The sequence below is a fragment of the Notamacropus eugenii genome, chromosome 3 (genome assembly GCF_028372415.1).
Source record: "Notamacropus eugenii isolate mMacEug1 chromosome 3, mMacEug1.pri_v2, whole genome shotgun sequence".
NCBI classification, from domain to species: Eukaryota; Metazoa; Chordata; class Mammalia; order Diprotodontia; family Macropodidae; genus Notamacropus; species Notamacropus eugenii.
This window is the reverse complement of record NC_092874.1, coordinates 30,666,680-30,810,858: the sequence shown is the minus strand read 5'-3', so window position 1 is coordinate 30,810,858 and position 144,179 is coordinate 30,666,680. Positions and strand designations below refer to the sequence as shown.

General features: G+C 41.6%; 2 long non-coding RNA genes across 3 annotated transcripts; both read left to right on the top strand.

Moving 5' to 3' along the window:
* Positions 1-64,136: 64,136 nt before the first annotated feature.
* On the top strand, positions 64,137-69,947 carry LOC140532581 (uncharacterized). Its single transcript, XR_011976586.1, has 4 exons — positions 64,137-64,245; positions 64,781-64,940; positions 66,485-66,741; positions 69,615-69,947. It is a non-coding gene; the product is annotated as an uncharacterized lncRNA (long non-coding RNA).
* A 15,376-nt stretch (positions 69,948-85,323) lies between these two features.
* On the top strand, positions 85,324-126,525 carry LOC140532580 (uncharacterized). 2 transcript variants are annotated; one of them, XR_011976585.1, is made up of 6 exons: positions 85,324-85,778; positions 91,027-91,120; positions 119,882-120,017; positions 124,828-125,160; positions 125,632-125,700; positions 126,243-126,525. It is a non-coding gene; the product is annotated as an uncharacterized lncRNA (long non-coding RNA). The 2 variants fall into 2 exon arrangements; XR_011976584.1 differs by lacking the exons at positions 124,828-125,160; positions 125,632-125,700 and having other exon boundaries at positions 85,336-85,778.
* The last annotated feature ends 17,654 nt before the right edge of the window (positions 126,526-144,179 follow it).

Sequence of the window (144,179 nt, the reverse complement as noted above, 5' to 3'; positions counted from 1 at the left end):
GATGTACTAGACAGAACATTGGGCTTGGCGTCAGGATGGCTTGGATTCAGATCCTGCCACTGATATGAGCCATGTGACCCTGGGTAAGTCACTTCATCACTCTCTATTTCAGGCACCTTGATGAAACTTATACATTAAGTCATAGACTTAAAGATGGGAGGTCCTCTACTTTGAAGAAATCATAGATCCTTTGAGAGTTAGGTTAATTGGGGAAAGTTGATAATTTTACATAGGTGAGTTACATAGCAAAAGTGTTAGACTTGCAGACAGGAGGCCTGGTTTCCCATCCTGCCTCTGATGCTTTCTGGCTCTGTAACCTTGGACAAGTGATTGAGCCTCAGGCAACTCTAAGACTATAGGTCATAGATGAACTGTAATTTGCTTTGGTGCTATGTAAAACCCTACAGAAACGCTATCCTCCTCGGTGTAATAATAATAGTTGTTATTTGTAGCAATAGTGATTAACATTTATAGAGAGCCTACTTTGTGCCAAGCACTATGCCATAAGCACTTTACAGTAGTAGTAGTAGTAGTATTTCCGATAAGTTTTATATAGAAATGGTCCTAGCACAAGTAGCCATCTTGACACCATTTTGTTCATATTTAATGATCCATCAGCTGTTGCACAGGAGAATCAAATAACTGCCTTTTGTAGTTGAAGAAAAACATTGGGATAGAATTCAATTTCTCTAGGATCCCTGAGAGCATCTTACATACTGTTCTTGTAGGAAGCAGAACCATAGGGAGGACAAGCTCCTCAACTTGCTCTCATAGAATTTTTATTTTCTCTGCTAGACCTCTAGACTTTGAAAGCCTCTTATTCCATGTAGTTTAGTGATTTGATTTGTTTTCTATAGCCACATCTATCAGAAATTTGTTTTTTATGATCAATGTTATACATATAGGCAATTGTGGGTAGTGGTTTGGTCTGTGATAATGGTCTGATTCCAATATGGTTTGCCAGTTGATTCTTTCAAGATATTTTAAAGTCTGTCTTTGTGGTACAAGAATCATCATTGTAAAGTCCATTAAACATAGAGAGCTCATAATACCTAATTCTGCCTACCATGTCATGTCTCACAAAGAATTTGTTAGGTACTCAATTTTTACAACCTGCAGGGGTTACGCAGTTCTTACCATTTTGTTGTTTTATCTACGTTTATCATTAAATCCAGGCTGTTTAAGCACAACCTTCCTATAGTTTTTGATGGTAATGACTTCATCCTGAATGACCATTGTAAACCTCTCTGTATCCAAAAAAAAAAAATCTGCTTTTTAGAGGTTTCTCTACTCATTTGGTTCTTGGTTAACATGTCATTGACTGAATTCATATAAATGTCACCCATGGAGAGATATTTAATTCCCTTCTTGGATCTGAGTCATTTCATAGGCTTCCTCGGAGGATAAGTTCCTTTCAATTATAATCAACAAACCCAGTGGTACACCTACTCAGTGCAGCAGCATCTGTCTCCAAAGCATTAAATAGTGTTGGGGGTGGGAGGGTTTCACTTATTTATCATATACTCTGAGAATGTCAATCAATCCTCCTTCTGCTTTTTAGGAGAAAAATGTTCATCTTTCTATAATGGCCTCAGGGCCCTGGGTTTCACTAATCTTGAACAGGTTTCTTCTGTTAGGATACTTTGATGATCTATTATGGTCCATTTTATGGGTCTGAAAGGGTTCGTTTAGACTGGTATCATATAAAAGCATCACTCGTTTTAAATGTGTTCTTTCTATTTGGCTTTGATGTCAGGTTGCCAGTAAGCCTCTTAACCTATTCAACCATGACTTTCTTTCTTTATATCTATATGTTTTATGTATCTTACCTGAAGGAGATCAAGGTATTTATAGATATCAGCATTCCATGTGACTTCCAAATTTAATCTCAAAACTTTCATTCTTTATCTTTACTTGGCAAATGTGAAGAATTTTATACCTATCAAGTCCAATCTGATTTGCAGTTGAAAAATGCATTTACCTAGTATCATGGGAAGGATGATGGATTTGGAGTCTGTGGACCCTATAGATTTTTTTGGAATAATCACACCTGCCCCATAGACCTGCTATCATGGTTGTTGTTATGTGGATGGGAGAGATAATATTGATCATAACATCATATATCTGGAACAGCAAGGAATCTTAGATATTACTAATCCACTCCTTTCTTTGTAAAGGTAGAAGCCAAGAGAGGTTAAATCTGTAAAATCAGAGGTTTGGTTTAGACTAATGGTGCCAAACAAACAGGGAACAGAGGCCCCTAAACTGTACATACGATCCTTGCAGGCATGTGGTGACTCAGAAAACTGCATATTCGTATTTTCTATGTGTTATTATATTTTTAGTTATTTTGGCAAATATCTCCCAATTACATTTTAATCTGATTCAGGCCCTTCTCAAGAGTGTTGTGAGCAGCCTGCAACCCAAACCTCTGCCCTAGATAACTTCTAAGGACCCTTCCAGTTCTGTAGGTTAGGATCTGGGATGAGAGGCCTTGGGGTTGGCTGGAGCCTAAGAGATCAGCTGATCTAACTCCTTCACTTTAAAGATGAGGAAAATGACACCCAGAGGGGTGGTGAGTTACCTATGGCCATACAGCTAATCAGAGTCTGAAACAAGATTCAAATCCATAACCTAAAATTCTGTCCAATAGACCAAGTTATCTCTTTAATTACATGATAGGAGTTATGGGAGTGGGAACTTCAGAGCCATGACTATTTAATCATTTTCAGATAGAGGCATCCAGGTGGTGTGGTCAAGAGAACACTGGGCCTGAAGTCAGGAAGATGTGAGTTGAAATGCGACCTCAAACACTCACTAGCTTTGTGACTTCAGGTAAGTCACTTAACCTTTTTGCCCCAGTTTCCTCAACTATAAAACACAGATAATAACAGTACCTACCTTTGCTCTTTGAGGATCAAATGAGACCATTTGTAAAGCACTTAGCACAATGCCCAGCACATAGTAGGTGGTTTACAAAAGCTTATTTCCCTCTTCTCCTTCCCCTTCCCTTTCAGGTGTACTAGGGTCAAAACTCCTGGGTGGAGGCAGTGCTCAGGGATGTAGCGTTACTGAGGACCCCATGGACTTTATCCCTTGCCATGCACAGAACATCTAAGAAATATATTTAGAATAACCACGCACCTAATGACAGATGATTGCCCTCACTGCACATTTAAGTCATTGGTTATGACCGTGTAATTACATCCCTGAGCCCTCAAATGCAAGGGGCTATATATAAATAATGATAAAGTAACAAAGGAGCGTTACTTAGCCTGTGAGGACCAGTTATCCATTTATCGTCCCCATCGCAAGTGCCCACTAGACACTCAACAACAGTTAGTGATGAGAGTGGAGGTTTAAATATAAAGGGAATATCCCTGAATTCAACCTTCTTGGAGACTTGCCTAAAATAAGACTCAGCAGAAACTCTTTGCATTTATTATTTTAAAAAGAAGACTCTGAAGAGAATGGAGGAAAAATATCGTTTTCCTTACATTCACCGGTAGAACAAAGAAAGCCCTGGTCCAGAATTGCTCAGAATAAGGAAGGCTGGGTTTGTCCCTAGACACACTTACTTTCTGAGGAAAAAAAATCAAATGGCACCATTATCTGATAATAGATTCTAGAAAGCTAAGCTCTTGGTTCCTTCGTATAAATTAAATAGTTAAATAAATGGTGGTTACAGATGGCCGCATGTCTGCTTAGCCCAAATGCCTAAACCTCAGAGGCAGAAAAGTAGGCTTTGGGGATCCCCAGTCCCTCCAGCCATGATTTTGTTACTCCAGATGCTCAGCTGAGTTGTGTGAGCCAAACTCTACTGACATGTCTCCTCTAATCCTTCGTATGGGTTGGACCAGGTAGTGTCCGACAAACCTTTCAGCTCTGAGATTCTGTGATTCTAGAAATTCACTGTGATTCATATATATAGCTTCTGTTCTGATTCAGTCACAATTTACTTGAAAAACTTGGAGTTTCTTTAGAACTGTTTTGGTCTAAAGGAAAACACATTGGTATCAGGTCTGAGTCTTATTTAGTCATTGCAGACATGTTCAACTCTTTGTGACCCCATTTGAGGTTTTCTTGGCAGAGACTGAAGTGGTTTTTCATTTCTTTCTCCAGCTCATTTTACAGATGAGGAAACTGAGGTAGAGTTAAGTGACTTGCCCAGGGTGACACACCTAGTAAGTGTCTGAGGTTGGATTTGAACTCAGGAAGATGAGTCTTTCTGGTTTCCAGATGAGTACTCTGTCTACTACACCACCTAACTATCTTTTATAATTTTCCAAAGGTAAAATTCAAAATTGGAAAATCCAAAAGGCAAGGAAAATGGGGCTTTTCTCTGTAGTGCTAAGTTTAGAGAGTTCTGAACTCAGAGGGCATTACCAGTGCTTACAATCCTTCAATTCCAGAAACAATAAAATTTAGTGAGTAATTAGGAAGAGTGCTCTTACTACCACAGCTTACTATTTCTTTTCCTTCAAAGTCTAGGGCAATTGGTCTCACATATTCACCTTTTGTCCTTCCCCTTCTCTGTTCTCCTACTTACTCCTCCTTCATAGCAAACACTCAGAACACAATAAAAGTCAGCTTATCTTTATCTGGAGACAAAACTCATTATGAAAGTACAGATAGCAAATAAACAGGGTTTAGAAAGAGCTGGAAGTTCCAAAGGGTAAGTGATGCCGTTTGCCTGGAGGTGATTAGGTAGGAGTAGACAGTGGATAAATTCACCAAGACCAGCAAGGCAGGTACATTCAAGTGAATGGCAAATTGTGTCCAGGCAGATCACTCCTTCTGCAGATCAGGGAGCCAGACAAGGCTACAACTGCTCACAATCCTATTTAATTTGGTGTAGCCTCACCCTTCTCTTACACTGTCGTGTGTCTACCATCCTACTCCAAAGTTCCTCACCACCCCTTCCCTCTCATAACCCTTGAGACTCTCCTTCCAGCTGTCTTTCCCATCAGCACTCACTGCTGATACAAGACATTCACCAAAATAGAAAGCTAGTATATGATTAGATTGAAGTGAATTCCTCCTTCTCCAGATGTACTCTCTATTTCCCCAGAAAGAACTTTATGCCAATGTCCCTAGTTCTCTCTCACTCCTCTACTGGACAGTGTCCTGCCCCATTTCTTTCCGTGAGGGTTCCATGAAACTGGAGCAAAAAAAAAAGATCTGGTGTTCAGTAAATGTTTAAATTGCTTAGGGAAATGTGAAAAGGACAAAAGAAACTACATGGCATACAGAAATAACAAGTCTCATTTTCGTGGCCCTTCCCAGACGTGCTAATGTGCTGAAACAAACCAGAAGCAAACTGGCTTCCAAATTCTTTACCAATATGATCAATGGACGCATCCAAGTGGCCAGCAATTCCAAGTACAAATCCAAAATCCGAAATGAGGACCATAGACATGACTGCAAGTCTATAGGACTCTAACTTAGAAGAAACTTCATTTAGTTCAGTGCTGTAACATAGAACTACGGGTGTAGGAGGGACCAGAAGAGGTCATTGTGATCTGGGGGAGAGAGTTTTGAATTTAGCCAAGAAGCCACAATTGTGAAGCTTGCCTCTAACGCTGTCTGTGTGACTCAAACATTTTTTCAGCTCTGTTTGTATAAAGTAAGGATAATGGCACCAACATTGTCTACCTCGCAGAATTGGTATGAGATTCAGAAAAGCTAATGCATGTAAAGGTCTTTCAAACCTCAAAGCTCCATGTCAGCTATTATTATTTTTATTATAGGAAGAGAAATATTCTAGCTCTCTGGCCCCTCCTTCACAGAACTATGCTCAAAAAAATGCAGAAAGATAACCATCGTTCACTTTCTTTAAAAGTCTCCAGAAAAGGAAATTTAAACAACTTCTCTTGGCAATGTATTCAAGCAATAAATCTGCCTCACTCTAGAAGGGTTGACCAAAACATAGCTAATAATACAGGGAATCAACATCATGAAGCTTTCTAGAAAGAGTAGAGAGAGGTCGTAGGCAACTTACTTATATGACCTTGAACAAGTCATGTAACCTTTCTGAGCCTCAGGGCTCACTCAATGGTCATGAATGTCATAGGATGATAGATCTTGAATTGGAAGGCATCTTAGAGGCTGTATTGCCCAACCCCCATTGTTTTACAGATGAGGAAACTGAGTCCCAGAGAAGTTAAGTGATTTGCCCGAGGTCACACAGATAGCAAAGGGCAAGATTGAAATTTGAACCCAGGTCTTTTGACCTCAAATCTAGCCCACTTTCCACTGCCCTATGGACACAGTTATGAAGTTTTCTGACAGGGCAGGTTTTGATGTAAAAGTAGCCTCATAAGATGTCCATTACCAAATTTGCTTCTGCCCTGGTTTTGTGACCAAAGACCTAGGCTAAATTCCTCAAATGTTTTATTTCCCTTTTAGCAAATTCTTCCATGAAACCATCAGCAAAATAATATAAATTCTACTTTGCCAGTCTTTGGTTAGGTGAGCTTCTTGCTGGTTTGCTTTTTGGGGTCTCACTTTTTGATCTCCTTAGTATGGGGAACTCCCAGGATGGACATTCTCTTCCCTGTTGCAGATTGGCAGCTTGTCTATAACTTGTCATCTTAGAGACTCACCCTGGGCACTGAGAGTAAAGCTGCCCAGGATTACTCAGTCAGGATGTTCTACCACACTATGCTGCCTCTGTGGTGGGCATTACATAATTGGATTTTGGACAGAAGATGTTCTTACCAGTTCTCCGAGGTCCAAACCAAGAGAGAGGCCATGCAGAACCTGGGCTTTCTGATTCCTATATTCTGCAGTTCACGATTCCACCCATAAGGTCTTCTCTTCTGTTTGGACTGAGTGCAACAAATTTCCCCTCAGTAATAAATGGTCCATTTTCTGTTTCTCAATTATGCTGATGTTGGCTCATTGAATAGGCTGCATTTTCCAACACAGTCTGTTGCCCAGCTGTGTTCTTTGTAATACCTCACCCTAATGGGGCTTGGCACTCGCTTCAGTTTGTCACTAGTGAATTGGGCTGTGAATATGACTTGTAGAAGGAGCCCAGTGGAAAATGGCTCCTGTGGCCTATAAGAGATGCAAAATGTTTGGGGTTTTTATGACCTTTGTCTCTAGTGGACTGACCGGAAGACTGAAGTCTACTGTTAGAAAAGGGCCTATATAATACTTTCAGCTTCTAGGCAGAGATAAAAAGGGGAAATGACAACTACTAGAAAGGCTATAGGAAAACAGGTCCATTGTGGATGGACCCATTCTGGAAAGCAATTTGAAACTATGTCCCAAAAGAGATTCAGTGAGATGATGTTTCTAAAAGCTTGGCACACAGTGGGTACTTAATAAGTCCTTGTTCCCCTCACCCTTTTAACCAAGGAATATCAATACTAGGTCTATAACCCAGAAGAGATCAAAGAAAGGAATGGACCTGTACAAATCAAATCTATAAATAAATATATAATTATATATGTGTATGTATATATGCATATATGCTATATATATGTGTGTGTGTGTGTGTGTGAGTGTATATATATATAATATCAGCTCTTTTCATAGTGACATAGTGGCACCTTAGGGGTGCCAGGGAAATGGCTGAACAAAATATTATATATTTATGCAATGTAATATTAATAAAATGAAACCTGGCAAGATTTCGATGAACTGATGCAAAGGGAAATGAACAGAACCAGAAGAACAATTTATATAATAATAAGATTATAAGGAAAAACACCTTTGATAGATTTAAGAGCTTTGACCAAGGCAGTGACCAACTACAGTCCCAGAAGACAGATAATAAAACATGCTACCTCCCTCCTAACAAAGACATGATAGACTAAAAGTACAGAATAAAACTTACATTTTCAGACCTGGTCGATTTTGGATTTTTTTTTTTTTGCTTGACTGTATATTTGTCACAAGAGGGTGAAAAAAAAGACAATCACGTGCCCCCGTGATCTCTTCTCTAGCTCAACACTGCAGTTCCTTCACCCAATGAGCACATGGTATAAACTCAATGCTTTTCACCACCCAATTGCCTTCTCTTCCCACCTGATGTATCCGTACCCTTCATTAAATGTGGTGCCCAGAAGCAGCAGGTCTGTGATTTGTTATTCCCAGTAGGAGTCTCTCAATGCCATCCAAGCTTACATTGATTCCACCACAGATTTTTTTTTAAAGCAGTTGGTTCAATTGAATCTCTTCCTGTAAATTAACATCCAGAATTAACATTTAAAAATTTGCGGCCCCACAGAGTCCATTCATTAAATAACAAGTGGCCCCAATGAAGAAAGAATTCATTTTGCGATTTTTACTAAGTATTTTACTATGAAGAGGCTGCGACCTAAAGTTAGAAGTACTTTACCTCTGTGCCAAAGAGAAAACACTAAAGACCAGAGTCTACAAGTGATTTACAATGTTAGTTATACTTGCTATCCATTCAAAGCATCATAAATTTAGAGCCAGAAAGAACTTTGTAAATCATTGAGTCCAGGATTCTAATTTTTCAGGTGAGGAAACTGAGAGCCAGATAGGTCAAGTAACTCAACCAAATACAATATAACACAATAGATATAATCAGGAAGACCTGAGTTCAAATCCTGCCTCTGAACATATTAGCTGAACATTGATTAAGCCTTACTGCCCAAGGCATCGCTCTCTAAAACTATAAGTAAATACCAAGTGCCCAGGAATTTTTTTATTATGATAAACCATTTTATATGAGGTTGAAGCTTGGCACTACTAAAAAGAAGTGTCTATAACTGAATATGTTGAAGGACTTTGGAGAAAAATTCCAGGGTTTTAGCCTTGTAACTTAGTTGTTAGTGATATGCTATTAAAGGGCATTAGTGCTTATGTGCTGATGGTTTTGAAAATAGATATTTTGGAAAGGAAAGTAGAGACAAGATTTGAAAAAATGACCAAACGTAATTACTGGACTGTCCCCCCTCAGTCCTCTCTTAGGCAAACTTGTTCAGTGGTTCAATATCACACCCTGGTCCCTTAAGCCCTCTTCCAAACTCTACCATGGAATAAGGATATGTGCTCATCCCTCTGAGCTATTTCTCTCCAATTCTTAAAGGACATTCCCCTTCTTCCATGAAGCAACCTTGAAAAAAAAAGACACGATGCCTTCCTAATGCCATCCTCTACAAGTGAACCCTTTTGGCTAATACATTCATTGATCCAGTGAATGAACAACTTGCCCCACCCCTCCCCTAAGTATGTTTACTCTTATACTCATAGCCAACATATTTAATCTTACTCTTCTTTGCTCAAGGTTTATTATTTGATTGTTTATCTTGTCTTTCCATGGTCATTCACTCAAACATTATGAATCTGAGATTGTAAACCCCTGGAGAAGAGGAACTGAGCCCAACACAGATGTTCATAAAATAGCTGATATAAAAATGGAATTTGAGCACTTTCCTAGAAAGAACTTTCATCCCATGTTTAAGTAACAGCTCTTACTATAAGTGCCAAACAAATGGGTGCTAGAGCGGAAACAGATGTCATGTGGTAGAGTGAAAAAAACATTATTTCTGAAGTCAGAAGACTTGAGTTCAAATCCTACCTGTGGCATTATCTGTATGAGTTTGGCCACGTGATTGAATATCGCTTTCCCTTTGTTTCCTTAAGTTTATACAGTGGAGGTCTGGTACAAGAGCAGAGGCGTCTCTCTAGGAAAGCATCTCTCCATATGGAAAACCTGCTTTTGGGAAGATCTTGATGACATGTAAAGAAAGTGTCTTGGAGAGACTGGAGAGCATGTGTAGACACTGTATAACTCATTGTGGTCAGCTAATCAAGTGCTGAAGGGATAGCTCTTTGAGTGGCTGCAGAGGTATTCAGAAACTCTTGCCATGATCAGCCATGATCTTATTGCTTCATTTACTTCTAAGGGATATCAATGACCCCTTCCCTCCTAGCATCCAGTGATGGGAATGGAATCTCCCCATTTGGGGCTTTCAAAAGGTCTTGTTATACTTTGGAAGTAAATATGACTATGAAACCTAACTGATGGTTAAATGGGACTGAGGTGTTAGTCACCGACCCCTAATAATGGGGGCACATAACCAGTGGAGATGCAAGCACTCACAAATCCCTCAGGGCATCCTCAAACCCTGGAAGAGTTGTAGCCTGCTTAGCTCCTGGAGAGGAAGCCACAGAGAATAGTGGATGATAGAGCTATAAGATCTCTCCCACCTTCAAATCTAGGAGTCCATGAATGCTTTGCCTCAAATGTATCATAGGCAGTCTAGACACATACACAACAGGCTAATCCCCAGCCATCTTCATGCCCTCCCTCTTTTCCTATCCTATCTTTAAGGACATTCTCCTCCTGAGCTGCCATAGGCATTCCCCTCCATGGTGTTCTCCCCTTCAGGATATGAGCTTCTTGCAGGCAGAGACTGTCATGTTGCTGGTATACTTAGCACAGTATAAGGCAGATAATAAGTGCTAAATAAATGCTTTTCTGCTCCTGTCCTTTCCTATATTCAATGTTTTGTTACCCTAAGGACTCAGTGTAGTAATATGTTAAATTCAGCAGAGAAATGGGTGGGGACAAAGAAAAAGAAGAAAGAAATGGAAGATGGAGGGCAAAATCAGTGAGGGAAAGATTATAAGCAAAGCAAACTCCAACCTTGGAAAATGAGTTATAAAGGGAGGAGCAAAAGAAAATAAAGAAAGGATGAATTGATGACTCAGGTCTGAACAAGGCAAAGAGAGGAGGGGCACTGGAGTGGAAGTAGGCAGGACAGGTCCTCATCCCAATGGCGGCGGCTGCTACTCGCTCCAGGTGGACTCTGCTACCAATTCCGTATGCGGAGGTGATTCTGATGACTTTTTTCACCTTTCAGAGTTCACAAAGTTGTAATCTGGTCAGTCCCATCCCTGGATTCTCATTCACCTAAGATCAAGAAAGAATAAATATAAAAAACCAGTGGTGCTATGAGTTCATTGGATGGGAAATAGGACCCAATAGCCTTCTTCATCAGTATCCTAAAATAATACCCTTCACTTGAAAGCCACCAGAAAAGAGAGATCTTCAGCTTTGTATGTACACTGAGTTCTGGCCCAGCAGCTTGTTAAAAGTCTATTCATCACCATACTGTACGAGGATACCTGAACATGCTCTGAATAGGGGAAAGAGTCTCTCTATTACACATGCCTCACCAGTAGGCTCACCAGGCTTCCATATGTTACACTAGAACCAATCAGAATATATTGCTCATGGTCTGTATAATCCACAAAGTTGGACAGATATGAATATCTCTTGAGTACTTAACCCTTACCCATTATATAAAACCACATTTGACTCACAGAGACTCACAAGGAGTTAAAAGCAAGGTTAAAGTCAGATTCATTGATGATTAGGTGAGCTTAAAAAATCAGGGTAGTGATCATGATCTCAGACAAGGTAGCCATAAAAATAGATAGTTATGAGATAAATAGGAAAAGAAAATTATGCTTAAAGACATCATAGGTAATGAAATAATACTAACACTTAATATACATCCACTGAGTGGCATAGTATTTAAATATTTAGATGCTAAATATTTTAAGGAAAAAGTTAATCAAATTACCAGGACAGGTAGACAACAAATATATAATAATGAGAGATCTCAATTTATAATTGTTGTAATTAGATAAATACAAACAAAAAAGGTTATGGGGTTGAATAGAACCTTAGAAAAGTTAGTTACAATGGTGCTCCAATGATTACTGAAAGGGAGTAGGAAGATGTATGTAGATTTCTCACCTATTCAAGGCCCCTGACAAAAATTTTAGAACATAAAAATCTCATAAATACAAAAAAGCAAATATAATAAACACATCTTTCTGACTATGACACAAAAATTATCATCAAAAAGTGTCTTTGGAGAAATGATTCATGTATAAGTGGAGACTAAATAATTAATCCTAAAGAACTGAAGGAACAAAGAACAAATTTTAACTACACTAGAAAAATTTGTCGAAGAGAATCATAACAAGGAGTCAATGTACCAGCTCTTTGGGGATGCAGTCAACCCAGTCTTGAAAGGAAATACTTTCATCGATAAGAGAGAAAAAGGACAGATCAAAGAATTGGGTATATGCACACACATGAAAAACAATAAATTTTTTAAATTAAATATGAAAATAAAAATTCTGAACATCCAAGAAGAAATTAATAAAATTGAAAGCAAAAAGATACACAATGAAAAAATTAGGGTTTTTTTTAATCTAAAAGAAAGGTAAATCACTAACTTATCTGATTTTAAAAAGAGAAGACACCAGATTATCAATACCAATAAATGAAGAGGAAATAAAGGAATAGTGGAAACTATTGTGTCTGATTATATGCCAACAAAATTGATAAGGTAAATGCATATTTACCTTACTTGCACATTTACAAAGAAATAGAGTTTAAATAATCCAATCTACCCCCTCCCCCAAAAAGAAATTGAACAAGACACAAATAAACTTCCAATGGGAAAAAAGACAAGATGAAATTAATATTATCACATTTTTGAAAGATTAGTTGCAATATTACATAAAGCATTTGCAAAAATAGAAAAAGAAGAGATTCTATTTAATTGCTCCTATGATACAAAACCAGAGAAAGACAAAACAGAAAAAGAAAATTGTAGATTATCTCTAATGAATATTGGCAAAGGTATAACAACATATTTGAAAGATAATAAACAACAAAAATTGAATTTATACCAGGAATACAAAGTAGGTTCAATACTAGAAAGACTATTAATACAATAGACCATATTTATTACAAAATAATTAAAAATCACATGACTATATAATAGATATAAAAAAAGCTTTTGACAAACTACAACAATTCTTTAAAAAAAATTAAGTAATTAAAGCATAAGAATATTAACCTTTCCTTAATATGATGAGCAGTACCTATCTAAAACCAAATATGTGTTCAATTTAATGAGAAACATTAGAGACCTAAATCATGGATAAATAAAGGATGTCCATCATCACCACTTTTTGATAAAGTTCTAGAAACGTTAACTATGGTAATAATATAAGAAAAAAATTGAGGGAATTCACATAGGGAAAGATGAAACAAAATGATCACTTTTTACAGTTGATATGATTGTCTACTTAGAAAATTCTAGATCAATTAAAAAGTGAATTGAAACAACTTCAGCAAAATAGCGAGATATAAGATAAACCCACACAAATCACTACCTTCCTTTATATTACCCACAGAATCCAATAGAAAGTGATGGAAAGAGAAATTTCATTCAAAAAACCTACAGAATATATAAAACATTTGGGAGTCTACCTACCAAAATACACAGAAATTAATTACAACTAAAAAAAACTTGACAGAGATAGACAGACCTAAATAATTAGAGAGATATTTAATCACCCATGGTTAGAATATTTGTATGTAATAAAAATGATAATATCACCTAAATTAAATTGGTCAATGCCATGCCAATCACACTATCAAAGGTCTACTTTATAGAACTAGAAAAAAAGAAAGTCATCTGAAAAATAAAAGTAAAGAATCTCAAGGAAAATGTACACCACTATACAATCTATATTATATTATAATCTGCATACCATATTATATACTACACCACAAAACAGTAATCATTAAAACTATATGATACTAATTTTTTAAAACAGAAAATTTGGATCAGTGAGATAGATTACAAACAAAAGACCACAATATATATAGTATTCAATAAACAAATGTAGTATTCAGTAAACCCAAGAACCTCAGCTACTAGGAGATCTGTGTATTTTACGAAAATTGCTGGGAAAAGTGGAAAGCATACTGGTAAGAATTGGTTTTTAATTGCAGAGATATGGTGGAAGTTGCTTTTACCAGGTCATAAGAGTCAATGATTAAATTTTCAGTGTAAGCATTTACACTTTAGAAATCAGAAAATGCTATAAATCTTACTGTTTTGTTAATAGACTTGAAAAAGCAATGGAGAAAATGTTAATGCAGATTAAAACTTAAAATCATGCATACAATTTGTTTTTCCAGAGACCTGGTTGTTAAACATTTACCAGCACATCCCTGGTTTAGACCAACACTTCACACCAAGTACATGAATACAATAATTTCCAAATGGATACATGATCCAGACATGAGATAACTTATGTAAGGCACTTTGCAAAGCTTAAAATACTATTTAAATGCTTATTATTATTAAATTATTATTTACAGGGTTATAACATAAACAAAAGGAGGTATCATTCATAACTCTAGGTAGGGGAAGAGTTCTTGCTCAAAAAAAAGTTAAAGAGGATCTTGGGTGATAAAAAGGACAATTGGATTACATAATTGATTGAAAAAATGTTGTGCAAATCAAATCGATACAGATCAAATTGAAAGCGAAGTAGCTTACTGGGGAGGAGAGGGAAATTTTTGAAGCAATTTCTTTGACCAAAGTCTGATACTTTGGGAATGTGCTGGGTGTGCTTGTAAAGTCTGATACAAGATGTGTTGGGAATTTATTAAAATATTTAAGAATAAGAACCAAACCCCAATCAATAAATAGTCAAAGGATATGAACAAGCCCATTCCAAAAGGAAAAATGCAAGCTATCAACAGTCATAGGGGAAACGTCCCAAATACCTTATGAAAGAAATGCAAATTAAAACAACTCTCATGTTCCAAGTCATACCCATTAGATTGGCCCAAACAGAAAATGACCATTGTTGGAGGAGATGTGGAATCACAAGCACAGAGATAATTGTTGGTTGCATTGTAAATTGATATTACATTCTGGAAAGCAATTTGGAACTACACCGCCCAAAGTCACTAACTTGTGTGCACTCCTTAACTCAGTAATGTTGCTTGCCAGGGGAAGTCATAAGGATTACTGGTCTCCATGAAGCTCGAGGAGGACTTTTTATGTTGAGTTTTATTTTGCCCAAGTCTCATGAGTGCAAGAGTATTGGTGAGGTGATTACTAGTCACCTAGCAACTGTGGGCTAGAGCCAGATGTTGGGAATGACCAAGTACAAGGCAATGAGGCCTAGCTCCTTACCTGGAATTAAAGGGAGCAAATTGGTTATTGATCATATTTCAAGTTAATTTTTCATAATGTCATTCAAGGACAAGGAATTCCTGGGAGAAAAAACAGTAGCCTGACAAGCCTATTTGTCTCTCGGGTGATATGGAGGGAAGAAATTGCAAGCTTTCTACTTTCTGGGTCCCTCTGATCTGAAGCAGCTTTGGCAAGTCCTCCACCCAAGGAAGAATGAATCTTCTCTGTCTCTAGTTATGTGGATGGAGAACCCAAAATACCCCTTTCTAAACTTCCCAGTGAGGACAGTGTACAGGATTGAGTTAATGAAGACAGTTGATGTGTTTTGTCAAGGGAAGAAAGTGATCTATTCTTCGTTTGATTTTAATAAATTTGGAAGGGAGAAAGACATGCCCAGAAAATATAAGATATAGCATTAGTCCAATCTCTTGTAAGTAGATGTTCCCACAAGGGACCAATGCTTACTATCCTGCTCTTAGAAATTGTAAGACCACGCAACTCACCTTCTGTATTTGGCTCAGTGGATAGAGTGCTGGGCCTGAAGTCAGAAAAACCCAAGTTCAGATGTGGCCTCAGGCAATACTTACCTTCTGTTTCCTTCCCTTTCTTCATTTGTAAAATGGGGATAATAATAACTTCCACCTTCCAGGGTTGTTGTGAAGATCAAATGAGATAAGACTTGTAAAACACTTTAACATGGAGCTCGGCTGATAGAGAGCACTATACAAATGTTAGCTAACATGATAATGATGATGAAGAATCTCAGAATTGGGTTTCAAATTCTAATTCTGCTATTTACTGCTGATATGACCTTGGGTGGGCCACTTAACATTTTTGGGTCTTATTTTCCTTTTCTGTAAAATTAGGGGTTTATCAAATGATCTCTGAGGCCTAGTCTAGCTTTAAGTCTCTATTATAGACTTGGATTATATTGGCTTATAATGGTTCTTAAAAGGGATCCATATATAGACTTGGGAGGAAGTGTATTTTAATATTTTAGTAACTGTATTACAATATAGTTTGTTTCCAATGTAATCCCCTGTATTTTATTTTTTATGCATTTAAAAAAATTCTCCCAGAAGGAGTCTAGACTGCCAAAGGAGTGAAACAAAAAAGATTAAAGATCCCTGACCCTATGACCTCTAAGATCCCTTCCAGCCCCCAAATCCAATGAATGAAAGCTTATACTTATACTTATAGCTTGCCAGGCACTTTGCTAAGTGCAAGGAATACACTTACAAAAGCCAGTCCCTGCCCTCAAGGAACATATACTCAGACAGGAAGAGATGGCAGTAGATCCTCTGGAGAGGATATCTGTTGGACCAATTATAGCAGTAGCAGGGTAGCAGGTGAAGAGGGCTAGGTCATGTCTGAGGCTAGTCTGATGTTCAGCAATAGTAACAGGGAGACAGTGTCTTATGAACTTGTCATGTTCACCAAGCATTTGTTAAGCACCTACTAGATACTACTGTACTCAGTACTAAGTCTCACCTGTGGCTCCAAGAAGCTATAGCTTGTGGAGTGGCCATATTCTGGTAAAAGCATCTTGGCAGATGAGCTAAACTAGATTGAGGGTAACTGACAAGCCTCAAACCCACAGGTTAGTTGGAGGGATGTCAGAATGGAAGAATTAGAACAAGTTGTTCCAACAGTCATGAAGGTAGCTGAAGCAGGCACTGGGGAGTTAGTTCTTGAGAGCTTGATCAGACCCTGAAGACACCAAGGTCATCCACTGCAGCTCCGGCCATCACCAGTCATCCTGACTTTTGTGGACTTGAATGACTCTGGAAGAGAGGGGCTGACAACAATGTAACTCTGCCTCAACTTAAATCCAATTCACCCACAAGTCAAGACATCACCAGTGATGTCATTGGTGCCCTTCGAAGACAAGAAAGTCCAAAAATATAGCTGTTCACCTCAAGGAGCTTACATTCTAATGGGGGAGACAATATGGAGGCAACTGGGAGATACAAGATATAGAGAAAGTAGATGGAAGATAATTTCAAGAGAATAGGCTTGAGTAGCTATAAAGGTTGAGGAAAGACCTCCAGAAGTAGTAGCCGGGAAGTGAGATGAATTTTGAAAGAAAACCACAGTGTTGAAGTGAGAGGAATGAAGGAGGTAGGTAGCCAAACAAATTCTTGGAGGGAAGAGTTACCGGGGTTTATTGACTGGAGGGAGAGAGGCAAAGAGGAAGATATGATTGGACCCATGCTTTAGTAATATCATTGTGGCAGCTAAGTAGACATTGGATTGAAATGGGGAGGGAGTGGAGGCAGGGAGCCCCACATCTCTATGACTTAATCCTATCTCTGACTTGTGGATCTGACATCAAATGTTTCTTAAAGGGATTTCTTTGAAAAGAATATTGGAAATAGAGTCCAAGAATTGGATTTAAGTCTCAACTGTGCTACTTAACAAACTGTGTGATTTTAAGCAGAGTATGACATCTCTCTGGGTCAATTTTCTCATTTGTAAATTGAGTGGACCACACTAGATGGGCTCTCCAAGGCTCTTCTCACTTCTAAAATTCCTTCTGCTCTTGGTTCTCAATGACTGGTATCTTCTTTAGCAGGCAACATTAAGCCCAAGGCGGTAGTTAATGCCCATCACCTTCTAAGTCTTTGGTTAATATTTAGCCTTGATTGAGAATGCGTTGTGGCTCTATTGCCTAGTGACAAACCCACAGATGATCAGTTTCATGAAGTGACCTGCTGGCTGTCCATTGGCTTTATGGCCCCAGTTGTCTCCTGGGGTGGTGTCAGACTCAAATAGGGGCCACTAAACTCTAATCCCTGGAGCCACATATTGACTTAGAAAACCATGCTGGTCTGCAGAACTGACCTGAGTTATTCATTTGCAGACCCTATTGAACAATTTATTTTTTTTTGTAGAGAAAGAAGAAGATCAAGCTAGGGAAAAAAAACAGGGCAAGAGACCAAAAAGCAGTTTGGACACCTCCTTCCCATGAGCCTCAGGTTCTAGGTCACCTGCAAAGGCCCAAGTGTTTACAACTTCCCAGGCAGAGCAGCAGAAGGTCCTGACCTTTACCGATGGCCTGTCTTACACCTAGGATTGCTTCAGTTTATGTCCTTGTATGCATTTAGCTATTCTGAGTATTTTCTTTTCTTTGCCATAGACTACATTGTCCCAAAGGACCGGGGCCATATTATGCCCACCTAATGCTATGCGGCTGCCCAGTGAGGGTTAAATGAAAGAGAACTAGAGAAGCCAATCTGTGAACGACTTTGCACCTTGCCACTCTGAGCTTCACTCCCAACGGCTTTGTTAAACTACTTAGACACATTTCCTATGAAACTCCTATTTGAAACGAGTTTTTCCTTTTAATAAATATAGCCCTACTAGGTGAACCAATCCATTCTGGATACAGAATCAGTTGATCAAGCATTTATACGTACCTACTATGTGCCAGTCTCACCTTTAAAACTCACTAGCGGTGTGATCCTGGGCAAGTCACACTCTCTGGGCCTCAGTCGGCCTCCATGATCTCTAGTCTTTCTAGCTCTAAATCTATGGCCCTAAGATCCCCAATGCCTAGTATGGTGCCTAGCACATAATAAATACCTGAGACTGATTGAAAGCGAAGTGAGTTTATGGACGTTGAAGGGCCCAGCTCACCTCTCCCCTACCTGCAAAGAAGCTGAGTGACCCCAGTTCCTGCTCTAGTAATGGCAGATGTCTGTGATGCTGAAAGGGTTAAGGAGGGAAGGAGAAAAGCAAAGGGTTGGGGAGTAAGGCTTGGGGGTGGGTGAGTGGGTGGGGAAGGACCCACTGGGACAGGAGGGGGCTGTACCTCGCTGGCATTAACATGCAGCTGGTAAATGCTGCTGAATGGCCCAGGCTCAGCTGCTACCCCCTCAAAGCCAGCAGGGAAGGAAATAAAAAAAAAAAAGCAGAGGGAAAGGGGGAGAAGTGCAGAGGGGGATCTCTATTAAAAGTTAGTGGAGGGGGTCTGCACAGTGGGAGCCCTTCCCCCTCAAGGGGATTTCGTGAGCCATGCAATGCTAATTAACTCTATTGTTATATTTTGTTTGAATAGGAGCTTCCCCCAGGGATGGCTGGGCACTCCTTTCTGTGGCAGGGAATTTACATTTTGCACCACTGTACTGAGGCCAAGCAGTTAAGCAGCCCAAGAGGAGATGAGGAGCACTCTCTGGGAGGGCAGCCCCAGGTGGCGGTGGTGGGGGTGATGGGGGTGGTGGGGGTGGTGGGGGTGGTGGGGGTGGTGGGGGTGGAGGGGGTGATGGGGGTGGAGGGGGTGATGGGGGTGGAGGAGTGGGGCCGGCTTTGCAGTAAGATCTCCACTCCATGACCTGTCCTTCCTCCTGTTGATTTCACCTTTTCTTCTACACAGTCCATACCCACCAAATACCAGCATCTTTGTCTAACCATTTCTGAGTTCCTCACTTTGGATTATGGTTTAGTGGTTTGTTTTAAGGAAGAAAAAAAAAGATTAAACCCAACCCTTAAAGAAAGGAAGCAATGTGGAGGAGCTGATTAGCTCCTGACTAACTGAAGTTGTAAACTGAGAGAAGGGACCTGTTAGGGGCCTAGACGAGGTTGGAGAAAAAAAAAGATAAGGAGGGGAATGAGGTCCAGCCTTCTCCACAGGTCTCTACTAGTCTCTTATGGGCCAAATGTCTCTCTCTGGGCACCTCCAGAGAGGTGGGTATATGATTCTGGACAAAGTCTCTAAGATTTCCTTTGCAGTATGAGGTAGCTAGGTGGTACAGTGAAGGGGATGGTGGCTGGTGGTGTGGGAATTAGGATAGATTATCTATAAGGTCCCTTCAAGTTTTGGTTGAGTTTCATGGGAATGTAAGCTTCTCAAGGATCAGGGTTTTTGTCATTTTTAGTTTTGTGTCCCCAGCACCAGCACCTAGTCCAGTGCTCCATGGGCCACCCCTCGCTGCTTCACATAGGTAAGACAGGCCCTGACCTAAAGAAACTTAGATGCTGAGAGGAGAGACACCATCTATGGGTGTGAGCACACACCAAATAAACACCAGGTAATTTGAGGGGAAGGGGAAGGCCTTAGGCCCAGGCGTGGGGAATTGGGAGAGGAGACTGAAAAGTCCTCCTGGAGAAGGTGGGGCTTATTTGGGGCTTTCAAGGAAACTGAGATTTTTAAGAGGCCAAGATGCATCTTGAGGAGGCACAAACAATCATATTAGAAACACATTGAGGGAAAATAGTCTTCTGTGGGGAAAAGGAAGAAGATCCATTTGACTGAACCCTAGGGTGGAGGAAGGGAAGTCAGCTGGAAAGGTAGGTTGGGACTAGGATGCCAAGAGTTTTAAATGGCATAACAGTGTAGTTTGAATTTACTCCTAGAGATAATAGGAAGCCACAGGAATGTATAGTGTAGATGACTGATAGCAGTGTTGCAGTGGATGGTGGTCCAGACTTGGAATCAGGAGAACCTCCCTTAGTCATTTACAAGCTAGGTAAGTAATTTAATATTTCTCAGCCTCATCTGTACAAAGGAGACGATAATAACACCTAGTTTATAGGGGCATTGTGAAGATCCAACAAGATAACATATGCAAAATACTTTGTAAATTGCCATAAAAATTCCAATAATGATAATAAATAGATAGCATTTCTAAAATACTTACTGTGTATAAGAAACTGTGCAAAGCACTTTACAAATATTCTCTCATTTGATCCTTACAACAACCGTGGGAGGTAGGTACTATAATTATCCTCATTTTACAGATGAGGAAACTGAGGCAAACAGAGGTTAAATGACTTGCCCAGAGACATACAGCTGGCATCTATCTAAGGCAAGATTTGAACCCAGGCCTTTCTGACTCCAAGCCTCGTACTCTTTCCACTGAGCTGCCCCTGTTATTATTAGCCAACATAGACTTGTGTTTTAGGGATATTATTTGCATTTGATTCCGTTTAGTTCAGTGAACACTTTATTTGAAAAAGGAAAGGAATAGAATCTGTAAATTATAGGCCAATGAGTTTGATTTTTATCACCAGGAAAATTCTTGAATGGATCATTAAAGAGATGGTTGATAAGCATCCAGAAAGGGAAGATGGAAGATCACGTGATCATGAAGATCAAGCCTGGCTCCACCTAGAAGAAGTTGTGCCAAACCAACCTTATTTTCTTTTTTTTGACAGGATACTAAACTAGTAGAAAAGGGGAATGCTACAGACTAAAACGTACCTAGATTTTTGGCAAAACTTTTGATAAAGTATTTTATATGATTCCGATAGTAAAGATGGGGAGATATTAATTAGATCAGCCTATATTAGGATAGGTTCAGAGCTGGTTGGATGGTTAGACTCTAGAAGTAGTTGTTAATGACTCAATGTCAACATGGCTGGAGGTCTCCATGACCTTGTGAATTTTTGTCAGTGACTTAGATAAAGGCGGAAACGGTTTGGAAACAAAACTGGGAGGAAGAGCTAATGCTGGATAACAGTAAGAATCCAAAAGGATCTTGGAAGGCTAGAGCTTTGGGCTAAATCTATAAGGTGACATTCAATAGGGAAAAATACAAAGTCTTGCATTGGGTACAAAAAAATCACCCCCACAAATATAAGATGAGGGAGGGGAGAAGGGTCATGGATAAATAGCAATTGTTCTGAAAAACATCCAGGGATTTTAACGGCCTGAGAGCTCAACAGGAGTCAGCCATGTGTGGTGGAACAGACAAAAAAAACTGAGCTTGAGCTACATTAAGAGGGGCAAAGCTTTAGAATGTGGGAAGTACTTTCCAAACATTATCTCATTTGAACTTCCCAACAACCTTGAGAGGTAGGTACCATGAATATCACTGTACCCATTTTACAGATGAGGCTTAGGGAATCTGAGTGATGTGGCCAAGGTCATACAACTAGTAAAGTCTCAGGAGTGTGATTTGAACCTAGGGGTCTTCTAATGTCAAGTCTCAGTTCTAGGGTTCTTCACCTTTTCTGTGTCATGAATCCCTTGAGCAAGTCTGATGAAGCCCTTCTCAGAATAATGGCTTTAATTGCATAAACTAAAATACACAGGATTACAGAGGAAACCAATTATATGGAAAATTCAGTTACTATGGTTTTTAAAAGTTCACAAACCCCAGGCTAAGAACTCATTCTGATTTTATTGTTGCGTCTCTTTAAAATGACAGTGTCACACATGATGAGAAAAGACTGAATTCCAGCCTTTTGGGGGTCACACCTTCAAAATCGGATCTTTCTGCTGAATATGGGGTCAGTTCCATGAAAAGTTCTGCTCCTACAGGAACTCAAACTTGCGATGGATCAACAGGTTAAACAGACATTTCCAGCCACCTTCTTCTTGTCTTATTCCTTCTTCACCCTCACAAACCTGCATTTCTGTCCCTTAAAGCTTGCTTATTTTTAATGTTTCTTATTCTATTCACTGAAATTATGATCTTTGCTTTCTTTTTAAAAATAATATTTTACTTTCCCCCCAATGACATGTTAAAACAATTATTAACATTTGTGTCTTTTCTTTAAGTTTTGAGTTCCAAATTCTATCCCTCTCCTCTCCCCTCCCTGAGATAAGAAGCAATATGATATAGCTTATATATGTGCAATCATGTAAAACATATCCATATTAGTCATGTTATAAGAAAGAGAGAGAAGGAAGGAAGGAAGGAAGGAAGAAAAAGAAAGAAAGAAAAAGAAAGAAAGAAGGAAAGGAAGAAAAAAGAAAGAAGGAAAGGAAGGAAGGAATAAAGAAAAAGAAAGTGCCTCAGTCTGCTTGCAGACATCAGTTCTTTCTCTGGAGGCGTGTAGCACTTTTCTTCATGAGTCCCTTTGGGATTGTCTTGCCAAGAATAGCTAAGTCATTCCCAGCTCTTCACCACGCAGTGCTGCTGTTACTCTGTGCAATGTTCTCCTGGTCCTGCTCACTTTACTTTGCATCAGTTCATGTAAGTCTTTCCAGGTGCTTTCCTTTTTTTTAAGTAGCCAGTATTCAACATTGAGCTCAATTCAGGGGATGATAATAGTATAAACCAAATGCATATTGCCTGCCCACCCTGCCAGTTGGGCATCTCCAAGAGTTGTCCCCCAGGCCTGGTTCATCCTGTTCTGGGTTATATAACAAAAAATAGGACAGTTCTTTTTTCTACTCACATCCTCTGACCTTCATAACAAAATTGAAGCAAGAGTATCATCCAAACCAATAATATCTTCTTAAATATTATTATAATTTTAAAGTTATTCATTTTCTTTAACTTCCTCTTTGGTGTTTTCAGTACTTTTTTGAAACCACTTCAATTTGAATAAGGCACTCTAGTCAAGCTATTCTCCTGAATGAAGGAAGTGAAACATGAGACTGAAATAGAATTCTGTATGACTCCCTAAATGTGACCAATAAGGACCAGTGGGTTAAAAAAAATCACAAGAACAAGACAAGAAAGACACATCTAGACAATATGTTCATGTGAAAAAGTCCTAGGGAATTTAGTGCTCAGAAGGCTCAGTATGACTCAAAGGTGTGATGTGGTGACCAAGAAAGCAACTGCCATCTTAAACTACCTTAAGAGAATCATGATGCTTGTTCAGGATTAGGGAGGTAGGTAATTGACCCACTATTCTGCCCTGCTCAGACCTCATCGTGAATACTTTGTGTGTTCAGTTCTGGTGTCACAGAAAGACACTGAGAAGCTAGAGAGTGGTAAGAGGGAGATCAATACAACAGTCAACAGCCTCTTGCCAAATAAATTCATGCTCCATGAACAGAGCTGTAATTAGGAACTCTGACAAGCTGGGCATGGAATAGGAAAGGTTCCCTCTCAAGTTAACTTTTTAAGATAAATTCACTTGGAAATGAGAAGAAACCTTAGACCTTAGGACTTAGCACAGTGCCTGGTATATAGTAAGCACTTTAAAAAATGCTTGTTGACTCAACTTATTGACTTAAGGCTTCATGGGGAGAGCCCAGGATACCAGCCATTGTGAGCTGGACAACATGGAGCTACCAATTTAAATTTTCATGGAAAAAAATGACCAGAATATTCCTACTGTTTGACCCAAAGATGCTGCTAGGCATATACTCCAAGGAGGTCAGGGACAAAAAAAGGATACACTCCAAAATATAAAAGCATTTTTTGTACTATAAGAAATGATCAGAAATGAGACTTATCAAAAGACTTATGTGAACTGATACAAAGCAAAGAAGACCTACCATATATTCAGAACATGAAAAGACCATTAAGCACAAAACAATTGAAATCCAGTGCTAAGAAATCATGATGACCAAACTTAACCCTAAAGAGGAGATATAAAAAAGGCACCTCTCCCATTTCTCTGCAAAATGAGGGAATCCTGGCTCTAAAACACTATAGATAAAGTCAGATTTTTTTTTTGATGTTGGTTAGTTTTACTGAAGTGTTTTCCTCTGATGAGCAGTGGTTTCATTAAGAAATATATGTGCTGCAAAAACAAAAGATGTCCATAAAAATTATTTTGAAAAGAATCATGGATTTGCTATTAGGAAGGCTGCAGTGAGCCTGGGCTGGGTCAGAGAGGGACTCATCCAGGATGAATGACAGCTAGAAGTAGAAAAAACGCCATCTGACACCTTCCTAGCTTTAGTAATTACTCTTGCTAACTGGGTGTTCACTTCCATTGCATATACCTTCTAAAAGAGGCCATGTGCTGTCCGTGCCCTGGGAAGTAGTCCCATTCATCCTTTGTCACAGAACTGCATATGAGGCTTCTTCAAAGGAAATGGGAATGTTCATCCCTAAGAAGACAAGAGGGTGGAATCAGAGTAGACAGACATGAGGGCTTTTTGGAAGTATTTGAGAGGATGTCACCAGGAAGAGAGATTAGATCCCAATGTGAAGAACTAAAAACGAGTCACTAGGAGAAAAATGTAGGTTTGATGTATGGAAAAATTTCCTAACCACTAGAGCTGCCCCAACATAGAGGAAGGGACTGCCTTGAGAGGAAGGAGGTTTCCCATCACTGTAGTCTGCATCATGCCACATGATGTATGTCACATTCTTGTCCAACTATGAGTTGGATGAGAGCACCTCTGGGGTCCCTTCCAACTCTGAGATTCTGTGATACCCTTGGGGGTGCTAGTAAATGTTTAACATTTCTCCAGGGGGAAAATGTGTTCATCATACACTTTGAAGTTTAATCTGCATCATTAAGATTTTCTTCATCACTTTCTAAAGTCTATATAATCAAAAAAATCCAATCAATCCACCCATTCCACCAGAGGAAGTCTTTACATGCTTGGGGTAGACACCCCCCTGACTCACCAATGGGTTTGAGACCCCTTGGTTACCCTCAACCTGGTTACGTCCTATGGTCCCAATCCCTCCAAAGAAAGGTAGGAGATACTGGCAGCTAGGTAGTACAGTGGACTGGGCCTAAAATTAGGAAGACCTGAGTTCACCATCTCTAGAAGTCACTGCTAAATGCTGGGCAGCTGGAGGAATTAAATGCAGAAAGGCTCCTCACTTCCCTAACCTCCCCATCTCTCTCTCTCTCTCTCTCTCTCTCTCTCTCTCTCTCTCTCTCTCTCTCTCTCTCTCTCACTTTCAATTCTTGGCTCCCAGCTTTCCAGCTTCTTTGATCTGGCCAAGTCACTCAATCTCCTTCATCTTCATCTCTCATCTGTAAAATGTGTAAGTTGAATTAGATGATCTCTCAGAAAAGTCTCATTTAATATTTTCTTTTTTCTTCAATTACATGTAAAAACAATTTTTAACATTCTATTTTTTTGAATTCTGAGTTCCAAATTCTTTCCCTTTCACCTGGATGGTAAGCAGTTTGATGTAGATTATACATGTGTACTATACACCACAAATTTCCTGAAAGAAAATAAAGAACCTCTCCCCCAAAAACCTGTGCTTCAATTTGTATTCAGAATTCATTAGTTCTTTCTCTGGAAATGGACAACATTTTTATCATAAGTCCTTCAGAATTATCATCAATCATTGTATTGCTGAGAATGCCTAAATCATTCACGGTTGATCATTGTGCAATATGGCTGTTACTGTATATAGTGTTCTCCTGGCTCTGCTCATTTCATTTTGTATCAGTTCATGTAAGTCTTTTCAGGTTTTTCTGAGAACATCCTGCTTGTCATTTCTTACAGCACAATAATATTCCAACACAATCATACACCACAATTTGTTCAGCCATTCACCAATTGATGGGTATCCCTTCAGTTTCCAATTCTTGGTCACCACTAAAAGAGCTGCTAAATGTTTTTGTACATACAGGGTCTTTTCATTTTGGGGTTTTTTAAATCTCTTTGGAATACAGACTTAGTAGTGGTATTGCTAGGTCAAAGGACGCATATGCATGGCTTTATAGCCCTTTGGGCATGGTTCCAAATTGCTCTAGACAATGGTTGAATCAATTCACACCTTCAAGAAGGTATCTTACAGCCCTCAATCTATGATTTTATGATTCCCTAAATGTCAGTGCCTATATCAAAGCCTTGATTGACTCCTCCGATTTCAGACCCACACAAGCATGTCAGATAACTGAGTCTGTCAAGTAAGCAGAAGGATAACATAAATAACAAAACCACTTATTCATAAAGATGAACAAAATGGAAAGTTATCATTTTTTTCTTCCTTATGATAAGAAAAAAAGGCTTTTGAAAACCTTCTCTGCCATTCCTTATTCCATCAATGTTGCCCTAAGATGAGCTATCACACTTAACACCCAGCAGACGGATTAATGTGGGCGCTTTATTGAGTACAATGTCTGTTTCCATAAAACATCTTTAGACATGTGAAAACTACTTAAATGAGGAGAAAATCCAGGCCAGCCACACACCCCTTCTCCAAACATCCAGGATACTTGCCTCTCAGTACATAAATGGCTGACATTTCTTTAAGCTGGGGCTTTGTTCCCATAGGAACTGTTGGTGAGCATATCCAGCTCTCTCTTAATCCCTTTCTCATTCAAGCCCAAGGAGCCCAGCTGGGAAAAGTTATTTTCATTGGCATGGTCTTAACCCAGGTTAGGCTGTGTGGAGAAGGGAAGGGAGGTGGGAAGAAATAGGTCCATACCAGCCAATAGGATTTGATGTCCTCTTATAAGGCAGATGACTAGAGGAAGAGTGGAGGTAGTGGAGTCTAGACCCCCATTTTCTAGTTGTGCCTCTGTCTCTGTGCCCCCTTGGAACCATGAGAAGCCAGATAAGAAGCAGACCATGAGAGGACAACCCCTGAGATCTCATCTTGGGAGAGAGACCAGCAGATCAATGCCTTTGCTCAAGGGACAATTTTAAATTATTAGCCCACAAGCATAAAAAAGTCAGTAAAAGATTCCCTTATGTTTGGCTAATTGTGAAGCAAACCAATTATAGACAGAGAGGAGTCCCTTTCTATCACTGTAACTAGGGCAGGGTGAACAGGGCATTGGTCCAGGGTACTGAAATTCAAGGAGTGTAGACAATACTTATGTCTTCAATAGGTAGAAATAACCTGAATTTAGAACCATCACACCCCCAGTGAACTTCTCTCTGGTCTTGTTGGGCCTTGTTTCATCCTTCAGCTTGGGCCTCCCTAGCAGTGACCCCAAGGTATCAAAGGGTCTTAAAAATCTTTACCCCTGAATCACCCTCCTGTCCCAGATCTCTCCACTATGGAGTCTTGTGCCCCAAAGTCTCTCCCTTCCCCCCTCAAAATTTTCTGTAGAAGCTGATTTGAGAGACCCTTTTTGTATTTCTTGCCCTGGTTCCCAAAACTGCTGAGTCTGACTTTCTACATTGAGTGGCATTGAGTGGTAGTTAGTCCCACACCTAATTTCACCACTAAATTTAAAACTCCTGTTAGAACAGAGATCACTACTTTTCATGACTTGTTTATGGGTTCAGGGCCCAGCAGAGAGCTGTGGACACAACAAGAACTCTGGAAATAGTTGATGGACCATCTGATTGATTTTAACCCTCTCTGTTGTCTCTTTCTGCTTCGTATCCTGGCAGATGAATGGCTTTCAATCTCTCCCTAGGTTATTGGAATATAATTCTTGGATGCAAACATGACCTGAATCCCAGGAAGTGAGGGGCTGGACTAGAAACTTGACTCTTGCCATTGTCAATGACTACTTGACCTGATCTGACCCTCCCTCCCAAAAAGGGTTAAGGTTTCAGGGTCCTTTCAAGAGTTCAGGCTCAAATAATCTTCAAAATAGCGTTTGAAATAAATCCTTATTAAAAAAAGAAGAAAAATGAAATCCTTGTATCCATGTCCATAGCCTCTGTCACCTGGGACCACCTCTACCATACTTAGGCTATGGCCTTGACCATACAAGGGGTACTATTGGAATGTCTCTCCTGGGCACATCTAATGGGAGGGAACAACATCTCTCCCACTTCCCTGTTAATTCCCTCAGTCTGTGATTGACTCCTATTTACACTATAAATGTTATACTCTACACACATTTATTACAGTTACATATTCATGTCATATATATGGGTATATAGATATAGACAAATACGAATTATATGGCTAACCACATTATATAGATATGTATATCTATATCTATATATCTATATCTATATCTATATATATATGTTTCCCCGATTAGAATTTGAGCTTCTTGAGGGTAAGAACAATGTGTTTGCCTTCCTTTGGATCCCAAGACCTTAGCTCAGTCCCTGGCACATGGTGAGCACTTAATACATGCTTATTGACAGAGTGGATGACTGAAGTGTATATATATAAACATATACAGAGTGAATATAAGGTCTCATCAAGCAGCTCCACGTCAGTTTTCTTGGTCCTAGTGTATATTCTCCCTGCTGGTGTTGATGGGCATTCCCCCTTAGGAACATTAGTATGTCTGTAGTTGGCTTGAGATGCCAATCAGGAGCCCAGCAACAACTGCCTCTGTTGGGAACTATTCTAGAATGATGCCAGACCTCCCCTTAATTACTGCCTGAGACTGCTCTTGCCCTGGCATCTAGGAGAGGTTCTTAACCTTTTGTATATCATGGACACCTAGAATGGTTTAAAATGCATAGCATTGCAAAGGAAACCAATTATATTGAAATTCCGTTATAAAAAACATCTGGATAAAAAGACTTTTTCAAAGGCAACTAGATGGTACAGTGGATAGAACATTGAGCCTGGAGATAAGAAGACCTGAGCTCAAATCCAGCCTCAGACCCTTACTAGCTGTGTAACCCTGGATAAGTCTATCTCTATCTCAGTTTCCTCAACTGTAAAATGAGGACAATAACAGCACCTATCTCACAGAGTTGCTATAGGGATCAAGTGAGAAGGTATTTGTAAAGTACTGACCCCAGTGCCTGACACAGAGTAGGTGCTTTTTCCTTATTCTCAATAGTTAGGGTAAAGCTAATATTCTCAGCTATGCTAAGCCCTCCCCCCTTTAAAAAAAATGACTCCTTTGTTTGCCTTTCAGGTACAATGTCCACTAAATAATTAATGGATCTTTCAATCCTTTGCATCCAATAAATATACAACTTTGTTTTTCATGCATGTGAATTATTAGGCATAATCCACTAAAATACACTATTGTTGAGATCAAAAGGTCCAAAATTTATATTCATGAAAAATATGTCAGAAACACAAGAGACCATAGGTATTGATAGTGGTAAGATACCCACAAAGCCAGACTTGGTCCTATGCTTGAAAAAAACGCAATAGCCTTCATCCTGGCCCCAATTTGTAACAGGGAAATGTGAAAATACAGGCAGAATCTCCAGGAGTACAGATTGGACATCAGATTCCGGTCCCAGCTCCACCAGTAGCTTAACTTTTCATCTTTTGTATGATCACTTAGCCACTGTTGGCCTGTTTCTTCATCTGTAGTAAATTGGGAGCACTGGACTGCAATCAGGCATTCTTAATCTAGAATCTATGAAACTTTTAAATATATATATATATTTCTCTAGCTATTTCCATAGATAATTCTATGGATTTTATTTTATGCATTTAAAAACATGATTCTAAGAAGGGAGTCCATAGGTGTGTCCAGACTTCCAAAGGGTTCTTAACAAAAAGTTTAAAAACCTGTGTTCTAGATGACCTTCCTGCTCTAAAATTCTAAATTTCCCCTTTTCACTGGATCACAAATGTAAAGCATTAAAAAAGGTCATACAATCCATTCCTTCCTCTTGACTACAGATAAGTAAACTGAGACATAGAGAAGGCCTCACAGGCAGGATGGGAAGCCACATCTTTTGAATCCAAGTCCATCACTCCTTCTACCACCATCATGTGGTAAAAATGAATCTACAGTGACTCCCCACACACCCACACCTGCCATACTTTCTCCATTCTCTTCCCACCAAGCCCCAATCCTGACACTCCAGTCCATTAGTAGTGATGTCATGTAGCCGAGGGTTCATATTCCAGTAGGGACTAGTTTGAAAGGTTCAGATATGCCCCAACAGGAGAGCTGGAGCCAACTGTCAAATTTTCAGTGACCATTTACACCTCAGAAATCAGCAAATGATACAAATTCAGGTTTCCTTTATTGTTTTATTGATGATCTAGCTTTAAGAAAGTGAGGATGAACATGTTAATAATTCACATTAAGCTTTAGAGTGTGTTGTAAGTCTTTGGAAAACCGGTTGTTAAACTTTCACCAGCATGACCAACATCTACCTCCCCTCCCCCATAACTTCCTCCGTTCTTTACAGATCTTGGATACAAATTCAAGATCATCCATGAATCATCTCTAAAAGGAATCTTCTTGAGAATAAATCTGCTATGATGTGTAAATGATTTTGTTTAAAGGCTACACAAATAATCATCATACTTGTCCTCTTAGGAGGTGAAATAACCCTCCCCAATTCTGACTGAATATTGTGTAGAGATAATTCCCTATCACCCACAATCCTGTGCCTAGGACATCGAGCTCATGCGTCACGCCTCATCAAACATGCCTTGCACCCCCATCCTCTCAAATAACAGGGAATTCTTCATGCTCAGTTACAAACAGATCATTACATCAGATCTGAGGCCGGAAATTTCCTTGGAAAGTTATCATGTCCTGTGTGATTCCTTCGTCCTCCCATCTGGAACCAGAAAGTAGTGTTTCCTTACAAGGCAGGCAGCAGATCTTTCAAAAAGGATGTTCAAACATTTCATTGTTTGTTCCACTTCTCTTCATGAGAACCCTCTAGATTACACCACAGATTAGCCAACCACTCGACTGCTTACATTTCTGTCTACTCCAGACCAGCTGGGGCATGATAAATAGAAAGGACCCATGAAATAAGGAGCAAGGTCAGGCTATTGACAGCCCGGGAAAGTTAACCACTTATGACTTAATGACAAAGTTATGGCAAATGAGTGATAAAGATTTTGGACTGGGACTCCAAAGTCCCAGAAAGACTCAATTCCCAGCTGTGTTTGTTCTAACAAGGATATTTGTAGATGCCTCCAACCATGTGAGACACAAAATCTGGATAGCTATTACTAAATTATGGACAATACCATATACTGATTACAATTTAATTGGGGGTACTAGAAAGAGGACTGGATTTGGAGCCAGAGGTCTTTGAGCTGTGATACTACCCGTGTGCCCTTGGATAAATTACTTAGCCTCAGTTTCCTTCATCTGTAAAATGAGGGGTTAGAGCTTAGTGCTTTCTAGATTTCTTTCTCTCTCTGAATCTCCCTCTCTTTGCACGTGATTACACAGAGATTCATACAAGTCACAAAGCTAGCATTTGAATCCAGGCCATTGTGCCCAGATCAGTGTTCTTTCCCTTATACCGGTGGTTCTCAAACTTTTAGGTCTCAGAATCCCTTTACTCTCTCATTACTGTGACTGTGTTGCTGTGCATTCTCCATTCTCAAAGAAGACCAATAAAGAAGTCAGGAGGGGGATGTCTTGACTTGCATATGAACTGCATTTAAATGAGGCAGAGCTGCACCATCATCAGCCTCACTCTCTCTATTTGCAAATTAAATGAGCCGTCTTTGGAGGTCCTGGGTTCTTCCTTGGAAGTCTCTAGGCATTTTCTTTTCCATTCCACCTCACCTTGAACCCAGCTCTCCAGTTGATACCTTGGGACCTTGGCTCCAGATTGGTTAGTTTTCTGTAACATAAACCACCACAACAAGCAACTTCTGCTTTCTGGCCATCTTTATGCCACACTGATGCCCACATGCCTGTGCTCCCCTTTCCACTTCCACCTCCAGCTCCGGGAATGTCACCTCACCACTACCATTTTGGCGAAGAGCATTCCATCAGGTGCCCAATGACTCTACTTACTATTCCTATGACTTCCCTGTCTAAAATACCCCATCCCTGGTCACCTTTCTCCTATGGTCATTCCCCAAAAGATAGGCACCTCCGTAATTTCCAGTTCTTGGCTATACAGCTAGGGCCCAATTAATGAGAATAATGAGTCCCTTGAAGTGGTCATGTACTCAAATTCACACTATTTGAAGTTATAATTATGTAAAATATGGTCATTTGTTCCAGTTCAATTGAAACATACAGTTTGAATTCTAAAAATGAGACCGCTTTCCAGAATTCATTCTTTACACTAATCAGACCTGGCTCTAACAAAAAGAAGGGCTCTAAATATAGTTCATTAAACATTAGAAACCAGCCATCATGTCTCCAAGCTAATCACTAGTCCTCACCATCCTGCTTACCCTCCTCTGGCTGCTTTCTGGTTCAACAATTTTTGTTGTTGTTCAGTTGTTTTTCAGCTGTGTCTATCTCTTCACGACCCCATTTGGGGTTTTCTTGGCAAAGATACTGGACTAGTTTGCCATTTCCTTCTCCAGATCATTTTACAGGTGAGGAAACTGAGGCAAGCAAACAAGGGTTAGTGATGTGCCCAGGGTCACACAGCTAGTACATGTCCGAAGCTGAATTTGAATTCAGGTCTTCCTGATTCTGGGTCCCCACTTTATCCTCAGTGCTATTTAGCTGCCCTTCCTAAAATGTGGTAACAAAAACACAACATACTACTCTAGATCTGATCAGGGCAGAGTAAAGTAGGATCATCCACCTGTCTTTCTCCTCTCCCCCAACCCTAGTCATAGACCAAGTCTCTCTTAGCACAGCTGAAGCTTTCATGCTCTCTCGGCAATCACAGTACACTGTTGATTCATAATGAGCTTTGTAGATCACCCAAAACCCAGACCTTTTGGAGACAAACTACTATCTAGCCACATATCCCCTGCCTTATAGTTACAAAGCTAATAGTTTTGACCCCAAGTCCAAGACATGTATTTATTTACTCTTAGTAAATTTCCTCATGCTCAATCTGAGCCATGGACTGACCTGATATTGGGGGATCCCAACTCTGTTATCCAGGGTCTTAGCTCTTCCCTCCAAGCTTTGTGTCAACTGCAAATTTGATGAGCTTTGCATCTATAGACCTTGATCCAAACCTTGATAAACACGTATCCCAGTCCTCACCTCTGGCTGCCTGGATGCTTATCAGCCTGCGGGACTGAGCTCAGGTACTGCTTGCTCTGAAAAGCTTTTGATGATAACCCCAGATCTTAGTTCTTGTTTCCTCCTCAAATCATCTACATGTGTATATAGGTATGAAAGTGTCTTAGAATCAAAGCATTTTCACCATCTGGGCCCTGTATCTGGAAGTATGTCCCTCCATGTCACTGCCTCCTGGCTTCCCAGGTTACCTTCAGTTCTCAGCTAAAATCCCACCTTCTACAGGAAACCTCCCTCTGAGGTTATCTCCAATTCACCCTCTACATATTTTGTTTGTTCATTAGTTGTCCGCTTCCCCCATTACCCTGTGAACTCTCTGAGGGTACAAACTGGTTTTGCCTTCTTTTAGTATCCCTAGCATTTAGCCTGGTATACAGTAGGTGATTGATAAATGCTTGTTGACTTGACTGATGGCAAAGATTGTCTTGGTCTTTGTATCACCGTCCCATGTGACTTGTAAGATCCTAAGAGATAAAAAGGGCCTCAAGACCTGGATGGGCCAACTCTTTATTTAACAGAGCAGGAAACATCTGAAAAGGGAAGAAAGTTAAGTGACTTACCCAAGGTAACATAGGTAATAAGTGTCAAGAGAAGGAATTTGAACCCAGTCCTTCAATTTTAGACTCAATACTCCTTCCACTTTATGACACTGCTTTCCCCTTAGCCAAGATGTACATATAGAAGGCACATAATAAATGCTTGCTGACCCTGATGTACCCAGTGATCTGTAACTAGAGATGAGTGGTTTGCAGTAGAGGAAGTTAGGAGGAAAACTTAACTAGTCTAAGGAAAGTTCTTTGAAAGAATTCTGTGTATGCTAAATAATATGGTGGAAACAGTCACCTCTGTGTCAGGAAGCAAATAATTTAAGGTTTATAAATAAATCACAGATTTCTTCTTCCATTCTCCTAAGGAGGTGTCACTAGCTTTCACATTAGGAAATACACATTATAATCCTGTCTCTGTGTAACCTTGGACAAATCATTTTCCTTCCGGTGCCTCATTCCTCCTCTAGAAAATGGGAGATTGGGCTGGATAATGGCCAGAGTCCCTTTCAGCTCCCAATCCTATAACTACAATTGACCTATGACAATATCTGTACTACCCGAATCTCCTCACTCATCAGTCAGTAAATAAGCATTGCCTAAGCACCTACTAAGTTCCAGGCAGTACGCTGAGCACCCAGGATACAAAGAAAATCAAAAGACACTCCCTGGCCTCAAGAAGCTCATCGTCTAATGGGGAAGATGTACAAATGAGATATATACAGGTTATATAAAAGTTAATCCACAGAAGAAAGGCATTGGAATTTAGGATGATCAGGAGCAGCTTCCTGTGGGAAGTGAGGTTTTAGCAGGGACTTGAAGGAAGCTAACAAAGTCAGGAAGTGGAGATGAGGGGGGAGAGAATTCCAGGCACAGAAGGCAGATGATGAGAATGCCTGGAGTCAGGAAATGGAGGGGCTTGTGTGAAGAACATGGAGGAGGCTTCACAAAGTGCATTGGAGAGGGGGAGGAGAGTAGAGGTACAGGAGAAAGGTGGGTGGAACGGTTCTAAAGTTCTATAAATTGCAGAGAAAGAGAGGAAGGGAGGGAAGGAAAGAAAGAGAGATGATGGGTAGATAAATGGATAGATAATTAGATGGTAGATGGATAGATTGATAGATGATGGATAGATGGATAGAAAGATGATGGATTGATAGATAGATGATAGATGGATGGAGAGTGCATTTAATGATGCATTTACTATATGCCAGACACTGTGCTAAGCAATGAGGATAGAAACCTAAGTAATTATGACAATCCCAGTTCGCAAGGGGTTACCATTCTAATGGGAGAAGGCAACGCCTAAAAGGGAGCTGGAAAAAGGAGTGGGATACTTTTCATAGCAGGGGTATGGAAGTAGCCAGGAGATAGCATGGTCTGTGTTTCTTATTCCATCTCTGAGCCTGGGAACCTTCCCAAAGAGTGAACTTGCAGTAGAAAGAGGCAAGAGGATATAGCCCAGGCCTCAGTTATTCCTGATCTAGGAATTAAAAGTGTGTTTGGGGATCATCCAAAAAGGCTTAGACCCATTTTATGGATGTTCAGCGTGGCCTTGGGATTACTTAACTGAAGTGGTCTTCTGGTCCTACTAGTTGATGGATCCAAGGATGGCATCACCGAAAACGTGCTGTGCTGGCTTTGGAAATGAAAGGCTTACTTCCAAGCTTTGCTATGAAGAACATGGGTGGTATTAGCAAAGTCTCTTCCCTTCTCTGAACTTCAGTTGTCCTCATTTGCAAAATGAGGGGGTTGGACAAGATGCTCTCCAAAGTTTCTCCCAACTCTCAGATCTGTCATGTTCCAGGTAACCCTGGATAGAAATCAATGCCCCCAGTTCTATAGGCTAGCTCACAGACTAAGACCTTGAGGCTGAGTTGGAGCTGGACCCACCTCCCAAGGTCCACAAGATGGGACTCCAAATCCCACGTGTTTGCCCTGTGGGGCTCAGCACTTGGGTGTCCTGCTTGATGCCAGATGTTGCTGAATGACACAGATGGCCCATAGTAAAAAAGGGGAAATAAAATGAAATGATCTGATCTATAAAACATGTCCATCCACCCTTTTTATAGACCACACTATATCTTGGGAAGCTAAGAGCTTGAAAATAACTTCATGACGCTGAACAAATTGTAGTATGTGATTATGATGGAATACTGTTGCGCTATGAGAAATGATGAGCAGGATGTCCTCAGAAAAAAACCTGGAAAGATTTATAGGAGCTGAGGCAACGTAACCACAATATTGTAAGATGATCAGCTGTGAATGACTTAGCTATTCTCAGCAATACTGGGATCCAAGATGACTCTGAAGGACGTGGGATGAAAAACACCATCCATCCCCAGAGAAAGAACTGATGGAGTCTGAATACAGAATGAAGCATATTGTTTTTGCTTTATTTTTCTTGAGGTTTTCCTTTGGTCTATGTTTTCTTTCATAACATGACTAATGTGGAAATGTTTTGCATGACTACACTTGTATTACCTACATCCAATTGCTTGCCTTCTCAATAACAGGGTGTTGGGGAGGGAGGAAAAGAGAGAATTTGGAACTCAAAGTTTTAAAAATGAATGTTAAAAATTGTCTTTACATGTAATTGGGGAAAAAAGAAAATACTAAATAAAATTTTTAAAATGACTTAGAAAAGCAATTTAATCAAGGAGAGAATGGGGAAAGGCAACAAGGGAGGGAACTGTTTAGATTGGTTTTCTTGTGCCAAGACATGCTGAAAATGCGAATAATTGTGATTTCTCCTGACTGGCTCCTAACCTCCTGAGCTCACCATCTTCCTTAGAACATGCCATCCTCCCAGCCCAAGGTTTAATCGGTCCTCATACTGCTGGTAGGCACTGTACTATCCTAACAGGAAGTCTGGGTTTTGAATCAGAGAATGTGGCTTCAAATCCACATTGCACTACTTGTCTCTTGTGCTGCTATACCTCTCAGTGCCCTAGGGTCCCATATGTAAGGTGAAGGCTTTGGACTCAATGGTCTCTGAGGTCCTTTCCAGTCTTAATTACTATGATCCAGACAGTGTCTTGGCTAATAGTGACTTGGGAAGGGACAGATGGAGAGAAGTTTCGCCATCTAGCAGTCGACCAACAAGTATGAAAATAAGCACCTACGATGTGCCAGGCACTGTGCTAGATGCCAGGTGTATGAATACTAAGAATGAAATAATCCCTACTTACAAGGTGTTTATGTTCTAATGAGGAGGCGACATCTCACCTACTTCTCTGTTAATCCCCTCAGAATGTGATTGCCTCCCATTTACACTATGTATAATACATATATATGTACATATGTATAGTATGCACACATTTATTACACATTTATATGTAGATATAGATATGGACAGATATGTGTCATTACATGTCATTATATGGTTGTATGTTGTTTTGTCCATTAGAATTTAAGTTTCTCAAGGGTAGGAACAATGTGCTTGCCTTCCTTTGGATCCCAAGAGCTTAGCTTAGTCCTTGGCACATAGTAAACACTTAATAAATGCTTATTGACTGATGAATTACATATATGAACACATACAGAATGAATATAAAAAGAATACAGAAATATAAAGAGAAGTATTTATAAACAAGGGCAGATAGGTGGCACAGTGGATAGAGCACTGGCTTTGGAATCAGGAAGACTCATGTTCATGAGTTCAAATCCAGCCTCAAATACTTACTACCTGCGTAACCCAGGGCAAGTCACTTCACCGTTTGCCTCAGTTTTCTCACCTGTAAAATGAGTTGAAGAGGGAAATGACAAATGAGTCCAGCATTTCTGCCAAGAAAACCCCAAATGGGATCATGGAGAATAGGATGTGACAGAAACCACTGAACAACAACAATTTAGAAACATGTGCAAAATAAATAAATGAATGGCTGGGTGGCGGTTGTCCTGTGTTCTCAAAGAGGATCAAAATGTCATCACCTGATAAAGTGAAGTTTCAGTATGTCCAGCTGTGGCTGATCAGACCAATACAAGCTTGGAATGTTCTACCAAAGGTTGGGCACAGATAGTCCATGTGAACATTTGGGGTGGATACTCCAAATTTGAGCATCCTACGTTTACTTTGTGCTGTCTCAATTCTTCTTTGCTCATAGAGCACAGCATCCTTTCTGATATGAGCACACCAGGCTGAGTGGTCCTGTGCCAGTATCTCCCATGTTGCACAGTCAAACCCAAAGTTCTTGAGAGAGACCTTGAGAGTGTCCTTGTATCGCTTCTTCTGGCCACCATGTGATCACCTGCCCCACGCGAGTTCTCCATAAAATAGTCTTTTTGACAAGTGTACATTTTGCATTCGAACAATGTGGCCAACCCATCCGAATTGTGCTCTCTGACGCATAGTTTGAATTTGTCTCTCTGTCTGTCTGTCTGTCAGTCTGTCTTTCTATCGATCTATTTATTTTTGCATCCCTAGCTCCAACCACAGTGCCTGGCTCATAATAAGCTCTGAATGAATGCTGAAGTGATAGAAAGTCCATCCAATAAGTCTACTCCCCCACCCCCACACCAGGGGGATGATTGACTGCTGACAACACCTTTATACAGATCCTCCTCCTGGTATATGTGTTATCCTTTTGTGACATCTGTTCCTTATTTTCCTTTGAAAACTGCTCTTGGGGTTCATTGTACTCAGAATTCATCATATAAATAGGTTAGAGGAAGGCCATGTTCTGTGATTTGTGGGCACTCTACCATGCCCTGGCCAAGTACACATTATTTGCCGAGGTTTTGTGAGTGCTAGATACACCTTGCAATTCATCAATACATCTCAACAGAGCCTCCTTCCACACTGTCCTTCATTCAGAATGAGACAAAAGCTGAGGGAGGGAGGGCCTGCTGGTCAACTCCCCCTAAAGAGCTCCTTTTCCAAAGCTTAGATTCCAAAGGGATAACTCCTGTCAAGAGAGGAATGGCCAGAATCTGGTTTAGTGAAGATGAAACAAGGATTCCAATCAGGATTTCCAAGTAACGTCAGACTGAGCCAGTAGTGCTTCCGTCGATTGTGTTGCAATGAGTGCCGAGATTTATGTTAGGAGTCAGCAGGTGGGAAAAAGTCAAAAACAACATTCGAGGAGAGTTTCCCCCAGAAGGGAGAAGAGGAAGGTTTGTTTTCTTTTTCTTTTTCTTTCTCTCTCTAAACATCTGCTGCAAGAAGTCTAGGGCATACGATGAGAATATCAGCTCCTTGAGCTCTTTCATTTCTCTCTCTTTTACTCTAGCACAGTGACTGGCACGTTGTTGGGTGCTTTAAAAAACTTCTAATTCATCCTTTGAGTAAGAAATTCCCAACTTTCTCTCATATAGAGATTCGGGAATAGAATTAGAGGCATTGTGGTCAAATGGAGTCAGGAGACCTGAGTTCAAATTCTGACTCAGATGCTTAGCACTTTTATAGCCTTAAAGAAATCACTTGACCCTCTGATGAAATTCCCCAATCCCTTGTTTTAGGAGCATGGCTGTGAGCTGGGGGTGTGAATTTTCTGTCAATCCAAAAAGCATTAATTAGGCACCTAGTTCATTTGTCCTAAAAAGCATCTAGAATAAGATTAGAATAAGATGCAGAGCATGAAAGCTTCTTGAGGGTACAGACTTCCATTTTTCTCTTTTTTTTTTTTAATCCCTAGAATTCAGCACAGGCCCTGGGGCTTTGCTGGGACTTAAAAATGTTTTCTGACTAACTGGATAGGAATTTCCCAACTGTCTGATTTAGGAAGATGAGACAGAGACAGAGAAACAGAAAGGAGAGAGATGAGACAGAAAGAAAGAGGAAGGAGGAGAGAGAGAGAGAGAGAGAGAGAGAGAGAAAGAGAGAGAGAGAGAGAGAGAGAGAGAGAGAGAGAGAAAGAGAGAGAGAGAGAGAGAGAGAGAGAGAGAAAGAGAGAGAGAAAGAGAGAGAGAGAGAGAGAGAGAGAGAGAGAGATACCAAAAGCAATGTGGTCTTATGGAAAGAACACTTAAATTTAGAATCTGAATACCTGGGCTCCAATCCTGCCTTTGTGACCTCTCTGGCATTGGTACCATATAGGAATGGCACTCTACTTATACCCACATATGCAGGGATCTATTCGAACTTTGAGGAAGGTACTGCATGTCCCCCAGTTGACCACAGCTCCAATACAGTTCTGGGAATACACATTTTAAAAGCAGTTGGTGACTTGGGTCACCATGTTGGAGACCTCTCTAAACTAATGATGAGCTAGAGTGAGCTATTTTCAACTTCATTTCTGTACACTTGAAAGAATCATTGCAAAAATAAATAAGGATATTCCCTAGCAGACATTTGATCATATTCTGCAAGGCATTATTTTCCTCAGTTGAGCTCTCTGTGGGAGATGGGGTGACAAGTGTTTCTATTTTCCCCCAACTTACCTTTTTAGTGCCTGTTGAATTTTAGTGAAGAAATTGCCTTGGATATAAAAGCAAAAATGTCTGAAAATTGCCAATGACTACAAAGATTGGAATCCTGACAAATGTTTCCAGCTTTAACAAAAACAATTGCTGCCACCACTGCCTTGACCCCCAAACAACAGGAGGCCAGGATGTCCATTTTATTAAAATCTTTTTATTCTCGTCAAACACAAGTACCTTGGGAAGTCACCCATATACTGAAGTCCTATAGCTCTGCCATTACCAATGATATCACGGTAGTCATGGTAACTAATGCACTTCCAAAGAAAATGGTAGAAAAGTAACTAAAAGCAAACAAATTAAGTGTGATATAGGGCTTAAGTAGGTAACTGATACACTGTCATCTCCGTCTGGTTTGTTTGGGACCACTGACTGATTCACTTACGCTCCAGTCACTTATGAGTAATTCAGTTATCCCAGGTGATGACAATGAAGGGTTTCCTCACGTTAGGTAGATCTATGCACAGAATACCATCTCCACTCTTCCTCCCTTTTCTACTTTTTCTTTTGCATCTCATCAAAGAATCTTGTTGAAATGGCTACGCCTAACAAAAGTGAAGACCTCCACCCATCCTCACTTCCCGTTCTGTGCCGGACTTTCATCCATGGCCTCCCATAAATCCTCCACCATGGAAGCCTCCTAGCATGATGAGAAATCTCCTGGTATCGTATGGGCACCCGTGGAGCTGGTACTCCATATATCCTTATTGAAGTCTTTATTGGTATTTTTCTTAATCAGCTCCTCATTGGTTACATGCTACAATTGGAAGCAGTCAACAAGCATTTCAAGTCAAGTAAAAAAGCATTTATTAAGCACCTACTAAGAACAGGCATTGTGCAAAGAAAGGCAAAATAACAGTCCTAGTTCTCAAGCAGTTCACAATGTAATGGGGAAACAGCATAAAAACAACTTATAAAAACAAGAATGTATTGGCAACAATCTCAGAGGGAAGGCATGAGCCTGAGGGACCGAGAGATGCTTCCTACAGAAGGTGGGACCTTAGCTGAGACTTGAAAGAAGCCAGGAAGCAGAGAGGAGGAGGAAGAAAATTCCAAGAAGAAATCCAAGCTATAAACAACCATATGAAACATTTCCCAAATCATGTGCCTTAAGAAAAAGGCAAATTAAAAGAACTCTGAAGTTTTATCTCCCACCTATCATATTGGAAAAGAAGATTAAAAAAAAACAAAAACAGAAATGGTCAGTCAGACAACAAGCATGGATCAGGTATTTACTATGTGCCAGGCAATATGGTGAGTACTACTGACACAAAGAAAGGCAAGAATGGCCCCTGTGTTTTGAGGAAATTTAAATGTCAAACTGAAGAGTTTCTATCTGGTCCTAGAGGTAATAGAATAATGGGACTTTGTTGAATAAGAGGGTGACATAGTTAGATAGATGCTTTTGAGAAAATCATTTTGAACAGAGGTAAGATAGTGGAATAGCAGGAAGATGTATAGCAAGCTCTCCCCCCTACTCTGACTCTTCCAGACAGTTCTAGAAAACATACCAGATCAAATCCTGATTGGGAAATCCATGGAAAAAAAAACAGTGAATCATTTTTCCAATCCGAGTTAGCTTATGGAGACAGAGAGCCATCCCTTGTAACAAAGACTAAAAAGGAAAGTGGGTGGTGAGAGGGAGGGGAGCAAGGGAGGGAAAGAGAGAGAGACAGAGAGAGAGACACAGAGAGAGAGAGAGAGAGATAAGCAATTGAGGTGGCCCAAAGGTAGTATTAGACTTAGAGTTAGGAAGACCTGAATTCAAGTAGTGCCTCAAACACTGGGAAAGTCATTTCATTTCTCCAAGTCTCAGTTTCCTCATATGTAAAATGAGGAGATGAGACTCCATTGCCTTCAGGGTGGTCCATCACCAAACTTGTACTGGACGGTTTTCCATTGTGAAAGTACCAGCCAGACCTCGTGCTTCATTAACATTTCCTTTGAGAACCCAGGGTCACATCAAACCCCAGAGAAAGCCTCAGGGGGACCTTTCATGATTATGTATCTGTTTTAAAAGAACAATATATCTTCAAAGTATGGATATTCATGTACACATCAAATTTCCATGATCCTTTGAGGGAAGGTACTGCATTCTCTTGTATCAGGTGTCCTTCCTTTTCCACAGCATGTGCAGCCTCCTTTCTTGTTGACCCCCAGCTGTTGGGAGCCCAGCATCTGGCATGTGTGACACAGTGCTGGGTGGAGTCCCCTAACTGGTTGCTGAACCTCAGGGTTCCCCTTTCTTCTGACCAAACATGAGAACCACTCTGAGCTTTCTGAAAGTTTAGGGTATGGAAGCGAAAAGGAGTTGTCCCAGACATGCCTGAGCCAGGGCCACCTCCTCTTTACGTCTGCTTTCCTTCAGTATAGAGCCTTATGGAACTAAAAAGGCCAAAAGGGTCTGCAGTGGCAGCATTTTCTGTCAACAGGGTAGTGACAATGGTGTCCTAGAGTAGCCGTGGCTGATGACAGAAGGCAAATACTACATTGGACACTTTGACTACTGCCAGGAGAAAAGGTCACAAGAAAGATCAGTGCTGGCTGTGTGATCAGACAATGTCCAGTAGAGTTAAAATGTAAAAGGGCTAACTGGTAGAACTGCCAGACTGTTTTATGTCTTGATGAGGCTGATCTAACAGCTTTCCAGCTGATTGCAACAGCAATTACAAGTAAGCTACTAAATTCTGTTCTAATCACTCTGTAATATATACTGTTTTTTTTATGCTTAGCAATCTCTTTTCTGTGCTGGAGTAAATGACTTGTTCCATACCTGATTCATGTGTGCACTATAGGTACCTTTATTACTTCGTCCCTTTCTGGGAAAACCCTTAGACTTTGAACTTTAACTGGGATGATTATTGTTTAATTAGCAACTTTCCTCAGAATGCTGTGGCAAGGGAATGAGATGAGTGTGAGAACTGGTGAGCTTACTTTCCCTATTGAGAAGTCAAGTTTCACCCAGCTGTGACCCTAAGCAAACCACATTTGCTAAGTAAAAACCAGGGACCAGGGTACCTAAACTGCAAGCCCTGGGGCCTTAGCGAAGGCCTCCATGAAAGCCTAGATGCTGAATTTCCTATGACTTTTTAGCTTTCCCTCTGCTATAAGAACTGTAGAGCAAAAGCCTTACAGAAAAGTCTGAAATGAACAATAATGTTTATGAAAGAAAAATTCAAAGTTGAAGTATCTTTTCTTTCTTACCTTCCATTCCTGGGGTTATCTCTTCCAGGTCTCCCCAATATGAAAAAAAGAAAGGCTTTTCATTCTATCCCACCTTATTTCCCACGTCCCTTTCACTGCAAATTCCTTCCAAAAGTTGCCGACAGTTGGTTCTTCCTCCCAACCCTTACAATATGATTTCTACTTTCACAACTTGAACTGAAATTGCTTTCTTAAAGTTCACCAATGACACCTGAGGCAGAGGTCACAGAACAAAGAATTTTGGATGTGAAATCAAAGGATTCTGGGTTCAAGTCTCACTTTAGCTACTTCCTATGGGACCTTGGACAAGGATGGTAACCTCAGTTTTTTCATCTGTAAAATGAGAGGGTAATACTGAATGATTTCCGAGGTACCTTCCAGTTCTAAATCCTATAAGTAGCATTCATATAGGACTTTGAAGATTATAGAGTGCTGTATATATGTTAAACTCACCTGATCCTCACAACAACGCTGGGAGGTAAGTACTATTGCTATCCCCATTTTACATTCGAGGAAACTGAGGCAAACAGAGGTTAAGTGACTGGCCCAGAGGACACAGTAAGTATCACAGGCTGGATTTGAAGTCTACCTGACTCCAGACCTAGAGCTCTATCAACTGCCTTATCTAGCTTCCTCTAATGATCAGTAGGTGCTTAAAGAGACTTGTTGAACCGAATTGAATTATTCTTATGACAGAGAACTCTTTCTTCTTTAAATAGATAGACTTAGAATATGAAGGTTAATTTCATCCCTTGCATTAAAGCCACAATTTGGCAACTAACCCTAACCCTAAATGCATCTTCAGTTACATCCCAAAAGTTTCCTTGTGTGTTAAACAGGAATTCTTTTGGACTAAACCTACAATTTTACCCACACTGGTGATAGACAACTCATTTTTTTCTTACTGTCTTTAGAGACTCTAGGACTGTAAGGTTAAATGACCTGGGTCTCCTAATAAGTATTATGTGTCAAAGGCAGGACAGATCTTATCCACTACAGTAGCTGCCTCTCTAAGAATGGAGCTGGGTGCTGAAAAGAGATATGCATACAGTGTTGTTCATCCTTCCTTCCAAAAGAGGACTGATGACAACATGGGGTGATGTCTTGACTTGAATATGAACTGGATTTAAGTGAAGCAGAACTGCCCAAAGTCGTCAGCCTCACTCTTCCCTCCAGAGGTTTCAAAGTTCAGTGACAGGACAAAAGGCAGGACCTCATCAGTTAGCATTATTAAGGATCCCTCCCTTAGTCAACCACCCATTTTTATTGCTTTCTTTTCCCATAGCTAAAACTGGAATGAAGTCACTCCTTTAGGAGGGGAGGAGGCTTGTGGGATGAGGGTAGGGAAAGACAGTATTTCTTCAGCTCCTTAACCATAAGGCCAAAAAGATGATATATTGGTGTCTCCAGGTTCCAGGGTCTCTTCTATCTGACTTTTGGGTGGATCAGCATTTCTTGCTCTCTGCAGACAGCGTTTTCTTGTAGAAATTTCCACCTCCCTAAGAAAAGAAATAGTTACTGTTGCATTTAAACTCTCAAAAGCCTGAGAATCTTCTCCACATGACACTTTTATTTTTAAAAATATCAGCTATCATTGGTAGAAAAATATTCACTTTATTTGTAGGAGAGAAAAAACTCCACCCTGGGGGACAAAACCATATATCCAGTGGCTGTAGAATGGCTGAATAAATTATGGTATATTATTGTAATGGAATATCATGATGCAGTAAAATTGAGAGATATGAAACACCCCCAAAAGATCTCTGACTTTTTCAGAGTTCCCTGCACCAGAGCAGATCTTGTTTGGTAGAAATGGACTCAGAGAAGTAGCTGAGAGATTCAGTGACCTGTCAGGAGTTCCATCAGGATAAGGTGTCAAAGGTGAATTTAGAGCCTGGATCTTCCTGACTCAAAAACCCAGCATTCTATCCATTATGCAACCCTGATTCTCAAAAATGAAACCCAGAAGAAATCTACAAAGCCCTAGACAAGATGAAACCAGCAACTTGGATCAAAGGCAGTTACCAGCATTGGCTCCAGAGGGCTGACAGCAAATACACTGACCTGTCATAAATGAATGCATGTTGAGGGAAGGAGGGAGGAAGGGAGGAAAAGAGAAGGGAGGGAGAAGACAGGAAAGGAAGGAGAGGGAAGGGGGAGGAAGGGAAAAGGGGAGGAAAAGGAAAAAAAGGGAAGGGGAAAGAGAAGGGAAGAGGAATGGAGGGGAGAAAAGAGGAGGGCCTCTTTTATTGTGGTCATTGTAACCCCACTGACAAATAAAGTATCTTGCACACAGTAGGCACTTTAATAAACATTTGCTGAATTGAATTGAATTCAAATTGAATTTTAAAAAATGTAGAATTAACTAACTGAATTTAAGGGACATGTCTTATATTATTTAACATTTTTTCGGCACTTTTTGCTGAAGCATCTCCATATTATTTTTTATTAGTATTTGTTTGTGAATTGTCTACCCCACTAGGTTGTAAGGTACTTTTGCCTCTTGTATCCACTGTGCCTGGCACGTAATAGATCCTTAATAAATGTTTATTGATGGACTGACCAATATTCATACAACCACAACTTATTCAGTCATTCCTCAGTTGATTGGTTTCCCATTTTTATCACCACAAAAAGAATAACTACAGTTTCATATATTTCATACATGTAGACTCCTTTTTTTTCCAGTACAGACCTAGCAATGGTATAGCCACGTCAAAGGACACACATTGTTTATCACATTTTGTGCATAATTCTTTTTAGGATGAAGGGGCAGGGAAGGAGAAGAATTAGGTGATCTCTCAAGGTCCTTTCTTCCTCTATTAGTCAGCAGATTTCGTCTGAAATCCATCCCCCTTCCCCTAGCCCTTGACTTCACATTTTCAAGAAGCATTTAGAAAAAAAAAAATCAATAGCCTGAATGTATTTCCTAAGTTTCCAGGATCTGTTTATAAAGTTATTTGGACCATTTGTCTCATGGACATCTCTCAAGGAAAGGAGTTACATGGGCTAGGGGAAGAAAAGTGAGCACCATCGGTCAAATGGATGATGACCTGGGATTCAAGAAGCTCTGGGTTCAGTAGAGTCCTGCCTCAGCCACATACTGACAGTGGACAAGTTAGCTAATAGCTCTGATCCTCGACTTGCTCTTCTATAAAATGAGGAGAGTGAATGACACGGCCTTGGTGGCCCCTACCAGCCCCAAGCCCATGATCCTGTGCTGTGCCCACATCATGATGCCATAGAGAGAGGCTGCCATAGGTTCTGAGGGAAGCCAGGGATGAGAGCCAGGGAAAACCTCTACGTCCTTTGGGTTTCTGACTGCCCCTCCCCCCCAGCCTTCTTCCCAGGATTCCCCCCAGCTGTGCTTCATCTGTCTTCCTTCCTCAGCAGAACCGGGTGAGCCTCTGCTCCTTCCTGGCTTCTCTCGCCATGCTGGCCATTTTCCTGAGGAATCGAGAACACAGTCCAGGATGAAATTCCATCCCAGCAGCCAGCAGCAGCCCAGTTTGCTGCAGAGAAAATGACACAGCCATATCCCCTGGGCAAACTTGCAAATGAGCACAATTTCCCCATCTCAGCTCTGCTCACACATCTGGCTAGAGACATGGGAACCATTTTCTCCATGGGGACTCCCGAGTTTTCCTCCTGTAAGATTTCTCATGGCCCCAACATGGCCTCTGGCTTCTGCCTTTGTGTCTGATGCCTTTCTCCTTCCTCTCCCCCCATCACTGAGATGGGGGGAGGGGGAAAGAGTGTCTAGACCTCCGACCATGCCACCTTTCTTTCCTCAATTGCTGGGGAGGGAGGGCATAGCTTGGGTACTGAGAGGCATTTAGGTCTGAAATCAGAGCTGGACCTTAGAGATCAGTCATGAAATCCAACCTCATTTTTTGGATGAGGATGTCTCTGGTTCAGAGTTTGAGTGACTTACCCAAAGTCTCGAAGGTGCAAAGTAGGAAACAAGGGGACTGAAACCCAGGTCCTCTGATTTCAAATTCATTGCCCTTCCTATAACAACAGGTATGTGAGCCAGCTAGGTGACACAGTGGATGGAGCAGTGAACCTAGCATCAGGAAAATCTGAGTTCAAATCTATCCTCAGAAATTTATTGGCTATGTGACCCAGGGCAAGTCACTTAATCTCTGCCTCAACTGCAAACTTTCCTCAGTCTTTCCTCAACTCTAAACTAGGAGGTGGACTAGTACCCTCTTCGAAGAGTTGCTGTGAGAAACAAATGAGATTATATCTAGAAAGCACAGAGGCTACAGATAGTGATATCCTTTTTTATACATGAAGAAACAGGGTTAGAGAGATTAAGTGGTCACAAATTTGTAGGTATCAAGGCAAGCCTGGTAGCCCTGTGGATAGTGCACTAGAACTAGTCAGGAAGCCTCGAGTTCAAATCCAGCCTTAGGCAATTACTAGCTGGACAAGTCCCTTGAATGCTGTCTGCTTCAGTTTCCTCAGCTGCAAAATGGGAACAACAGGATCATTGTGAGGATGAAATGAGATATTTGTAAAGTGCTGAGTAAACCTAAAACACTGCATGAGTGCTCACTACTATTATGAGGATGAGCAGAACTTAGTTCTTCTCTGACTCCAAGACCAGCCCTTTCTCCCCTGTATCCCAAAGTACTAAGTTCACCAGACTATTGGTTTGTGAAGTTTTCATACCCAGAGGCCCCTTTGGTGGCTTTAAAAAGAGGGGGTTGAACCCTCCAAGCTCACCAGCTCTAAGTTCTCTGATCTTGTCTGTGGCCCAACTGAAATTCCAGACTCCTTTGCATTTTGATAGTAAAATTTCCCTTAGTCAAATTGCCAATTACTGTTGCTTTTTTATCTTTGTAAGAAGAAAGAAATCTCCCAGGCCTGCATTTCCCTCTCACAAAGAGCTGGCAATCTTCACTCCCCACACCTCATCCCCAGTTTTCCTTCCCCAGCTCCTTTGCCTTGATTGAAAACCATTCTTCCTAAACCCTCTAGGTGTCCACTGTTTACCAAGCCTGTGAGTGTTCTGAGCTCCCAAAAAGGATGCTTAATTCTGTGACAAAATGGCTTCAGGCGTTTTGTTCCTGATGATGTGACAAGTGTAACAAAACAGCATCAGCTTCCCAAACATGCCAGCTGTCCCAGACAATCCCTGTCTCCAGGCTCACGTCCTCTGTGATGCCGAAAAGTCACTGGCTTCGGATAAATCCAGGTTGCTGAAGAGAAAGCTGCTGCTTTTAATGCATCTGAGAGAAAGGACAGACAAGGAAGGCATTTGGAGTGACAAGTCACACTTCTCCAGGATGTTTAGCCACTAATTCAGCAGCCTTGTGCCTCTTTTATACATGAAAGATCTGAACCACTTCCTTCCCTTGCCAATGTGTTGGTTGTCCCTAAAGATGGCGAGGTAATGATATTTCAGGAAAGATGTTCATCACTGCACCGTGCAGGGTGACTACTCCTAGAAAAAGGCAAAAGTCCCTGTTGTCCACCTCCAAGCTCATCTAGGAGCTAGGGATCAGGCAAGGGGTCAAATAATGTCCATGAGATCCGTTGTTTGTCCTTCATTCTCAAAGAAGACCATGACATCAGGAAGGAGATGCCATGACATGCAAGAGAATTGGATTTCAGTGAGGGAGGGCTCTCTTCCAGAGCCATTTGGGTCCAGTACCGAGATATATAGATCAGGACAACCTGAGATGCATATTTGAAAGAAATTGAGAACATCAACTCTGCCTCCCCCACAGGGCTTCAAAATCTCTCTCTGGGCAGGCATGCCTACAACTATACAATGCAACACCATCTCACTAATGATCTGTTCCAGAATTTTCCCAGAAATCAAAGTCAAGTTCACTGGCCTCTAGTTTGGTGACTACTTTCTTTCTCTCCCATGCCACCCCAGAAATCAGGACATTTCTTTTTTTCCAATCTTGTGGTTCTTCTCCTTTTTATATGATCTTTCAAATATCAATCACATCTGCCCATCCTTTCAGGGTTCAAGGGGTCTTCTGGGCCACCTGACTTAAATTCATGAAAGGCAGCTTAGCATTGTCTTACTCTGTCCTTACTTACTTTGTGTATCACCTCCCTTTATTCATTTTTGACTCTTAGGGACCCAGTCCTCCAGGTCTGGCTCCAGACCGAGGCAATCCCTGGACAGAAGCTATGGAAGTTAATGTATAACCCTCCAGTGAGGGCAAGCCACCCAAAAGTAAACATGTAAAGTTTTTACAGGCATCCTACTACCGACTTAGTTCAATGGTGCCCAAATTCCTTTTTAACAAGAATGCACATGAGCATTTGAGTAAATATTAAGTCCTTCTAATAGTCCTAATGTTGAGGGCCTTTTCAATTCCCAGTTTTAACCATCTCTCTCTCTTCTACCCAATGGTATTTATTTCTTCATATTCTTAGTATCTCCTTTTTGACAGAGATAACTTCAATGCCACAGCAGAGTGGAGGATTGGGTTTAGAATCAAGAAGACCTGGGTTCATATCCTGCCTCTGAAATTTACTAGCTTTGTGATCTTGGACAGGTAACTGAGTTTCTGTGAGACTCAGAAACCTCCCTTGACTTATCTAATAAATTATAGTTCCCATCTGTGCTGGTGGAGGGAATTCCCACACTAGGACAACAAATCAAAGACCTCATGTTAGTATTATATTAGACAGTTCCACTGCTAATCATCTCCTGGCTAAGACTAAGAAACAAGGGTAGATCGTACTAAGTAGTAAGTATTTAACTGACTCTCTGGGGGAAAATAAATGTATTTACAACACTTTTTTAAGTTTAATCTGCATTAACAAAGCAAAGGCAAAAAACAAATCCTGATCCATAGGATTTGACAATTTCTGCAGGGCAAATTCTGACACTGAGAATTTAAAAATCAGCTTTGTACTTCTTGAACTGAAACTAACCCTAGCCCACTCTTGGAGGATCCATTTGGCACAAGGAATAAGAGAAGGATGTCAAGGCACAATGGGCATGTGGGGAAAGGAGGTCAGACAACTCAATGTGAAGATGTAATGGTAAAATTTGTTAATGCTGGGTGGGGGGAAGAGTTAAAAATCTTCCCTACCCATTAATAGATCTCTATACCTCTTGTTAATTTCTATTGAGGCACTCGGTCAGAGGGTCCTGCCCTCCAGCTCTGAAGAGTATAGAAATACTCTGAGGTGAGGTTTTCTTTTGGGGCTTACTACTTGGAAGTATTTGTTTGGCCAGAGGAGACTCTGGGTAGCCACTAAGGAGCCCCCCGGCTTTGAAAATCTGATACTGGTGCTTCTCTCTCTGGTAACTATGGTCAGACAGTTGGATCTGTCTGTTGATCTGTGCAGTATGTATCGTTTATGTCAGGCAGCTGGAAGCCCTCTCTGTTGGTTTTTATTTCTCTGTATTTTCTCTGAAGTTCAGGGTGCCGACTTTTTCTCCTGAACTAAGTCAATGATATGTGTGCTTGGTTAAAGTAGATCGTTGACCCCTCAAAAGTTGCTTTCCTTTTAGAAAAGCAGATCTAAGAACCTATACGGCAGGTCCTCCTGTGTATGCCAGGGTCCTTGCTGTTACAGAAGAAAACCAAACAAAGGTAAGAGTTGTGTAGTCTATGATGATCAATCAACAAAAATGTATTAGCCATCTACTATGCGCCAAATCCTGTGCTAGGCTCTGATGATACAAATGTAGAAATAATACAATTCCTCTCCCCAGAGAGTTTATATTTTATTGGCGGAAAAAATATATACATACCTAAGTATATACAAAAATATGCACAAAGTAAATACAAGGTAACAAGGGGGGGGACACTTCATTTTGCAGAAGCTTGGCCTTAAGAATTATACTGAAAAGTCATGCTCTCTAAGTGGCCCCCTGAGTTTTTGGTTAAGAGTTGGACCCTTAGGTCACTCTGGAAAGCAGCACTTAACCAGATAGTATATGGGACAAAATATTTTTTGGGGGGAAGGAAATGAGATCACCAAGCCAGGGGAGTAAGAGCAAAAGAAGTTTACAGACTGGGAAATAGAAGATGGGGAAGTCACAGAGGGAATAAGTAGAAGAACCAAGATCCTAATCCAGCTCCACTGACTCCTGACCCAGGGCTCTTTCCACTACATCCACTACGTGACTGAAGGGTGTTAAGTCCCTCCAACTACCTTGTTTTCTGGTCAAAGGTTTGCCTCGTCCCATTAAGAAATACAAAGCTTGGGTAACAAACTGTGTTCCTGGATAATTTGTGTGTTAGTATTTCCACACCAAAGCTTCCCATATTTTATATCCCACTGATGTTGAACCCTCGGGTTCCAGTTTCTACACAAAACTCTTTAAACATTTCAAACGATACCATGGTAAGTGTGTGTGTCTGTGTGTGTGTGTGATAAACAGTTGCTGTAGGGGGGAATTTTTTATGGCCAAAACCAGCTGAGTTTTCATGATTTGTGGAGATAGCAATCTTATCCATATTAATTTCTGCCCTACTATGGCCCATTTCTTTTCACAAGGCCTTGTCCTGTTGTTTTTGTGTACAGAGAAAGGGCAAATACTCTTCACAGTGTGGGTCTGTCTCTGCAGGGAAAAAGCATGGCCCACAATGCAGCACTCAGCTCACTTGGGATGCCCCCAGGGAAAAAGCCCTGGTAGCCCTGCCCTGGGTACTGAATTGCTCTGGTACTAAGACACAGTTTTCCAACTCTGCTTAAGGGAGAGAAAACAACTGGTGAGATGGAAGTGATAAATAATCTGAGAAGGGTTAGATTCAGTACTCAGGAGGGCAGAGAAGGGGGCACAGATGGAAAACACTTGGCGAAGAGTTTCCTGTGGAAATTTTTTTTTTAATTGACTGACTGACTTTGTGACCCTATAATATCTGCAAGCCCCAGGTCCCTCTTTAAGGTTATAGAACACAGAGTAGGTGCTAATCATTCTGGGTAGAGGGGGTTCCTCATATCAATGAGTTACAGCAACTCACTGCTTACTCTACCATCTTGGCATCTGAAACTCTGGTGACTCCCTGTATCAATGCAATCAATAATCCAGACAAAAAAAGCTGGACTCAGGGTTGGAGTATCAGTCTTAGCTTTGTCCCAAATTAGCCATGAGACTCTAGGGAAATCTCTGAGCCTCTCTGGATCTCAACTCCTCATGAGCTCTAAGCTCTAAAATGATCTCCCAGCCCTGACATGACTCAGTTCTAGGGACTTTTTCTAGAAATGCCATGGCCAAGGTGGGGAGTGATGGGGATGGTGACACTGAATCTTCTGTCTCCAGGGCTCCGAGGAGACTGGACAGACGCCTCCAAGCAGGGCAGGAAGGGCCTCTGATGCCAGGCAACCAAGCTGAGTTTCCAGGGAAGGTCAGCCATATGTTAGCTATTGCCTCCTCTAGAAAAGTACCAGTCCTCAGCCGCCCTCTGGCCCCTGGCTCCTGACCACACCTCACTGACTTTCTGTTTTGTTCTTATTCTTATAAGTACAACTAACTTCAATCAACCCTGTGAGTCCAAATCATTTATATTCCTGATTCCTCCAAGACCCTTCCCCAAATATAAAGGTGGGTACATGACACCAGCTACTCTGCTGTAATAAAAATACTAACAATAACTAACATTTATGTAGCACTATATGCCAGGCATTATGCTGAGCACTTGACAAATGTTATCTCATTTCATCTTCCCAACAACCCTGGGAGCTAGATGTGCCCAGACACAGAGGAAAGATCAGGGAATAACATAAAGGACCATTCCATGATCATATAGTTAGCCTGTGGGAGACGTGGGACATGTACCCTGGTCTTCTCTCCATGGTCAGACCTCATGGTCAGCCACCAGACTCCATACAATTTTAAAGATTTATGTTTCCTGGCATTGGAAGGATCTGAGTTCAAATTCAGCTTCAAATACATTTTCATGTTTCTTCATGATGTAGACTATACCAAAGTGGTCCTAAGAACCATGCTTCTAGGACCTCCCTCACTCAGTTTACAGAACCACCCCCAGAGAAAAACAATCCTATAATTTTTACTGTGTATATAAATAAATGACTTGTTTACCAAGTAATTGCTAGTTGGGAAGGGGGAAGTGGCCTCCCATAGCAGGGGGGGTGGGGAGGGGAAGATGGGCAGCAAAGGGAAGATCCTAGAATCTAATTCTCCTCTTCTTTTGAGTCTTTCTTTTCTTATTTTTAAAGAAACAGCACTCCAAGGAGCCTACCACAGGACAGTGGACAGGAAATGCCTTAATACAATTGCTAGGGAGCTGAACTTGGAACCAGTGAGCCCTGGGTTCCAATTCGGCTTCTCTGACACTTACTAGCTGGGTGGCCTGAGATAACTTCTTCCTCTACCTTGTGGTGAGTACTGTGTGGGCTCTGGGAATACAAAGACCATTCAAGGCTATTTAAAAATGGAATGGGTTGCCTAGGGAGGAGGCAAGATTCCCCTCTCAAGGAAATGTTGGGATGTAGTTTTTTCCAGGAGGCAGTTAGTGGTTCAGTGGCTAAAGCCCTAGACCTAGAGTCAGAAAAGACCAGAGTTCAAATTCTGTGTCACACACACATCAGCTTTGTGACCCTGGGCAAGTCACAAACTCAGTTTCTTCATTTGTAAAATGGGAATGAGGATAGAACATGAGGATCAAATGAAATGCCCTATATATGAAATGCTTTGCTAGTATTATTTAGATAAGGCATAAAGTCAACCAATCTGTCAACAAGCATTTAAGTTCCTTCTGTGTGACCAGCATGTCACTAGGGTGGGGATGTTGTTGTATAGTCATTTCAGTTGGGTCTGATTCTTTGTGCCTCTATCTGGGGTTTTCTTGGCAAAGATACTGAAGTGTTTGCCATCACCTTCTCCAGCTCCTTTTACTGATGAGGATACTGAGGCAAACTGAAGTGACTTGCCCTGGGCCACACAGCTAGTAAGAGTCTGAAGCTGAATTTGAACTCAGATCTTCCTGATCCAAGCCCAGTGTGCTGTCTACTACAGTACCACCCACCCACCCTAGGGTGGGGATACAAAGACAAAAAGAGGAGGAATTCTCTGGCCTCAAGTTTCCAGCTCAGTGGTCCTGGAAATAGGAGATCATACCAAGTCCTTAAAGGATTTGAAACTACTGGTCTCACATCAAGTCAACAAGCATTTATGAAGCCCCTGCAGTTTGCCAGGCACTGTGCTAAGCTCAGGTGTGCTGTATCCTGCAGAGAGAACTAGAAGATAGGGACGATTTTCTTACCCCGGCAATAAACTATAGGGTAGATAGTGGTGAGGATAATGACTGCAGTTTAAGAGGCAGCTAGGCGGCTCTGTGGAGTCAACAACAGTGAGTCCAAATCTGGCCTAGACACTTATTACTTGTATGACCCTGGGCAAATCACTTGCCCTCTGTCTGCCTCAGTTTCCACATCTGTAAAACACCTACATCCCAAGGCTGTTGTGAGGATGAAATAAGGTAGTTTGCTAAGCACTTTGCAAACCTTAAAGCCCTATATTGTTGTTGTTCAACCATCTCAGTCATTTCTGACTCTACTCATGACCCTCTCTTGGCATTTCCTTGGCAAAGATACTATAATGGTTTGCTATTTCCTTCCCCAGATCACTTTACAGATGAGGAAACTGAGGCCAACAGGATTGAGTGACATGCCCAGGGTCACACAACTAGGAAGTGTCTGAGATCTGATTTTAACTCAGGTCTTCCTGACTCCATGCCCAGTGTTCTATGTACTTGTCACCTAGCTGCCCCAAACCACTACAAAAATGCTAGCTATTATTTATATTAGCCACGTGACCTGAAAAAGTCACTTAGCTTCTCTCTCAGTTAGTGTTGGGCCTAGAGTCAGGAAGATGAGGTTAATGCAGGCCTAGACGCAGTAGCTGAGTAATTCTCGCCAAGTTGCTTAACTGCTATTTGCCTCAGTTTCCTCATCTGTAAAAGGAGGATACTATTAGTGCCTACCTCCTAGGGTTCTTGTGTGGATCAAATGAGGTAGTAACTGTCTTTAGCACAGTACCTACTACATGGTGAGTATTACATAAATATTATTATTAACTTGGTAGGAGGTGCTGACCTGCCTTGCTTGATAAAGGGAGTTTCCTTACTTGAGAATTCCCAATACCAGTGAAATCACAAGTCTAGGGCTGATTTCTAAAGGTAATCCAATGGTGGGAAAAGGGGAATAATTTTCTAAATATAAATGTCATCTCATTGCCAGCTGTAAGAAATACATCTAGCAATTAAGTTAGTAAATAGAGTAGGCGTTAAATGTTTCTTAAAACTGAATTGAACTGTCACATCCCAGCTCTAGCCTTCATTAACTCTTGCCTATAGAAATGGAATCATACCCTCACTGGTTCTGCAGCCTCCATCTTGGTTCTGTCCAGTCCAGCCATCACATATCACACCACTGCCCTAAATCAGCTCCCTAATATATGAAAAGTCTGGTCACATGGCTTTCATACTCACACAACTCTGGGGATTCCCCTTGTACTTTATACACATGCATCTGTGTACATGTCTTTAGAATGTTGGTTCTCTGGGGGCAGAAAGTTTCTTTCTAATTATCTGTTTATGTCTAGCACCTAACACAGTGGACAGTTCCTGTCACAGAATGAGCCTTTAATACATGATTGTTGATGGATTAATTGATCATCGATCAGTCAGGTGAATAGTTGAGATTCAACCTCCTAATTTGGGCTGCACCCATAGCAATGGCTTCACCTCATTATGTTAACAATGGCATCCTGTGTCTCACCCACTCATTAGGCTAATAACAACATACACTTTACCCACATAGGAAGATAGTGCTTCTGACTACTTTCCCTAGGTTAGCTGCTTTGACTCATTCTGCCAGCACAAGCAAGCAGTCCATATTCTCTAGCCTCTGATCTCCCTCTGGCCACAGAATAGGTATCTACCAGAAGGCAGCCCTGGGCTAGAGGTACCCAGGATTTTCCTCTGTATGAAGCACTCTGGCCTCGGGGGGCATTCACACTGAGAATTGTAATAATTGGTCCTGGGGAAAACTACTTTGCAATTAGGTTTAATTGTCAGTTTGGCAATTTGTTAACCAAGTGGTGCATTTCCCTAGCTATCAGGAAAAACTTCCTAACTATTAGTGACCCCAAGTCCAAGGGTCTGCTTTGAGAGGAAGCAGCTTCCCTCTCAATAGTAGTGTTCAAAGGCTGAATGATCACTTGCTAGGGATGTTGTAAAGGGCGTTCTCTTTTTCAAATCTGGATTTGATTAGATGATCACTGGAGTCCCTTCCAATTCTAGAATTATGTAATTCTTGTAAATAAAAGGATCACAGATTTAAAGTGGGAGGAGGGGTGCTCTTGAGTTAACTTTATAGGTGAGGAATCAGGCTCAAAGAGGAAAAAGGACTTAGCCAATGTCACAGAGGAGCTCAAATTTCCCCAGGTCTCCTAGCTCTTTCCATGCTCCTACACCACTGCAGAATGGAGACCCGCATGGCTCTTTAAAGGGACAGAAAGTTAAAGAGAAAGACATTGAGGCAGCAAAAACTCTTTAGACTTCTGGGTGGCACATCTCAATCTTTGTGACCTTGATGTGCAACCACATCTGCTGTTATTTTCCAAAAGACCCAGGGATGTATCAGTCATGCATAAATCATTTCGATCATGGCTGCTCCAATGGAGTAGCCAGTGGCTTTTGGTAACTTCACAGTAAACCAGATTGCTCGGCACAGGGCAGGGGTGAAGGCAAGGGGGGACGGGCGGAAGAGGGAGGGTTCCATCAGTTTGTTGATTTATCTCTGATAGCCTTAGAAGGCAGTCTACTTGAGATCAAGCTTGGAATAATTCTTCTAGGTACCACCATACATTCTCATGTTCTCTTGGCAAGACTTCGCAAGTCCACCCTGAAATAAAAGCTTTCCAATGGGCATCCTTCAGTGATTTTTAATGAGTGTCAATGAAATGTAGTATATGAATAGAATTTACATTTATCAAACTGGTTTCCATGAACTGCCACTAGTACATAGTCATACTGTAAACTACAAATTTTATTTGGGATCTGAAATCAAGTTAATTGTTTGCTAAGGTCTGAACAGGACCAAGTATCCACTCTATGATGCTCAGATTCCATGTCCTTCTTAATTTCATTGTAAAGGACTATCCTGAGTAAAAGGGAATATTTTCTGCTAAGAGTAAATAATAAAATAATATATTCTTTTCTTCACAGGACTATTTTCTACATGCTTAGTTAGATGTATGTAACAAAGATGAATTTGTAATAATAACCAGTGAAATTTATATAGTACCTTAAGATTTATAAAGCACTTTTCATATATTATCTCATTTGATCCTCATGACAACCCTGCGGGATAGGTTATTATTATCCTACTAATATCCGATCATTATCTCCATCTCAAGGATGAGGAAACTGAGATTTCAAAATGAAGTGATTTGTCCAAAGTACTAACTAGAAATGTCAGAGCTGTGTTTAGAATCCTATGTCTCTGCAAGGTATGGGACTAGGCTCCCTGATTTTTAACATCCCTTTTGGAAATTAAAAAATATTTTATATTCCTAATGGATTTAGACCTTTTCAACTTAAATGGCTTTAGTGGCAGTGAAATTAACAAGAATGTCTTATTTTCCACCCCAGCTTCCACAGTGCCCTATCAATCTTTATTCTCTTGCTTTCAGGAACTCTGGTGATATCACTTTTCCTTAGGGAATGAAAATGTTAATTACTTTTAGTAAGGAAGGGAGCCAAATGAATTATAACTTAGCAGGTTCTCCGAGAATAGTGGTTCCAGGTTATTTAGAAAAAAAATTCTCAGCAAGTGATAATGACCATGAGCCACATTTATCTAGGGAATTTGCCGGTGGAAAGAAGGAATGCCTTCCTTCATGGTCTTTACAAGTCATCCCCACAACATTGTCACTTTAAGTAACAGGAAGGAACATCTTCCCGATGATGAGAAATTGAGCAGGAATTTGCTTTATTGAAATGTCTTGCATGTACGTAGAGATCTCCAGTTTTAGGAGACTCTCTGGTTCTTTGGTTCTATTTGATATTTCTGAAATCTCCTCCCTGCAAGTGCTTTTGCAACCTCCATGGACTTCCTCTTCCTCTCTTTCTCTTAGGATTCCCCTTCAGAACTCCACTCAAACACACCTTTCCTCAGGAAACCTTTCTTGATTTCTTGGATGTTAGTATTTTGTCCCTTCTCATTAAATCCCGTATATCCAATGTCCATGTTTCCAACTCAAATCAACATGCATTTATTAAGTGCTTTCGATGATCCAAGCACTAAGCCATAGGTGTTGGATACTGCCAGTGGAATGTAAGCTCTCTAAGGGCAGGAATCATTTTTTTCTTTTGGTTTTGGTTTTATATCTTCAGTGCCTTCATGTATAACAGGCAGGTGATAAATGTGCATTGGATTGAACTGGATAGGCACTGTGGTATAATGGGGAGATCACATATTAAATATTCACATTAATTCTATATTAAATATTAATTGAATATTAATTAATTGAATATTAGTTAAATATTCACATAATCCCTTTTGGAAATTAAAAAATATTTTACTTAGCCAGTTGATTTGGACCTGGATTTGGACTTAGAGTCCTTGTGTTTGAAGCCCAGCTCTTCCATTTACTGGGTCCAGTGACCTTGGGCAAGTCACTTCCTTTTTGTGAGTCTCTAGTTTCCTTCTCTGTAAAATGAGAAGCTTTTACTTAACCTTTCAGGTCCCTGGCTCTAAACCTTAAAATGATACTGTACTAAAGCCTGCCACACTACTGTAGATAATACTTTCAACTTATTACCTAAATATTTTTGCTTCTTTATCCTCGTACTTAATAATCTAATGAAAGAATATTCACTGATGTTGGAAATTCATGACCTGGGAGGTTTCGGTTGTCTTCAAGGCATCAATTTTACTTGTTTACAGAACATAAAGAGAAACTTTAAATGCGAAAAGCATTAACATGCAGCTACTTGTGATTAGACTATTCTGGTGAAAATGAAATACATTATCTCTGCTATCTTTTAGACTCCCAAGACACTTTAAAATAATGAAAACGCCTAAAATAATATCAAAGTAATTTTAGTAATGGCAAATAAAATCATAATATTGCAAGAACACCCCAGAAGAGAGAAGTCTCTTTTTCTCTGCTTTTTTGGGATATTGCTATTAATTTAAAATAACAAAGCTAGGCTATTAACTAACATGTGTATAACACCTGCTTTGGGATATCCAGCTCTCTCCTATTATGAGAAGATTCTGGCTCATTTCCTGGCCTCCTCCAACCTATCCCAGGCACAGCTGATATTGAAATCTCCCTAAAGCTCAGTTCTGCCTTACTCTATGTCTTAAAAACGTTCAGTGGTTTTACAGTAAAATGGAAAATGCTTCTTCAGTGAAAACTTTTAAGGCCCTCTAACCTAGGGGTAATTTGGTTGGCTCCAAGTTACCTTTCTAGCCTTATTTCACCTTGATCTGCTTTCTGCACTTTATTCTCTGGCCAAAGTAGCTGAAGCTGCCAGGTAGCCCAGGGGATGGAGGGAGTATTGAGGAATCTGAAAGGCCTAAGTTTAAACTGCTCCTCTGGCATTTATTAGCTGTGTCACCCTAGCAAGTCTCTACTTAACCTCTGTCTGCCTCAGTTTTTTCATCTGTAAAATGGGCACAATAACAGTGCCTACCTCCCAAAGTTGTTGCAAGGATCAAATGAGATCATTTTTGTAAAGTGCTTAATGCAGTGCCAGACACAAAGTAGGGGCTCAATAAATATTTGCTCCTTTTTCCTTCCAAAACAGAAATTTCTGAAGCTTTAGTGAGTCATAGACAAAGGGCTGTGTAGTAGAAAGTGCAGCACATTTGGACTCCCAGCATCACCAAGTCTGAGAGTTGGAAGGTACTCCAGTAGCCAATGAAATCCAGTGTAATCCTGAGATGATTCCCTTTATCCTCAACTGCTGGTTCTCTAGCCTCTGATCAAAGACCTCCAAGGAGAAGGAACCCACCACCTCCCCAGACAGCACATTTCACTTGGCTTGGGTTTTTATGGTTGGGAAGTGTTTCCTGAGAGAGAACCTAAACTCATTTTTCCACTTTCATAAATTCCTCCTCTGTATTATTCCCTCTGGGGCTCAAGTGAACAAAGCTAAACCATCCTCTTCACAGCAGCCCTTCAAATACTTGAACACAGCTATGACATCCCACTCAGAGTCCTTTCTTCTCCAGGGGAAAAATCTCCAGTGCCTTCAGCTGGTCTTCATATGGACTCAAGACCTTTTACCAGTCTAGTTGCCCTTTCTGCACACTAGCCAGCTTCTCAAGGTCCTTCTTAAATGTGGCATAGGAACTGAGCACAATACTCCACATGAAACAGAACAAGAGTGGAATATCTAGGGAACATCACCTTACTTCTGGAAGCTATGCCTTTCACTGAAGCCCCAGATTGCCTTAGTGTTTGGGACTGCCACCTCAAGCTACTAGCTCATGTTGAACTTAGAGTCCACTGTGATCCCCAGATCTTTTTCAAATTGTTGTCTAAGCATTCTTCCCTGTCCTCTACTTATGAGGTTGATTTTTTTAACCCACATGTAAGATTTTATATCTATCCCTACTGAAATTCATTTTATTAAATTCAGCCCAATGCTCTAGCCTATTTGAGATCTTTTTAGATCTTGACTCTATATATTAATTATCCCACTCAGCTTTGTGTCATTTACAAATCTGATGAGCATTCTATCTGTGCCTTTGTTGTTGACAAAAAAAATTTGAATGGCATATGGAAAAGCAGATCCCTGGAGCACTAGGAGACCTCCTGTAATGTTGATATTGAGTCATTAATGATCATTATATGCGTCCAGTCAAACAACCAAATTTGAACCCATCTAGTATTACCTGGAACAGCTAGGTGGCAAAGTGGATAGACTGCTGGGCCTGGAATCAGGAAGATTCATTTTCCTGAGATCAGATTCAGCCTCAGACATTTACTGGCTATGTGATCCTGGGCAAGTCCTGTTGGCCTCAGTTTCCTCATCTGTAAAATGAGCTAGCAAAAGAAATGGCAAACCACTCCAGTATCTCAGCCAAGAAAACCCACTGAAACAATGACAAGAAACAATTGCGTGGTCATCTAGTCCATATTTTTCCATCTCCTCTACAAGAACAGAATGAGATCCTTTATCAAATGTTTCACCAAAATCTAGGTAAATTATATCCAGAGCATTCCCCTCATCTCCCAGTTTAGTAAACCTGTCCAAAAAGGAAATGAGGTTAGTCTGGCGTGACTCGTTCTCAACAAAGCCAGGCGGGCCCTTTAGAATCACTGCTTCCCTTTCCAGATGTCACCAGTCATCTTTCTCCAGCAATCAGTCCTGGAGTGTTCCCAGGAATTGAAGTCAAGTTCACTGCCCCAGATTTTGCAGATTCTTCTCTTAATCAAAGGACTAGAGTTTGAATTTCAGCTCTACCACATATCCTTATGTGACCTTCATCAAGATGTTTCATCTCTCTGACTCTCGATTTCCTCATAGGCAAAGTTGTTAGCAAAGGAATTGGAATTGATGACTTCTCTAAGGTCCCATCCAGTCTACAGTCATTCCCCTCTGTAGGCTCACCCAGGCATAGATAATGTAAACAAAGGAATATATGCCTGCAATGGCTTCCTCTCTACCTTGGCTTTTCACGATCCTTATCCATCAAGGCTCAATTCAGATGCCATCTTTTTTTTCATAATAAGTTGGGTGCTTTATTCAACCAGTTAGACAACACAATGGGTGATGAAAAATTGAGTTCGTAGCCTGCCTAGCTGGGTGACTCTAGGCAAACCACTTCACCTGTCTCATGGGAGCTTCCTTATCTATAAAACCTCGGTTAATAATAACCGCTGCTTCACTCATTTGTTATGATGACCAAACAAGGGAATACGTGGGAGGCATGGTGAAGGCCTTCAAGGACAATATAAATGTTAGCTGCTAGTAGCTTCTGTTCGAAGCTTCCCCTGTTCTCTCTGGCTAATAGTTTTTCTCCCTCTTGAAATATTCTTAGTGCAATTTTCTGGAACTTTTCTTTATCCCCTTCCCTCCCTATCTTTTATTTACACTTAATTGGGTAAATGCTATTTCTCTACCAATGGAATGCAAACACCTCAAGAGCAGGGAGATTTTCTTTTTGTTTTTAATATCTTAATTTCCCCTGTGTCTAGCTTAGTACCTGCCTCATAGTTGGTATGAGCCCGTGCTTGATTGATGGATTCCGTACAAGAATCATACGAGACATTTTTCAAACATTTTGCTAAAGTCTAGATGCTCCCCTTTATGACACACAGCCATTCTTCAGTCTCTGGTCTGTTCTTGTGCTAAGGAGAAGTCCTCTAGAAAGGATCCTCAAGGCTCCAACTTTTTAATCCAGCTGCTACCTATAACTAACTTTCTGTCCTTAATACATTCTGTGTTCTAAGGAATTTCCTGCTGTCCTACATCCCCAGAGTCACTCCTATCCTCTGAAGGGGCCCAATGCACAGATTTTTTTTATCTGTTTGAGCTGGAGGCCACCTAGGGACCACCCCTACCCCCCCTATATCCACACTTTCATACCCACATCCATCCTCTCTCTCTCTCTCTCACACACACACACACACACACACACACACACACACACACACTCTTTCTCTCTTTCTCTCTCTCTCTATCTCTCTCTCTCTCTCTCTCTCTCTCTCTCTCTCTCTTCCCCACCCCCACCCCCTCCCTGCCATTCCCAACCCCTGGATGGTTTTAATTAAAAATGGAATGTCCTTTTACGACAAGGCCAGGGGGAATTCCTATTCTCAGCCTCCTCCACTCTGGCAGGATCCTGGCTGGATCATGGCATGCCATTCTCCCCTTCTTTCTTGTCTGCCCTCTGCCCCTTTCTTTTCTCCTCCTTCTAAGTTCCCTAGGAGAAGTGGGTACAGTGGAATCTACTCTTGCTCCCCACAAAGGAATAGGAGCGTGAAGTGTGGTCAGTCTCTGATCAACGTTTCATTCTGCGGTAGCACTCAGATGAGTGTTAGCCCTTCAGGGTGGGCCTGTGCTGGCTATCACCATCAGGCCGGACCTCCGTAATGCCAGCTACTTGTTTGGCACATCGTTAGCAGTTAATATAGTGAATAAAATACTTGTTGATTAACTTATATAGTTCTTGGCACACAGATCATCACAGGATTATGGACTAGGAGCTGGAATAGATCTTAGAGGTCATCTCCTCCAGCCCTCTAATTTTACAGGTGAAGAAACTGAGGCAGAAAAAAGTTAAGTGGGTGATCCAAAGTCACACAGATAATAATGGGCACTGCAAAGATTTATAGACAGGGCTCCAGATTTCAAACTTAATGACTTTACCACTGTACCAAAATATCTGGATAAAGATTTTGGGTCTGTTGAGGAACAGGACTCGGAAGGATCCTGTTCCCTTGAGAATGGTCCAGGTCACAGGTGATTCTCTCGGAAAAGGAATAACAGCTGTTTAGCTTTTCATTCCCCTCCTGCCCTACCCCTGCCTTTTTCTTTTTAACCAGCCCAGTGATTTCATTGCGGTGCAGAGGTACAGGTCAGGAGACTTGCTGTACCACTGCAGAAATAACAAGAATGATGATGGAGATAATTCTAGTAATAATAACTTCATAACAACTCTAGGAGGTAGGTGCTATTGTTATCCCAATTTTACACAGGAAGAAACTGAGGCACACAGTAGTTAAATGGCTTTCCTAGGGTCCCATAACTAGCAAGTGTCTGGGTCAGGATTGGAACTCCAAGCTCATCATTCAATCCACTGACCCACCAGTTGTCGGGGGGGGGGGGGGGGGGGGGGGGGGGGGGGGGGGGGGGAACATTGAGAAGTTAAGTTGTAACAGCTGACACTGCAGTACTTTAAGGTTTGCTAAAGCACTTTATAATGGATCCTTACAACAGCCCTGTGAGGGAGACACCTTTGTGCCCCCCCGTTTTTAACAAACGGGGAAACTGAGATGAGAAGTTAAGTCACTTGCCCAGGGTCACAAAACAAGTAAGGTCTTCCTGTTTCTGAGACTGCCTCTCTACCCACAATGCCTTTAACAATCCCTTTCTTTCCACTCTCAGTTTTTGATTCCCTTACTCATTTAAGGGATCCCAGATTCTAGCGCTGGTGTAAGAAAGGACTTTACAAATCAAGTTTAATCTGCTCATTTTACAGATGAGGACTACGTGGCAGGGCTGGGACATAAACCCAGGTCTCTGACCTCCCAGCTGAGGGGCTTTTCTCCTCTACCACCTCACTTAATAGCAAGCCTTTCAGAGAAACCAGCCAAGAGTAACCCACATTGTTTGCTGAGGTCTCATTAGTATTGGGAAAGGTAGGTAACCACTGTGATGGATTTTTTTCATTTCCATAGAAGCTGAGTGTACCCATGAAAATGAATTAACACACACTTCTACCTCAGTTCAGAAGAGTGATTTCCTGAGAGAAATGTGCTGATTCTCTGCAAAGCCTCCCAAGAGTCTTTGTCTCATATCTCATACACCTCCTTCACCTATTAGAATAGGTCTAATCCCGCCTTTCCAACAGCCCTGACCCTCAGCTTCTTCTAAGAAGCTTACTGAGCACCCTGCATTTTGGTGGCAGCATCTTACTAACCACAGGCCTTGAGGAGACTTCCCCTGTTACTATACCCACTGAACCTCACAGCATAAACCAACAGGTGGAGGGAACCTCCCTCAAATATCTATCTCCCTAAAAGACAGAGTGCCCCAGGCTAACGATCATGATCCCCAATCCTTAAATGCTAACTCTTCTCATGAAAGATGTCATGGATGGTCAATGAGCTTTGCCCAGAATTTGACTGGAAGAAAGCAGGTTGGATTGACTTTGGCCCTTGTAATGGCTCCAAGCTGAGGAGAAGATAAGGGGAAAGTAGTCAGTGGAATTCACAAATCTTAACTGGCATAGGAGCGTATGTTGTGAGCTATTAGTTTAAAAAGACAAATCAGTAGATCTTTAGGAAACCTACAGATCTGAGGAGTCCTTTGGTGTGCTACCTTGAGGGCCTGAGAAACTAAAGGAGCTAAAAATATACAGGACAGCATAGAGACCTTTGGATGTGTCCACAATAAGCACTGTAACACTTTCCTGAGAAAAGGGAAGCTGATGGCTATAGAGAGAGGCAAAAGATCTTGAGTAAGTGATACCACTCCTAGACTCATGCATGCCCCAAAGAGATTGGAAAAGAGAGGAAAAGGACTCCTATGTACCAAATTCTTCGAAGCAATTCTGTTTATAGAGGCAAAGAGCCAGAGACTAAGAGGGTGCCTTTCAGTTGGGAAATGGCTGAGCAAGTTAAGCTATTTGAATGGAATACAATCCTATTGTGCTATAGAGAAACCTGCATGAATTGATTCAGAGACTTGTATAAAACAATGCAGAGTGAAGCAAGCAGAGCCCGGAGAGCTAAGACAAGGGAAGGCCAGTTACCCAAAGGGGACTCAAGATGTAAAGTAAGATGGATATTTCTGGACATGGCCAAAGTGAGAATTTCTTTTTCTTGACTCCAAATATATGTTACAAGGGTTTGGGTTTGGTTTGTTTTTTCCAGTGGGAGCCTGGTAAGGGGGAGGAAATGTAAGCAGGGTCTAGTTCATGCCCAAATGTCATCAGTTTGCTCAGCCAATGCAAATCTCTGTGTGGAGGTTCCAGGAGCCTACTTGTAGGGGAGTCCTCTTAGCCCGTGGTGACTGGTAGGAAATCAGGTATAAAAGGGCAAGCTATGAACTTAGTGGGACAAATGAGCCAAGTTTTGAGCCTCCTCTTCCCAGAGACCAATGGGGTGTAGAGGAGAGTATGCTGAATAAGTCCTTCTCCACTTCCATTGGCCTTTGTTTAGAAGATCACTCTACTCCATAGATCGTGGCTGCAAAACCTGGCTCAGAACTCTGGGATACCAAAGCTCCTTCCAGACCTGGAATACCAGGATGCTGAGGTGGCCTCTGGACCTTTCCTTCATTGCAAGCAAAAAAAGTGGCCAAGGACTGAAGTCCCTTTCTCAGTGGCCACAAGGCTTCTTCATGGTCCCCCATTCCAGGATAATCTCTCACCAGATGCCATCATGGATAAAGGAGTGAGTCACACCACCAGCTGAAAAGACTGAGGCAAGAAAGATGGTGAGAGCCCAAATCCTTTCCCTGCGTAGAAGGGCTTTTCCCCAGGATAAAGTTGTCTAGAATGACTTTACAGGTCCCTTGGGAAGTAGGGGATTGCCATGAGGGTAGGTTGCTGGATCCTCTAGTTCCCCCAAGTTCCTTGATCCAAAACAAGGATCCCCACTCCATCTCAGTAACAAGTTTGGAGGATTATTTATGTCCTCGGGAAAAACGGCCCAACAAAAGGGAGAACTGCTTGCTTCTCTAGAAAGCCCAAGTTCTTTCCCTTTGACAAGGACCACCTGGGATGGATTTATAAATCTGGAGGACTGTCAAGGTTCCTGGGGAAATCAGAAGCCCACAAGAAAGGAGGTTTTCTTGACTATGTATGAGCTCAAGTATGAGTCCTTCCTGTTTTCCTTATCATGTGCAACAATGCCTTGTTAGCATTAGTGCTTTCAAGGGAACTGAGGACATTTAAACAGCTGTCCTAAAAGAGTCAAGGTCAGATGCTCTCAGGGAAAGGATCGAGATCAGCCAGGAGAACACCATCAGTTGGAGAGGTTTGTGTGAGTTCATAGCTTCAATTCACTTGTAGCATCAACATGAAGTCACTCAATGTGCCTCAGCCTCGATTTTCTGAAGCATTAGACTAGACACTCTCCAAAGTCCCTTCTAGCTCTACCATACATTCTATGTCTCTTAATAGACTTGCCATTCAGTTTCTCTCCATGATCAAAGGCTGGTAATGAAATGTCTTGGGGAAACTAGGTGGCTCTATTGTGTATACAGTGCAGGGTCTGGAGACAGAAAGATTTCTCTTCCTGAGTTCAAATCTGGTCACAGACACTTGCTAGCTGGGTGACCCTGGGTAAGTCACTTTACTCTGTTTGCCTCAGTTCCTCATCTGTAAAATGAACTGGAAAAGAAAATGGCAAACACTCCAGTATTTTTGCCAAGAAAACCCTAAATGGGGTCACATCAGACATGACTAAAACAAATGAACAACAAAAAATTAAATGTCTTAGGTACTGCATGTGGGGGAGGAGGGTGTATGATGTTGTGTTTAAACCCAAGACCATCCTCTTCCATCCAGCACATTTCATTTTCTGGCAAGTGGTCCCAGTATTAAGGACAATGGCTCACTGTGAGCGCTGAGTTATCTGAGTGCAATTTTTGCATTTGTCCTGTATTCAGACCCTAGCTCAGTTTTCATTCTCTTTCCTCCACCTGTCCACATCCAGCTCACCCCAATATAGCCTCTAAGTTTTATAATTACCAAGGAGTACAGAGACAGTTTAGTTGAAGCATACATAATTAGTGCATTTGACTATGTGATAACCTGGCTGGAAAGTCTCCTTGACACTAGTGAATAACCAAGTTTTTCCCTTCACTGGGAACTGGAATTTAGACCATTAACCTAGACCTAAAATTCTTACTTCCAACAACAGCATAAATTATGTTCAGGAAAGATTGCAAAATGAGAAAACTCCAAGTTGCCTCATCTCCTAGTAATTAGGAAGGACATGGTACTTCCTATAAATAGCACTTAGCACAGAGAGTACATTCAATTTCCAGTAATTCATTTGTTAAGGCCATGGGTCTCAGGGAAATTGGTGGTGTTCAGACAGAACCCAGCCACTTAGCTCTGGTGGTCTCACTCCCCTAAAGTCACTTATTAGTTTGCCAGATCATTTATCAGGCCTTGTCTCATGCATAGTCAATGAAAATCTTCCATTTCTTAGAGTGAAATATATCCTTCCAACTTACCTGATTGAGCAAAATAATTTGGCAGCAAAATTAGCTGGACACAAAGACAGAACTATGTTCTAGAAATCATTAGGGGGCAAAAATCTCATCCTGAATAGATTCCTTAACAGCCTCAAAAAACCCTCCACAAACTAATACCCAGCTACCTTTCTAGCTGGATTTCATATTATTCGCCCTCACAAAACCCATGTTCCAGCTAAACTGGACTATTAACTACTATCTGCATTTCCCACTTCCATGCCTTTACACAGCCTGCCCCAAGGCCTGGGGCACATTCCCTCCTCCACCTCTCTCTGCCTTTTAGAATTCCCAGTTTCTCTCAAGGCTCAGTTTAAGTGCTACATTTTATAGAAAACTTTTCTTCATATTCTTCTCAATTATTCTCTTCCAAGTACGGTGTGTTTACTTATCTACAGTGTCTGGTACATAGTAGGTGTTTAGTAAATGCCAGCTGGCTGATCATACCTAAGTGTGTACTATCTGCCTCCTCCACCCTGAAGCCATCTGCTTCCCCTTCCTTTGAAAACTGTTACAACCCTTACAACAGTCCAGAGCCTCTCTGGTTCATGGATTTTAGGATCTTTTTGTTCTCCAGTCAATCAATAAATATTTACTAATATTTATTAATTTATTAATATTTATTAAGCCCCTACTATGTGCCAGGCACTACTGTGTGCCAGGCATTACTATGTGCCAAGTATTCCGGATCCAAGATGGTTGTTGCTCATCCTTCATTCTCGAGGAAGGTCATGACATCAGGGAGGTGATGCCATGACAGGCAAGTAAATTGGATTGAAGTGAGGCAGGGCTGTGCAAAGTTGCCAGCCTCACTTTCTCCTCCGGAGCCATCTGGATCCAGCAGCCAGATATAGATCAGGATGACTGGAGATGGCCCCGGATGGGAATACAGAGAAAGGCAAAAGACAGTCCCTGCCTCAAGGAGTTCGCAATCTAATGGCAGAGACAACACGGGAACTCCTATTGGAATATGGCAAGAATCTATTTTTAAAGCATCAATACAACACATGCAAAAAGAACAAGGGATTAAGAGATAGAAGAGCTGGCTTCTACTGTCCCAAGTCTCTTTCCCTCTTGAGCTTCTTTGTTTCTGAATTTCCTTACAGATCTAAAATCACTGAGCAAGACCAATCAAATATATGTGGTACAAGGAATGGACACATAAGGACAGAGGCTCCTATCTTTAAAAGGAAGAAGGGACGATTGAGACATTTGTCTATTTCAGCTCCAAAATTCCATTTTATGATTTCCTTCAAACCTTCTGCTAACCACCCCAGATATACTTTTTGTACGCTTTTTGTACATCAAGTTAAATGTTTTTCACTGATTCGACTTACTGACTTAAGAAGTCATTTTTTCAATGTTCCCCTCTCTGTATGTCCCTTATATTGAATGATTTCAAACATCTGTATTCATTGTAAAGTCTTAGGGGGCAGGAAGTGTGTCTCTTTAATTCACTTTTTAATTCAGTTGAAGAATATCAATATATAATTAAGGCTAAATGATGTTGGAAGAAATTACAGGGATAGTAAAGGTTCACGGAAGACAAGGAGCCCAACGGATAGAGTCCTAGAATTGAAATCCTGACCTAGGTTCGAATCCTGCCTCAAATACCAGCTCTATGATTCTGGTCTGTGCCTCATTGACAACCTCTCTGTGCCTCAGTTTCTCTTAAAAATGAAACTGACTTCATTGGCCTTTAAACTCCCTGCCAATTCTAAAGCTATGATTCTATGACTAGAAGTCAGGGAATTTGGGAAAAGCTTCATGAAAGAGGTGAGATAGAGAAGACTTGGAGAGATGGACAGAGGGGTGTGCTGGAGCAAACACCCCAGAAGGAATTAGCATATATACATGTATACCTGTATACAAGAGATGGTGAAGAGATAAGCCTAGAACAAAAGAGCTGGAAGGGAAGGAAAGACCAAGTTATGGAAGGTGTTCAAAATCAAGCAGAGTTTAGACTTGATGTAGGAAGCAATGGGAGTTACTGTAGATTCATGAATGGGGACAGCTGCACCAGAGATCAATTTGTTGGCATAATTCAGGATAAATTGGTCAGGGGGAGAGACTGTATAAGCAAGAGTCTATTAGGAGGTCCTTTTGAGCAATCCGAACATGAGACAATAACCTGACAAGGAATGTGTTGCCTGTGGGAGTAGAGAGGAAAGATTGGATCTGAGGAGACGTTTCACAGGGAACGTGGATGAGACTTGGGACCGATTTTATAAAGGGGAAGGGCAGAGCGAAAGGAGCAGCAAAGATCACTCCAACCCTCTCACCTGGGAGGTCAAACTAAGGATGGAGATGATGAAAATGAAAAGTAAGAAAGGAAGCTGATGAAATGGACATTGAGAAAGAGTGTAACATGGTCTTTATGGCAAGGAACGAACAGATAAAGCACTTACTAAGCCAAGGGTACAGTAAGGACCCCAGAGATCAGTTCATCCAACTCGCTCGCTTCAGAGACAAGGAAACTGAGGTTTAGAGGGGTTAATTAGCTTGCCCATGGTCACATGGCTAGTAAGTGGCCAATCTGAGACTGAACCCAGGTCCCCAGATTCCAAATCCTCTATACCATGTCACACCAAGAATGGTGGCACATTGGGCAAGTGGAGATACCTGGTAGAGGCCTGAAAACAGAAGTCAGAGCTAGAGGTTTAGATGGCATCAGCATAGCAACACAAGGGAATCCAGAGAAGAGAGCAGAAGGTCAAGGACAGAGCCCTGGAGAATGCCCATAGAGTAGAAATAAGACTTACTTACTGATTGCATGACCTAGGACAAGTCACTTTACCTATCTGCCCCTCAGTGTTCCCCTCTGTACAGTAGATATGATCATCCTGGGTCCACCAAATCCACAGGTTTGTTTGAGCTCTAGCAATGTGAGTTGATTGATTATTCCTTTCTACCACTCTCCTTCTCTATGCATTCTTCCATGGAAGCTTTCCCATATTTCTTTTTCTTCTTCAGAGCTGACATTTTTAATGATGCAATGGCATCCTAACACATTGACATATCATGATCTGTTCAGCCATTTCCCCAGTTAGGCACAACCGCTGGTTAGACTTCAGATCTAGAGAAGAGCTTGGCAGTCATCTGGTTGAACTCTTTGTTTATATAGATGAGGTGGCAGAGCTAGAGTTTGAGTCTACATCCTCCAACTCTGAATTCAACACTATTTCCAACTACGCCACACTGCCCCTCCTATGGGTAATTTCCAATGTTTTGAGATGACACATTAAATAACTCTGAATATTTGTGTATAGATAAGCCTTTTTCCCCCTTTTCACTCATTTGACGTATTCTCAATAACAAATCACTGGGCCCAAAAGCATGATGGGTTTTTTAACCCTTACTGGTATTTCCTAATAGCCCTTCTTTCCACTCAAGATCTCACTTCTAAGGCTAATGCCAGAATACGTAGGATATTTTGATGGTCATATGATTTCCTCAAGGCTGCTCCCTTCTATGGTGGAGATATCCCAATCTTGTGGTTACCCTTGCCCAGGCCAAGATGGAGGGCTTGGTCCATATCTCTTGGCATTGTACACTAATGGAATATCCAATATCCTCATCCTCACTATGTGACAAATTATTTTACGGGTTTAGTTAGTGAAAATAAGGATCATAATTTTAGAACCTGAGGGAACCTTAAAGGTCAGCTAATCCAAACCCTCCATTTGAGGCTTGGGAAATGAAATGATTTACCTAGAAACACAGCGGCAGAGCTGGGATCTGAAGTCGATTCATATGACTTCAAATCCAGCGTTCCTTCCATGGCACTGGGCCTCATCCAACCAATCCGTGAATCAATCAATGAGCATTTTTTCATCACCTACTATGTGCCAGACTCTGTGCTAAGAGGTGAAGATATAAAAACAAAATCAAGAAACCATCCCTACTCTTCAGCTCTAAAAATTATCAGTTTAGCCTGTCCCAGAGTTTGAATGTTATGATGACTAATTTCTAATTTATACTGTTGAAACACAACTTCACTTAAATTAATTATAAGGCCAAATGTTTATCTCTTATGTGGAAGCAACTCAAACCAAATTGTCTGGGAAACGTCAAATGATAGGGGGAGAGTTTTTTCATGGATGGCTGCCCAGCCTGGCCTTCTGGATTACTGTGCAGAAAAAAAATAAATCCATTTCCAAGATGGAGCTAACAATTTCTGCTTAGGTTGGAATAACTTAAGTGTCAAAAGTATTCCAGAAAGCCCCAAATGGGTCATCATGGACACTACTATGTTTGGCAGCTAGGTGACACCATGGTGCATACAGTACCCAGACTAGAGTCAGGAAAACTCATCTTCTTGAGTTCAAATCCAGCCTCAGACACTTACTAGCTGTGTGACCCTGTGTCACCCTGTTGGCCTCAGTTTTCTCACCTGTAAAATGAGCTGAAGAAAGAAATGGCAAACCACTACAGTATTTTTGCCAAGAATAACCCAGATGGGGTCATGAAGAATTGGATACAACTGAAAAAATGACTGGATAAAAACAATAATAATGCTGTATTTGGAGAGCAAGGTCAGGAGGACCCAATGAAGAACAAGTCAAACAAAACCCCTGATTACCAGTGAAGACCCGCCCTTCCCACTCATCCCACCCCCTTTTTCTTTCCTCCACTGAGAAAGAAGCCCCTTTCCCCAACAGCACCAGCCACAGCTAGCATCAGAAGCTCTCCAGAGCCTTATCCTCCTAGAGAAAGAGACTCTTTTACCCCCCCAAGCTCTATTCTTGTCTTTATAAGACTTCTCCCCTTTGTGGACTCTGCTTAATAAAAAAGGCTGTGGAAATATAAGGTAAACATTAAAGATCAATCATAAGGGACTCAATGAGGTCAAATTGTTTATTTCATTTTTGTGAAAATATTAGCAGTCCTCTTCTGATTTTCATCATTATTTGGGTAGTTTGAAACAAAAGCGTGGGCTAAGCCAAGTATGATGGGGTGATTCTAAAGAAAAAAACTGTAGGGAGAGATAAAAAGGAGTAATTATCTCATACAAATGGGGCATAAAAGGAAAAATTGATACTGAAGATGCTAGTGGGGAGGAAGGCAGGTAGTGCTAGAATCTTACTCTCACTGGGGATGGGTTAAAGAGGAAAATATATATGTGTGCATGTATGTATGTGTATGTATATATGCATATATGTCTATATGCATATGTATGTAGAAGTTTTCTACATTCTGAAAGAAATAAGAGAGCAAGGGGATAAGCTGGGGGGAGAGGATAAGGGAGGGACTCTTAGAAGGATGGGTAAGTTAAGGAATAGGAGTGCAAGGTAGCAGGTAGAAGTAAAGCAGAGAAGTGAGGAAGGATAGGGTAAATAGGGTGAGAAGGACAGTGAGGAAAAATAGGAAGACGGAAAATACGTAATAAGTAATTGTAGCTCAAAATGTGAATGGAATGAATTTATCCCTAAAACAGAAATGGCTAGCGGATTAAAAATTTGAATTCAACAATATGTTGCTTTCAGGAAATTAATAAAAGTGAGAGATACACACAAAGATAAAGAAAAGGTCAGGAGCAGAATTTGTAAAAAAAAAAAAAAAAAGCAGGGATATTAATCACGATCTCTGACAAAGTTAAAATAGATTTAATCAAAAGTGAAAAAATAAAGAAACTACATTATGTCAACGATATTATTCAATATTGTTTTAGGCCAAGAACAGAAGGAATACAAAAAACTGGGGGAGGGACCTTCATAGACAATCCCTCACATAGGATGTGACTGGGTTGGAATATTGATGTGATTTTGCTGTGGTGTAGGAAATGATGAGCTGGTTGATTTGGAAAAACATGGAAAGACTTGGACTTGTGAAGGAAGATGCTATCCACCTTCAGAGAAACTGATGACAGGAGGAAATAAGCATAATACAGTCGGACATATATGTGTATGAGTATATATGTACATATATGTATGTTTATAGATATCTATGTATACATCCATATTAATTAATACCAATTAATTAATAGGTATATATCCATATTAATTAATTAATCCACGATTAATTGTAGCTTTCTTGGAGGGGAGGAAAAATAAAGTAAAATGTGCAGAGCAGAGAAGAAAGGGAAGTCAAGAAAAGCTGGACAGCTTTGAAGACAATGTGTAGCATTTATTATATAGGTTTTCTTAACATGGAAATTTATTGTCTTGTATTGAGGTCTCTCTTATGGTCTGCTGCGTACATGGCAATGTTTTTTTTCTTTTCTCATTTTGTATTTAGGTTTAAATTATTTTTTTTTTAATTACCAAAAAAAGAAAAAGAAAACAGGCCACAGGTCCTGGTAAATTTGCTGGTGCTGCTGAGGAGGACTCAAGGAATGGAAGCCGCTGCACATTCATACCTTTACCCAAGTATTCATTGGATTTCTGCACCTTTGCCACCGAACAAAGGTCCTTTGGGCTAATCAGCTGGCTTGTCCTTCTAAGCAGTAAAATGAGACTAATAACACCTATAAGGAGATAAATATTTATTGGGGCAGGAAGAATGATACCATAGGGTAATGGAAAAAGTGTTAGATTTGGGGTTAGAGGGCGTGAATTCCAATCCAAGTCAGCCATTTACTGCCTCGAGGACCTTGGGCAAACTGGTGTAATCACCCCTCTTATCTTCAGTCTCCACCTTTGACAAAGGATACAGCTGGACTCCGAAGTGTGCTGCCTTAGACTAGCAAGCCAACTGTTAAATTTTCAGTGGGAGCGTTTACAACTCAAAAATCAGCAAAGACTACAAACTGGGATGTGGTTGACTATCTTGTTGATTGTCTAGGCTTCAGAAAGTGATGGAGAAAATGTGAATAACTCAGATTCATCTTAAAAGTATTTCCAGCAGTAGTTTGTTTGTTTTTCCTGAAGAATCAGTAGCTAGACATCTTCCCACCCCCACCCCCATAGATGGCCTTCAATATACTTGCCAGCTCTAAATCTGTGATACAACCCAACCCTCTCTTTTTACAAAGGAGGAAATATCCCAGAGAAGGTAAAACAAAACAATTTGCCCAAACTTATACAGACTGGCATTTAGTGGGTATTTGGTAAATATCTGGAAAATGAATGAATAATGGATGAATATGACATGTTTCTAACTCATATTTGGACAAGGCCCACTATGCTAGGTGCTACTAGAAGTACAACTAATAATGGACATTTCTATGGAGCTTCACAGTTTGTAAAGTCCTTTATATACATTATCTCCTTATAGGTGTAATTAGCCTCATTTTGGATTTAAGTGAGGAAGAGCTGTGCTAAATTACCAGCCTCACTTTCTTCTCTGGAGCCATCTGGGTCCAGTGGCAAAATATATATCAGGATGACTGGAGATGGCCCAGGATGCAGTGGGAGACCTTGGCCTAAGGTCTTTAACAGGTCCAAGTTTGACTGAGGCAGCACCCATTCAGTGATTAAGGCTGAGTAAGAAAAATGTTATGGTCCTCTTCTAGAACTAAGGACAAACAACCACCATGAGTAGAAAATAGGAGCTGCCCTACTGGCAACACAACTGGAACTGGTCAAGTGGGCAACACAGCTCTTCTTTCCTCCCTTCCTTCCTCCCTCCCTCCTCCCTCCCTCCCTTCCTTCCTTTCTTCCTTCCTTCTTTTCTCTCAGGCTACACCCTTACCTTCAAATTTCCAAAGGAAGGTAAATTTTGATAGCTGAAAGCTTTCTTTTTTTCCTCAAGGGCTAAAGCCAAATCACTCTGGTTCTCATAGACTGGGCAACAATAAGTCCCAGGCCAAGCCCCACTTGGTCATTCTTTAGGCCCTGATTGGCTCAGATGAATGTAAATAACAATTGTTTCCACTTTGGTCAGAAACCCAAAGGGTCTTCCCCTTCCAGACTGATTTTTTTTGACTAGGTAAAGAGGCTATTCTCTCCCTCCTTTCTTACCTAGCCTTAATCACTGAATGGGTGCTGCCTCAGTCAAACTGAGATGGCTCCAGGGGAGAAAGTAAGGCTGCTGACTTTGCACAGCCCTCCCTCCCTGAAATCCAATTCCTTTTCCTGTCTTGGCATCACCTCCCTAATGTCAAGGTCCTCTCAGAGAACCAAGGAGAAGCAACAGCAACAGCCCTATGTTACTGATTAGGAAGGCCATAAAGTCAATGAGCTCCAGGCCCTTTGTTTGGTGCTGAAGGTGCAGACATGCCCCAGTGAGGCCTCTAAGAGATTCAGCCTGGTCGCGTTCTTGCTCACCCTGATGAATGCGACAGAGTAAGTCTCCAGAATGGGATCGTTTGATTGGCTCAGGTTCCTGTGGATCTACCTGGGCCTTTCTACAGGGCCTCTAAAAGGGAGTCTTCAAAAAGACTGGGGGGTGGGGGAGAGGGATTGGTGAAACTCTCCCAAGAGCCAAGGTGGATCCTGGAGGAAAACACCCACTCTTACACCCATTCTTTTCACCCTTCACACTCCACCCCATGAGTTTCTAGTGAAGAGGAAGGGGGGAAAAGATGTATTCATAAATTAGTTTAAAACTAGGGAGAAAAGGATCAGTTCTGAAAAGGATGTACCATGTGCCCTGTCAGGGAGGGGACCCTCTTTGGAGAAAATTCGTTACTAAAATCAGAATAAAGGCTTTGAGAACAATCCCAGTTCCAGTTGAAGAGGTGAAGGGACTTCCCCCTGGGCCACAAAGAAAGTATGGCAGAGGCAGGGCCTTCCAGACTCCAAGGCCAGCCCAGAAACCTTGAAACAACTGCTCTACATTTCACATTAATAACTGCTTCTATTTACATAAGACTTAACGGGTCTTTAGTATTTTAATGAAATTATCCCAATTAATCTTCACAACCTTTGGGGGAGGGAAGTAAAAATACTATTCCCCCATTCTATAGATGAGTAACCTGAGGTCCAGAGAGGTTGGGACAACCAAGATCACATAGCTAGGGAATGACAAAACTAGAATGTTCCTTCCACATGCTAGACGTCCTCTTGAGAGGTGGGCCTGGAGGTGAATCCAGGCTGTGAATGGGGGGAGGGGGAAGAGGGAGAAGAGGCCCAGGCAGATGAAAAAGGGAGGTCCAAAGCTAAGGGATCTTTAGAAAGGAAATGGGCAGAAGAGACCAGGATTCCGGATTTGACCCAGAGCTCGGGATTGCTGAAGGAAGAAGGCTGGAAGGAGACGTCCCTGGGGATGAGCCCCAGTGCACACCAGTCATGTGGCAGGGAGGTGCTCACAGACACAGCAGCCTTCACCAGAAGCCAAGAGCAGGTGGAACTGGGGCCCAGAGGAGGAAGGCTCTTGTTGCCATAGGGACAAAGGGGATGCTAAAAACAACCCGGAGCAAAGGAAAACAACCAGCAGAAGCACAGACCCGTAGGACTCAGGGGGTGACTATAGCGAGGGCAGCAAGGGCCCCCCTTTTCTAGAAACTTAGTGTCCCCAGCAGAGAGAGGCAGTCTGGAATGGCTAATAGAGAAACCTGGGTTCCAATTTTACCTCTGATGTACCCTGCCCACCAATCCCCAGGCCAGTCATTTAACTAACATCTCCGTGCTCCAGACAAGGATTCAAGGCTAAATTACCAGAGGTGCTAACCTGCATCAGTGAAGGGAATTTCCTCACCTGGGAATTTCAAGTATCAGCCAAACATCATAGGTCTGGTTGCTATCTTGAAACGTTCAACCAAAGTCGGAAAAGAAGCCTCTGTGGATGAAAGTTCATCCTGTGGACAGTTGGAGGGAAATGCAGCTAGCAATTAGGTTAGTAAATAGAGTAGGTGTTAAATGTTGGTTGACCTGCATGGGTAAAGTTGGTTTCTTAATAAGGTCACTATGCTAATGAAATAACAAGTCCCAGCTACTGGCCTCGGAGTAGGAAGCCCAGTGCCCAGCATGCAATAGGTTCTTAATAAATGTGAATTGAATTGAATTAAACTCTGGGAGGCAGTTAGGTGATGCAATGAATAGGGCGCTGACCCTGGAGCCTGGAAGACTCATTTTCCTGAGGTCAAATCCAGCTTCAGACACCTACCAGCTGTGTGACCCTGGGCAAGTCACTTCACCTGCTTACCTCAGTTTCCTTCATCCATAAAATGAGCTGGAGAAAGAAATGGCAAACTATTCTAGAATCCTTGCCAAGAAAACCCCAAGTGGGGTCACAGAGAGTCAGACATGAACAAACAAGGAAAAAATCGACATGCTGCCCGAAAGGATCTATATGGATGATTTCCTGGCCCTGTTTCTATTTGAGTTTGACGTCACTGGTTTAATCCACCCCCTTACATAAGGAAATTGAGGTCCAAATGTCAGGTGATTTAGGGTCTTGATTGTGGAGCCAGAAGGGATCTCAGCATCTCCACAGTGCAATCCCTTCAGTCTACAAATGATGAAACTAAAGCTCAGAGTGGTTGGAACTTGCCCCAGGTCACACAGCACTTGAGTGTTGGAAAGAGGCTTCAAACTCAGATCTGGTGCCTGCTGTGGGCTCTCTCTTTCTGCTGTGCCATGATCCCCTCCTTGGTCATAGCCCTGCCTGTGGCTGAGTCCTTGTCCTCCCCATACCCCTCCCTCATTAACACCTGCTCTCAATTTTTCCCTAAGCTAGTGGGGCACACAAGTACCCCAAAACCTCACATTAGCCACTCATTTCAACCTTCTCCCTCAATGTGACTCTTTCCAAAGCTGCTGACATGGTTTAAAAAATGGCCTGAATTAAACTTCCCTTCCTTCGGTTTCCCATCTGGGAGAAGCGCTAATAAGCAATGACATGTCCAAATCAGGGAATGGGTTGGGGGGGAGGAGAGAAAGGGAAGTAGCAGCGAGGCTTTAATACCTCCACCTAGATAACCAGGCTCCAGAGGATTGAGAGATGGCTGGTCGTGAGCCCAGGGCCCCATGGAATCCCAGCGTCTTAGAGCTGGCATAGACCTCAGAAGCCTCCAGTCCTGCCCACAGAGAAACAGGAAACTGAAGACAAACTTTCAAACCTCTCCTCGCTCAAAACAAAGTTAAGTGCAAGTCATGTCATCATTTCTCTGATGGCATGGTCTTCTTCAGAAACAAAGGACAACACACACAAGGCGATGTAAAAATAAAATATATCGATATTCTTTCTTAAATGTTCCTTGAATTTGGCAAATTATTTGATGATTCCCCCCATGGCCTGGAGGTGACCTTGGGTTCTTGAAGGCTTTATCAGCAGAGCACAGGATATGGAGGAAGATAAAAAGGGAATTAGCATTTATTATGCTGCTACTATGTGCAAAGATTATCTCATTTGATCCTCACAACAACCTGAGAGGTAAGTGCTGTTCTGATCCCCATTTTACAGATGAAGAAACTGAGGTAGACCAAGATAAAGTAACCTACTTGCCCAGGGTCACAGAGGTAGTATCTGAGGTCACATTTGAACTCCCATCTTCCTGATTCTATATCTAGTACTCTAAGCATTTTGATGTCTAGCTGACTAGGAAGACAGGAAGGAAAGGAAAGAAAGCAGTAAAAAAAAATTAATTTATTTCTATAAGTAGACTGCCCTGTTTGGATAATAAACAGCCTGCTGTAGCCTAAAAAAAAAAAGAAATATAGCCTCCGCCTTCTTCCAACCTACCACCGAGGGACAGTTCAATAACATTCAATATTAATAACTAAAATTTACCCTGCACTTTAAAATTTACAAAGAATTTTGCATCTGGTGTTTCCTTTGAGCATCACCCCAAACCTGTTTTTGTACCCATTTTAAAGATGAGGAAACTGAGGTAAAGATCAGTTAAGTGACTGAGCACATGACCACCTCATAACTCTGTGAAGTAGTTATTATTATTGTCATTTTATAGATGAGGTAGAAAACTTGAATGACTTGGACCATGGGGTAATCCATGGAACTCAGGGCCCAGAACCAGGAAGACCTGCGTTCAAATCCAGCCTTAGGAATTTATTAGCCGTGTGACCTTGGGCAAGTCATTTAACTTCTGTCATAGTTTCCTCAACTGTAACATGAGGACAAAAATACCATCTAACCCCTCCCCTTGTTGTGAGAAATCAAATAAGATAATCTTTGTAAAACACTTAGCACAGTGTCTGGCACAGAATGTGTACTATCTAAATGTTAGTTATTCTTTTGTGGTTAGGAAGCATCAGAGGTGAGATTTGAACCCAGACGGGGCCTGATTCTAGGAGCAGGACTCAACCCAATGACTCCATTGTAGTCCAACCATTCAGTATTACAGATAATGAAAACTGGAAAGGCAGACTCATTGGCTTTTGTTTGCCATTATTATTAACATTGTGGTTTTATTAAAAATGACTGTAAAATGGTCCCTGTTGCATTGTTTTTGAAAATTCAGCCCAAACTAGTCCTTGGAGGAAAACAGTCATTGTCCCAACTGGGCTGAGAGAATGAATGCTGTAGCTAATTTCTTTTTAATGTGAATATTTTCTTAAAAACAAATCTCCAGGAGATAGAAAATTAAAAGCAGATTTCCTCAGGTGATACAACGGCCAAAACCCTTAAACTCATATAATTCAGAAAGCATCAAAGCACAGGATGTGGGAGGACACGTGTGTGTGAGAAGTGCTACCGTCCAATACTGACTTTGACTTCCACCACCACATTTTATTGCCAAGACTTGGGATGCTGAAAACCAGCGCAGAGAGTCCATTCTGCTGGATGGGAAAGGACCAGCTATGGGGGCTACAGGCCCTGTTGGGAGCAGTAAAGCCAGAGCTTCCATTCAATTTCATATGGTGGAGCTGTCCCTACCCACTTGCTGATCTCACACCTTTCCCCAGCCCCCTACAACCTTCAGAAAAATCACCGCAGCTTCTGAAAGGGAAGAGGTATCTTTGGGTTTGGGATTTGGGGGGGGGGGGGGGGGGAGGAGGCATGGTTTTATTCCCTAAACTGGAACCTGTTTGCTCATTATATTGATTTTCCATATTTCATTTGGTTGGTTGGTTGTCGTCCTTCGTCTCCAAAGACAACCAAAATGACATCACCATGATAAAGTGAAGTTTCAGTGTGTCCCACAGTGGCTGATCAGACCAATACAAGCTTGGAATGCTCTACCACAGACTGGGCACAGATAGTCCATATGAATTTGGGGGTATTTCATTTAACCAAACACCTGAAGGATCTGTGATTTTGGTCAGCACAGAGAACTCTCTCCCTGATGCAAATCACAGCTGATCTGACCCAACAGATCACTGTAATCCTCACTCACATTACCATAACCCTTTAAAGCTTACAAAACACTTTACATATGTTATCTCATTTGATCCCCAAGGCAACCCTGTGAGGTAGGTGCAATTATTACCCCCATTTTTCAGATAAGGAAACTGAGGCTAGGAGAGTTTGAGGGATTTATTTGCCCAGGGGGCACATGGCTAGTTAACTGTCTCAGCTCTTCCTGATTCCCAAGTTCAACACTATCCATTGTGCCACCCAGGCTTCCCAGGGAGCTACCTGGAGACATGGATAGAGGAGGAGACTTGCCTGGGGTCACAGAGCCAGTAAAAGTACTAGGTGGATTTTGAACCCAAGTCCATGCCCCGTACTCTATCCGCCATACCACACTGCCCTTGTTTAGCACTACACTTTATACCAGGCTGGAACATGCTGTACACAAGTCGTATTTTACAAAACCCCTTCTGGCAAAACAAGGGCATTTGTCTCCAGAGCGCTTACACCGTGTTTTTAGCTCCTACTTCCTTCTTCCTTTTTTCCTGTCTTCCTTCCTGCCTTCCTTGTTTGTGATCAAGGTTAAATGACTTGCCCAGGGTCACACAGTTAGTATATAGTGTCTGAGGCTGGATTTGAACTCAGGTCCTCCTGACTCCAGGGCCAGTGTATTATTTGCGCCATCTAGCTCCCCTTCTGTTTCTTTCTAATGCCCCTCCTTCCTCTTCCTTTCTCTGGCCTTCTTCTGCCCATGACTAAACAAAAATGCCCAGTGTCCTCCACTGGCCCAGATCTCACCACTGTGATGCCCTGCCATACCTCTCTGCATACCCGCTCCAGTCAGACAGACCCATCTGGGTGCCCTTCCCTGATACTAAAATGAACCCATTCCATGCACCATTCCCTCACAGTTTGCCTGCTGTATTACCTAACCGTGCCATGATTAATTTACTCATACTTTCTGTCTTTACAGGGCTTAAAAAAGAGAGATTTAAGGAGGCCCAAGCTAACTTAACCTCAGCTATCAATGGCTTACCTCCCAGACACCATTTTGAAAGGGACCAGATACTTCAACGGCTGGATTCATAATGATGAATGGTGGGGGCATATCAAATACCAAGACAAGATTAGTAGGAAAAGTAATCTTTGGACAATAGGGCATTTGGCACCCATCAAATCACACCAAGTAGGAGGAAGGGGCTATTTCTGGGACATGAGGAGGGAAAAAGGGAATGTGCATTTTTATTAATTTATTGTAAAATTAAATACTAAAACTTAAATACAAATAAGAAAATAAAAAGAAACATATAAACTTAAATACAAAATAAGAAGAGAAAAAAAGCATTACCGAGTACACAACAGAACATGAGAAGATTCAAAATAGATAGCAATAAATTTCCATTTCAAGAAAGCTTATGTAATAAATAGGGAAGGGGGATTTATATGCATATCTAACACATCTATCTAAAGATGTATCTAACACCTACTATGTGCAAGGCAGTATGCTAAGCCCATTATCAATATTATCTCATTTGTTCTTTATAACAGCCTTGTAAAGTAGGTAGTGTTATTATCCCATTTTATATTTGGGGAAACTGAGGCAGACAGAGGTTAAGTGATCTGCTCAGGGTCACACAGGTAGTAAGTATTTGAGTCTGGATTCAAATTCAGATCTTCCTGACTCCAGACCTAGTGCTCTACTGAGTTACTATCTGCTTCCAATGGGAAAGTCTAATGACAGATCTCATGGAGGAGTCCCTTGAACTGGGTTTTAGGAACTATTTAAATAGATAGCAATATGAAAGAGGCCAGGATGGGAGACTGCTTGCATAAATGAACTGCACACAGTAGGACAGGTAAGATGATTTTTTAAAAAGAAATATTTATTTCAAGACAAGATCAAAGTGCATTTGGTCACTCTTTTGCATTCCAAGGTGTTCTACACCTGAGTGTACATTGTGGAGAATTGGAAATTGTCCTGGTTTATAACTGGAAGACACAGGTTCAATCCCAGCTACTCACTAGAAAATAGATTTCAAATAAATTGAGTAATCCCTCAGGGTCTTATTTTCCTCATATCTAAGACTGCAATGAGAATAATTCCACTACCTCCTTCACAACATTCATAGATTTAGAGTTAAAAGGGACCCAATGGTCCAATCCCCTTATTAGACAGATGAAGAAGATACTCAGACACTAAGAGGTTAACTGACTTATCCATTATCATCCAGGAAGTAATTGGCTTAGCTGAGAGCTCTCCCATAGGGCCATGCTGGCAAACCCAACCATAGACAATCGGCTGATGATTGACATCAATAGCTGGAGGGATAATGCAAGGTGAAACTTGCTCCCCAAAAGCATTTATCATTATCACAAAGGGTACACAGCATAGAGTTCAAATAGAATACAGATTCCCAAGCAAAGGTGAGGTCCCCGGAGGCTTTCCTTTGCACATGGCATTCTGCTTTTTGCATTCAACTCTGGAACATTTCAGAGTTTAATGAGATTCATAGTCCTGGGGAAAGCCAAGTGGATGAAAAAGTCTACAGATTTGCCATTTGCATTGTTGCGAGAAAAAGCAAAAGAGTAGGGAGAGTGTTGTTTTTTGCATTTGTATCCCTGGTGCCTGGTACTTAATAAATGTTTTGTTGATTGATAAATGTGAACTCTTATGATAAAATGTTCAATAAATATTTGATGGTTGATTATAAGAACGTTGTTGTTCAGTCATGTCCAACTCTTTGTGACCCCATTTGGGAGTTTCTTGGCAAAGATACTGGAGTGGTTTGCCTCTTCCTTCTCTGGCTCACTTTACAGATGAGGAAACTGAGGCAAACAAGGTGAAGTGACTTGCCCAGGATCACACAGCTAGTAACTGTCTGAGGTCAGATTTGAACTCAGGAAGAGGAGTCTTCCTGACTCCAAGCCTGGCACTCTATGCCCTATGGTGCCAGATAGCTGCCTGATTATAAGAATAAAAGGAGCATATACTTAGGGCTCCAGCACCATGACTCACGTACCTTTACAACAAAGAGACATCCTCAAGGAGCAGTGGGTTAGAGCACTGGGTCTAGAATAAGGAAGACCTGAGTTTAAATCCAGTCTCAGGCACTTACTAGTTTATGGGACCTGAGCAAGTCACTTAACCTCTGTCTACCTTAATTTTCTCAACTGTAAAATGGGGATCATATAACACCTACTTCCCAGGGTTGCTGTGAGGATAAAATGAGGTAATCTTTGCACAGTGCTCAGCACCCTGCCCGGCACATAGTAAGGGTTTAGGAAATGCTTATTTCTTTCTTTCATTGCTGACATTTACAAGACTGGATCTAAATTTTTGGATAGACCTGAGTCTCCAGCCAGTGCAATCTTGACCCCATTAACTGGAAGAATTATGATACAACTTAACCCCAAGGGCTGTATAGATATAAATTATTAATATGTTCTAACTACTGACTTCTCAAAGATGTTGTGAAGAAAGTATTTTCTAAGCTAAACGTATGAATGTGAGCTAGTAATCAAGGGCAGAAGTACTGAGCTCCACAGCAGAAGAGGTGAAGGGCCTTTTGGCCTGGTGCAATATTGATCCACCAACAGCCAGGTTTGTTATCAGGGCCTGGCCTTAGCTGATCCATTGGTTCATCTGGTTCATTGACCCCAAAGATCTATCGATTCCAGAGCTCTGTGGCAATCATCAATCAGTCTGGGTGCTCCCTGGGCTCCTCCTCACCTCTACCTCCTGTTTTCTTCAGGGAAGACCGCCTTCATGAGACCTTTTCTCATCTCTGCCATCTCTGTGTTCAGTCCCTCTCAAACATTACTTTGCTTTATTTCATATTTTATATTTGTTGACTGGACCTTTGATTTCATCGTTGAAGAAAACTCTGGGGAATTCCCTCTACCAAAGTGGATCAAGGCCTGCTTCTCAGTTTGGAGCCCTTTAGAGTTTCCTGACGTATTGAGAACTCAAGTGATTTGTCCAGACAGAACGCATCTGAGAAGTGACTTGAATCCAGACTCTCCTCGCTCTGAGGCCACTCTCTATTGCACCAGCCTGTCAAGCACTTTTATATATATGCTTCTCTGTATCTATGTTGCATGTCTCCCCCAACCCTAAGGAGAATATAAACTCATTGGTAAGTATTGCTTCTTTTTTCTGTCTGTAATACCTGAATGTAGGTCAGTGCCTTGACACACACTGGGTGTTTAATAAATGTTTATTGAATTGATTTGAAGGACTCCTGTGCTGCAGTCAGAAGCTCAAATAAGGATTAGACCAAAGGAACTCATGGCATCCCTACAAAGGGGAAGTGATAAAGCCTATTTAAAAAAAAAATCTAGACTTGAGATTAGACCATTATTATTGCCTTCCTGGAGAACCTTGGGAAAGCTGACTAGGCAATTAGTGTGACATCCCAGCAGCCAAATTCTGGCCAAAGTCCTTTCGAGTCCCATCCAGCACAAAGAAGTCTGCCCTGGGCTCTTGTAATTACTGAGTAGCTTTAGGCTACCACCTGCCCCTAGGGCTATGACCTTTGCCATGGAAGATAGGAGAAAAATGCCTGGAATGACATCAGGCCCTACCTCTGCATCCCATTCAAGGGGCTGGCCAAAGTGCCTTTTGCCTTTGGGAAGCCTCTTAGGCAAGCTTGGCTGCCCCTAGATGTTTGCTAGGATCCTAAGGTTACTCCTTAATAGTATTGCTTGTTGGTCAAAGACAATGGCATCTTATCTAGCTCCCTGCCTCCCTCTGGCCTAATAGGCCCCCCATGCTGCCATTCAGTATTTGGCCTCCGAGGCTGGTGTTGTAATCAAGGAAGGAGTGACAAAAATCCCTTTGGTAGTTCGGAAAACCCTCCTTGTTTTTATTATCAGCCTGGAATTCACAGTCTGGCCTCTCCAATCTTCAGGTTTTAAATGCTGATGGTCAGTTTCTACAGACTGAGAAAAATTCACTCATGATTCCCAAACTCCCATGCCAAGGGAAGGAGGGGATTGGCCCCCAAAAAGGCAATTTAATATTTAATAACAGGAAGTATAACCACCAAAAGTGGAAGATGAGATAAAACAGACATTCAATATAAACAACTTTTCCTTTAAGTTTAGTGGTAAGGGGATAAAGGGGGAGGGAAGAAATATGGAAAAGAAGGGTCACATTTTTAGGTATGGAAAGATGGCAAGCATGCTCATGAATAGATAGTAAGTAGCCAGGGGAGAGGGAGGGATTAAAAATGTATGAGAAAGAAGGGATGGCTTCCTAAGGAAATCCTGGAAGATATAAAATGGGATGAGGACAAAGGCACAGGGTCTTGGTAATTAGCTACTTTTGTCACAGGACAATATCCATGCTGATAGGAGCATTTAAAGTCTTCTAGGAGACAGATCTGTCCCTCTGAAATAGGAGGGAAGGTAGAGATAATAGGGGATGATACTGACAAGTTCTGAGGTGTAGTTGAGAGGAATTTGGATGGATTTTTTTCTTCTCAGTGATCTCCTTAGGCTTCAGTTAAGAGGAAGAGGTGGACGAGTTCATTTCCTAAATTCTAAATTTATGATGTTAAGTACTGGGCCGTCATCTCCAAGAGCTCTTCATTCAGACATCTAACTATGGGATCCCAATATATAACACTACTGGCACCCAGTGGCATCCACAGGCATTGCTTAACCCACTAGTAGAATCTGGGAGTTGCTGACCCTTGCTTTAGTCTGGTCCTTCAATGTCCCCAGGATGGCACAATCGAAATGGGAGCAGGTTATTCAAGTCAGGTCTTCCAGCAGTTTCCAAATGTTAGTCAGACTGCCTGCTCAGCCCAGATGGTATCCAACGACAAAAGCAGATAAGACTTCCCCAGGACTCAAGGGTGTCTCACCTATTAACATGGTGTCTATACTTAGCTAAAAGTTTTAATGAGTTTTAAGCTGGGTTTAGATATCACAGAAACTAAAACAGTTGTTACACTGCCCTTGACTGGACATAAGAGGTTGGAATCATTGGCTACATTGAGCTTTGGTGAATATAAGCATCTGGTGCTGGTGTATCTTCCCTGCTCTGTAAGCGTGCTTGGTGTGTTGGCATATCCTGGGCAGTGAGCACTGAAACCCAAAGGACACGGCAGCAGCATGGAACTTTGAGCTGGCCCGACCCAAGAGCTGGCCCAAACCTGTCATTTTACTACTGGGAAAAATTAGTCCTACAGAGGGCAAATGATTTGTCTCTAGGGGAAGCAAATAATTTCTCCTCTCCAGGTCTGACTTTCCTCATTTGTAAAAATGATGGATAAGAATAGACCATCAATTCTTAACCCAGAGTCTGTGAACATTTTTGAAAAAAATCATATAATAATGAATTCTTTTGTAATCCTATGTATTTTATTCTTTGTAACCTGCTCTCATTTCAATTATACCATTAGAACAGCATTCAAGGACCTCTAAAGTGGGAGTCATTGATGCCTGAGTTCCCCCAGTGCATTAAGCACAGTGGCATGCTGGTAAACGATTAACAATCAGCTCTCTGGAAAAAATTGTACACTAGACATACTTCTCAAGTTTAATAGCACAGGACAGATTAAACTTTAAATGTACACTGGACACATCTTAAAGTTAAAATTATTAACATCCATCATTTCCTTAAGTCTACACAATGAAAATAATAAATCAAGTCTCGAGTTGTAATATTTGCCCACTAAATGTTCAATCTGAAAATTTCACAATCAGTTCTCATGAGCTGGCTCCAGGATATCCCTGGCTAAGCATTGAAAAACATGATTTTTTGAGGCTAAGAACCCTTGGACAGAAAAAGGGTTTTTTTTAAACCATTGGACAGAAGGTCATTGTGGTCTCTTCCAGCTCTGACTACTGTGACCCTACAGAAAGTTCCATGGATAATAACGGGAAGAGGCAGGTTTGAACTCAGGCGACCTGAGCCCACATCTGGCACTGATACTGCCCCTGTCTCATACTGTGATTGATCTTTTAAAGGTTTATTCTATGGACTTTATGCTTCACAAGCCTGTGTGAAGCACTACAGCTGATCATGCTTCCCCCAACATGTACCCTAGTCTTGTGGGTGCATTTGCTAAGTGCTTAGGGGGAATCTGAGTGTCCTCTGGAAAAAAAAAAGAAAAAAGAAATGAAGGGGAGCTGAGTTTCTGGGATCGCTGTACCCAAGGGGCAGGAAAGAAGATGAAACAGAAATGAAAGGACTAGAAATAGCCATGGCTCCAGAACTTTCCTTGGCTCTATCTCCTCTCCTCAGGGCTGGTAGCTCAATAAGCTCTATCTCTACTTCCTGGTCCTGCAAAAACTAGATTTTTCAAGGATTGATGGGGCAGCACTTAGTTAAGTCTTTAAGGGAGACCTTGGTCCCTGGACCAGTAGATACAAACTATAAGGACTCACTGGTCCAATACTGGAATGCAACATCCCTGTATCGACAAATAGCACCTTCAGGGTTCATCCAGTGAACAAGTAGCTAGTTCCCCTCAATTAAATAGGCTGATTTAACAGCACAGGCCAGGAATAGACTAGACTCAAAAACCTTCCTTCCCAGTGGGTTAGAAAGAGGCTTGGGGAAACAGGTGGCAGGAGAGTTTGCTATTTATAATCATTTTCTCATCATTTTCTCCTGTATTTCTATTTTAAGTAATGTGCTATGAGGTTGTGTGCCTGTATGAGTGTGCATAAGTGTATGTGTTTATAACTCTGGCTGGTAGATTCCAAGAGAAAATAGGGACTCACGAATAATTACATTCTGAGCCAAATAGGTTTTCAGATGCCTGCAGCTTTCAGAGTTCAACATATGAAAATGAATTTTATATTATATCATAGTAATATGTAACATATTAGTTCTACATTTATAGAACAATATACTAATATATCTATAGTTATATTAATATATATTGTAATATATGTGTACATGTATGCATATATTAATATATACTATATTATAGTGTATATGTGTGTTTGTGAAAGAAGCAGTATCAAATAGTGGAAAGAATCCTGGTTCTGGAATTAACAGACCTAGATTAGAATCCTCCCTCGGACCTTCTCTGCTTATGTGACTTTGGACAAATCTCTACTTTCCTGAGAGTGAATTATTTCATCTGTGAAATAAAAGGATTGGTTGCAGCTTTACATAACCAAGGGCTGGGTTAGTTGTGTGTGAACAGTGTGTTACTGAAAGGGAAAGTACATTGCCAGAGGAAGTACACAGAAGGGTCAGGATCACCAGTGGAAGTGAGGAAAGCCCTGATATCACCTCTCTCAGGAAGCCTGCAGATGAGGAAGGGGAAGTATTTAGATGTGACCCAAGCAATGGGAAATGGACAGATGTCACTATCCCAGAATGAAAACAACAAAACGTTGCCTGGTCCACCCTTCCCTGGTCCAATCTCACCCACTACTAAAGAATAAGCCCCATAGAAGTTGCTTGTTGCCTGTGGTATCTCCTCTCTGGGGAGGGAAGCTAGCTCTTCAGCTCTGCCTTTCCAAACCACCCTCAGTGGAGATGTCCCCTTCCCATCCCCCAGTGGCTGGTCTTCAGTTAATAAGTAGTCGGGAAGTGCTTTGTAGCTCCCAGAAAGTATTATTAGCACACATCTGTGCTAGCCCTTAGTTTTCTGGGGAGTTTTCCTGGGCTACAGCATGGCCCCCACAGATATCCTTCTGGCCACTCCCAGCATGGTCAGGCAAAGGCTTGCCTTGGCAGAGGAGAGAGAAGGCATCCTGTTACAGCAGGACTGTGTGACCCAACAAGGCAGCCAGGGAAAATATATGACTTTCATTACGATGGCATGGAAAGCAATGCTGTCTAATTGCCTTTGTCCATTGGTGTATAAAGATTGAGGCCAGATGTGCTCAGACTTTTTTTTTAAGCTGGTGTTGGTTGTTGCTCTGAACAAAGCAATCTGATTTCCTCTATCTCTCAAAGGGAAGGAGAACATGAAAGTACTTCAGCTGCCTGTAATCTTTCATATTTGGCCTGATTTTGCTTTTTCCTGAAGATGAAATTGTGAAATTGGCCTTGAAAATTTTATTTTCACTCTCCCCAATGCAAAGGGGGCATTTGTTTAGCCAAAGAACCGAGCTGCCTGTCAGGTTACAAAGAAAGCAGAAGAATGGAGTTGGTCCTCGGTTTATTCCCATCAGCTCCATGCCCAAGAACTTCAGTTGGAGGGGAGAAAAGCAAAGACTCCTCATTCCCACCCTCCCCTTTAGCACCACACACAAGTAATAAAGGGATCCTGTGAAAGTTCAGGCATGTTCACTTCGGATGCTGCTGATACCAATGTTCAACAACATTCTGTCTCATGGAAATTTCTTGATGGATTTTTGAATAAATGAATAAAAAAGCACTTCTCCTGACACTTATTCTGTGCAATCTAGGCACTGGGGTGCAGAGGATGGAGAACTGGCCCCAAACCCGGAAAGACCTGGGTTCAAGGAATGCAAGGGAAACCAACTATCTAGGTGACCCTGGGTAAGTCGTCTAACTTCTCTATGCTCCGAATAAGCCTCTGGGACTATAAATTAGCGAGAGAGTGCTGATCTGCATCTCTGGAAGTTCCCGATACTGATGAAATCCCAGATCCTGTTCTTGTCCCTATCTCTATGTGCAGGGCACTGGGCTAATTGCTGAAAACCCCAATACAAGAGTGATACAGTGTCTGTCCTCAGGGAGATCACATTCTATCTGAGGGAGACTATACATGAAAGGGACTTTTTGTGTAGGGAAGGGAGTTCTGGTCCGGAAAGTCACATGGTTGGCGAATGGAGCCATGGCCATGGGGCAGGTGATTGACGTGCCCTTTCCAAAAACAGTGGTAATAATGATTTGATTACTGTGCCCAGAGTAAGAAGGGAAAAGGCAGAGTTGGGATCACCTTCAGGGGAGATGATGAGACAGCCTAGACTGGCTAAATAGCATGTGAACCATTCATTGGTCCACTCTGAGGTTGGCTAGGGATCGTGGGTGGGGCGAATTTACAAGAACTCATTTAACCACCCACCCATGGAGATAACCCATATCAGGGCAGAGTTCAAGGGATTTCCAAAGCAGATTGGATAATAATAATACACCACCTACTATGTGTCAGGCCCTGTGCTAAGCACTTAAACATTATCTCATTTGATCCTCACAACAGCTCTGGGAGGTGGATACTTTTCCTATCTCCATTTTACATGAGAGGGAACTGAGGTGGGTTGGTTGGTTGTTGTCCTTCGTCCTGGAAGACGACCAAAATGACATCACCATGATAAAATGAAATTTCAGTGTGTCTGACTGTGGCCATCAGACCAATACTCTACCACCCTGATCATGCCCGATATCATCTGATCTCAGAAGCTAAGCAGGGTCAGGTCTGGTTAGTACTTGGATGGGAGACCGTCTGGGAATACCAGGTGTGGTAGGGAACTGAGGTAGGCATAGGTAAAATGATTGACCCCCAGCTAGAAAATGTCTAAGGCTAGTTTGAACTCTGGTCTCCCTGACTCCAGGTCTAACTCTGGATTAAATACCCTCATTGTAGTTCTGGAGCAGGGAGGGACATCATCCCCAGGACAGATGCTGAATTTAAAAAATGTGAGTGGAATTTCTCAGACACCTGAATTTTATATAAAGGATGCCTCATAAAGTCACCATCAGGTATGGAGCAGGGAGATGGAAACTGATGGGGAGGCAGAAGAGGGAAACTACCTGCCACTTAGCTCATTCCCCCACCCTGTGTGAAGTCCTAGCTTCTAGGTTATGTGGCAGGACAGGCTGGGACATGCTCTCTTGTCTTCAGGCTGTGAAACTCTCACTGTGCAGTTGACTGCTCTGCCAGCTGCATGCCAGGTGTCATTTGGTAAACGTAATTATTGCTTCTAATCTAATTGTGTACCTTGTAGATGTTGCTGGGATAGGGACTGCACCACTGGTAGAGAGAACTTCCAGCTGAGGAAAGTCCCTTTACCAGTGCAAGCTAACAACCCTTCAGTAACTTACAGCTTTAGGAGAGTTGCCTGGGGCACCGAGAGATTAAATGATTTGCCCATGGATCACACAGGCAATTTGTATCCCAGGCAGTACTTGAACCCAGCTCTTCCAGAAGTGAGTCAGCCCTGTAGCTTCTAGGATGTTGCCAGGCATTGCTTAAATTCTCAGTAAAACTCTTAAGCATGTCGTTCATTCAAAAAATGTTGTTATACATGTGGCAGGCTAACTTTTCAGTTTCAGAGATGATACCTTAATCCTCCAGCTAAGTAAATGAACTGATAAATAGAAGTATGCATAGAATAATTTTACATATATATATTTTATATATATTTACATATATTTTATTATACATTAATATGATATAAATCAATATACCATATATACACAAATATATTTATATATTGTATATTTACATATATACCTACTAGTGGCTAATGGTAGTGATCTTGGGTGAGGAGAGAAGGAGCAAAAAGAAATAAGATAAAAGAAATTTATATAACTTTATTATATGTTTAAAAGGAAATAGCAAGTTGTACATAACAGATTTGCAGTTTCACATGCAATTATCTTTTTTATTACACCGTTGTGGAAATGCTTTTTTTATACCATAAATTAAAAATAAGTTTAAGAAATAAAAAAACAAATGAACTTGATTTCAATAAGAAGAACTTTACAAATATTATCTCATTTTATTCTCACAACAACCCTAGAAGGTGGGTGCTAGTAATATCCCCATTTTACAGATGAAGAAACTGGGGCAGACGCAGGTGAAATAACTTACTCAAAGTCACACAGCTAGTCAGTTTTTGAGGCAGGATTTAAACTCAGGTCTTCCTGACTCCCGGTCCAGTGTTCTATCTACTAGCTCTTTTGCTTGTAAAATTAGGTGATAAGGTTCATATATTGGAGCCTTCACTTGTGGTACATCACTTGTATTAAACTGCTGGGCACATCAATTTTACCCAGTACCATTTGTCACAATTCTTGTGATTTGGAGAGGATAAAGACCATCCAACAGACTGCTCTTTTTGCTTAACAAAGGTATTATCTCCAAGTCTAAATATGTTGAGCATTATCCATTATCCAAATCCCCCATCAAGACCTGTTATGGAAGAACCGTGAAGAGCCAGCTATCCTGAAACTACCAGAAACTTAGAATTTCCATGAGGACATTGAACCTGATGATTCAGATTGTAACAGGGAACAGGCTTGAGACCAGCAAAGTGATCCCCAACTTGAAGTAACCTTTCCATCCTCAGTTCTTCATTTAATAGCTCAAGCAGACCTAAATGGCTACATTCACAATGATTTGTACCTCATAAGCATTTAATAAATGCTTTTTCATTCAGTCATTCATAATCTTAACTTAGTACTTTACCTTCTAGACTAAAAAGAAAGAATCTCCTGAAAGAAGACACTAAAATATGTTCAAAACATGAAACTTCTCTTGAGAAGCCTTAAGGAAGAAAGTGTTTCTTAGTATATCTGTAGGGCTCTCAAAGTGACCAACCCTTTGACTCAGTTTACAATTTGGTACAACAAATACTGCTGCTTTATTTGTGAAAGAGCAGAGACAGAAGGGGGTGGTGGGAGCCTTTAAAGCAAAAATACTGGCCTTAAAGGAAAGACTTTACGCAAGGAAAGAAAAATATGGTAAGACAATCATGGGTTAGTCCTGAAAAAGTTCCCCTAGCACCACTGCACACTAAACTGTATTTAATGAAAAATTTTGTCAAGGCAGTGGTTCCAAATGGTGCCAGTCTCCTTTATCTGGCAGATTTCCAAAAATGGGGGAGTCTAAATTCAGAAAGAGGATATTTTTGGGTTCTCAAAATAAGAGAAGTGATGATAGATGAGCATTTTGAAGAACAGTTGAATGAAGTAGAAGGAGCTATTAAGAAATCATTTTTAGAAAGTGACCAGAAACTTTTTGGGAAACTACAAGGCAGAAAATTACCAAGAAATTGCTAATGAGCTTCTTAAAAACCTCTCACATAGGAGAGAACATGTCTCTCAGGATCCTATATATACATCTGGAACTCTACCAGGAAAGTCGAAGTGTTATCTGTGATGAGTAACGGGATCTCTCCCACCAAGAAATCACAATGGGAAACAGTACTGGGGCAAGTGGCATCTAAATATATCAGCAACTCTTAGACTGTGAGGAAGGATATTCTACAATATAATGGAAATCATCCATAACTGCATTTTAAGTGAGTTAGATGAACAGAATTTCATTTAGTTTTTTAAATAGCTGTCAAAAATATAAAAATAACCAATCATCAAGAATTTATGAAGTGTCTGCTATGCACCAGGTACTTATTTTGGGTGACACAGCTGAAATTGTCCCTGCCCCAGAGGTTTTCATTCTATTGGTTCATTCAGCACCTACTCTGTGCCAAGCTCTTCGTTAGGCACTGAGGATACAAAAAAACAAAAAAAGTCACAGTCTTCAGAGGGTTTATATTCTATCTAGATTAGGGTAAGGAGAAGAGATTCTATACATACATATGTATGCATGTATGTATATGCAAAATAAAAACAAGACAATTTGGGGAAAGGGGCAACTAGTGGATGCTGGGATTGAGGCTACTGGAAGAAAGTGACTTTTGGCCTGAATTTTTAAGCAAATGAGAATTTTAAGATGGATGGTGATTATGAGGGACTACTGGAACAAAGTCATGGAGATGAGAGCTGCAATGAGGTGGTACAGATCAGAAACAGTATTTAAACTCAACACCACAGATACCTATTTTGGTGGTTATGGTAGGGGTGGGGGAGCAGTAGGAGGGAATGCTATTTTTTTGTTACTGTCTAGCGTACGCTTTGAGAGGAATGACGCCAAATCTATCTTCTCTAGTTTTCCCAAAGGATTCTTCCATATTAAATTCAATAAATAATGATCAAACACTTATTGTGTGTTAGATAATTTTCTGTGTTCCAGGGACACATGGACAAAATCAAACCTTAACTTGAAGGAGCCAAAGTCCCATTAGGAGGGATTTCATGCAGCCAGCCTGATGGACAGAGAAGTCTAATAAAAGAGAGGGAGGGAATAGGATGAGGATGCCGGCTTGCTCCAGGGATATCTGAGGAGGAGGGAAGCTCAGACATGGAGAGCGGAGCCTGGCCTAGAGGAGGTGGCCTTGGAGCTGAGCAGAGGCCTGGGCAGCCAGCTGAGGATCTCCAGTGAAGCTAGGAATTGTGCTTGAAAAGAGAATCTACTTGTGTAAGTGAGTGGTAGAGGCATAGGTTTCTAGAGTACAGGCAGAATGGGGAGGCCATCAGGAGGCTAGATTGAGATGATTATAAATTAAGTGTTTCAAAATTCCTTATCTGGCAGGAGCTGTCAAAGTGAGGGTCACATATATTCAATTTACATTTTAATCTCAAAATCATCTGCCACATTATTCTCAAATTAATTTTTTTTCCTGAAAGGGGCAGTGGGGAAGGGAAAGAGAGAGGAGATAGACAGAGACAGAGAGAGAGAGAGAAAGAGAGAGAGGAGAGACAGAGACAGATAGATAGACAGAGAGGAGACAAGAGACAGAGAGATCTTTAAGAGGAGAAAAAACCCAAAAGTTTCCTGGAGGAAGCAGCAACCATGAGGCGACTCATGAGCACACTTAGCTAAACCTAGGAAATAGAGGGATGGGCTGAATGGAGGGCCAAAGGAGGAGAGGAATTCAAAGCTTGACATGGAAAAATCTCCAGCCCCTCCTTACCTACAAAGGAACCAGTTTCCCATTCACACTTACTGGAAAAGAGGGGCACAGGAGAGAGCTGGATTTCATGATCTAATCACTAACCACTCCATCAGGCCTGGAGTTCCCCTCCCTCTTCTGAATCTGATGATCTGTGGGGGTGTATGCCAGGTATTTATGGTAACTGCTGGCTGCAAGCCACAATTAAACTGGGTTCCTATTTTTTCTTCCTACACTCTTCGTGAGCCCCACAGTTCATTGCAGATTTAGGGCCAATAAATTAATTAATTTTTCTACTAAACTCAGTAAGCCCTTGAAGTTGTGTGAGACCAAAGCAAAAAGAAAAAAAGATAAAATAATCACTTGGAAGAATTTAAGGTTCTTGCTGATAGACATATACCTCAAGAAGGTCAAGGACAGAATGATAAAAAGTCCCAAACATTCCAAAACCTCCATCGCAGTGCTTTTTGTAATAGCAAAGAACTGTAAATTGAGTGGGTGTCCCTGACTCTGAGGACAGTCAAACAAATTGTGGCAGTGAAATGCAGTCCCCATCCCCTCACCCCCATCCTTTAGACTTTGGAGCAGGAGTGCTCCTGGAGGGCCAGCTGCCTCCTGCCTTTCTTTGTGCTCTCAGAGTTTAGCCCAGGGCCTGGCACTAGGCTGTCTCTTTGTGACTGCTCACTGACTGACTGCACCTGAACGTGATCGTGCAGTAAGAAATGATGATTCTGAGGAATTCAGAGAAACAGCAGTAGAACATTGGAAGGTGATGTTTGAACAGATTCAGGGAAGTTAGCAGGAGAACAGTAGACCTAGCGTGTGCAACAGTGGAAATGAGAAGAATGCAGAACTAAGGAATTGAAATGACCGCTGTTGATCCCTGAAAATAATGCTTCAGTCCAACCCTTGGCAGAGGGTGGGTCAGTCAGTCGGACTGACCACAGTAGCAGGCATTGTTAAATGTGGATTCTGCTGGAGGTTGTTTTCGCTAAACTGTTTTTCTTTGTTAGGGGAGTCAAGTCAATGGGACTAGGGACAGAATGGGGAAGAGAAGGGAAGGGAATGAGCCTTTATATGGCACCTTTTATATGCCAGGCACTAGGCTAATCAACTTTACAAATATTCTCATTTGATTCTCACAACAATGGGTCTAGGTAGCTGCTGTTATGATGCTGATTTCTGAGTTGAGGAAACTGAGGCAAACAGAGGTTAAGTAGCTTCCCCAGGGTCATATAGCTTCCTTATTCTGAAGACTCATCTTCCTGTGTTAAAATCCAACTTCAGACACTTACTAGTTGTGTGACCCTGGGCAAGTCATTTAACCCTGTTTGCCCCAGTTTTCTTCATCTGTAAAATGAATTGGAGAAGGAAATGGCAAAGCAGTATCTTTGCCAAGAAAACCTCAGATGAGGTTACAGAGAATCAGAAAGGACTGAAGTGACAACAACAAAACCAAAATTCCTGACTCCAAGCGCAGCCCTCTCTCCACTATGACACTCACCTGCCTTTGAAGGGAGCTATATTGGGGGGTGGGGAGTGGAAGGCACTATATCCATTAAAGGCTATGATACAAAAACAAAAGATATCAATAAAACTTATTTTTAAGGAATCTAAAAATAATAATGAAAGGACAGTCAGTACCTGGTGACCTTTCTGAGTACTGAATATCAAAGAAATCAACTGTTATGGTTAGAAAGGCCTTAGAAATCATACAGTCAACACAAATCAACCTACTACCTGCCAGGTACTGCACTGGAATCTGGGAACACAAACACAAAAAAGGATTAGTCTGCCTTCAAGGGGCTTCTACTCCAGAAGGGAGACTACAACATGTACACAGATTTAGGAGGGGTACTAACCACTGGAGCAAGCAAGGAAGGCCTCCTATAGGAAGTAGCCCTTGAGTTGAGCCCTGCAGGGCACCAGGGCTTCCAAAAGCATTTGGAGAAAAGCATTTGAAGTATGAGCAAAGACCTAGCAGTGGGACACAGGATGTTGCCTGTTATGGGGAACTGCCAGGCCAGTTGGCCTTGAACAGAGAATTGACAGGAATCACATGCCAACAGCCTGGGGAAACAGGAGAGTTAGACTTTGAAGGCCCAGTTCAAGAATTTGGATTTTATCCTAGAAGCACCAGGAAGCCATCAAAGCTTCATCGAGGCGGGTAATAGAGTCACTTGTGGGCCTTGGTCCAAATCTCCCATTTGTCAGAGAGGAAGAACTCAGCCTCAGGAGGAAAAGTGACTTTCCCTGAAAACATCAAGAAAACTCATGATGGGGTTGAGGCTTGAAGGAAGATCCTTCCACAAGGAGACCTCTCTCTCTTCTCATGATCTGTGCTTAAGTGAACATCCCAAGTCAGGTCTTCACCAAATGACTCCTCCACTTTTCTGCCTGGGGACCCTTTACGTTGTGCTCATTCCTAGACAACTCTAGAAGCCTGAGCACTTCCATTTATATGGTGCTTCAAGGCTTTGGAAACCGCGTACTTTGTCTCATTTGCTCCTCATCACAACCCTATTTTACAAATGACTAATGAAACTGAAGCTCAGAGAATTTACCCAAAGGTCTCACAGCTAATGTCAGAGATGGGTTATCCTCTGCCACCTTCCTGTCTCTAAGATAAGCAGATGCATTATGCCGCAATATCTCTTTTACAATTCAAAATTTTTTATTGAGAGCCCTCGTTTTTGTTAATTTGTTTCTGAATATATCCCCTTATAACCAAGAATAAAAAGGAAAAAAGAGAGGGAAAAGCAATTCAGTACAACTAAATATCAAAAAAATAAGACAGCCCCCCTTCACCGCCACAAAGAAAAGAAAGAGTCTTCTCTCTTCTCTTCCTTATTATAATTACATAACATTGTCTCAGGTTCTTTTGTTGTTTCCATACATTGTTGCTTTCCTTGCTACCCTTTCCCTGGTTCTGCTCACTGTTCACCTTTACGTCAGCTTATTCATGTCTTCCCAGACTTCTCTGAATAGTCACCCATTTGGATGATGTAGTGAATTTGTTCAATCTTTTTCCAAAATGAAGGCCATCTACTTTGTTTCCTCTTTTTTGTGACCACAGAGAGTTTTATGAAAAGATTTGGGTGTATGTAATAAGCACACCCTCTTTTCACAACAAACGTTAATGAGATTAGATTTTGGCAGGTGCCACCTAACTATGGTATAGTATAGTATAGTATAGTATAGTATAGTATAGTATAGTATAGTATAGTATAGTATAGTATAGTATAGGATAGGATAGGATAGGATAGGATAGGATAGGATAGGATAGGATAGGATAGGATAGGATAGGATAGGATAGTATAGGATAGTATAGTAGTATAGTAGAATGCAGTACTCAGGACCCACGAAGTCTCCACCCTTAACTTCTAATGAATGAAATGCCTTGGAATTGTATTAATTGTGGTTCAAGGCTGAGTACAAAAAGAAATAAAATCCAATTCAACAGGCATTTCCTATGCTCATACCACTGGACTAGGCGCCAAGGATACAAAGACAAAACTTAATCATTCCCTACCCCGGGGACATTTCTGTTCCCTGTCCCTCCCCACCCCCCCACCCCCATCTAGGTGCACTTTATACAGCATTCTGCCCTACAGCACAGAGGGTTACAGTTTGAGGGATAAGCCTAACCTAAACAGCAGCTACACTACCTAAGACACACCAGCAATAACCCTCTGGGGGTTTATATCTGACGTTGACAGCTGCAGCTTCAAGCATGGGCAAGACCATGGTGGTTAGAGTTGGGGGGGAGGGGACACAAGCAAACTAAGGTTGAGTGGCTTCTAGCACTGAGATAAGCTTCTTCTTTCTGTTTCAAACTTTCTATTACTACCTTCCTGCCTGAAGAGATGTGTTAGTGACCAGAGTCTATTACCCAGAGTCCCTGGGACACAGTTGTCCCACTCTGCCCCCTCCAGCGACTCAGGAAGCCCGTCCCTTTGTCTCTCTCCTTTCCCATTCAAAGCTTAGTCAGTGCTCACTTTCAACAGACTTCACCTGAATAAATGGCCCTAACCTATAGCATTCTTACATCTAGAGGTCTCTGGTCTATCTTCTTCCATTGTGGGCTTCCTAGCTCTGGCTCAGTATTGTGGGGTAGAAAGAGCACCCATTTAGAACAAGGAATTCTTTTTTTTTTTTTTAATTTTGTAATGTTTAACAATCACTGCCATACAATTGTGATTTTATCCCCCCCACCTACCCCCCACTACCCCCCTCCCTCCCCACGACTGCATACAATTCTGTATAGATTCTACATATACTTTCCTATTGAGTATATTTTCACTATAGTCATGCTATGTAGTCAGACTAAGATAAATGAAAGAAATCGTATAACAAATCAGAACATGATACACAAACACATACACATACACAAACATGATCTGCTACAATATGTGAGTGACTTCCATATTTCTCTCTCTGAGTGTGGCAGGCATTTTGCCTTGAGATCCTCCATTGGGATTTTTTTTTTGGTAAGAAGTTCTTGTGTTATTACAAAAATCTAAGTCTACCAGAAAAAACTCTCACACACTGTGGTTGTTGCTGTGCATAAAGTTCTCCTGGTTCTGCTCCTTTCACTCAGCATCAGGTCATATAAGTCCTTCCAGGCCTCTCTGAAGTCTTCTTGTTCATCATTTCTTATGGCACAATAGTACTCCATTACATTCATATACCATAATTTATTCAGCCATTCCCCAATTGATGGGCATCCCCTTGACTTCCAGTTTTTGGCAACTACATAGAGTGCTGCTATAAATATTTTTGTACATGTGGGACCCTTTCCCATTTTTATGATCTCTTGGGGATATAGTCCTAGTAGCGATATTGCTGGGTCAAAGGGTATGCACATTTTTGTAGCCCTTTGGGCATAGTTCCAAATTGCTCTCCAGAATGGTTGGATGCGCTCGCAGCTCCACCAACAATGAATTAGTGTTCCAACTTTGCCACATCCTCTCCAGCATTTATCATTTTCTTGTTCTGTCATGTTTGCCAATCTTATAGGTGTGATGTGGTACCTCAGAGTTGTTTTGATTTGCATCTCTCTAACCAATAGTGATTTAGAGCATTTTTTCATATGATTATAGATAGCCTTAGAACAAGGAATTCTTGACCACTAATTCAGCCACTAGCAAAATTCATGACCCTGGTGCCAAGTTACCAAACCTCCATTTCAATTCAGCCAATAGGTATTAAGCACCTGCTGCTATGTGAGAGGTACTGTGTTGGGTAATCGAAATTAAAAATAAATACCTGACACTGCCCACAGGGAACTTACACTCTGCTGGGGGGACCCAACATATACAAAACAGACAGACAAGAAGAATCTATGCTCACCCTGATGCAGGTGCTCCCAATGATGGGGTATAGACTCTGGGAACCCCCTAGAACTCTCCTTAAATCTTCTCATTTAATCTGATTTTTCATACCCATATCTGTTACCCTCGGTATAACCTGGCCCTCCATTGTCTGTGGCCTCTGGATTGTCCCCACCTGCTTCCCACCTCAGGCTTTCATTGTCTTGTAAACTCCTGATTGCCTCCAGCTATTTCCCACCCTAGATCAGTCATCCCAATCCCAACAAGTGGTCAAGGAGCCACCTCTAGATCTTTCCCACATTCTTTCTGTATATAAACTCCCTCTTGCCTCCATGAAGGCACTCAGATTCATTCCAGCTCTGATTCTTTCTAGCTGAGATTCTATCTGGCCTACTTGTCAATACAAGGGTCACAAATGGTTAGGCTTCTTAAGAGTTAATCCAATATGGCAAATCTTTAATAAACTGTGTTTTACTTTGGCTAAAAAAAGGCTTGAGTCAAATTCATTCAGCAGCGTGTCAGTATTTTGAGGTCCTGAGCCCCCCAAATCTCAACATTCTGGTTCCCTGATCTTATCACTTCCACTGGTAAACTTGCAGCCTTTCTCATACTGTGTGATTTTTCTCCCCTAGAGGATCCATTCAGTGAGCTAGAGGCCTTCCTCCACATCTTTGACTTTGTCTGGGTACAAGCACCATACCAGACTGTCCATCTCTTATCCTTCACTTTCCCCAAGAGAATGAAATCTTCTTGAAGTATGTTTTCACTTTTGTCTTTATGTCCTTGGCACTTAACAGTGTCTGGCACATAATAAGTGCTAATTAGCTAGTTCTTGAATTGTATTGAATTGAACTGAAATAGCTCTGATCACCTACTACCGTTTTCTCCAATCAAACATTTCCTCCATGATATACCCAAAGTTATGGCTGTTACTTTCTTATACTTATTATGAGTTTTTCCATTTCCTTTTGGATCAACTGTAACTTTGACCCTTCAAAGATTACAGTACTCTGAGATTCACAACCTTAAGTTTGCTTTTAAAAGATGGGTTTTTGTTCCAGGAAGTAGCTTAGGATCATTCTACATACTATGTTTTCCCAAATGCAGCATGGGCTGTTCTCTTCTTTCTGTTCAGTCCTTGGCTTAGTTCTCCGTCCACCTGCAACACTTGTCCCAGATAGATGTCCAAACCCATTGGACTGGTCATTCAACTGCATGCTCTAATTTGGACAATAAGTATTTTTCATCCATATAGGTTTTCCTGAATGGATGATTAAACCAATCTCTTTCTGCATGGTTGTGTATGGAATTGAGGCCGAATTCACAGGCTTGATTTCATCAGCATAATGTCAGGTAGAGCCAGGAGCATTCAGAGGAACTCAGGCAGCATCTCCAGGCAATCCTTTTTCCATCAGAAGTTCAGGCAAAATATCTTCTGTGCAATGGCAAGCATTTGTCTTTCCCACATTTTCGAACTTGCTTGACATTAATAATCAGAGAATCATTGAACATGGTTATCTCCAAGGTCCCAGTTATCAAAGAGCCTTGTAGGATTACTTGGGGGTGTGACTGTTTGGATTCTTTTTGGTGTCTTTACTTCTGTAAAATATCTAGGAAAACAAATTCTGGAGGCTTTAATGATTGGGTCCCCTCCAGCACAGCTTTCCCTTGTGTATAGTGGGTCTAGTCTGTCTCAAGTCATAACGTCATCTTAAATGCCATTTCAACATCCCTGTATAGGACATTGGGATCTGAGGTGTTAGGGTCCAAATGTGGCATTTCCCTGATCACCAGTGACAGAAATAAATCCTTGTAGAAATCACTATTTTATTTTTCTAACAATTTGCTGTCTTCTTAATACCAGTTTCAACTAAGAGTATTCTTAGGATAATGTGGCTCAGTGTGTCTCACACTAAGCTTTCTTTAGACTAATTTTACCTTCCATTGCTTTTCACATGTGACCTTTGGGTGACTTCCTTGAGCCTTATTTTCTTCAGCTGAGGGGACTGGACAAGATCATCTCTGTGGTCCCTTCTAGCTCTGGGTCTCAGATCCTTGGACTGAGACCTCATCTCTTCCCTTAGTTACAGTCTGATATCACCATCTGCTTGTGAATGTTTTCACCCAGATGTCCGATAGGCATCTCAAACTCAGTGAGTATAAAATAGAATTTACAATCTCCTCCTTCCCTCCCCCCTGCCAAAAATCAATCAATAGCTAGATAAGTAAATAGAAGTCCACCTCTCCTCCAAACTTGCCTATTTCTGTGATCTCCCAATCACTCAGATTTGCAGCCTGTATCAGTAAGTACCCCAACATACACAGGGGGGCTTGCTACCACAGGTTCTTAGATCTGCATTCATAAAAGGAAAGGCAACTTTTGAGGGTTAACAATCACTTTAATGAAGCACATGTATCCTTTAGTCAGTTCAGGGGCAAAAGTCAGTACCCTGTACTTCAGAGAAATCAAAGATCAACAGACATGGCTTTCTCTGTCTGACCATAATCAATACATACATCACAATTCAAAAGACAGGTTCTACTGTCTGACCATAGTTACCAGAGAGGGAAGCACATCTGGGTTTTCAAAGGAAGTGGGGAGGTGGGGGGCACGTGCTGCCTAGAGGCTTGCCAGAGTCTAATCTGCCCCACAAATGTCATTAACAAAAGGTGTGGACCTTCCTAGAAATCTTCCCAAGTCCAACAATGGGAGGGAAAGATCTTCCTTAATCACATTATTCAGAGGCGTTATACTTCTTGGTAAAAACAAAAAAAGCAAAAGATCCTACTTTGCTTGCCCTCACACAGCCTCAGATACTTCCCAGCTGCTCTCCTCTTTCTTTCCCTTACATCCAGCCAGCTAAGCCTTAGCTTTTTGGAAAAGAGATTTATTAAAACACATAGCAAGAATGGTGGGTACAAAATATTCCCCCTGAACCACTTGTACAACTGTGTGAACCTCGTTCACCCCAAGTCCGTGGGGACAGTGGGTTTGGACTCTAATATCCAATGGTAGTGAGACCTGCATGTTGAGAACCTATCAAACAGAGTGGATGCCTCGGGTGCCTCGTGCCTTTGGGCCCTCATGAAGCTCCCTTTAAAGGCAGCCCTTTCCTTGGTCCCAAGGTTTCCACAGTCCACAGGCAGCTTCACCCCCTGAAGATGTTGCCATTTCTAGTCACCACTGCCCCAGGGACCACTGCTCCCAGATTCTCCCACCCCAATAATAGGACCCCAACAATAGGCCACAAATGGGTCCAGTGGGTAGAGGGCTGAACTTTGAGGCGAGAAGACCTGAGTTTAACTCCTACCTCAGATACCAGCTGCATGACACTAGACAAGTCATTTACCCTCTCTCATCCTCAGTTTCCTTGCCTGTAAAATGGGAGTAATACTAATCACTAGGTTGTTGGGAGAATTAAACGAGAGAACATTAGCCAATGCTAAAGCTGGCTATAAACGATCACCAGCATCACGAATGCACAGTGGACTCCAGGACTGTAGATTTGGAGTACAAAGGGACTTCAGAAGCCATCAACTCTCAGAGCTGACAGTCTGAAGAAGCAAGTTCTATCTAGTTCTGTCTGCAACACCATGGCCCTCAATGGGCCATGAGACGTAAGCAAGCAGTGCCAAGGCCTCGTTGGTGGCCAAAGGAGAGGTTTGGTCTCTCCTTCCTTTTCCCATGCTCCCCAGTTATCTCTGGATAACTGAGGCCAGCTCCCCCACTCCACAGGACAGAGGGTCATCCTCCCCATTACTACTCATATAGGCCAACATAGAGCCAGCAACCTCTGCACCCTGGCAGAATGGATGGGCCTGTCCAGAATAGCCATGGCTTGCCTTGGATTTTGGGGGTTCCTGTCTCTTCTTTTCATGGCCTCTCAAAGCCATAAGGAAAAGAAGACATCTTTAAAAGGAGTTTTACCAAGTTGGCACTATCACTGGGTACTTTTCCTTTGACCTGTGTATCTGATCTAATTCAAGAGGGCAAAGGCTCATAAGGAAATGAAAGAAGTTATTGGCTTAGAGACAAAGCACGTTTTGCGATTTCCCCAGTCAGGGGTTAGGTTCTGAATGAAGGCCAGGGAGTGACTCAGCGAGGCAGTTAGTAGAAGAGAATGAGGTGGGCATCTCACTGAATGCTTTAAAAAAAACTATTAAAAATCCTATAAAACTATAAAAAAGTTATAATTTTTAAGGATTCAAGGCATATGTGTGTATATGTATGTACATGTTATTATTATAAATATTGGAATGAACAAATGAGGGAAAATCCATTTGATAGAGCCAAGGACTTCAGAGGCTCTGCTTCTCACCAAACAAATATTGAAACCTCACCCCTCCCTGCCAGCACATCAGTGAGGAGGGTGAACATTCTCACAAGCTCAGCTGAGGGGAGTGCTCCATGCCACAGGCCTCAGGAAGAGCTAAATGGAGGCCCCATTTTCTTCTCCTCTCCCTCTCTGTCTCTCTCCCTCTTCCCCTTCCCCCTCCCCTATCTTTCTGTCTCCCCCCTCCCCCACCACTTTCTCTCTCTGTATCTCTCAATCTTTCAATCTCTCCATCCTTCCTTTTTCTCCATCTCTCCCTCTCCCTCTCTCCTTACCACCCTCCCTCTGTCACTTTCTCTCTCTTTCCTCTCTCTCCCTCCCCTTCTCTTTCTCTCTCCTCTCTCTCTCTGCCCCTGTCCCTATATCTCTCTCTGTCTCTGTCTCTCTCTCCCCTCTCTCCTCTTTCTCTGCCCCATCCTTGTATCTCTCTATCTCTCTCTGTCTCTGTCTCTCTTCCTCCCTCCCCTTCTCTTTCTCTCTCCTCTCTCTCTCTCTCTCTGCCTCGTCCCTTATATCTCTCTCTGTCTCTGTCTCTGTGTTTCTGGCTCTCTCTCTCCTTTCTCTCTGTCCCTGTCTCTGTTTCTCTCCCTCACCCATTGTCAGCATGCATACCTTTTCCTCTCTAGTCTGACTGTCACCCCCCAGATTTTTAAAGTTCTTGTTCTAGGTTCCCTCTTCAGCAGCCATCTGGTGTCATCCCCATATTGGATCATCCTGCATGGGTTTTTGGGAGATGTGGTCCCCATATTACATACTTACTAGACAATCATTATGGGGCTACAAAGATAAGAAAAGATGTTGCTTGCCCTTCAGGAGTTTACATTCTGCTTCCAGTGTAAACCACAAGCATATTTATGTACTACATGCATGTGTATATACGTGTGTACACAGTCTATCACTTTCATGAAAACTAATTTCACTGGAACAAAAGTTGGCATGAGAGGGGGGATGGTGCAAGAGACCTGAGTATTGTTTTCTTAGGGTCTCATATCCTTCTTAGAACATGCCAGGTGCTAAATGAAAGCGAATCGCTATCGTTTTGTCTCAAACACTTACTTGCCCAGGCTCTGACATCCCCTAGCTGATGTTTTGCCCTTCACATGGCACCTGGGCAGAAAGTGCCAACAAAGTGTAATGCACTATTTGTCCCAAAAGGGACATGTTGGTGCCTCAGGGGCAGCTTGCCCAGACTGAATCTTGTCACAGAAAGCCTAGCTAGATCATTCTCAAGGAAATAAGGCACCTTTCTTTTTAAAGGTAACTCTGCTTCCACAGGTAACCTGTCATCCCACCTTATCCTCCTGGGGATTGGTGTGGGCAGGTGGAGAGCTCTCAAGGAAGTCAGCCTTACCACGTATGAAAGGATGTCATTCCTTCTGCTAAGGCATGATGTATGCCAGGGAAACCCAACAGGCTCTTCCAGAGGCCAGAAATTCCAACCACCAGCTCTGGTGTATTAATCAGAGGTCTCACCCAAAGAATCACCTGCTGGAAAGAATCCAAGTGAGGGAGAGTCACTGAGATAAGAGGAATGACTCACTCAGAAAGCTATGAATTTAGGGAAGGTTAAAGTTTGAGAGACAGCACATGTAACTAGGTGGCACAGTGGATAAGGAATACTGGCCCTGGAGTCAGAAAGACCTGAATTCAAATTTGACCTCCACACTTACTAGCTGGGTGACCCTGGGCAAGTTACATAACCCCATTGGCCTCAGTTTCCTCATTTATAAAATGATCTGGAGAAGGAAATGGCAAATGCCAAGAAAACCCCAAATGGAGTCACAGAAAATCAAACACAACTAAACAACATGTGGTGGAGAAGAAAGAGGGCCGGCCTTCCCAGTCAAAAAGACCTGTCTCTGACATATACTGGTTATAGCAAATCACTTCATGTCTTGCTGTCCCAGGAAACTTCTAAGAGTATAAGACCTAGATATGCATTCACAGAACCTGTTCCCTAAACCTATGAAAGCATGGATTTCATGAAAAGGGAAGAGGGGTGCTCATGCAGTTCCACCAACTGACTGGTCTCTCTAAGTTTCAGCAAATCTAACAAGTGTTCATTAAGCACCTACTCGGTGCAAGTTATTGTGACATGCACTGGAACTGCAAAGTCAAACAATTTTCTTCTTAAGTTTTAATTTAATTAATTTTTAAATGAACAATCTCTTCTGCCCACCTCCCCCTCTATTGAAAAAGAAAAAAGGAAAACAAATCTCTTGCAATAAATACACGTAGGGAAGCACAACGAATTTTGACCCTGGCCACATCCAGAAATATGTGTCTCTTTCCGCATCTTGAATCTGTCCCCTCTTGGTTCAGAAGGTAGGTGGCACCGTGGTAAGAGCTGAAGAAATGTTTGTAAAATTGAATACAGAAATGAAATGAACCACTCCCTGCCCTTAAGAGCACAGATTTAGATAAGGAAGGATCATAGCATCAGAGACCTTCCAGGTTGTGCAGTCCAACCCCACTATTTTTAGATTGAGGACACTGGGACTTGGAAAGATGACTGACTTGCCCAAGGTCATACAGGCAGTATGTGGTAGAACCTGAAGCCTTCCTTCCCTGCCTTCTGCTCATGCCTGGATCACACAGCTTTACTGTGTGATGGCAAAATCTACTGGCTCATTTCCTTTCACATTCCTTTCTGTGGTTGTTCACCTCTATCCTTCTGCATGAAGCATACATCACTTCCTTGAAATCTGTCCCATGAATCCCCTTCATAAATCTATCCTAAAGCATCCCCATGTATTTTTTATACAACCCTTTCCTGGGTCACTGCTTATGGTAGATTGGAAGATCTGCCTCAAAAGGAGGCATCTCACCCTCCAGAAGCTGAAACGTCATTCCAGGCTTAGACAGTCTTCCAGTTTAGGAAATTAAAGGGATCTTTTCTTTTTTGCTTTTAATACTTTCCAGTTCGGCTTGTCTGTAATCTGTTCTGCCATCTACTGTCAGAGAGGTGAGTCATGACTGTCCGCCCTCTGTGTTTGCCCTCCCTGGGTGATTCTGGACCAGTACACAAGGCAGCAACCCCACTTGGGTCCCTTTTCAGTCAGAGTTTTCACCTCTACACCTACCCACCGTTCTCACCACAGGAATTTTCTCATTAATCAGAAAAGATTCATGGATAATGGAACAAGTGGGAAAGGTCTGGTACAGACATTCTGGAGAAAAAGGGGAACCCACTCCCAAGACCAGCTCCAAGAAAAAGTGGGAAGTTGGCAAGGCATCCTCCAGGTGTCCACACACCCAGGGTATCTAAGCTACCTTCCATTCATTGAATAAAGGCTTCTTAATCACCTTCCACATTCTCTAGACGCTGTGCTAGTCACTGAGAAAAACAAAAACAAAAATGAGACAGTCTCTGTCCTCAAGAAGTTTCCATTCTTCTGGTAGTTGCCCAGGGACCCACAATGATGTAGCTCCACCTGTTCCTTTGTTCCTTGAACTCCTTTTGTCAGACCTTTCCTGACCTCACTCTACCTCCAAATCTGAGTCCCATTTCCTCAGGATCTTGCTAACTGGGGAGTGGCAGCTAATTAATCTGATAAATGAATTTAACTCTAATACATCTTAGTATGGACATAAAATAACTAGAGTTGACATTATGTAGCAGTTAACATCATCCCATTTTATAGATGAGATGGAGAATCTGAGGCTCCCAGAGGGGAAATGACTTGCCCATAATGAAACAGATGGACATAGGACATTAACCCAGGCCTATCCTGATTCTGAGTCATAAGTATCCTATGTCCTGTGTCAAATATGGAGTCTGCGGTTTGCATGCAGCCCACAACACTCCTGAGACTTGAACCATGTGAAAATGTAGTTTGTCAACAAGGGTTCTTCAACAAGCTGATCTTAATGTGTTGATATATTAATAAAAAAAAAAGGAATTTGTACCAACATGTGATTGTCTAAGATAATGTGACCTGCTGGGACCCTTACATATAGTTTAGTGTCCTCCATCTCTACTTGACTTTGACACTCTTGCACTGTTATGCTGACTTTCAGTGCTCAATGCCTCCCAAACAAACCATTCTACACATCAATTGGAAGTACCATGTAGTAGAAAGAGACAAGAAAATTTAAAAAATCTGATTTCTACACTCACCTCTGGCACAAACCAGGTGACTTTAGGCAAATCTCTCAACCTGCCTGGGCCTCAGTGTTCTCATTTGTAAAATGAGAGCTTTAGCCTAGATCAGAGTTTCCCAAACTAATTTGCTCACAGAACACTTTGAAGCTTGGGAATATATTGATGAGAAAAGCATAAATGCTGGTCCAAATGGCCTGGGTTTATAGAATCGTAGAAGGATAAAGAGGCAAGTAGTAAAGTAAAATTGAGGAAATCAAGTCTACTTTCATACTACAGATTACTACTTTTGGTATTCAAATCTTCATGACCCATTTGGGATTTTCTTGGCGTTGATACTGGAATGGTTTGTCATTTCCTTCTCCAGCTCATTTTACAGATAAGGAAACTGAGGCAAACAGGGTGAAGTGACTTGCCCAGAGTCACACAGCTAGTAAGTGTCTGAGGCTGGATTTGAACTCAGAGGAGTCTTTCTGACCACAGACCCAGCATTCTAGCCACTGCCCTGAACAGTGTGACACATAATCAGTATTTATAATATGTGCAGAATGAAGAGGGGAAATATTAGAGCATCAAAATTTTCTCCAATTATCCCTATTCATGTCATGTGAAGCAATAGAATTCTGCAGAAGAATCCAGTGAAAAGTCAACTATTGTAGCTGCTTCCAGCTCAGAGAATCTAAACTGACTTCATAATTCTCCTCTGGACCTTCAGGACACAGGAGTATAAACCGAATGAGTGAGCCTAATCATATTATGGTGAAAATTTCAGGCACCTGAGATCTTTTGGATCAAGTGGAAATCCCAGAAATATGTAACAGCTACCGAAGCTACACATGTTAGGCCTCGGGGAATTCTTACCAATGAATTCCTCTAAATTGGCCAATTTTCCAGTTCAGATTTTTCCACCTTACAGGCCTCTTTCTAAACTGCCAAGAATTAGCAACTAAGAAATTTTGGAAGATCATTTGAGCAGCGTCTGAGTTTGGGAATTCTTTTAATCATTAAAAAAAACACACTTCTATGTGATTGTACTTATCTATAAACATGCAGACTCAACGTGTTTCCTTGTTACAGTTTTTGGGGAAATTGGAAGAAAGTGAAATTTAGTGAGCGATGAATCTCTCTTCCCATCTTACTTATTTTGAATTCTGGATTGCGTATTTCTTTCAAGTGTTGGAAAGGATTTTAAAAGCCACTGAAAATGTGCCACTACTAACAAAACTACTATCACAGGGGATATCAGCGCTGGTCTGTCAGTGAGAGGGAGTATGGCAAAGTCTGTCTAGAGAGTAGCTCATCTGGAAAAGACATCAGTGGGTTAGTACCTGGCTGAGTCAGAAGCTGAGCCTAGTGGGGCCAAAAACCAAATGTGGTCTAAGTCTGCATTAAGAGAGACCTATGGGTTTCAGGGATACAGAAGTGATTGTCTCACTGTCCTCTGCCCCTGGCAGACTCTGCCTGGAGTACTGTGTTGAGTTCTGGACACCAAATGTTAGAAAGGATATTGATAAGTTGGGAGTACTGCCAGAAGAGGGTAGTCAGGGTGGTGAAGGTCCTTGGGACCATTCCAAATGAATGTCACTTGAAAGTACTGAGTTGTTTAGCCTAGAGAAGAAGAGCAGGAAAGGAAATGGTAGTTCATTTTAAAAAGTCCAAGAGCCAGCCTCCAGAAAAGGGATTGGGTTTGCTCTGTTTGGCAGCAGAGGGCAGATGCCAGAGCAATGAGTGGAATTTATAAAGAGGAAGATTTGAGTTAGATGCAGGGAAAGCTCAGCCCAATTAGAGCTGTCCAAAAGCACCATGAGCTGCCTCCAAAGGTCAATGGAGGTCTTCAAGCTTAGACCAAGTGACTACTCATCAGGTTTGTGGCAGTGGAAATTAGGGGTGGGAGGGAGAGCATAAATTGGACTACATGTCAGCAGAGGCCCCTTCCAAATTCTAAAATTCTGTAGGTCTAGTAATGTATAGAATGTTGGGCTTATACTTGAAAAGATCTGAATTTTAACTCCACCCCTGACACTCATTAGTCATGTGAAGCTGGACAGATAATAATAACAGTTAAAAGCTAACATTTATATAGAACCCACTACGTGCCAGATACCATGCTGAGGACTTCTTGCAAATATTTTACTTGATCCTCAGAACAACCCTAGGAGGTAGATGATGTTATTATCCCTATTTTACAGATGAGGAAACTGAGGCAAACTGAGGTTAAGTAATAGCCCAGAGTCACATAGTTAATAAAAGTCTAAGGTCACATTTGAACTCAGGTCTTCCTGATTTTAGACTCAATGATCTATCCATTGTATTACCATCTATCCATTGTATTACCTAGCAGATGACTTAAGGGCCTTGGACACCTCCCTAGGATATATAAACCTAGTTATAGACCAGTTGTGATTTGTGTTAACCTACAGAACTTCAATAATGACAAAACCAACAAACAAACACAGATTATCTCCATATGACCATATGACCATTTGTAAAACATAAAAAATCCAAACCCATATAACTCTAAAGTGACCTATTTTTAAACTAGGAAATACTATCACAGTGCTAAAAAACACAGGAAAGAACAATGAGGCAAAATAGAGGTAGCTACTTGACTTCCTGCTCAGGGAGGATATCCTCAAACCTAAGATTTATTACCACTAGTTCCATTTATTTTATTTTTTTTTATACAGAATTTGGTTTCCTTGAATGATCCTCTGAAGCCTTGGTGGATCTGTGATCTCACAGAAGGATGCAGTGAATACTCCTTCCAAGGGTCCAAAGAGAATCTTGGGCTCAATGAAAGCATTACAAATTTCCCCAAAGGCAATTTAACCCATCTGCCTTCTTCAATTCAATTTGTGGTCCAACGCATTGCAGTATATGTTGTGAATATTTTTTACTCATCTGTTCATCCAAATATGGCCCCCATGAACTGATTCATATTTATAAGAATAACAGCCATTCCGCAACTGATAAATGGTGGCAGGATGAGAACAGGACGTTTTCAGAGAAAAAATCCAAGCTATCAATATCCATATTACACACATACACACACACACACACACACACACACCACTAATAATTAGGAGGTTATACATTGTTTCAAGACTTAACACAATCCACATCTCATCAGAGTTCCTCAACAATATGAGGACAAAATATAGTATCTGCCTCCTCCGTATATTACAGGCATAAACTTGAATTGAAGTGAATGAAGTACCTTGGTATCCTTAGATGAAAGATAATACTCAAATCACCCATTGTATTATGGATATCATAGTCATGGAATATTAAAGTTGGAAGGGACCTCAGCAATCACCTGGTATTCTTTTTTACATGTGGATGCTGAGACTCCTAGAACTTATGTGACAGAGAGAATTCCAGCATCTCAGAATAGGAAGGAACTTCAGGAGCTGTTCAGTCCAAACCATAGCTCCTCAGAGCAGGGGAAGTTGTTAAGGGAATTTGTTCAACAACAGTCCCAACACGAGGTCATCCAACCTTCATCTGAAGTTCTCCAATAAAGCCATACCCACCCACACTACCTCCTCAGGCATCTTAGCTAGTGTTCTTCCTTATATCAAACTCTACAACTTCTACCCCTTTCTCATAGTTTTACCCTGTGGAGCCAAGCAGGACAAATCTAATCCCTTTTCCAAACACATCCCTTCAAATTCTTAAAAGATAAATATCATGTTCCCCTCCTCACCAAGTCTTTTATTATTATGGTTGAGCATCCCTTTTTCTTCAACTAATCAATCAGCAAGCATTTATAAAGAGCAAACTATGTGCTAGGCACTGTGTTGGCCATCCTGACCATTTTCCTCCAGCTTGTCAGCATCCTTCCCAAAATGTGATGTTACCTGGAACTGATCACAGTACTTCAGTTGTAGTCTAACCAGGGCAAAGTGTTATAGAATGATTACCTCCCCTTATTCCAGACCCTAGGTCTATCTCCATGCCACCTAAGTTGATTCATATGGAACTTGCTGAGACTAGAACTTGGGTCTCCTGACACCACAGTCAGTATCTGTTGCACGACCCTACATTGCCTCTATTTTCAAAATAGCTTCCAAAGACAATGCAGAAGTCATGAATTGGCTGGCTGCTCTACTCCAGTCTCTGACCGTGGTGTCCTGTAACTTGTAAGATCAGTGACTGTACTTCTTCTGCCCATAGAGGTGTGGTAAATAATTTCCTGTGACAGGAGCGGTTATGCCCATCTTCCCACTCACTGTTCTAATAACAGAAATGAGTACTAAGGAGACATAATGGGTCCAGAGGAGCCATTATAATTGATTGGATAATACCAGACATTCTCAGATTTCTAAAGGAAGTGTCATTATTAATCTATTATTCCAGCACATACTCTGATGAGATTCAACATAATTATTTTTTAAAACTTATATTCAAAAACTGAACAAGGAGGAAGCATTGACATTTCAATAGTCATGTCAATATGAACCTTCCCAGGGCTCTGAAGTAATAATAACTGCCTACTTTGCAGAGCGCTTTAAAGCTTGGAAAGCACTTTTCATATATTAGCTCCTTTTGAACCCAGCAACTATGAGAAAAGTTGAAGGTTTTAGAAATAGTGTTATTGTCCCACTTGTACAGATGAGGATCAGATGTGACTTTATAGGACCAAAGACTCTGAGATGAAAGGGATCTAAGAGGTCATCTAGTCCAACTACCTCAATTTATAGATGATAAACTGAAGATCAGCCATGATCACACAGTTATATGTCAGAGGTGAAATATGATCCCAGGTTTTTTAATTCCAGGTCCAAACTGTATCCACTATATTGTGCTCTCTCTTGAATGACAGCAGGTTTTGGGTAAAGAAAGAAACTGAATCACAATTGAAAATCTGCCTCAAATTATTATAGGTATTATACATATTCAGACCAGTAATGTTTCCTGATGTTCCCTGGATGGAACAATGGACTCTAATAGCTGGGCTTGTACTGGGACCCCTGGCCTCCTCTACCTCTTGTACAGGTTTCTTTAATTTGGCACTGAACTTGTCAGCATCAAAAAGTCTGGGAAAATTGCACTGTCCCAATCTCCCAGCAATAAGGTCGATATAGGGGAGGAAGGAGTAGGAAAAGAAGCACCTGTTTGAGACAGATAGACTACATCTAGGAGAGAGACCATCAGAAAGAAAATCAAAATTGGCTGTGTAAGCCAATATGGGGATTTGTTTTTCTTGACTATGCATATTTATTATAAGAGATTTTATTTTTCAGTTAGGGATGGGATGGGAGGGGTAAGAATAAGGTAGCGAAAGAAAAAGAAAATGAGACATTGAGACATTTTTTTTACAATATAGAGAATGGAAGAAAGATCAGAAAGAAGCACAGACAGGCAGGACAACTTTGAAAGCTACAGGCTGTACTTATTATATACTTTAAAAGAAAAAGAAGCCACACATAATAGAGATCTATAGTTTAATGTACAATTCTCTTTTTCTGTCCTACTATATATAAGGAAGCAGCCAATTTTATTTGGTGTCTAAGTTCAGAATAAAAACAACAATAATGATAAAAGAGTGCCTATGTGATTAGAAAATGTCCAGTGCTGATTTGAAATGTGAAATGGCTAATTAGCATGTTATGCTTTGATGAGGCTTATCTAATAGCTTCAAGCCAGCTACAATAGTAATTATCCATAAGCCACTAAATTCTGTTCTAATCATTCTGTAATGCATACTAGGATTCTGTTGTGATTAGCATTCCCCTTTCTGCAAGGGAATAAATGACCTGTTTCATGAACCCAATTCATATGTATGCACTGGCTACCTTTTTACTTTCTTCCTTTCTGGTAAATCCCTTAGACTTCAAGTTGTACCTATTTCTATTGAACAATTAGCAACTTTCCCCAGGATGGTAGGATGGAGGTTTAGGGTGGGAGAGAAGGAATGAGACAAGAATAGGAGAAGGGAAAATCTCCTTCCCTTATTAAGAAGCCAAGGTTCCCCAGAACTAGACCAAGATACAATGCAATGGCTAGGTAAAGGCTAGGGACTGATGAAGGTCACCAGGCCTGGGGGATTCCACTGAACAGTGCCACCAACCTCTGTACTAGGTAAGCACCTAAAATGCCTGGAAATGTCCAAAAAGCGAAATCCCTGCCTGACTCCTGGGGGCTGTTCCATAGAGTCTGGGCACGTGCTCTTTCGCTCCATGGAGAAAATACATGCTCAGCCCCCTTGCTGAGGGACATACTACACCAGTGGATCTTCGTTGTTCTCCATGTCTCACAACTAGGAGGCTGTGCCAAGGAGGATTATAACTGAGAAAAGAAGCTCCTCCCATTCTGTAAGAGGCTATAAGGAGAGAGGCTAGACAGTTTCCAGTCTCTTTTAAAATGACATCTCTTTGGGGGCACAGTCAATACCAATCCTCTCCAAAGTGACCATTAATCTCCTAAATGCCGAGTTTAACACCTTTTCTCAATTCTTGTACTTCTTAACCTCTCTGCAGCCTTTAACACTATCAACTGCCTTGTTCTCCTGGACCTTCTCTACTCTTTAGGTGATCTCTCCCGGTTCTTCACCTACCCTATCTAACCATTCCTTCTCAGTCTCCTTTAATGGATCTTCATCCAGGCAATGCATGTTAACTGTGGATGTATTCCAACACTCTATAGTGGACCTCTTCCCTTCACATCCTATACCAATAGTTCTTAACCTGGGATCAAAGAATCCCTTGATAGATTTCATAGGGTCTGTGAACTTGTATGGGAAAAAAATTATGTTTTTATTTTCAATAAGCTCTAACAGAAATTGAGCACTTCCTTTGATTATAAAAGTGGACATACAGTAATGTTAACAGTACTTGTGACTCTGTCACCAACAGATATCATAAATATTTTCAAATTACTTTAGAGATATGATAGATAGATATCTTGAGTTTATACTCTTCAAAATTACTAGTAAATAAACTTGCCATTAGCTCAAATATGATCACATCCTTATTACTGTCTACAAACAATATTTTAATATAATTGTTTTCCTTTGAACACTACATATTTTTAAGTTTTTAAAAAAATATTATTCTAAGAAAGGGTGCATAGGTTTCATCAGACTGCCAAAGTTTTCAACATACCCCAAAGTTGAGGATACCTGTTTTATATTGTTTCACTTGGTGGGTGACCTCATCAGCTCCTGTAGGTTTAATCATCATCTCTCTGCAGATGATCCTCAGATCTATATATCCAGCCTTAATTATTCTCCTGAGGCCCAGTCTTATATCATCAGCTGACCTTTAGATATCTGGAATTGGATGTCCCATAGATACCTCAAACTCAACATGTCTGTAAATATCATAGGCTCTGAGAATCTTCTCCCAACTCCCACTCTCACTGGGTCAGGTCCAACCCTACCTAATTTCATACAAGGCTACAACTCCTCAGGATTCTAGGGATACCCAGGGGGCTGAGAATTTCTTCTCTAATGCTATCAGCTCAAGCCATACATTCCAAAATGCTGTCTCCAATACTTTGATCATCAGTTATTAGAACGCCTCCGTCACTTAGCGAGTTAATATCAATGAGTTCTTTACTAAAGGATATTTACTGAGAAGATATTTCAAGAGAAGCATAAACATTTGCTCCCAATATCTAGGGACACACTTTCCTTTATACTCTTTCAGTCACCAGTGGAGAGTGGACTCAACCCTAAAGTCATTTCTACAAAGCATTTTCCCTCACCAAATTCATTTCCACCTGTAGATAACACCAGATAACACCCAGGCTATCACTGGGCTTGGCTTTCCAACCTTAGTCCTTAGGGTTCTGCCTCGGCTACAAGTTAACTCTTGAATTTGTCATGGCTCGTTCTCCACATCTTTTGAGGCTTATATTGTTGTAGCTACATGCAATATTCCTTCACTCAGAAGTAGAAAAGACCAAGAAGCAAAGAATGCAGGCCTGTGTTCATGGCCACATGAGTGTGCAGATCCCTAAGGCCCACAGTTATTCTCCTGACCCAGAGGTTTACAGCAGCATATCTTTCCTTGATAACAAACAAGTCAAAAAAGATAAAATATCTAGGCTATGAGAAAGGGCTTTTGTAAGCATTTTCCTTCTAGCTCTGTAGCCAAAAGAAAAGTTCCTCTTCATGTGATAAGAAGAGTAGGAACATGCTGTGCACGTATTCTGAAGTTCAGGTGCATCTACTCCTCATTCCCATAAAGACCGGACTAATGGAACAGTCTCTGGTTACATGTCCAAAACAGAAGTCAGTGTCTGCCCTCTAAACACTCCCCTCTCTCTAGCTTCCTATTATTGCCAAGGATTCCACCATCTATCTTTCTCAGTCTCATACTAAACTCTTCTCTTTCACTCATCCCACTTATCCAACCTGTTGTCAAGCCTTATCATTTCTTACCTTGACAGAATCTATTATTTATGTTCCCCTCTCCTCATTCGTACAGCTGCTGGTCTGGTGGAGGCTGTCATCACCTCTCACCTGGAAGGCTGCAATAGCATCCCTGCCTTCTCTCTCTCTCTCTCTCTCTCTCTCTCTCTCTCTCTCTCTCTCTCTCTCTCTCTCTCTCTCTCTCTCTCCTTCTCTCCCTCCCTCCTAAAGTGAAGGTCTGACTAAAATCAAAATCCTCTAAGATGCAAAGTCCTCTGGTTTTTAAAGCCCTTTACCTGGCCCCTTCCCACTTCCCCAGTCTTATCATGCATTACTTCCCTCCTCAAACTTTATGGTTTAGCTAAAAATGATCTATTTACTGTTGCTCTTACATGACATGCCATGGTCTCTTGATTTCAGACCTTATCACTGGCTATCCTTCAAGTCTGAAACGCTCTCCCTCCTCATCTTTATCTGCTAGCTTCCCTGATTTCTTTCAAGAAAGCTCAAATTCCTCCTGGGTCTCCCTTTCCCATATGATTCCACCTGAGGATCATAGTAGCACCTACCTTCCAGAGTTGTTGTGAGGATCAAATGAGGCAGTTAGTAAAGTGCTTAGCACAGTGCTTGGCACATAGTAGGCACTTAATAAATGTTTGTTTCCCTCCCTCCTTCCTGTCTTGCTCATATTTTATCCTTGGCTCCAATCCTAATCATGTCTTGGCCATGACTCTGTTCCAAGTTCAAATGATCCTGAATGGAGTCCAGAGGAGTCCTGTCCTAACCTCCTTCTGTCAGCTTCTGTCAGCTCCACAGCTCCTTCTCTCTGACCATCCTCTTCATTTCTTCCCAGAAGTCCATTTTAGATTAAATCCTAGACCATGGCAACCTAAGGAACTTTAGGAAGCCTGCCTAGCTTGAAGCCTATCTGGTTCACCCAGTTCCTGTGCCAATAATTGTGGGTAAGACAAGCCCAAATCACCTTCACTGTAGCATTGACACAAGTTTTATAATTGGTGTGACCTCCTTATCTTCAAGGAGTCTATAACCACAAGTTAGTAACCACCCAAAGCTCTGAGTGGCAAGAAGTGAGTGTCCCATCTCCAAGTGTCTCCAAGCTCTCTTTCCTTTTCAGTTCAGTTCAGGGAAACAAGACAAACAAGAAAAAGGAAAGTGATGACATGGTCCTGGTACCCAAGGAACTTACAATCTAGTTAAAAGAGAAATGTAATTTATAACACACCAGTAACAGCACAAGTTGGAATATGATTAAATGCTGTGAGTAGAAGAGGTGGAAGATTTCTAGTTAGGAAAAGTAAGAGAAAGTGGCCTCCTCCTTTACTCCCCTCCCACTACGGCCTTGAAGGAATTCAATATAACTCAAGAAATGTTTGGTTTGAGTCTTTGTTAATTAAGTTTTGTCATCCTCCAGCCCCCTTCCTGCATGAAAGCAGGACTGGTTCCCCATTGGATCCTGGGCCTTGGCTTTATTTGAGAAGGGAAAGTTGAAGACTTAACCAGAACAGCCCCAAAGCTGGTCTTCCTCCCACCCTGACTGGGCTGAGTAGGTGAGTATGAGGCCTGGATCCTACTCTTCTCCTACATATGTTCTTGAAGGCAGGAAATCTTGTCTTTCTGTCTGTATCCCCAGCACCAAGCACAATGCTTCACTCAAATCAGGAGCTTAATAAATGGTTGTTGAATTCAATTGAATACCGAATATGAGGAACCACCACTGCAAATGCACAGAGATGGGAGGTGGGAAGTCATCTGTGGGGAACTGCTGGCTGACAGAAGAGAGTGTGTGAAAGGGGCAATACCTAACATAACTCAAAAGGTTCTTAGGAATCTGATTGTGAAGGGCTTTCAATGCCAAGCTGAGGATTTTGTGTTTTATCCTGGAAAGGGTAGGGAGCTCCTGGAGATTATTACATAGGAAACTGGAATAATGAAATCTGGGTTTTAGGACTATGAATTTGGTAGTTGTATGCGGGTTGGATTGGGAAGGGAAGTGACTTGGAAACAGAAAGAGCAGGAAGGATGCTTATAATAGGATATAGAATTATAATAATCCATGGAAGATGTGAGGAGGGTCTCAAATCTGATGGACAAAAGGGAATACAAGTGAGACATGTCGAGGAAGTAGAATCAAATTGATAAGAAAATTGATAAGATTTAGGGACTGCTCAAATAATGAGGGGTAAGGGAGAAGGGAGGGGAGAGAGAAGGAAGACTCAAGAGGAGTGTTTCTGTGGGCAAAGATGCTAGGAGAATCCATCCAAGCCCTGGAGGTGGTCATGTGTTAGGAATACGAACTCACGAGAATCAAGAAACCACATCACTGGAGCATTAGGATGAAGAACCACATCAAAAGCTGATGTAAGGTGGAATAAGATTAGAGCTAGGCTCTGGTGGGCCTTGAATGCCAAGCTAAAGAGCTTTCATTTCATTCAGAAGTTAGTGAGGAGCAGGTGAAAGTCTCTGGTGCTACTACGAAGCATCTGCTGCATCAGCTTCTTTTCCACATTTGGCACCAATGCTGTAGGAGCCTTTGTCTCAGCTACCACTGGCATGGTCAGGGTATTAACTGCCACCTCCCTGGTGCCCAGCCCCTGGCAAAGGCCAGTATGTATGCCATTTCCCAGACTTCTAGCAGTCACTGTTCTGAGCTTCGAAAGGGTCCCAACCCTTAGCACGATGCCTGCACATAGTAGGTGCTGGCACTGATGGTTGATTGATTCATTCAAGGTCAGAAAAGGTCTGGTGCAGCATCACCTAAATACAGGAAGGAACCGATGCAAGCTGACAAAGGACTAGGCAGGAGGCTGCTCTGGGCCCTGAGCTCCTGGCTGCCTGCCAGCTCCTCTCCAAGGAGGCCCTGGGCAAGCTGGGCAGGAAGAGAGGCAGCTCAGCGCCTGCTGCAGGCATTCCTGGTTCTGCCCAGCAGCCAATGAAAAGGCTCAGCAGACTGGCAAGCAGCCCGCTCCTGCAGGGAAGCCCAGAGAAGCAGAGCACACTGCGCATGCCCACAAGGACAGAGACATGCGCTGGCATCCCCACTGCACCTAGAAAGGTGTTCTCTTTCTCCTGGTAGAAGGGAAGTGCCTTGAGGGCAGGTTTCGGTTTCTGTGTCTTTTGTGTCCAGTTTTTAGCACCCTGTCTGGTGTAGGTGGTCAGTAAACATTTATTAAATCCCGGCTATGGGCACTTGGTAAAAGTCTCTTTGAATTGCATCAGCTAATATAGAAAGATGTTTTGCATGACTTCACCTGTATAATGGATACTATATCACTTGCCTTTTCAGTGGATGAGGGAGGGCCTGGAGGCAAGGAGAGAATCAGGAACTCAAAACTTTAACAGCAGCAGCAGGAGAAGCAGCAGTGGTAACAGTAGTAGTCGTAGCAGTAGCTACGGGGGGATGGGTGCCAAATAATCTGGATGGGTCTCCTGGCCAAGCTGGGACTACATCTCCCAATTCTCTCACGAGGAAAGCAAGTGTAAGAGAAAACCCTCTGGGCAGAGGCTAGTTGAGGAACACAGATTAGTCCTTAGTAATGCTAAAAGTTATCTAGGGATGGTGAAGGAATACAACAGGAGTGCTAGTCAAAGAACCTGGGTTACTACGTCTTCTACTTAGCAACTCTGTGACCTTGGAAAAGTCATTTCTTTTCTTAAGCCCTCAGCTTCCTCTCTATAAAATCAGGGGATTGAACTAGGTGCCCCTCTAAGGTCCCCTCCGACTCTAAAATTCTATGAGTACATAATTCTACCAACTAAGGGCTCTTAACTTTTCCTGTGTCATGGACGCCTTTGGGTCTTCTCAGAATGCCTTTGATTGCATAAAAACTAAAACACAGAGGATTACAAAGGAAAACAATTTATGGAAACATAGTTATGAAAATATTTGTTAAAAGAAAAAGTTCACAGACTTCCAGACTCCTCCTGTGAAATGCTGTTGAAGAAATCCAACCTAGACCAAGTCCAAATGCATTTATTAAGCACCAATTATATGCCAATCAATAAACATTTATTTAGAAGGACAGTCTCTGCCCTCAAGGAACCTAATTTAATGGGGGATGACAAAAAAATTAAGGGAGCTAAAAAGCTGGGGGAGGGGGTACTGAAGACTGGAGAGTAAGATTCCAAGCCAGGAGAGAATTTAGATTAAGGACAAAAAGAGTTTAGCTTCGGTGTCAACTGATGAACTAGGGTGACTTTTACTGGTAGCATTCCATAGTAGCTAAGGAAACCTGACCATGCTTGGTGGGTTAACTATAACATAAAAGACTGTTATTAGACAGAGGAGAGAATGGAGCCAATGAGAGCCAGCAGAGAGGGAGGAGAGGGCCTCATCTCTGGCCTCCTTTGCTCCCTCCCTCCCCCTCTCCCTTGGCCAGAGAAAGATCGTGCATGCTCAGAAGGTCTGGAGAATTTGGGGCCACCTCTCATCTTTCCATTGGCATCTTTGAATTATCTCTTGGTACAAAAATAGCTGGGATCAGCATATGCACTTGGAGTCAAGAATGGACTAGATTTAATTCTGGAAAGCGGATAAGTGATGGCCCCTTAAGGATCCCAAAAAGAAGCTATCCCAAACTTAAGGGAAATTTCTTTAGCCCCCTCCCCCAACACCACCAAGATTTCTAGCAACCAGGAGATGTGTTACTCCTTAGTGGCGTGGGCTGGCTGAAGTTTGATCCTTCATTCCCCTGACTCTGTATGTACTCATGGGAGAATGTGTCACACACCTTTAAGGAGAATGTTTTGTATTAACTCTACTGCCAAAGTAAAAGACTCCTTTTTAAAGCTATCTAAATCTGATTGGTTAGTCGGTAATGGATCCATGATCATGGAGGAAGACACAATGTTAGGGACCTGTAAGCATCAGAATCACTCACGCTTCAGGCCTACTCCTAGATTCTGAGGACCTGATTCGCCAATTATCAATCAATCAATCAATAAACATTTATTAAGCACTGGTGCTAAGTGCTTGGAACGCCAAAAGAGGCAAAAGCCAGTCCCAGAGCTCAATGGGCTTATGGTCTAGTTTGCATTAGAACAAGGAAACCAATGTATACAAAGCAAGCTATAATCAGGATAAAACAGGAAATAATTAATAGAGGGAAGGCAACTGGAATGTAGAGGGGTTGGAGAGGACTTCTTCGTGGAATTTCAGCTGGGATTAAAAGAAATGCCATATTTGCATCCAGTCTCCCTCATTAAAATGCAAACTCTAGGGCTGGGACGGTTTTGTCTCCCAGCATCCTCCCCAGGCTCAGCATTGCACCTCACAAGCCGTACTCAATAAATACTTATTGACCAAGTTTATTCATATTCTTAGTGCCCTGCCATCTAACTTCTGGCAGCTATCATTTTGTTGCTTTGAAGAAACGTCTTCATTTTTATGATCAGTTAAGTACAGACCGACCATCGTACCTTTAAGTCAGAATTCGATGACCACCTCTATGTAGATGATTCTGAGATCCACTGCACTGGCCCTCACCTCTCTCCTGACCTTGGGTTTGGCTCCTCCAAGGGCCTTTTAGCTATTTCCAACCAGTGTTTCACCCACATCTGAAACTCGACATGTCTAAAGCTGAATTTAGTTTTCCTCGCAGACCCCCTTCTTTTCTAACTTTTCTCTTAGTGTTGAAGGCACCATCCTCATCTCAGTGTCCAGGTTTACACTACGGGTCAATCTTAACTTTTCATTTTTTCTTCTCACTCATTCACAGGCCATTTGCTACCAAGGCCTGGCATTCCACCTTGTCCATCACCCCCTGGTCTCTGCCCTTTCTCTCCTCTAATACTGTCAACCTCTTGGTGCAAGTCCTCACCACCGTAGGTCTGGACCATTGCAATTGCCACTGTGGAGGGGGGGTGGGGGGGTCTGCCTGCCTCAAGCCTCTCTCTATTCCAGTCCACTTTACTCAGCTGTCAAATTGACCTTCCAAAAGCCCAGGCCTGAAAGTCATCCCATATTCAAGAAACCCCAGGGGCTCTCTGTAGCCTCCAGGATCAGATGTAAAAATCCTTCGGTTGGCTTTTAAAGTTTTCAGAGTCTGGCCCCCTTCTAAACCTTCCAGGACTTCCTAAACCATCCCTGCCCTTCCAGTCCTCTTAGACCCAGGGAGGCTGGCCCTGCTGTTCCTGAAAGACTGCTCTCCCCTCCCTCAGCCTCCTGACTCCCCCCAGGCTTCTTTTGGGTCCCAGCTTCTGCAAGAAGCCTTTGCTATTTCCCTTAATGGGAGTACCATCCCCAGTTATCCTGCATATGCCTTGTCTATACCCCGTTGTGTGCACACATTTTCTCCCCCACTGGACTGTGAGCCCCTACAGAGCAGGGAATCGGGTCATGCTTCTTTTTGTATCCCCCAGGTCTTAGTACAATGCCTGGCACCTCAATGTCTGTTTGCTGATAACTTGACTAGAGGAAGACCTGAGTCCTAGTACTTCCCTTCCACACCCTTGCTGATGACCTTGGGTGAGTCCTCAGGGTCGCTCTCTACCAGGAGTTTCAGGACAGGTGCTAGTCTGCTCCACAGAGGATGCCAATGCCTATGTCGATGAAATAAACAGATCCAATTTAAAAAAATCAATCTGCTAGGAGACAGGAAACAGGTCAGACAATAAGCATCTGGGAATCAAGGTGACCTGAGAACCAATCTGCCATCCAACTTCCCAGCTGAGGGGGGCAAGTCTGTGTTCCTGGTAAGTGCCTCATCTGTAACATGGGAAGAATCATTAATAATAGCACCTACCTCCCAAGATTTTTGCGAGTATCCAAAGTGCTTTGCTAACCTCAAGGCTCCATAGAAAGCCTAGCTTTTATTATGATAATATCTGAGTGAGGCTCTGATCTCTACCTATGGTTTAATGAAAGGGAAGTCCCCCTGGCTGTTGCTTTTTCCCTGAGTGGCTGAAGAAGGGCTGGGGGCACGTGGGAGGGAAGAGGAGTAGTCTCTGTTAATTACATCAGCCCTGCATTGTGAAGGAGGCCAAGTCAGGGTTCTCCTACAGTCACAGAATGACTAGGTCTGCCCTGCTTACTCGGGTTCTCCTGACTGACAGGAAATACCCTCCCCATCAGGTGATATTGCTCAAGCAAAACATTTTTCGTGGTCAGAGCTGTCTCAGGGATACCACTTGATTACACAATCCGATCGTTTGCTCTCTGTCTAGACACAGAATCGTGGCTGCAGGGAGGATGCTGGGGAGGGCTCTGTTCCCACCTTTGACAAGTCCTCCCTGGTGAGTCTGAATGCTCCATATGTACTGGAGCCAGTGGTAACCCTTGGGATCTGCTCCTTCTTGGGGTTGGATTCTGTCCTTTTTAATTGTGTTGACATTGCAAGGAGTGTAGTGCCCAGGATCCCCGAGCTTCTGTGTCCTTGGCTCCTACCCAAAGAGCCCTTTCTCTGTGCAATATTCATTTCACTCAGTCCTGCCTTCCCAAATAGATTTTAAACCTTCCAAGGGGAGGGAGGGTGACTCATGCATCCTTCTTTATAGATTCTCTGTAACTGCTTGGTAATCATGAGGCTGTGTGTTTCAGTGGGAATCCTACAAGATTTCCTAGGATCAAGGAAACTTCAGAGGTCCATCTGCTTGCCTCATTTTACAGTTGATATCAAGGACCAAACGAGGTCAAAAAGCTTGCCCAACATCAGAGCTGTTACAGGCTGGGAGGGGGGGAGAGGAGAGAGGGGAGGGGGAAAAGGGGGAGAAATGAACCCAGATCTGAGGAGAACTGAGCAGTTCATTTCTGGCTGCCTCTATTTCCTTACTTCTAGGAAAAGGGACTAGATTTCACTAACAGAAGGATCTGTCCAATGTGGAAACCCCTTCTACCAAGGCAGGTCAGCACCTTCTCAACAACTCAAGATTTTCTGAGATGAGAGGACTTGTCCAGAGATGTACAGCCAGTATGTGGCCAAGGCAGGCCTTTGATCCAGATCTGTCTGGCTTAGAGACAAGCTCTCTATCCATTACACCAGAGATGTAGTCCGAACAAGATTAAAATGTAACTGGGAAATGTTTTAACAAAATAAATAAAAAATTATACAATACGAATAATGTTCATTTGTCATTTTTCTAAGTCAATATCCAAGTGGCAGAGATGCATTTCTACTTGAGTTTGTGTCGGTCTGTTTTCAAACTCAGGTCTCCTTTCCCATATTTATCATTTTTTTTAGGCTCAATGAAGTTGTTCCATTACCTTTATATGTGTTAGTTTGCTCAGCCATTCCCCCAAACTGACAGACATCCACTTTGTTTCTAGTTCTCTGTGAACATTAGAAGAGCTACTAAAAATGTGTATGTGTGTGTATATGTATATATATACACACACATATATATACACATACATACATATATGTATATATACATACATATATATGCACATGTGTGTGTTTTCCCTTTGACTTTGACTTCTTTACTTCTTCGGGGTCACACACTGGCAATATCTGAAATATTTTTGTCTTTCTTTGTGTCTCCAGTGACTGGCATAGCACCTGGAACACAGTAAGTGCTTGACCGAAGTAAGTGCTTTTTGATTGGGGGAAAAAACCCTCGGGTCTCTTGACCCAAGATCCAGCTCACTTACCCTTTTCACCACACTAAACTCAATTAGAGGAAAATGGGAGTGTTTGAATTTCCTTCATAGCTGAAAGCATCATTGCAGCACCTGGCAGCTGAAAAACAAAAGATGGCATTTGAGAATTGAGACTACAGCTATCTAGGATGGAAATGCTTTTTTCTTGATTAATCTTAAACTGATATTTTGTTCTTTGTCTCATAAAAAGATGGCTTCCCAGAGAGGAAGAAAATAATTTTAAATTTTTTTATTTGAAAATCAGAAACAACTAAGCAACTTGTATGTTTGCACTTTCCAAGGTCTTTTTCTTTTTATTAATGTTTGCCAAACATGACAAATAGCCTAAAGTCAATTTCTCAAGAGTCATGGTGGAGTCAAAGACAGAATGTTGGACCTGGAACCAGGAAGACTCCACAGATACTTACTAGCTGTGTAAGCCCCAGTAAGTTACTTAAATATAGCAAATACTTAACCTCTCTGACTCATTTCTCATCTATAAAGTGGGGCTAATAGCATATGCAGCACCTGCCTACCATGCAGAGTTGTCCTAAGTTTCAAACAAGATGATGTATGAAAACACTTTGATTAAAGTGGAATGTACAAAATAACTGAAAACTCTTGAGTACACTAAGACTTTTGGAACACCCTGTAAGCAAATGTCATTTATTTTTACTCATTTTGGCCTCTCTTCTAAACACCAAAAAACAAATAAAGGAATCCAAAGTTCTTTGAAGATAAGAAGGAAATATCAAGGCTAGTTTCGTGCTAAATCAAAGTAATGGTCATATGTTAATTGATCATCAAGTATCCAACTCTTATTTTGCTCCACATGACATAAAACAAATGCATTTTTTGTTATTCTTTCAAAAACCAATGAAAATGAATGTCAGTAAGAAAATGTTTTCACTTCCAAATATATCTCAGAGCCTAAAGGAAGTTAATTTTCCCTTTGTTATCCAAAAGAATGTGTTGGGAGCCTAGCTTCCAGGCTATTCATTCAGAAGGTCCTAAGGTGAGGGAGCAAAGATGGGGTAGACCCCTGGCTGTCCTCAAGGAGGCTACCATCTACTAGGAAAGACTCAATCATGTTCACAAATAACTCTACTTTACATCTGTATAGTGCTTTGGAGTTTACAAAGTGGTTTCGCTAACAAGATCTCAACTGAGCCTCACAAAACCCTAGAGAAGTTCCTTGGGCAGATCTTTACCGAATTTTTCTTTCTTTCTTTTTTTAAACAAACAAGGAAATCAGAGATCAGAGAGAAGTGATTGGTCTAGGTTCATTCAGACCTCCTAAATGGGAAGGAAGGTGTGGAGAACTGAATCTGAAATCTTCTGAGTTGGACCTGCGCTTTCCCCACCTCCAGACTCTACAACCCAGAGGCACTAGCAGGACTTTCCATCTCCTGACCCCAGTCTAAGATCTTTGCCTGGAATGCTCTTCTCCCTCCTCACCTCTCCTTCCAGGCTTTCTTCAAGACTCGATTCCAATTCCTCCTCTGAAAGAAACCTTTCCTGGAATCCTCACCACCCCATCTCCCACCCCCAGTGCCTTCTGTTAGGAAACCTCTATCTACTCCACATATATCTGGTTGTTTTCATTGCAGTGTGAGCTCCTTGAGAGCAGAGCAATTTTTTTTTTAACCTTTCTCTGTGTCCCCAGAGCTTAGAACAATGCCTGTTAATGTTGGTTGACTGACTATAATATTCTGATACTTATCGGGATCAGAGAATTAGAGCTGAAAGAAACTGTTCATCCGGGTGTCTCCTACTCCTTACTTTGGAGAAGAAATTGAGCATTGGAAAAGATAAATGACTTTCCCCAAGGCCATGCAGGTAGTAAGAGGCAGTCAGGATTCAAACCCAGGTCTTCTGCCTCAAAATCCAGAAAGCTCCCTTTCTATGGTAACCCAGTAATTCATGCTTCCTTCTACATATAACAAGGGGGGAAGATTGATGTTATAAGAAAGGGACAAACCCAATGCCATCTGGAATGGAGGAGGAGGCCGCAATCCCATCCAGTTGGAGAGACCCAGGAAAGTTTCCAGGTGGAAGTGACATTTGAAATGGGTCTGAAAGGATGATAGGACTTCAGTGGCTGGTGATGCAGGGGCCAGGTTTTCTAGTCTGAGGAAACTTCATGAGTCAAAGGACAGCCTGTTCAAGGAACAGTAAGTGGTGCTGTTAAGAAGACACCTATATAGGCAGTAAGAGATAAGAAATCCAACTAGAGTTGGGTGGGCTAGGAGTGCTAGGTCCTAGGAAGTGGACCTTATTCAGTAAACAACGGAGGTCCATTAAAGATTTTGGAGGGGAGGATTAATCTGGCTGGGGGACAAAGGATAAGAGAGGCTGGAAGTCGGAGTATCAGTTGGAAAACTATTGACAAGGGACTAGAGAGGAAGAAGAAGGCTGAGATCCAAGCCAAGCAGAAAGTCCACACATTTATAGAATGGGAAAAGGAAGAAAACCTCAAAGAGATAAGAAGATCACACACAGGACCTGAGATGTCCACCCAGTTCAACTCTGTGATTTTACCGGCAACTGATACCTAAATAATGATGATGAAATCATAATAACACCTGGCATTTATACAGCGGGCATTATGCTAAAGGTTTTACAAACATCTCATTTTGACTTTCAGAGCAACCTTGGGAGGCAAATACCATGATTATGCCCACTTACTATTGAGGAAACAGGCAAACAGATGTTAAGTGACTTGCTTAGGGTCTCACAACTAGTAAGTATCTGAAATAGGATTTTTAACTTAGGTCTTCCTCCAGGCACAGCTCTCTGTCATTACACAGCACCACTCAGTAATAGCTAACATTTGTGCCAAGTGCTTTACAAATATTATCTCACTGTGACCCTCACAACAACCCTGGGAGGTAGGTCCAGTTATTAGCCCCATTTTACAGATGAGGAAACTGAGGCAAACAGAGGTTAAGTGACTTGCCCAGGGTCACAGAGCTAGTAAGTTTCTGAGGCTGGATTTGAACTCAGGACTTCCAGGCTCCAGTTACCAAGCTTTGGACCAGGAGAGGAACTGAAAAAAAATCCTTCCTTCTGAGATCACCTCCAATTTACCCTGTATATAACTTGTACACAAAGTAATTGTTTGTTTGCTGTCTTCCTCCATTTTAGGTTCCCAAAGGGGGTGATTCTGCTCCCTGGGAGGGGTGCTGGAATGATCCAGGGGACAGTAGTCATTTGAAATGACAACAATTAAAAAAAAGTTAAAGGGTTAAAGAAAGTAGATTTCCAGGGGGCAGATGAGGAATTTTTTTAAGGGGGTGGTAGGCCAGATAAGTTTGGGAACCTCTGTGTCCACTAGAATGCGAGCTTGGGAAGAGCTATCTTGTTTTGGCCTTTCCTTGTATCCCTCCAGCACTCAGTACAAAGACTCGGGGACTCACCTTCCCTGAACTCCCCTTTCTGTGTGAGGTGGCTACCATCTTCCCAGGCATTCAGATTCACAAATGCTGAGGTCACCCTCCTCTCTCACTCTCACTCACCCCCATATCCAGTGAGTAACCAAGTCCTATCCTTCCCACCTCCCCAGCTTCTCCTGCATCCTCTCCTCCTGTCCCCTTCCCTAAGATCCCATAGCCACAAGTGGCTCACGCTTTTACCTGCTATTTATTTTGCACATTTCATATATATGTACATACATACATACACATGTATAATGGAAGTGCCTTGAAGGCAGGGACTGTTTCCTTTTTCTCTTTGTATCTCTGGGGCCTCTCACAATGCTGACCACAAAGTTAGTGCTTAATGAAGGTTTGTGAATTGACTGACCATGTTCACTCTCCTAGTTTAGAGAGGCTCTTTCTCAGAGCACATCGGTCACTGGGCCGGTCCTTGAAGCCTTTCCAGGGAGGTGGTACCTGAGAACTGGATGTTACCGTGATGTCACCATGAGGCTTCCTTTGGAAGTGGAGGGAGTTCTCTTTTATTACTGAAGATTTATTTGGCACCCAGAAGGGCCAGATAATTCAGGCGTATGTATTAAGTGTCTACTATGTACCAGGAAAGGTGTTTGGTGTTGGGAATATATGAGAAAAATTATGTAATTGTCCAAATTTTAAATCCTTTTATTATCTCACTTGGAGGGAGGGGGGTTTTCAGAACTGTGCTTTCCTTAGTTTTCTTAGGAACTCTGAATAGTGGACTCTGAGAAGGGGCTCTCTCTACCACAGTAAAATGCCTCTCTATCTCAGCATTAGAAAGTGAGATGCTGACTAGTTAACATAATTGACATTAAACCATTTACTGAGGTTAACATCTGTGCCCTTGTGAACTCCCAGGGTCTAACCTCCATGGCACCCCTGGAGGCAGCACCACAATCTTTTTGTTGATTCTTCCAATTTCCTAAGGTAGCTACAAAAAAGAAAGAAGGACAGAAAAAAGGAAAGACAGGGAAGGAAGGGAGGGAAGGAAGAAAGTAAGGAAGGAACAAAGGAAAAGAAAAATCTAATCTCTTTGGTTTTCCAATCACCTTCCCAACTCCTCAAAGTGTTCCTCCTCTTGGTCTCCTTATACATAACATAAGAGGGTTGAGCTTGACAATTTCAAAGTTTTCTTCTAAAGCTATAATTTTATAATCCTATAAACCAAGGATTCTTCACCTGGGAATCCTTGTGGATACATTTCAAAGATCCATGAACTTGTAAGGGAGAATAGTTACATTTTTATTAACCTTTAAGTAAAATTTGGCTTTTTTCCCAATTATTAAAAAACATTCTGAGAAGGGGTTCACAGGCTTCACCAGATTAACTGCCTAAAGAGATCAGGTTAAGAATCCCTGTCATCAACTAACAAATGCATTATCAAGTCCAAAGTTCCATTCAATATTCCTTACTCATAGTTCCCCATCTCTGAGAAAAGAAGCCAGGAAGGCTCATTCTCATATTTCTTCCTATGGCAGGTGTTTCAAGCCTTCCCCAGTATTCCTCATCTCTTCTGTTTGATTATCAAAAACTATGATAGCTTCGTCTGATGAAGGGGTCTTTGGAATCTGCGTGAAACCCACTCGTCTCACACAAACACATACACATGAACAACTAAAGGGAGACCTTAAAGTTATCATTTTTCAGCAGCTGGGCCAGTGTTTCCCTCCCCCACTCCCTTCTTCCTGGGCATTTTTCTTTCCCAACTATTTCCAAGATGTCACTTTCTATGAAACTGAAATTCCTATCTTTGGAGTTTTGTGTAACTGAAGAAACAAAATTAAACACTGGATACTGCTGACCTTCAACAGAAGTGACAAAGGGAGGCAGGAGGCATGGAAGAGAAGCCCCGAGTAATCAGAAGGTCCTCAGCTCCACAATTCAACGGCAAAAGCCTTTCTGGGATCCTTGACAGGCTGTGTATGGTTACATTGGCCACAGAGGGTGCCATACCAATTAAACTATCAGACAATTACTTTCTAGAGCTGGACAAAATAATATCAAAATTCATTTGGAAAAACAAAAGGTCCAGAATATCAAAGGGACTAATGAAAAGAAATGCTTGGGAAGGTGGCCTAGAGCTACCAGACCTCAAACTGTACTATAAAGCAGCAATTATCAAAACCACTTGGTATTGGCTAAGAAACAGAGAGGTAGACAAGTGGAATAGACTTGGCACTCAAGATGCAGTAGGCAAGGAATATAGCAACCTTCTGTTTGATAAACCCAAGGACCCCAGCTTCTGGGATAAGAACTCATTGTTTGACAAAAATTGCTGGGAAAACTGGATAACAGTGTGGCGGAAATTAGACATAGACCCATACCTGACACCGTACACAAGAATAAAGTCCAAATGGGTACATGATTTAGGTATAAAGATTGATACCATGAATAAACTGGAGAAGCAAGGAATAGTGTATTTATCAGATCTATGGAGAAGGAAAGAATTCTTTACTAAAGGAGAGATAGAATGCATTATGAAATGCAAAATGGATAACTTTGATTACATTAAACTGAGAAGTTTTTGCACAACCAAACCCAATGCAACCAAAATCCGGAGGGATGTAGTAAATTGGGAAAGAATTTTTACAGCTAAGCTCGGGGATAAAGGCCTCATTTCTAGAATATATAGAGAACTGATCCAAATGTATAATCATACAAGTCATTCCCCAATTGATAAATGGTCAAAGGATATGAACAGGCAATTTTCAGAGGAAGAGGTTAAGGCGATCTATAATCATATGAAAAAATGCTCTAAATCACTATTGGTTAGAGAGATGCAAATCAAAACAACTCTGAGGTACCACATCACACCTATAAGATTGGCAAACATGACAGAACAAGAAAATGATAAATGCTGGAGAGGATGTGGCAAAGTTGGAACACTAATTCATTGTTGGTGGAGCTGCGAGTGCATCCAACCATTCTGGAGAGCAATTTGGAACTATGCCCAAAGGGCTACAAAAATGTGCATACCCTTTGACCCAGCAATATCGCTACTAGGACTATATCCCCAAGAGATCATAAAAATGGGAAAGGGTCCCACATGTACAAAAATATTTATAGCAGCACTCTATGTAGTTGCCAAAAACTGGAAGTCAAGGGGATGTCCATCAATTGGGGAATGGCTGAATAAATTATGGTATATGAATGTAATGGAGTACTATTGTGCCATAAGAAATGATGAACAAGAAGACTTCAGAAAGGCCTGGAAGGACTTATATGACCTGATGCTGAGTGAAAGGAGCAGAACCAGGAGAACTTTATGCACAGCAACGACCACAGTGTGTGAGAGTTTTTTCTGGTAGACTTAGATTTTTGTAATAACACAAGAACTTCTTACAAAAAAAAAAAATCCCAATGGTGGATCTCAAGGCAAAATGCCTTCCACACTCAGAGAGAGAAATATAGAAGTCACTCACATAATGTAGCAGATCATGTTTGTGTATGTGTATGTGTTTGTGTATCATGTTCTGATTTGTTATACGATTTCTTTCATTTATCTTAGTCTGACTACATAGCATGACTATAGTGAAAATATACTCAATAGGAAAGTATATGTAGAATCTATACAGAATTGTATGCAGTCGTGGGGAGGGAGGGGGGTAGTGGGGAGTAGGTGGGGAGGGATAAAATCGCAATTGTATGGCAGTGATTGTTAAACATTACAAAATAAAAAAAAAAAAAGAAATCAAATTTAAAAAAAAATTTAAAAAAAAAAAAAACATTGGCCACAGAGGGTCCTGAGATGACTCACACTGTCGTAGTCTGTCTTCTGCGTCCTGCCTTGCAGGTATACTCACTCATCTGATAGGTTAAACAAAAGCAACCAGTGACCACAGTTTCTTTGAATTATTTTATCAACTGTTTCTTTTGTTTCTTAAAGGATGGTCAATAAGCTTACGCACAGTCAAAGAACTTACTGCAAAATTCCTGAAAAGAAAGAAAGACAGAAGAAGAGAAAGAGAAAGGAAGGAAGGGCAGAGAACTGACACATGGGATCTACGAGGAAAACTCATGTTCTCTAATCCCATTATTTTACTGATGAGGAAACTTGAGACCCTCATAGCACCAGCTATTACAACTGTCTAAATCTCTCTCTCTCTCTCTCTCTCTCTCTCTCTCTCTCTCTCTCTCTCTCTCTCTCTCTCTCTCTCTCCACAGTAGGGAATGAAGAATTACTTGTTGTCCAGACTGAAGAGTACAGGTAGAAAGGGAGCCTGATGACTTGGTCTATCAACACTAATGGCTTAGATAGAAGGTCCAGATAAAGTAGGAACTAGACCAAGAATGGAACAGGAGAAGATTGCTTCGGGAAAATTCTGCAGCCCCTTTTAAAAAGAGACTTTTAAAAATATCTTTTGTTTTTCAGTCACCTGCACATCTCTCTGCCCTCTGCCTTCCTTTATAACAAATCAATTTCTTTTTTTTTTTTTATTTTTAATGTTCTACAATCACTACCATAAAACTTAGAATTTTTCCCCGTACCTACCCCCATCCCCACCCCCCTCCAAGACGGCATACAATTCTAAATAGGATCTATATTGAATACATTTTCACTATAGTCATGCTGTGTAGACGAACTAAAATAAATGGGAGAAAACATATAACAAACCAAAACATAATACACACACACACACACACACACACACACACACACAAATGATCTGTTACATTTTGAGATTGAATTCCATAATTCTTTCTCTGAATGTGGAAGGCATTTTGCCTTAGAAGACCATTGGGATTTTTTAAAAAAATATCCTTGCATTGCTATGAAGATCCAAGTCTACCAGAAAAAACTCTCACACACTGTGGTCATTGCTGTGCACAAAGTTCTCCTGGTTCTGCTCCTTTCACTCAGCATCAGATCATATAAGTCTTTCCAGGCCTCTCTGAAGTCTTCTTGTTCATCATTTCTTATGGCACAACAGTATTCCATTACATTCATAAACCACAATTTATTCAGCCATTCCCCAATTGATGGGCATCCCCTTGATTTCCAGTTTTTGGCAACTACAAAGAGTGCTGCTATATACGTTTTTGTACACGTGGGACCCTTTCCCATTTTTATGATCTCTTTAGGATACAGTCCTAGAAGCAGTATTGCTGGGTCAAAGGGCATGCACATTTTTGTAGCCCTTTGGGCATAGTTCCAAATTGCTCTCCAGAATGGTTGGATCAGCTCACAGCTCCACCAACAACGAATTAGTGTTCCAACTCTCCCACATCCTCTCCAACATTTATCATTTTCCTGTTCTGTCATGTTTGCCAGTCTAATAGGTGTGATGTGGTACCTCAGAGTTGTTTTGATTTGCATCTCTCTAATCAATAGTGATTTAGAGCATTTTTTCATATGATTATAGATATCTTTAATTTCTTCCTCAGAAAATTGCCTGTTCATATCCTTTGACCATTTATCAATTGGGGAACAAATCAATTTTTTAAGGGAAAGAGAAAAAAAAACAGCAAAATCAGTCAACACGTGGGAAAAAAATCTTATGTTACGAGATGTTCTACACTTATGAACCCCCACTTCTTTTATAGCTCTTTTAATGGCCCCAAGTTTCTTTATGAAATAAAGACCCATTTTCTAAGAATACCAGTGCTCATTCTGGGAAGCTATGGGACTGTAAATCATGGAAATTAAAATGATGGGACATGGAAAAGACACTGGAAAGACAACTGGTGCTAGCATATTACTAACGATATCAATGCAGATCTGTGGAAATGGGAAAGGAGGTGTGGCAGTGATGTACCAAGTGGAAGGGGCAGATGGAGAACAGACAGCACTGTCTCCTGTATCCATGTCAAGCCATGTAAAGGAACGTCTCTGGAGGGCTGGCCAGACGCTTTGTGGGGAACTTACTTGAGAAGTTTAGATGGGTTGCAATCAGCACCATTGGGGGAGAATACCCACGCTGAAGTACCCAGTAATCCATCAAAATAACTTGGCACTTATCTCCCTTTAATCCAAAATTTAAGTTTGCTATTTTTATCTTGTTTTCTGCTTTACTACAATAGACACTAACGAAGCGTCATGGATAGTGACAATGACGGTGACAGCTCACTTTAAGGTTTGCAAAGCATCTTACATACATCTCATTTGAGCTTCCTGACAGCCTTGAGAGGTGGGCGTTACAGGTATTATCATCCCTATTTTGTAGATTAGGAAATTGAGGCATAGAGAGGTTAAATGTCTTGCCTACAAGTGTCTGTGGTAGTCTACATTCCATCAGTGTTAAATATCTTAGATTGTAAGCTTCGGAAAGGCAGACACTATTTACCAAATTCTTCTTTTCAAGACTTATCACAGCAGCACATTAAAATAGAAATCTGAAGGTTAACAAGGTTCAACTCACAACTCAGCCTTTAAAGTGTTCATATTATAGTGCATATCACACATGGAAACTACATAAAGAATCCAGCTTAGTATGGAATAAAGATTCATCCGCCCCTCTCCCTGAAAAAAACAACAACATAGCAACTGTTAGCTAACACGAAGTGACCATTCATTGATTCATCCATCCATCCATCCATCCATCCATCCATCCATCCATCTATCCATCTGTTCATTTATTCACTCACTCATTCAACAAGCATATATCAAATGCCTTCTATGTGCCAGGCCCTGGATAAAAGTAAATTATCAGAGGAAAAATAGATTTTCTTTTTAAAAACCAATAAAAGTCTACTATGTGTTAGGCACTCTGCTAAGCTCCGGATAAAAAGCAGATTAGAAAAGGAAAAAGAGGTTTTCTAAAATATTGGTCAATTGGTCATCTCTTCAGGCACTCTCTAGCAATAATCAGTTCCACTATAAAGTCCCAAAACTGACTTAGTGCATTATTTAGATATCAAATCAATAATAACTAAATTGTATGATGATGATAATGATGGTAATAGCATCTATGGTAGCGCTTTGAAGGTCAAAAAATGTTTCATGTTCATACTTATCACCTTTTAGACTCACGACAACCTTGGGGGGAGGGGGAGATACTCTTATTAGCCTCATTTTGCAAATGAGGAAACTAAGGCAGACCAAGGTTAAAGGGACTTGCTCAGAATCACAGAGCTCTTAAATGTCTTTTTACTCAGGTAGTGTTTGTACCTTTGCTATCAAAGGAATTTCGAGTACTTTCCAACAGCTATTTAACTCTGCTTTGTTAAATCCATGTAAAATTAGCATTATGTGGTTTGTGACACAAACAAGACAAAATGGACCGTTGTAAGAGAAAGGCTGGTTGGCTTGGTCAGGATTCCATAGGGAGAAAGGACAGTGAGAGGCAGAGCCTGTAAGAGTTCAGATTCCTGAGCATAAATGCTCCTAGGATAACCACCCATTCACAAGTGAGAGGGTTTGAGAGCAAACTCACTCACCTCAGAGTTCACAAAATCCTTGTTTTCTTTTCAAGCCAAGTTCCAGGAAATCACAAGTTTTCATCTCATTCTCTGAAAGTTTCCAAAAATAACACTTTAAATATACACCTCTTAGACCAACCCACTGCCCCAAGGACTTCTTTTAAGCTGAGATACAACTGGAACTAAACAAACTCTAAAAATTGGAACCGAAATCTCAGCTTCAGAAAGAACCTTTCTAATCCATGGTCCCGTGGGGCACAAGGATTCATGGTGGGTGCCACAGGCTGACCAAGACTTGTTGAACAGTTGGGGGTTTGCTAGTCTAGGGTTTCCTAATATAAATCCTTCAAGCAAACAAAACAACACAAAACAAAAAAAACCCCCCAAAACCCCCTCTGTTTTCTTATGGGGTCAGAGGAGATGAATACTCAAAGAGACCTGAACTGAGGAAAATCTCAGAACTCTAAGCCTATGTGCCTCCAAAATACTTACTTCCAAACTTTTCTCCTAAAGTTAGCAATAAGGAAATGAAATACCGTGAGAGGCATTGTGGCCTGGTAGGTGGTGTATTGTATGTACAGAAAGACCTGAGTTCGAATCTTTGTTATTTGTTAGCTAAACGACCTTGAGCAAATTAATTAACCTCTCTGACTCTCCTAACTCACAGAGTTGTCACGAGGGTTAAATGAAACAATGTACATAAAGGACTAAAATGCCACAAAAATGTCAACTATTATAACGCTTTAGAGAAAGGACTATTTAAAAAAAGAGAGAGAAAACAGTGATTTTTTTCCTGTCATTTCCAGGAATTCATTCCATCAACCCTAGAGAAGAGAATTTTAAAAGTGCCTGCTAAAAACATTTCCCAGCCTGAAATTTTTCAGTCCATCTTTATTCTATGTACCAAGAGCATAGCAGTGAACTAAAGGATTGGGAGTGAGAATCAATAGTTTGGAGCCGGTAGGGGCTGCAGAAGGGGACAGAGGTGTGCTTTACACTTCTGTCAGAATCTCAAATGGCTTCGAGTCCTGGAGGAGCATTTGGACACCCTGGGCTAATTTCCAAGTCTAAATAGAAAAATAATTAATATCAGCTGATATTCACGAAACCTCTGAAACTGACCTTCAATAAGACAGTTTGCCAAACAGTTTAAGAAGCCATAGGTATTTCTACCATGCTGATTGTCTTTTGCAGAGGAAATCCAACCGTTCTGCACAAAACTCAGCTAGCTGTTATACCAATTCATTTATATTTTGCTAGGGGATCCAATTACTGTACTAACCAGTGAATCGATCAATCTATCAATCAACAAATATTTCCGAGAGCCTCCTTGGGGAGCCCAACTGGGGCAGGTGCTGTGGCTGTGAAGGCTGTAGATGGGTATTCTCCAGGTTTTCAATATTCTGATTCAGCATGTCTGAAGAGCCCAAGGCGAGGCCCTTACCTTCCTCATCCTCTGTCTTACTGATTCCAGCCCCTTCCCAGAGCTCTCATTTCTAGGCACAGGTCTCCCCAAGTTCTAGCCTTCTCTCCCACGCTTCATACTCACACCTCCAACTCACAGTCCATCTGGACTCATCTGCAACTCATCCTAAACATATAAGTTGTATCTTCTCCCTTACCCCTGTTTGTGCTTCATACTTCAAGGACACCATTATAACCCAATTTCCCATATTCAAATCCTTGATGCCATCTTTTCCATTACCATTTCTGTCCAATTAGCTATCCAGTCTTGTCATCTCCCCCTGTTTATTCCCAATATCACTCATCTGGTCTAATGAAATAGAGTTCTGCCTCCCTGGGAGTGTGGAAGGAAGGAAGGAGGACTGGGACAGATTTAGTCAAAGCAAAAACAAAAGATATTGATACATGGGTTTTTTTGTTTTTTAAAATAGATACTTAACCAGTCTTTCTGAAAACTTCTTTTCCCCTCTTCCTGTCTGGAAGGCAGCTTAAAACTGCAACAAAATTTTTGGGACACCGGGTATATATACAGGAAGAGCTTACAAAGGGTTTTTCCATGCAATTGAACTGAGCAGAGTGCCCTGCAGATTGAAAACATTAACTCTTAAAAGTGCTGGGATCCATTCTATCAGGGAAATGGCTAATGCAGAACTCCAGACATAAATAAGTACTTAATAATGCTTCTTGGATAATGGTGTATCAAGGTAAACGTACAGAATAAAAGGTTTCACTTCCAAATGGACTCCAAGCTGGACTGTGGCCAAGGCTTCCAAATTGGACTTTAGGCCTCCACTCTTGCACTTCTCATCATGAACACTGACCTCCAACTCTAATCTTCCTAAAGCACTGATATAGATGAATACACATATAAGTGTGTGTGTGTGTCCATCCATATACACGTCAGAGGCATCATGGAACAGTAAAAGAAGCTGTAAATAGGAAGTCCAGGAGATGAGATCAGGGCTAGGAGGGCCCCCACCTCCCACCCAGGTTCTAACCCCGGCTCTGCCATGTACTAGCCTTAGGATCATAAACAATTCACTCGGTCTCTTGGGTCTCGAGTGAGTCCCTTATCTCTGGACCATTGGAGTTGGACTAAATGCCTTCCCGGGACCCTTCCAGCTTTGTAAAGGAATGATTTACATCCTTTGATCTGGTGATCGAATCCAAACTCAAGCCTGGTATTCAGGGCCCTCTGACAATCTACTCCCGAACTTCCTTGCCAGGTTTCTTTCTACCGACTAATCGCTTCCAGGATTTTGATCATTCTTTCCCACTTAGGATGCCAGCTTCCTTCTCCAGCTTTCAGAATCCTAACTGCCTTCTGAGATCTGGTTCAACTTCCTCAAGTTCCCTTAAGACTTCTTAGGCCAGTCTTCAACTCCTGTCTTGGAGTGAGGCTTTGTGGCTCAGTTTCCTCATCTGTCAAATGGGGATAATAACAATTATGGTTCTATCCCAGTGTTGTTGTGAATCTCCAGTGAAATCATGTCTATAAGGTGGTTTACCAGCTTTAAAGCACTCTATTAACTAACAGTTGCTATTGATTGATTTTCCTTCCTTGTGCCTCCTGACTCCTGCATGAGTACGCATAGTACGTCTGGCCCTAACGCACCGGATCCTCTTTAAGTGCTCTCAGTTGCCTTTGGGAGTTGGAAACATTTTGGCAAATTTAGGAGGAAGCAACTACCTTCCTATCACTTTTTTAAAACTCCCTTCTTGATTGTGGCTTCCTCAGATGGGTTCAAATACTACCTCTGATACTTACTAGCTATGTGACCCTGGGCAAGTCACTTAACCTCTGCCTTACTTTCTTCATCTGTAAAATGGGGATAAAGATATCACCTTCACCCCAGGGTTGCTATGACGATCAAACGGAATCACATTGGCAAACAAGTGTTTCACGTACCTCAAAGTGCTGTATAAATGCTAGTGACTGTCCTAGGAGTTCTCAGATCCCTCCAGTTCTAAACCTATGCTCCTTTAATCCAGGACCAATGAGCCAAAAGGCCTGGAGAGTACTCCAGATGAGAGCTGATACCCCTCCTTTATGGCCCCCTCTCAATGTGACCGTGGCAAAAGTACAGCTCCTTGGACAAGCTGAATTATATAAACAGAGGTGAGGATTTTCCTGCAAAGCACTAGTCATTTGTGTTTATCAAACAACCCCTTGGACCCCAGCCTCCATTATCAAGTCTTGGTAATTTTTTAAAAATCTCATAGTTGTTCTATGCCTCCATGTGGCAGAAAAAAATAATTTAATTCTGTTCTCGCTCGCAATATTCTGGATTCGTAAGGCTGATTGCCCAGGCCCTTCTGTGGATTCTGGGTCCAAAAGGAATGGGGATAATGGCTGAAGAGAAAAGCCCCAGAAGTCCTCAGGCCTGATGTATTTGTCCTCTGTATGTGGGGCATAAAAGCCCCAAACAAGACACTGGCACAGCTGAAAGCTGCAAGGGTTCGGGGCTCCCTGGTGTTTGGTCCTGATCCTAAACCTGAGTCTGGAAAGAGAAGGTGGGCTGCCAGATGGGTACACTTAATAATAGAATGACTCGATGGTGTGAAAATAGCCAAGGCAATAAGAGCCTGGGGAGAGTAGGGGCTGCCTGACAGAACCCAGAACCCAAAATGCAAGATCAATCCAGGATAACTGGGTACAGTTGGGTGCAGCAGGCTGCTGAATCCAAAGTCAGAGAAGTAGGGTTCAGTCCACACTCTGTCACTTGCTCCTACCTTTGTGACCTCCAGGAAAAGGGACTTCCCTTCTCTCCTTTAAAGGGGAGGAGGGGGCTGGTTTAGAAGAGTTCTTAGAACCTTCCTGTTCTAAATCTATAACTCTGATCTAGGTCTCCATCCTTCAGAAATTCATTAAAACCTTTAATAAACTCCATTTATATTTCCTGCATATACTGTGCATATACTGGGGACAACATGCTTCTCCCGTTTATTTCTTGCTGTGTGTAGCAGTCCTTCAGTAACATCTGACTCCCACTTAATAATCTTATTTTTTTAATAACTGGACACCCAACTTAGTCACGTGTGAGCTTTGCCAAGTCTTTAACCTCTAGGAACCTCAGTCTCTTCATCTGTTAAAAGAGTAGCCTCTAAGATCTCTTCCAGTGTTATATCTACAATCCTATGATTTCTCCCCAATAATTTGGGGGAATACCTCCGGAAGGACAAACATGAATAAGTTACGTGGATCAAGAGGGCACAGGGGGCTTGCTGGCTACATCACTAGAGGGACTACCCAGCTGGAGGAGCTCTCAGACCTAAGCAAGTGTTCTTTTCAAAGGCTAGAGATTCTCATCTGTTATTATTCAGGGGACAAGCTCAGGGCAATCTTTTTTTGATAATAATGATGGGCTTTTATATTTCTCTTTAAGGTTTATAAAGCATATTCTTCAAAACAACCTTGTGTGGACTGGAAACTTACTCCTATTTTATAAATAAGGAAACTGAGAATCAGAGATTTCATAGTTAGTGTCAGAGCAAGGATTTGAACAGATGAATCTTCACCTTAAGCCTAATCCACTATACTTTCCCTTTGAATATTTGGTTATTCTAAAGGTGACTTAAAGAGGAGCCCTGTATTTCTGAAAATCAGGGTATGTAATAGTAAAAATAAATAGCAAGATGGGGTGGGGAACTTGTGACCTCAAGGCCACATGTGGCATCTTCAGTCAAAGGGCTGCACTTGAGAACCTAGAGGGCCACATGTGGCCTTAAGTCAGCATGTTCCCCAATCCTGAGCTAGGTGAATGAATAAATAACCAAACAAATAAACGAATGAATGATTCAATTAATCAATCCCTAGACTCCGACTTCTGAAAAATAGACGGTTCATTTGCTCAAGGCCTTTTCAGTCTGACATGAAAGCCATGCTTTACACTCTTCAGGAAGTATATTTCACAGAAGTCTGGGCCTGAATTTGAACCCACTGAATGTCACTAGCAAAATAGTCAATGAAGCCACCATTTAAAACTACATCTAAAGTAGAAAAAATACGCCAACATTGAGGTCATAGGGTGGAAACCCTGCCTGGTGACATTTCTTCCACAGGTGACCTTGGGTCTCACCTTTTGAAGCCTCAGCTTTCTCATCTGCAAAATGAGGGGAGTAGACTAGTGACCTCTGAGACCCCTTCGAACCATAGCCAGATCTCTAGGCATTGCCCCTATTCTCAAGGATCCCCACGATTTCCCCCCCCCCCCCCACAACTCCTCCAGAATCCTCAGAGGGGATGACTGGGGACCAAGGGAGTCCCTTCTAAGGGCAAGGGGAAGAAAATAAGCCTAAAATAAACTTCAATTGGGAAGGGGAGAGAGATCTACCTTGGACCTTAAGAATCAAGACCTGATGTGGGAGACATGGGGGCTATTGCCTTGGAGGTAGGGGTGGTAAGAGACAGATATTCTGGAACACACTGGCATGGTGCATAAGGCTACTGTGAGGAGGCAACTGTGGGGGAGGGAAAGGGGAGGAAGAAAGGTGGGAAAAGATCCTTTGGAGGACAGGTAGGTGGGAAGGAAGTGGCTTCCTATTTCAATGAGAATAGTTCTTGGTCAATAGGTGCTAAATTGGGGAGTGGGGGGGGGCACTTTGCTAAAGTGCTACAAGCACTATCATTGTCCTGTAAATTTCAAGGCCTTGGGACAAGTTCCTGTCCCTCATCCTAGGGTCAGCTCTGGATGAAGGCTAGCTAGGCAGGGATGGGGGTCTCTATAGTGCTGGAAGGGGAAGGGGTAGTTATAAAGTATGTCTTTTATTCTTTCTACCTGAGATAATAGCTTACTTCAAATAATACACCTTACAAATGAATTGTAATTTGAGAAGATTCTTTTGCCAGATCTCTTGAA